The sequence below is a fragment of the Suncus etruscus genome, chromosome 18, assembly GCF_024139225.1.
Source record: "Suncus etruscus isolate mSunEtr1 chromosome 18, mSunEtr1.pri.cur, whole genome shotgun sequence".
Classification (NCBI taxonomy): domain Eukaryota; kingdom Metazoa; phylum Chordata; class Mammalia; order Eulipotyphla; family Soricidae; genus Suncus; species Suncus etruscus.
Genome location: NC_064865.1, coordinates 21,825,487 through 21,969,665, shown reverse-complemented (window position 1 = coordinate 21,969,665; position 144,179 = coordinate 21,825,487). Strand labels below are relative to the sequence as shown.

General features: G+C 42.5%; 1 protein-coding gene across 1 annotated transcript; it reads right to left on the bottom strand.

Moving 5' to 3' along the window:
- Positions 1 to 41,226: 41,226 nt before the first annotated feature.
- Positions 41,227 to 140,078, bottom strand: CNKSR3 (CNKSR family member 3). The gene is made up of 13 exons (XM_049765357.1): positions 139,845 to 140,078; positions 87,328 to 87,491; positions 78,920 to 79,122; positions 78,043 to 78,130; positions 67,582 to 67,623; positions 63,704 to 63,823; positions 61,060 to 61,119; positions 55,182 to 55,250; positions 54,687 to 54,833; positions 50,092 to 50,216; positions 45,212 to 45,420; positions 44,482 to 44,571; positions 41,227 to 41,958 (listed from the first exon to the last, which is right to left on the bottom strand). Exons 1-13 carry the CDS (start codon positions 139,894 to 139,896, stop codon positions 41,660 to 41,662), a joined length of 1,668 nt encoding a protein of 555 aa, XP_049621314.1. The 5' UTR covers positions 139,897 to 140,078; the 3' UTR covers positions 41,227 to 41,659.
- Between the last annotated feature and the right edge of the window lie 4,101 nt (positions 140,079 to 144,179).

Below are 144,179 nucleotides of genomic sequence, written 5' to 3'. Positions count from 1 at the left end.
GTGAACTACAAAGGGACACAGAAGAAAAACTTTAATACCTGGAAGTTAAACAGTCTAATACTGAATAACCAGTGGGTCCGAGATGAAATCAAAGAGGAAATCAAAACCTTCCTAGAAACAAATGACAATGGAGACACAAACTATCAGAACCTATGGGACATAGCAAAAGCAGTACTGAGAGGAAAATTTATAGCTTTGCAAGCACACATCAGGAAAGAAGAAGGGGCATACCTGAACAGCTTAATGACGCAGCTCATAGAATTAGAAAGTACTCAACAAACCCAAAAAATAGGGAGAAAGAAATAACAAAGCTGAGAAAAGAAATCAATGATGTTTCCTCTTCAAATCCAAAAAACAATTCAAAAGATCAACGAAAGCAGAAGTTGATTCTTTGAAAAAATAAACAAGATTGATAAACCAATGGCAAAACTAACAAAGAAAGAGAGAGAGAGAAACTTGATAACTCGTATTAGGAATGAAAAAGGAGAGATCACTACTGATATGGCAGAGATCCAAAGGGTAATCAGAAACTACTTTGAGAAACTCTATGCCACTAAAAATGAAAACCTGGAAGAAATGGATAAAATTTTGGACTCTTATAATCTTCCACGGTTGAATGAAGAGGATGTAGCATATCTAAACACACCCATCACTATTGAGGAAATTAAGACAATATTCAAATGTCTGCCCAAAAACAAAAGCCCAGGCCCAGATGGATTTGCTAATGAATTCTTTTAATTTTATACTTTTAATATATTTTTATTTAAGTAACATGATAATATTTGGGTTACAGTCATAACCAGAACACCCCCCTTCACCAGTGCAACATTAACCCCTCCCCCCTTCCCATCCCCTTCCTGTATTCCATATAGGCATTCTACTACAGTAATTTGTTATAATAAAGGCGTGATAGTGGCAATCGCCAATGTTTGCATAGGTCCAGAAAAATGGAGAAAATGAGGAAAAAATCCTTGACCTGATTACAAAAAGGCCTCACCCCAGAAGTTTATTGGCATAAGACAGACTCTGGGTTCCAGGCATACCAGTCTCTCCCACTCCAGTCATTCTCAAGGTCCCGGTGAAACTTTTTCACACTTTAGCTATAGTTGGTATCAAACTTCTATATTTAAAGACTCTGAATTCTGTGCATTTCTTTCGTCGATGTCAGGCTGATGTGGAGCATCCTCTAGTTTCAGCATACCATTAAATGCGGAGTGATCTGCCCTGCATGCAGACTGTTGCTGAGTCACCTGGGTGTTGGGAGCACTTTTTGGAGTAAATCAATGCCAAAGCAGTGGTAGGTCTTCTCTGGTAGAAGCTTGGAACCTGGTAATGTTATAGACAATTGTGGTTGTTTCCATAGATGGTATCCATTGTTCAGGTGTGTGTGGGCGATGCCCATTCTTCTGAGGCCTAAGCCAAATCATTATGCCAATGTTCAGGGTAAAAGGCCTAATTATATTACCAAATTTGTGTTCCCATCTCTGTTAGATAAGAACTTGTTTGCATATGTATTATTTTCCCATTTTAATGTGCCTATGCAAAAGAGAAGCAATGCCACAAGATATTGTTGGTGCATCTGGGGGCCGAAGAATAAAGTCCAACATTTCCCGTAACTTGGTATAAACGTGAAATCTATACAGAGTTACTCTTATACCAGTATTGCTTATAAAACAGATCTCACAGGGGAAAAATCAAACAATCAAATAACTAATCTAGTGGGCAAAATTGTCACTATATGAGGATATTCGAAAAGAGTTATAGATGTTAAGGGAATACATCTGAAATATAGAGATACATGTGACCCTTTTATGTTTTAAAAAGAAAAAAAAGAAAAAAACAAGGGTATTTGAAGAAAACAGGTGATAGTTGAGTTTGAGACATGTTTTGCGGCATTACAGAACCCTATATTGTCCTTGAACTAGGGATTTTGCTGAAGCTGATTCTGGTATCATGCAACAATCCATAGTTTGATGGGGGCATGAGGGGCCACCAAGCATGGGTCAACAGGCATGTTGGTTGTAGTTATTTGTAGAGGCATGAGCTGGGGACCGAGAGGGTGTCTTTCAATGAGGAGCTGGATGGTGGTGTTGGGGCAGGTCAATCTTGGTGTGTCTACCCAATTAGGAACTGAGGATAAGAGGGTTGAATAAGGAGAAGATAATGGTTCAGGGTTTGGGTATGAAGAGGTAGGAGAGGCACAGGGGTGAGGGGAGAGGCAATACATAAAAGACTATACAATAAAGGTCCATTTGAGTGTTTTATCAAAATCTTGGGCATCCTGATTCTATTCCTAGGAATAGTCTAGTATCAGGAACAGTTTTGGATAATGCCTTAAAAAGTAAATTTGTCATGCGGGAGCATTTGCACCTGTGCGGTTTTGAAAAATAGTATTACTAGCAAACAAAACAGGGGTCCAATATACATAGGGGAGGGATTTCCCTCCTCTGCCCGCCCCCCCAGGGCCCAAGTTGCCAGGACTGGCCATGAAGACCCGCCTGGCGTGGGGGGTCCCACTCTCCTGGACCCAGTGTTCAGTTCAGGATATCTTTGGCCCACTGTCTGACCAGTGACCCTGACATACCAGAAAAAAGAGGGACAGCTTTCCTGGCATGTGCGCTCTGCTGGATCCAACTGCGAGCTCCCTCTCCAGTTTGAAAATTGAAATGGGAGGGGTTTCCCTCCTCCACCCGCCCCCCAGGGCCCAAGTTGCCAGGGCCGGCCATGAAGACCCGCCTGGTGTGGGGGGTGTCAGTCTCCTGGACCCAGTGTTCAGTCCAGGAGATCTGTGACCTGCTGTCTGACATGAGGAACTTCTACCATTACTGGCAAGACTATTTCATGAAATCAAAAAAAAAAAAAATAGGAACACTTCCAAATAGCTTTTTATGAAGCCAACATCACCTTGATACCTAAACCAGACAGAGATGCTACCAAAAAAAAATTACAGACCAATATCACTAATGAATACATATGCAAAGATCCTCAACAAAATCCTGGCAAATAGGATTCAATGCCTCATTAAGAAGATCATCCACTACGATCAAGTAGGTTTCATCCCAGGAATGCAAGGCTGGTTTAACATCCATAAATCTATCAACATAATACACAACATCAACAAAAAGAAAAATAGAAATCACAGGATCATATCAATAGATGCAGAGAAAGCATTTGATAAGGTCCAACACCCATTCTTGATCAAAACTCTCAGCAAGATGAAAATGGAAGGAACCTTTCTCAATATAGTTAAGGCCATCTACCACAAGCCAGAGGCAAATATTGTCCTCAATGGAGAAAAATTGAAAGCCTTTCCTCTAAATTCTGGCACAAGACAAGGCTGTCCTATCTCACCACTCCTATTCAACATAGCACTGGAAGTACTTGCTATAGCGATTAGGCAAGAAAAAGATATCAACGGAATCCAGATAGGAAAGGAAGAAGTCAAGCTCTCGCTGTTGGCAGATGACATGATACTCTACCTAGAAAAGCCTAGTCTCTAAAAAAAAAGGCTTCTAGAAACGATAGACTCATATAGCAAGGTGGCAGGCTACAAAATTAACACACAAGAATCAATGGTCTTTCTATACACCAATAGTAATAAGGAAAAATTGGACATTAAGAAAACAACCCATTCACAACAGTGCCACACAAACTCAAATATCTTGGAATCAACTTGACTAAAAATGTGAAGGACCTATACAAAGAAAACTATAAAACTCTGCTCCAAGAAATAAGAGAGGACATGTGGAAATGGAAGCACGTACCCTGCTCATGAATTGGCAGGATTAAAATCATTAAAATGGCAATACTCCCCAAAGCATTGTACAGATTTAATGCAATCCCTCTAAAGATACCCATGACATTCTTCAAAGAAGTGGATCAGGCACTTTTGAAATTCATTTGGAATAAACACCCAGAATAGCTAAAGCAATCATTGGGAAAAGAATATGGGAGGAATTACTTTCCCCAACTTTAAACTGTACTTTAAACTGCAAACTTTAAACTTTAAACTGCAATAGTTATCAAAACAGCATGGTATTGGAATAAAGACAGGCCCTCAGATCAGTGGAATAGGCTTGAATACTCAGAGACTGTGTTCCCCAGGCATACAATCACCTAATTTTTGATAAAGGAGCAAGAAATCCTAAATGGAGCAAAGAAAGCCTCTTCAACAAGTGGTGTTGGCACAACTGGCTAGCCACTTGCAAAAAATTTGAACTTAGACCCCCAGCTAACATCATGTACGAAGGTTAAATCCAAATGGATGAAAGACCTTGATATCAGACCCAAAACTATAAGATATATAAAACAACACGTAAGTAAAACACTCCAGGACATTGAGACTAAAGCATCTTCAAAGAGGAAACTGCACTCTCCAAGCAAGTGAAAGCAGATATTAAGAGAAGGAAATAAATTAAGCTGAGAAGCTTCTGCACCTCAAAAGAAATAGCGCCCAGAATACAAGAGCCACCCACTGAGTGGGAGAAACTATTCACCCAATACCCATCAGACAAGGGGCTAATCTCCAAATATACAAGGCACTGACAGAACTTTATAAGAAAAAAACATCTAATCCCATCAAAAAATGGGGAGAAGAAATGGACAGACACTTTGACAAAGAAAAATATAAATGGCCAAAAGACACATGAAAAAATGCTCCACATCACTAATCATCAGGGAGATGCAAATCAAAACAACTATGAGGTACCACCCCACACCCCAGAGATTGGCACACATCACAAAGAATGAGAACAAGCAGTGTTGGTGGGGATGTAGAGAGAAAGGAACTCATATCCACTGCTGGTGGGAATGCCGTCTAGTTCAACCTTTATGGAAAGCAATATGGAGATTCCTCCAAAAACTGGAAATCGAGCTCCCATGTGACCCAGCTACACCACTCCTAGGAATATACCCTAGGAACACAAAAATACAATACAAAAATCCCTTCCTTACACCTATATTCATTGCAGCACTATTTACCATAGCAAGACTCTGGAAACAACCAAGATACCCTTCAACAGATGAATGGCTAAAGATACAGTGGTACATATACACAATGGAATATTATGCAGCTGTCAGGAGAGATGAAGTCATGAAATTTTCCTATACATGGATGTACATGGAACCTATTATGCTGAGTGAAATAAGTCAGAGAGAGAGAGAGAGAGAAAGACGCAGAATGGTCTCACTCATCTATGGGATTTAAGAAAAATGAAAGACATTCTTGCAATAATAACTTTCAGACACAAAAAAGAAAAGAGCTGGAAGTTACAGCTTACCTCATGAAGCTCACCACAAACAAGGATGAGTTTATTTAGAGAAATAACTACGTTTTGAACCATCCTAATGAGAATGTACGAGGGAAATGGAAAGCCTGTCTAGAGTACAGGTGAGGGTTGGGTGGGGAGGAGGGAGATTTGGACATTGGTGATGGGAATGTTGCACTGGTGATGGGTGGTGTTCTTTACATAACTGAAACCCAAACACAATCATGTATGTAGTAAAGTTGTTTAAAAAATAAAGAAGTGACTGAGCAGAACTTCTGGAATCATAAAAGAAGGACTCTGGCTGCCAGGCCGAGCCCCTTCCCTTGCGAACCCGGGAGGCGCGGGATCGGCCAGGTAAGGCCCGGTCCCCCGCGGCTGCCAGGCCGAGCCCCTTCCCTGCAAAACCGGGAGGCGCGGAAACGCCCTTGTAAGGCCCGTTCCCCCGTGGCTGCCAGGCCGAGCCCCTTCCCCTGCGAACCCGGGCGGCGCGGAATCAGCCAGGTAAGGCCCGGTCCCCCGCGGCTGCCAGGCCGAGCCCCTTCCCCTGCGAACCCGGGAGGCACGGAATCGGCCAGGTAAGGCCCGGTCCCCTGCGGCTGCCAGGCCGAGCCCCTTCCCCTGCGAACCCGGGAGGCGCGGAATCGGCCACGTAAGGCCCGGTCCCCCGCGGCTGCCAGGCCGAGCCCCTTCCCTGCGAAACCGGGAGGCGCAGAAACGGCCTTGTAAGGCCCGTTCCCCCGCGGCTGCCAGGCCGAGCCCCTTCCCCTGCGAACCCGGGCGGCGCGGGATCGGCCAGGTAAGGCCCGGTCCCCCGCGGCTGCCAGGCCGAGCCCCTTCCCCTGCGAACCCGGGAGGCGCGGGATCGGCCAGGTAAGGCCCGGTCCCCCGCGGCTGCCAGGCCGAGCCCCTTCCCCTGCGAACCCGGGAGGCGCGGGATCGGCCAGGTAAGGCCCGGTCCCCCGCGGCTGCCAGGCCGAGCCCCTTCCCTGCAAAACCGGGAGGCGCGGAAACGGCCTTGTAAGGCCCGTTCCCCCGCGGCTGCCAGGCCAAGCCCCTTCCCCTGCGAACCCGGGCGGCGCGGAATCAGCCAGGTAAGGCCCGGTCCCCCGCGGCTGCCAGGCCGAGCCCCTTCCCCTGCGAACCCGGGAGGCGCGGGATCGGCCAGGTAAGGCCCGGTCCCCCGCGGCTGCCAGGCCGAGCCCCTTCCCTGCGAGCCCGGGAGGCGCGGAAACGGCCTTGTAAGGCCCGTTCCCCCAGGGCTGCCAGGCCGAATCCCTTCCCTGCGACCCCGGGAGGCACGGAAATGGCCTTGTAAGGCCTGTTCCCCCGCTGCTGCCAGGCCGAGCCCCTTCCCCAGGAAACACAAGCGCTGAGGAGAGTGGCTTGAGGGAAGCCCTTCCTCTGGGTGGGCACCTGGAAGGGCAACTTGAACAACCCGAATAGACAAGGGAGATAGGGCCAGTCGTCTGGCCCCTCAGGTGACCTAGAACAGTCCATCCCCTAGGGCCCTGGAGTGGACCAGGGACTCCCCAAGGACGAGAGCTCTGGGTTGGGCGGAAGGAACTCCTTCAACAGAGGCTTGGAGGGGACGGAGCTCCATTGACTCTCGGAGAGAGGAGGGGGGACAGAGAACTAGGCTCAACAGCGCCAGCAAACATTGTGGCCAGGAGCGGAACTGCACCGCTGACAGAACTAAGGAGCAGAAAAGGGACAGGACCCACAGGGAAGGCTGACCCCTAGGCAGCAAAGGGGAGGAGAAAGAGCTAGGTTCAACAAGCTCACCCAACAGGCCCCTCTAGAACCACCTTCAGGAAGGGGAACAAGCAGGCCAAAAAAAGAAGCCACAACACTCCAAAATACACCATTAAATACAAAGAACCATGCGCAAATCAAGGAAATCCCTAATAACTGGAGACACCATGACAAATCCTAGCAAGTTCCCAAGTCCACCAAATCGCACAGATCCAGGGGAAGAAGACTTAAAAACGGTAATGAGGAAGGAAATGCAGGAATTACTAACAGTAATGAAAGAAACCCTAGCTACCGAATATAAGAAAACCATGGAAGAACGAATCAGCCAAATTAAAGAAGAAATATCAAAGAACATGAGAGAGACCATACAAAAAGAAGTGAAGGACTTAAGAGACAAAGTAACAAGCCTTACGAGCAGAAACACAGAGTTGGAGAAGCACATTGAAGAACTCGAAGGAAAACTACAATCAAAAAAAGATCAAGAAACCAACAAAGAAATAAAAGGCAAAGCACTGGAAGGAAAAATCCAATATCTAATGAATAAAGACAAAAGGAACAATCTAAGAATTGTGGGTATACCAGAAGGGGAGGAAATAGGGAAGGGGGAAGAACAGGTAGTCAGGGAGATAATAACAGAGAACTTCCCCACACTCTGGAAAGACACTTCAGGACAAATCCAGGAAATCAAGAGGGTTCCTAATAAAATAGACCCTAATAAGCCAACACCAAGACACATAATAATCCAAATGGCAAAAAACAAAGAGAAAGAGGAACTCCTGAAAGCAATAAGGGAGAAAAAAAAACCTCAAGTACAAAGGAAAGGACATAAGAATCAAACCGGATCTCCCATTTGAAATAATTCAAGCAAGAAGACAGTGGAATGACATATTTACACGACTGAATGAAAGAAATTTCCAACCCAGGGTACAATACCCAGCAAAACTATCATTCATATGGGAGGGCAGAATAAAAACATTCTCAAACATGAACGAACTTGAACTATTTGTGCAAACCAAGCCGATCCTAAACGACTTACTCAGAGATGAATTACATAATCCAAACCCCCGATTGTAACAACAACCACTCCACACAATACAACGGCACAACAGTCCTCTCTATCAATAATTTCCCTAAATGTGAATGGACTGAACTCTCCAATTAAAAGACACATAGTAGAGAACTGGGTTAGGAAAAATAAACCGGACTTCTGCTGTCTGCAAGAAACACACCTACAGTTACAGGATAAGCACAGGCTTAGAATAAAAAGGATGGAAAGTAATTATTCAGGCCAATGGAAAACAAAAAAGAGCAGGGACAGCCATTCTTATATCAGACCAAATTGTATTCAACCTCAAGAAAGTGATCAGAGACAAAGAGGGTCACTACTTACTGATCAGGGGAACATTAGATCAAGAAACACTAACCCTGGTCAATATCTATGCACCTAATGTAGAGTCAGCAAAATATGTGAGGCAACTACTGGCAAACCTGGAGAAACACATGAAGGGAAATGTGATAATAGTAGGGGACCTCAATACTCCACTATCACCATTGGACAGAACCACCAAACAGAAAAATAGCAAAGAAATAAGAGCTCTAAATGAAAAATTAGAAGATTTAGGGCTAATAGATTTATATAGAGCCCTCCATCCCCAGGAAAGCAGAATACACATTCTTCTCAAACCCACATGGAACCTTCTCCAGAATAGATCATGTCTTAGGATACAAAGCCAACCTATATAAGGACCACAAAGGTAAGGATCATAAGAAGTACCCTTTCAGATCACTATGCAACAGAGGTTAAAATTGATGTCAAGAAGAAGCAATGGAGAAAAACTAATACCTGGAGATTAAACAACATGCTGCTCACAACAGCTGGATCAAAGAACAACTCAAGGAAGAAATAAAAAGATTCCTTGAGACAAATGACAATGAAGAGACAACATGTCAAAACTTATGGGACACAGCAAAAGCAGTAATTAGGGGGGAAACTCATAGCAATACAGGCCTATGTCAAGAAACAGGAAAACAACAAAACCAACAGTTTAAAAGATCACCTCAAAGAACTGGAACAACAGCAACAGAGGAATCCAACCACAACCAGAAGGCAAGAAATAATAAAAACCAGAGCAGAAATAAACAACATCGAAACCAAGAAAACAATACAAAAAATCAACGAGACCAGGAGTTGGTTTTTCGAAAAAATAAACAAGATAGACAAACCATTGGCAAAACTCACCAAAAAAAAAGAGGGAAAACACCCAAATCAGTAGGATCACAAATGAAAGGGGAGAGATTACAACAGAACCCCAAGAAATACAACACATCATGAGATCATATTATGAACAACTATACTCAACTAGGTTAGAGAACCCAGTAGAAATAGACAGATTCTTGGACAAACACCCTATTCCAAGACTGGAAAAGGAGGATCTAGAAAGACTAAACAGACCAATCACCTCAGAGGAAATTGAAGATGTAATTAAAAAACTCCCTAAGAACAAAAGCCCAGGCCCAGATGGATTTACAGGTGAATTCTATCAAACATTTCAAGAAGACTTACTACCACTTTTCCATAGGCTTTTCCAAACCATAGAAAAAACAGGAATCCTCCCCAACTCCTTTTATGAGGCTAATATCACACTCATTCCCAAAGAAGGCAAAGACACCACCAAAAAAGAAAACTACAGACCAATCTCACTAATGAACATAGATGCAAAGATACTTAACAAAATCTTAGCAAACCGAATCCAACACTTCATCAAAAAGATCATACATCATGACCAAGTGGGATTCATACCAGGAATGCAAGGTTGGTTCAACATACGCAAATCAATCAACATTATACACCACATCAACAACATGAAAGACAAAAACCACATGGTCATATCAATCGATGCAGAGAAGGCGTTTGACAAAATCCAGCATCCTTTCATGTTAAAGACACTCAGCAAAATAGGGTTAGAAGGAACTTTCCTCAAGATAGTTACAGCTATATATGAAAAGCCTACAGCCAACATTATACTTAATGGCGAGAAACTAGAAGCATTCCCACTAAGTTCAGGAACTAGACAAGGCTGTCCACTCTCTCCACTCTTATTCAATATAACCTTAGAAGTCCTAGCAATAGCAATCCGACAAGAGAAGGGAATCAAAGGAATTCAAATAGGGAAAGAGGAACACAAGCTATCTCTATTTGCCGACGATATGATGATATACATCGAAAACCCTAAAGAGTCCACAGTAAAACTCCTAGAAACAATCAACCAATACAGCAAAGTGGCTGGATACAAAGTCAATACACAAAAGACAGTTGCGTTTCTATATACAAACAATGAAGCTGAGGAGAGAGAGATTAAAAATACAATCCCATTTAAGATAGTATCAAAAAATATCAAGTATCTAGGAATCAACCTTACAAGAGAAGTGAAAGACCTATACCAGGGAAACTTCAAAACGCTTCAGAAAGAAATTGAAGACGATCTAAAGAAATGGAAGAACATCCCATGCTCATGGATAGGTAGAATTAACATAGTCAAAATGACTATCCTACCCAAACTTCTATATAGATTTAATGCAATCCCTATCCAAATCCAGACACAATTCTTTAAAGAAATAGAACAATCAATCACAAAATTCATCTGGAACCACAAAAGAGCCAGGATAGCCAAACACATACTCAAAAACAAGAAGCTGGGTGGAATCTCCTTACCTAACTTGAAACTATACTATAAAGCCATAGTAATCAAAACAGCATGGTACTGGAACAGAGACAGGACCTCAGACCAGTGGGTTCGAACAGATTTCCCAGACATAAACCCCCAGATATACAGCCAACTAATATTTGATAAAAGAGGCAAGAATCTGAAATGGAACAAAGAAAGCCTATTCAACAAATGGTGTTGGCACAACTGGAAAACCACATGTACGAAAGTGAAAATCAACCCATACCTCACTCCTTATACAAAAGTCAACTCAAAATGGATCAAAGACCTTGAAATCAGACCCGAATCTATAAAATTTATTGAGAATAAAATAGGGAGAACACTTGAAGACCTATATATCAAAAAGGTCTTCGAGAATGGAACACCAATGGCAAGAACCTTAGCAGCAAACATAAACAAATGGGACTACATCAAACTAAAAAGCTTCTGCATGGCGAAAGAAACCTTACTTTATGCAAGAAGACAGTTAACAGAATGGGAAAAAATCTTTTCACTAGACATATCAGATAAAGGGCTGATATCTAGAACTTACAAAGCACTCAGAAAACTGAGCCCCTCAAAACCAAACAAAGCCATTAAAAAGTGGGGAGAAGAAATGAATAGACACTTCTCTGAGGAAGACAGAAGGATGGCTAACAAACACATGAAAGCATGCTCACCTTCACTCATCATCAGAGAGATCCAAATCAAGACAACAATGAGATACCACCTTACACCAGTAAGGATGGCTCACATCAAAAATACTGAGAACAATCTTTGTTGGCGGGGATGTGGTATGAAGGGAACCCTCATCCACTGCTGGTGGGAATGCCCCCTAGTCCAACATCTATGGAGAACAGTCTGGAGAGTGCTCAAAGAACTCAGAATTGAGCTCCCTTTTGACCCAGCAATTGCACTTCTAGGTATATACCCCCAAGGTGGAAGAACATTCATCCCAAAATACGTGTGCACCCCACTATTTATCGCAGCACTCAGTATAATAGCCAAATCTTGGAACCAACCACGATGTCCAACAACAGATGAATGGATCATTAAGATGTGGTATCTATACACAATGGAATATTACATGGCAGTCAGAAACGATACAATCACAGATTTTGCAGCAACGTGGATGGACCTAGATCATGTTATGTTAAACGAAGTAAGTCAGAAGACAAAAGATAAACACAGAATGGTAGCACTATTCTGAAGCACACAGAACATACATCTTAATCACAACTAATACTTAACAATCAAATAACAGGGTCTAACAGGATAGAAACTCCAAACACTGTAATAGTCAACATATACCTGGGAACAGTGCCCAAAACACATGAAAAACTAACAACACAAACTTTCGACTACACATTATACCACGAAGAAAACAGCAACACCAGAACAGCAGCATAGAGAGAACAGGTACGTAATCAACCTTCTACAACAAGGACTCATAATAGTCCTGTAGAGATCATATACAGGAACACAGGTAAAGAATACCAAGGCAAACCACTGACTCCAATGGAAACATCCCATAACACTACGTATTAATGCCTCTATCTTACTATATGTAAAATAACCTCTCAGCTTCTCTGTCCACAGGCGTTCTTGGATACAAAGGGCGGACAAGCTAAGATGGCAGCTCGGGATACCACACGAGATACCATACCTAGTTTGCACTACGAGATGACCCCGAGAAAACTCTTTATTTTTTTTATTTATTTATTTTTTTTTTTGAGAAATCTCTTTAACATACACTTTATCTCTAGGTTTACCTTCTTTTAGGGTTTCAAGCACGTGACCAGTCAAACCACCAAAGCAGTAACAGCAACGAACAGACTCAAACTACATACTCTATTCACTGAACACATTCAAGCAAACTAGCATTCCCTTGTTATTCTCTCCTCTCTTCTCACCACTTGCTTTTTGATTTTTTTCTCTTCTATTCTTTTCTTTACTTTCTATCTTTTCTTTTCTCCCTTTCTTTCTAATGTATTTTTCTCTTTTCTCCCTCCCTACCCCTTCCATACACCTTACCCTTTCCCCCCTCTGGAAACCCAACTATCCCTCCACCCCTCAATCCCATCCAGACCTCCCTCTATATTAAAACACTTCACCCTCAGTTCCTAATCTATTAGGCAACAAGATCGACCTCCTACCCCAACGAACCAGTACCCAGCACCCAAGAGAAGGGACACCCAGTCAAACCCACACCTCGTCCCGGACAAGAAAAGACAGCCAACTCCCTTGCGGACTCATGCTGCGAGGCCCTCCCTACCTATTCCCCCTAATGTGGACTGTTACTTGAAACCGGACCTAGGTCCAAAAGTATCCCCAATGCAAGAACTCTTCCAAGACCTCCCTGCCGCAAATTTTTACCAACCTGAAGAAGGTCAGGGGGTGGGATAGGAAGATGCCTGAGAACCCACACATTACAACAAAAACCCAAAAGACAATGGGAAAAACTGTACTTCCAACATAGGCATAGGACCTGTAATACACCACCTCGTTACCTGCTCTCCCCCAAATGTAAGGTAGTCTTTTGCACCACTTTGGCCCTTTAAAACCTTCGCGAACTCATTTTTCTTCTTTTCTTAAATTTATTTATTTTTTTTTTAAATGTTGGTCCTACATATACATTTAAGAGCACATACATTTTTATTTATTTCTTCTTTCTTTTTTTTTTTAATTTTAATTTTTATTTTTATTTTTATCATTTTTGGGTATGTGACCTGTGTCTGTTATACCCTCTCTCCACCCCCAGCTACACCGACAATATAATGTATGTAGCACCACTTCCCCCTGCAAAGACACACTAAATAAAGGGGAAATCTTACATATATATATATATATAAAACAAAAAGAGCTCTTATCTACTAGAGATAGGAACTCATAGTTGTTTACAATACAGGGATATCTCCTACCTTGAAAATATGTCATGTGGAATCAGCTTAGACCTCAGGTGATTAGATACCATTCATCCAGCCTTGAAATCTTGATCCCAGACAAAGGATTGGCACAGCTCTTCACAACAGCTACAGGAAACAAACTCCATCTGAGCCAGCCTTAATACTGCGGGGTCAACAACAAGGGCCAGCTCTAACATGATATCCTGACAATGAGGAAAATGCGAACAACTTGTCCTGAGAGCAGATTAGCATACCTTACCAGATAACGACAAGACAAAACCAGAAGACGCGGCACCATTTGGTAGGCCCAAAAGCCAAGATCGTGACTTACAGATGACTGGCTACTAGAACCACGACCAGACAGTATACACCTTGGGCCCAATATAAAAGCCCTAGTTCAGGGTTTGCACTATGACTTGCACAATAATCATGATCCCTAGTCCCAAAGGTCTGACAGAGACAACTGCAACAGAATGGGGCTTCTGGAAGCACAAAGAAAGATGCTATCCTAGGAGCCATCCTAGGTTCAGTGCAAAGACCAAGATCACCAACCACAGAAGATGGATTAAAACGACACTGAGGCAACAGAACCTCTAGAACCACAAAGACTGACTTCATCATAAGTCCCACCTCAGGATCTGTGCAGATACGGAGACCTCTACACACAGAGCTCTGATTGTATCACCCTGGACAGAGCAGAAGTCTTCCACACACACACAAAAAAAAAAAACACCACCGGGAGAATAAATGATCCTGAGCAAAGTCTAGAGCTGATCCCATGACAGTATACTCCAAGGACGGAGAAACCCCATATTTCTTAGGCCAAGTGAATTCCTTTTAGAATACCCCAATATTTACTGTGCCAGGGCAGGAGGGAAAAAAAAAAACAAAAATACAAAAACCACAAAACCTTGGTTATTTCATATATACATATATTTTTCCCTTCATTTATTATTGTTATTATTATTTTTATATACCTATCTATTTTGGTCGATTTCTCTGTTTGGGTGTGACTACTGAAATCGTGGTCCCCAATTATACTTATTTTTTTTTCTCTCTTCTTTTCTCTTCTTTCGTTATGTGCTATGCCATGTTTCTTATTTCAAGACCATGGCGTGTTTTTGGTTTGTTTGTTTGGTTTTTGGTTGTTTGTTTTGCTTTGTTTTTCATCAGTTTTTCTTTTTTTTTTTTTTTTTTTGGTGCTTACCGATATAGATGGAGTCCCCACTGGATAATTGACTCTTTTTTTTTTGGTACTGGTGGAGTGTTTCAACTTCTTTTTCTCCTTCATCTCCCAAATCGATGATGAGAGCCTCTAGAAGGATTCCATCCATTTTTGGAGTATTAGACTCTTACCCCAGTTTATTTATCTTCTCTTTTTCAGGCAAAATCATGCAACTTGAATTAGCTAGTCCTGCCTACAATTAGAGGGGGAGATAAGGGAGGCATTAAGACCAAACATGGGCAAGACTACTAAGTAGTGGGTTGGATACAGAGGGGACCACATATTCTAGCCGCCCTGGGGGTGAGGGAAGAGGAAATGGGAGGTAGGACAAAAACGGAGGTGTAGGGAGGACAAATTGGTGATGGGAATCCCCCCTGATTTTATGTAAATATGTACCTAAAATGTTATTGTCAACAATATGTAAGACACTATGATCAAAATAAAAATTATATATATTAAAAAAAAAAAAAAATAAAGAAGTAAGGTGAGAGCTCGATTTTCAGGAAATTAGTCATATTGGCTAATTAACATAGAGAAGTTACTCAACATGGATCAATCTAGCGAATTAGGAGGCAAAGATGTGCATACTGTATATTATTAAAAGCTGAGGGCAAGGGCAGTGCCCTGTTTTGAAACTAAATGAAAAGGAAAGGTCTTATCTGAGAATGAAATTATTTGTACTGTCTTAGTGTAAATAAGAATCCACCCACCCAAGAAAAATGGAGGGAAAGGAGAGTATGGACTCTGTAATCATGTATATATTCTATAAGAACATTTGCTTTATACAGATATGAATTCCTCTCATGTACAAAGATACTGAAGGTATCGTTCAGTTCCACACCACTACAGAATGTGGATACCCCATAGTTTGTTTAATCCATCCCCCTACTGATGAAAATACATGTCACATCTTTCATTATCTACTCTCATAAATAATGGTGCATTTAGGCCAAAGTGATAGTATAGTAGGTAGAGTGCTTTTTGCATGCTGCCAGCTTGGGTCTTATCTCAGGGACTCCTTTTGGAGTAAACCCTGAACACAACTATATATATATCCCAGAAACAAAACTGCTGTAATGAATACTATTGCCCATATTTGTTGAATTTTTAATTTTTAATCAATTACTTAAGAATCAATTCTTAGAAGAGCTAAATTCGTGTATTATTTAGCAAGGTGTAGGACCAGAAGGCCATATAGAGAGATCTTTTTGGTTGGTTTGTTTTGGGGCCACACACAGCAGTGGTCAGGGGTTACTCCTGGTTCTGCGCTCAGAAATCACTGCTCAGGATCCCTCAAATTTTACTATCAGTAAGAGCCCTATCAGACACATTACTCCTATTTCAGACTCTGTCCTAGAGGCCAAATTTTCCTTCAAAGACAGTGCAGCTAGAAGATATTGAAGCTCAATGATTTGAACTAATTGACTCAACTAAACCTGACTTGACCTTTACCTATTCTTAAATCTATCTCTGGGCTCTTTGTTTGAAAATACAGGTAACAAAAAGCATATTATTGTTTTCTTACTTGTTTTTTTACCTTTCCTTTAAATAGAGATTCTATAATATATGCAAGTAATACATATAAGTGAGGATACAACTACAACCATAACCAACACTGCAATATTCTTGGGTGACCTTGTTTGAACCCATTGCCTTCCTCTCCCCACACAAACACACACAAAGATGTGTTTGCATTTGCAGAGAGTTAAGCAGTCACTTGGGTCCGACTGGGGGAGACTTTCTGTTGTACGAATAAAACTTGGGCTCCACATTTCAAAGCTGATGTAGAAATCGACCTGCATACCAGCTTTCCTGCCCATTCACAGAATCATTGTTCTGATTTCAAATATTCTTACCAATCCTAAAATACCTGAGAAACTATCTTCACTGTGTTGAACACAAGATTAGTTGCAGTAAAGAAAGAGGATTCTTGAGCACCTAACAACCCAGACTGCTATGAATGAAAGTCTAGGTTTTCTTGAGTCATGCCTCTGGTCTGGAAATAATACCACTTTCTTTGCTACAATCTAAGATAGAATTATAACAAGTCCCATGTTTCAATCCACTTTAGAGTGTTATTACCTATGAAACAATTTGAAATTGTTTTTAGGTTATTTTAAATTATTTTAAGTCATTGGAAATTATTTTTAAATATTCTGAAATAAAATTTCAAACAGATAGTAGAAGTTACATGAAATTCTGTCCTAAAGGAGTTTGTAATTTTTCCCCTAAACTTCTTTTATGTGTTTTCTTTTGTTTTGTTTTGGGACCATGCCCAGCAATGCCCAAAGGTTACTCCTGGCTCTGAGTTCAGAAATTACTCCTGGCAATTTTCAGGGCACTGCATGAGATGCTAGGGATTAAATCCAGGTAGGTGACATGCAAGGCAAATGCCCTACCTGCTATAGTATTGCCCTAGGCCCTGTTCCTTCTAAACTTATTAAGAATTCATTTACAATCCTTCTTTTCAAAGAGGTGTGTACTGTGTGGCAGTCTAATGAGAAGAATTTGGCTTTAATAACCTTAGGTCTTCTACATTTTCCTTTTATATATTTGTTTGTTTGTTATATATGTGAGGAGGCCATGCCCAGCAGTGCTCAAAGCTTACTCCTGGCTCTATTCTCAAGGATCACTCCTGCAGGGGCTCATAAATGGTGCCAGGTAATGAATCAGGTCAGCTGCATGGAAGGCAGCGCTTTACCTGAAGCTATACTACCACTCTAGTTCTCTCTGCATTTTTTTCATATGAAGGTAAACAACTTGGCATTTGACTCTTTAAGACTTAGACCTTAATTACTTCAATCTAGCTTCTGGTCTCTTATTAATAAGACTGAGGGTCAAAGAGATAGTGCAATAAGTAAGCATTTGCCTTGAATGTGGCTGACCCAGGTTTGATTCTGAGTACCCCGTTTTTTGCTTCAACCCTAGAGTTGCAGTTTTGCTTTTTTATATTCAACATTTTTCTTATAATATCTTTAGTTAAGCACCATGTTACAAGCATCTTTGTAATTGGATTTTAGTCATAAAAAGTATACCCCCTTCACCAGCACAACCTTCTCACCACCTGTACCCCCCATCTCCTCCTCCCCAATCCCCTGCTTGTATTCGAGACAAACATTCTACTTCTCTCACTCACTACCAGTGTCATGATAGTTGTTATGTAGTTATTTCTCTAACTGAGCTCACCCACACTTCTGGACTAGTTTTTCCAGCCCTCATCTCCATGGTCTCTGAGAATTATTAGAATACTGCCTTTTATTTTTCTTAAATCCCACAGAGTGAAACTATTCTGTTTATAACTCTCTCCTTCTGACTTATTTCACTCAGCATAATAGTTTCTTTTTTTTGGGGGGGGCACACCCATTTGATGCTCAGGGGTTACTCCTGGCTAAGCGCTCAGAAATTGCCCCTGTCTTGGGGGAGCATATGGGACACCAAGAACCGCAGTCCTTCCTTGGCTAGCGCTTGCAAGGCAGACACCTTACCTCTAGCGCCACCTCTCCGGCCCCAGCATAATAGTTTCCATGTCCATCCATATATAGGCAAATTTCATGACTTCATTTTACCTAACAACTATTTAGTATTTCATTGTGTAGATGTACCACAGTTTCTTTAGCCACTCATCTGTTGTTGGGCATCTGGGTTGTTTCTAGATTCTGACTCTTATAAATAGCTCTACAATAAACATAGGCATGCAAATTCCATCAGAGGTGATCCCTGAGCACAGATCTAGGAGTAAACCTTGTACACTGCAGAATGTGGTCCAAAAACCTAAAATGAAAATAAAACACAAAACTGTAAGAAAATTTAAAACAAATATCTTATCTTCTTTCCCCACCCCACTTCTTTAATTTTGTAATTACTTTATTAAACACTATATTTGTGAGGATGTTTATAATAGTTTTTTTAACCACAGTCACAAAGTTGTTCATGATTGAGTTTCACTCATACAATGTACAACATCCTTTAAGAATGCACATTTCCTACCACCAATGTCCCTCCCCCTTCTCATTCTTCCATTCCCTCTCCCTTGTCTGCAGACATTTGTGTTTTCTCTTTCCTCTCTCTCTGTTTTTTTCTTTTAGACACTGTGGTTTTTAATATTGTTTCTAAAGGGCTATCAAACATCACTTTCCTCCTTTTAGTATCCATTCCTTTTTAGACTGATCATTCCCCACTGTCATTGTCATAGTGGTCCCTTCTCTGACCTAACTCTTTGTGGCAAGCTTCATGCCATGGACTGGTCCTCCTGGGTCTTCGTTTTTATTGTCTTTGGATACTTTACCATACTATCTTATTTTTCTTTCTATCCCACAAACTAATGCAATCAGTCTATCCTTCTCTCTCTGACTAATTTCTTATTTTTTATTCACTCTGCCCTGCTGCCTTCATAAGAACACACAGACCAGCATCTCCAATCCCAACCTCTATATATTGCCTTTACCGGGTCCTACATTGTTCAACTATGTACTAAATATTAGTGAAAGTGATATCATCAAGGAGGCAGAGAAATCATACAGCAAGGAAGGTACACACAGCTGACCTGAGTTCCATTGCCTGTGCTCCAAATGGTCCCTAAACCAGGAATGTTCCCTGAGCACAGAGCCAGGAGTAAGTCATGAGAACTTCCAGGTATGACCCAGAAACCAAAAAATAAAAACCCTTAAATAATCATACAATCATCAAACACTTGTGCTTCACCTTAAGTTAGTCCTGGTTAGTTCTAATAATTCTGATTCTAATTAATAATCATGTCTAGGTAGAGTAGTAAGCATTGCTATGCAACAGACTAAAACCATACCATTTGGGAAAGCAATTAACTTTCATTTTCTTACCTAGTTTCTATTGGAGATGATCAACTGGGTGGCTAAGGACCTCCTGTGTTCCCAGTCAAGGATGTGAATGGGAGCCACAGGCTTCTGGTTGAAATCTGTTGAGAGAGATCATTGAGGGTACAGTGAACAGTGTAGATGTCTCCTAGAGGCTGACAAAACATACCTGGTAAGTATGTTTCCTTTAACATATTGATGTCAATGCCTATCAGTGGTGGTTCACACTTAAACTACTTTTAAATTTAAAAACAATAGAATAGTAGGGAGGGCACTTTCCTTGTACATAGTTGACCCAGGTTCAATCCCTGTCATGCCACATGGTCCCCCAAGCATCACCAGGAGTGACCCGTAAGTGCAGAGCCAGGAATAAACCTCTGAGAATTTCCAAGTGTGGCCCAAAACACACACACATACACAAAACTATCATCAACTGCAGCACCAACATGTCAGCATGTTTAAAATACACAAAGGCAAAACACAATTGAATTGGTGGGGTAAAAATTGAAATGGTGAATATTCAGATTTTTCAGGGGAAAACTGAGTACCCTGGTGAAGGGTGTGGAATCATGTATATGAGAAACTCTCATTATTTGTATTGTAAATCACAGAACTTCAATCAATTAAATAAGTTTTTTAATTCTTAAAGGATTAAAAAAAAAAGGTTACAAAAAGGTGGGGGAGTAAAAAAGCCAAAAGGTGACCAAATTTCATCATTATTCTAAACAATTCCAATGTTCTCAGTGAAGTGCAGAAATTAAGGTCAAGGAGATAGTTCAAAGGACTGGAGCTCATGACTGGCATGCTCAAAGCTTTGAATTAAATCTCCAGTACCACATGAGCCTCTGAGCCCTGCCAGGTGGAGCCATGGGGGGCTTCTGAGAACTGCTTGGCATGGCCATGCTAGGCCTCAGCCCCTCTGAGTTGGAAACGAAACACTGTCACATTCAATCACTTAAAAGTCTGACCTAAAGCTGAGTCAAGTATCATTGGAAGTTTTTCCCAGGCCATGAGCATACTTAGGGGTTCTACCCATAAAATGGACTAAAGGTAAGCCTTAGCATTTTCTGTGTAGAAAAGATGATTTCACATCTTACAAGACATTTAATAAATTTGTGATTTTTTTCTTGGGTAAGGTCTGCACCCAGTGGTGCTCAGCATTTAATTCTAGTTCTGAGCTCAGATATCACTCGTGGTAGGCATAGAGGACCACATGGAATGCAAGGATTTAACCCTGATTGGCTGTATCCCTATCTCTCTGATCCCAGCTTTTGGAAATTTTCACCTTTAATCCTTTTTGTGATATCAAAAATGAAATTATATCTAGGACTCAAAAAGGAAGAGCAGTTAAAAAGATAGGAATAATTGAGGTCATGGTAAAAAGTTATCATTCAAAATTTTCTAAGCACTCCCATCGAGAAGCATTTGGTTTAGTGATTTTCTATAGACTAGTAAGGTCCATTCGTAAAACTTTGTTCTTTCCCTTCTTCTGACAGTAACTGCCATCACAAAACAAGAGGCTGCATTTTATTTTGTTTTGTTTTGTTTTGTTTTGTTTTGCTTGGCTTTCAGGAATGCCTGATAGGAGAGCACCTACCAAGTGTCTGGAATTTCCCTGTAACCTTCTAAGGATGTTGAAAGCCATATGTTTAATTATAAAACAATGTTAGCCTTGTCGCTGCTAAGTTAACCAGCCAGAAATCTGGCAGAGTTCAACAAAGCAACAGTTGAAAAATATTTATATAAAACTTTGTTTAGTTGCCAACTCCCTAAAGCACCGATGGATTTTTCCCCCAAGGTACTTCAACCTTGTTAGGTAATATTTTCAAAGTTCTTTCGCCACCTCCAGAATCATCAAATTCATGAGTGTGTAGGAAAGAATCTATCAGCAGAATGTGCCAAACGTTTTTCTAGATTACTAAGGGGCAAGAGGACTGAGATGCTGGCTCCTAAAATTAACAGAACATCAGAGTTTTGACAGAAAAGTTCTCTGGGAAAGTGTAACTCTGAGAACCTTAGTCAGAGACACACAGTCTTAAGAAGCTGGGTCCAACTAGATTTTCTCTTTCTATTCCATTCTCCAGAACACAGAGTGTTAGGAACTCCAGCTTGGGTAGGTGAGAGCCTAACTCCAAGAATATATTTCCCTCCAAGACTCAAATGTTTAGTTTTATTGTGACTTCATCTTTCTTAGAGATACACGTCAGTGTGTTCAATTCTCCACTACATCAGGAAAGCCAGGGATGGCTGCCCAGGCCACAAGAGAACCTTCCAGCAAAATGTAAATGATAGAAATAATGATTTTGTCAAATGGACTCTTAAAACTGGGTTGCATCTTAGGATTCTGAATCAGGAATGTAAAGGAATTGTAGCCCAACCAAAGACTCAGACCATTTTCCTATTGGTTGACAACAGCTTCCTACCTAGCCCACAAATCTCTCATAATTCTCAGATAAGAACCAAGACAACACAGTAGTCTATCCATGTATGAAGCTGAACATTTTTAGTCCTTCTTTGTTTAGTCCTTCTTTGTTTAGTCCTTTTGTTTGCTGGAGACATCTTCCTTAAAACAAATAATTCTAAAATTTTCCTTGGGAAGGTCTCCAAGTAGCACTCAGAAAACCCTGAAATCCTGCAGCTCCTCAAACAAACAGGCTGGCTATTAAAGTGAGGGCCTGAGGATGCACTGCTACATGGAGCCCACAGTTCTGTATGTTTCCTGGGTGACTCCAATGGTGTGTAGGACATTTGGCAGTGCTGGATTTGGGGGGAACAAAGTAGTGCTGGGTATGGTCACATACAAGACACATGACTTACCCTGTACATTCTTTTCAATCCTAACATCTTTCATTTAACTCAATTCCAAAACATAGATTCCACAATTTCAAAGCCTCATCTAAAAGTACTGCTATTAATTTCCTTTGTCCCACGTTCCAAGCAACATCAGCCTGGAATCAAAAGTGACAAAAGTTGAAAGACAAATTTCTGCTATAGAATTCTTCACTTCTGAAACAAGACTACAAATGAACCTAAGAGTTTACAACAACAACAAAGTCTCAGAACAAAGATGGTCAAAATATAAAAGTAAGTTTTGAAAAAAAAAAAACACTTTTTTTTTAAAGTTTAAAAAAATCTTAAAGGGTCCAGGGATTGCTCATTTGTGAATCACTTTCTCTCAGGTATGAGGTTCTATTCCTGGGATCACCCCACATGTACCAAGTACAATCGAATGGGCATTGCTGTTGGGGACCCCTAACACTTTTGGAGGTGACACTGGCACCAACTTCAAGGCCCATGGCAAGTGAGTGAATCAACTCACTTGTATGTGAGTTATTTGTACAAACTCTGTTCAATGCAACAAGGGAAGGGATAGAAAATAAATCTAAATTCATATTTTTAATATGTTGATCATGGCAGCCTTTGTCCTGGGAGTGGCCCAGATGTTTTCTATTAATCGCTTCAGATCTACTCTCCACCCCTCAACTTTGGCTCTTCCTTTGTTTTGAATTCACATTCTATGGACCACTTCATATCTGACTTCCAGTTGGGTTATGAAAATGGGACATATGGACAGAAGTGAAAAACAGATACATCCTCATTTCCTTTCTCTTCCTTTTTGTTCCCTCCATTTCCCATTTCTCCAGCCATAATCATCCAAAAAATATATACCCCAATAGGCCTCCCTTCCTTTCTCCTGTGGTGGCATTTTCACTGGATTTTCTCCATTAACCCAAGCTTCCTTGCTGGTCCTTGCTTTATCACTTCTCACAGATTCTCTGAATCTGCTTCCATATTTGTAAACAGCCAGGTCATGACCAATAACTTGGTGATCTCTTAGAGTGGCTCTGTTTCCTGTAGGGACCGTGACCAGTACTGTACATGACTAACTTTTCAACCTACATGTCAATAAATCAAGAATTTTACTGTTTTCTAAATGAAAAATAATTACAAAAAAAGAATCAGCCAACTGCAAAGCATACAACTTTACATGACTATGAAATAACTTAGGTATTAACCACAAAAAAATTAAAGATGTTTTATGGAGTACATTAATTCACTGAGATCATTGGAAGGGAGTGTTAAGAAGAGCAACAATGATGTCAAGCCCATGGTCTAAGATCGCCACTTGCAATTGCCACCACATAACTAATCTACAGTGGATAAAAATAAACATATGGAGAAATTTTACTTTGAAGATACATAAGAAATGGGCAAGGCGTTGAATTAGAAACATATGTTCAATTTTTAATTATACCTTATTTAAAAAGAAACATTTCTATATTCAAATATACTTGTTGACATCTGAAACAATGGCCTGTGAATAAAATTGGCAAAGATTTAATATTTCCATTTTTTACATTAAATCTTGGTTCTTTTTCTATCTCATATAGGTTTTAATTAGGCTGTAAAATAATCAGCTAATTTCCTAAGTATACGAGAGAGTAAGGAGCTCTTAAAACTGAAATGCAATGGGCTGGAGCAATAGCACAGCGGTTAGGGCATTTGCCTTGCATGCAGCTGACCCAGGTTTTATCCCCAGCATCCCAGATGGACTCCTGAGCCTGTCAGGAGTAATTTCTAAGCACAGAGCCAGGAACATTACCCCTGAGCACCATCAGGTGTGGCCCTCAAACAAAACAAAACTGAAAAGCAACTTTCTTTTTTTTTCAATATAAAATAAACCAACATAGGAACACAGAATTAAGTCATAATTTAATCTTTGAGTCTTTATATAACATCATCATCATTGGTCCATTCTTAGCCTTTAATTTGTTGCTCTTTTAAAATAATAAAATGAGGAAGAGAGAGCCCCTCCTAACACTACTATGAAGCTAACAATACACTAATACTCAAAGCAAACATAGACACTTCCAGAAAAGAAAATTTGAGACTGATAACTCATTGTACTGATGGTAAAGGTCTCTCCCTTCATTTTCATCTTCATATGCCCCTTCTGGGCACAGGTTTGTGCCAGAATTCCATCTAATAGGAAGACCAGTCATGATGAATTAGGGCTTGAGCTAAAGATGCCATTCTTTCTCTGAAGATTTTATCTCCATATAAAGTCCCATACTTTATTATCTCCAAATAAAGTATTGCTGGAGATCAGGACTTCATAAATGAATTAAAGTTCCTCATATGAATTGATTAGGGAGTGAGAAGAGGTGGACAGCACAAAGTTACTTTACAAAGTTGTTATACAACTTTGTTGTACAGGCTTCCAGTGTTCCAGCACCAATCCCACCACGGGTGTCAATGTTCTTCCACCAATATCTTCAGGTTCCCACTCAACATAGCCTTTCTCTCTAGCCTTTTTAAATGTAATTGTAGTTTATATCTCCTGCTTATAGTGTTGTTGACTCTTATATAGATATGTACATACACCTCACCTCTACGCCCCCAGTATGCCCAAGGTCCCTGAACCCTGGTCCTATTACTTCCTATCTGCCTCATCTTGCTTCTTTCTCAATTTCTTTTTTTTTAATTTTTTTTATTTTTAATTATGAGAACAAGGATGCAAAGAAAGAGGACAAGGTAAAGTTACAGTGGAAGGACAATCACCCATAACATAAGTCTCAGAAGTCCCCTTGCTGATACCTTAACTTTGAAATTTTAGCCAAAGAACATTAAGATAAATAAGACAGAATCCATGTAATTACTTTGTCCCTCAAGTCCCCAGATTGTAACACATTATAATATTTCTTAACAGCACACAAGGCAATCTAAAGCCATAAAACTTATGTAACTCCTTAAACATTACAGGCATAATACTTTTTTACATTCCATATACAGGCATATTAGCTTAAGTTAACCTCAAATTTTAAGTGGGTTCTTTTTAAGGATTAGAGTCAAAGGAGCACAGTAAAAATGGTGTTGGAGTGGCAATTGTTGTTTGCATAGGCCCACCAAAATATGAGGGACATGGAAAGAAATAACCTTGGCCTAAATACAAAGAGACCAGACCCCTGAAGTTTCCTGGCACAAGACCAACTCTAGGTTCCTGGCAAGCTAGATCGTCCAATCCAAGACATTGTCTGTAGTGCCAACACACTTTTATTTTTCACACAGTCTCTGTTGTTGGTATCACGTTTCTGTATTAAAGATCCTGGAATCTGCATATCCTACATTGAGGTCAGGATGTGGAGCATCCTCTCGTTTCACCTCACAATCAAAGGGCAATGCAGGGAGCCCTGTCCTGTAAGCAGGTCGTCGTTGTTGTTAAGTCTTCTCAGTGTTAAGGGAAGTCTCTTTTGAGCAGGTCGATGGGTCTTCCGTGGTAGAGGATTGCTTCCAGGTGATGTTATAGACCAGCCTGGATGTTTTGTGGATGGCTTCCCTGGTTCAGGGGAGAATGGAAAATGCCCTTTCTTCTGAGGTCTGTGCCAGGTCGTTATGTCAATGTTCAGGGTGTAAGGTCCCTTTGCACTACAAGATTTGTGTGTTCCAATCTCTATTAGATAGGATCTTAATTGTATGTATAGTATTTTCCCATTTTAATGTGCCTATGCAAAAAAGGAGCAATGCCACATGGTGTTTATTGGCACATATGGGGGCCGTAAGAACAATTCCAATGATTCCCATGATATGGTTCAATCATAAGCATTAAACTGGGGGACTCTTTCACCAAAATTCCTTGTTAAACAGCTCAAAAAGAGAAGATAAAAAGTGGTTAGAATCGTCACTGTATAAGACAACATTTAGTAAGAATTATAGCTGTCAGAGAAAAAACACAAAATATTCTAAAGAAATACGTGTCCATTTTATGTATCTTCAAACAGTTTGGGGTTGTTACACACAATACACGGCTTTGGTTTGTGATTAGGATTGTACACTACTGAAGTTAAAAAGAGTAATGTAGGCTAGTGACGTTTGGGGGGGTTAGAGAGTTAAGGAGTAAAAAAGAGCTTTGTAGGGGTGTGGGAAAGGGCAGAATACAAAATGAACATTCTGGATATGCAAAACATAACATAAGAATAAGGAATACTCTTAATACGTGAACTACGTGCGGGGGCGTGGCTGTCCTGCCCAGAGCCCCCAACATACCAGTCAAACACACCCAGAAATCCTGGCATGCGGAGTGTTCTGAGTCCAGCCGTGCCTCTGTAGTTTTTGGATGCATAGGGAGGAATTTCTCACCCCCTCCCCCCAGGGCCCGATTAACCAGGCGTGGCCCTGAAGACCCGCCTGGTGTGGGGGGGATCTTGGTCTTCTGGACTAAGTGTTCAGCCCAGGGGGCCTATGGCTGGCTGTCCTGCCCAGAGCCCCCAACATACCAGTCATACACACCCAGAAATCCTGGCATGCCAATTTCTTTTTTCTTTTTGGTTTTTGAGTCACACTCAGTGATGCTCAAGGGTTATTCCTGGCTATGCACTCAGAAATCGCTCCTGACTTGGGGGGACCATATGAGACCTGGGGATCAAACCACAGTTAGTCCTAGGCTAGCACTTGCAAGGCAGATTTCTTACCTCTAGAGCCACCGCTCTGGCCCCTTCCTCAACTTCTTTCCTTCCCAATATCTTCAACTCTACATTCTAGGCCAAGGATAATCTAGGCATCCCCTTTTTATTCAGTTTCTTTGGCTTCATTCCCCCTTCCCCCTTCTCATTCTAGTTGCCCCCAATCATCAGTACTTTTGTCCTGCCTACAGCTATGATTTTTGAGAAGAGTTGATAGAATCATTCCATCTCTAACTGCATATTCGATCTTTCCCTATATTCTTGCCACCCAACTATGGATGACCAATATACTAAACTTGGTATTTATTTTTCTCTATTATTTCCATTTTTAGGTGCAATAATGGAACCTATAAGAAAATGTTACATTTTCTTCTGATTTGCTTTAGCATGTTAGAGTGCTTGATGATATATTCAACTCTGACATTTAGTTGTTCCAGTGAGCATGATGTAATGGATTCCATATCTTTGATGTAATTTATTCATTTTCACTTGCTGCAGAATATTCCATTGCAATATGAAACCATTTTGTAAACATGTTTTATGGATGGTCATTGTGTTGTGTTTTGCAAACATTGGCCTCCTGGAGACTTTTGCTGAGAACACTGGCTAGAAAATAAGAAACTCGCAGATCTCTGCTATCAATTTAGTGAAAGACATAAATAAAACTTTCAGACTGACCTCAGATTCAAGAAGAGAGTCTCCAAATCTTGGGATTTATCTTGAAGTGAAACCAGATTCTGCCCTCTATGATCTTTAGCTAAGTGACATTATGAACTAATTCTAGCATTTGGTAAATGGTGAGGGAATAGCCAGCACTTTCTCAACTCTTAATACCAGGAAGATTAGCTTTCCATCTAAGCTTTCCATTCAATCAGATTTTACTACCTTAAATAATGATTCTGAGTCAGTTTTCATGGTGCTCTGTAGAAACCCAACCACTTTTCTCGACCAGTATGTCAAGATTTATATTACAAGTGGTTACTTTTTATTCTCCTAAATTTACATGCTCAGGAATGAATTTTTGTGTATAAATTTACATGGATTTGCCATGTCAATTTATCCTTAGCCCTGCAGTGCATCAAAGGCTTCACTTATCCTCTTTCTATTTCCCAGATACGCATTTTGGCCCATCAGATAGAGAAGAATGCATCAGTGATTTTGATTTAGATCTCTCTGATGACTATTCAGTGTATTTTCATGTGTATATGGGTTATTTGTATTCCATGTTATGTAATGCTTGTTCTTCTTTTCGGTCATTTTCTTTAATTTGTAAGTAAAAAAGCATTGACATTCTTAGTGAATATCCTTAAGATTTGTTATCTTGGAAATATAGTAGAGCAGGTAGGGCATATGAATTGCATGCAACTGACCCAGGTTTAATCTCAAACTCCACTAGGTGTAATCCCTGAGCACAGAGCCAGAAGCAAGTTTTGAGCACCACTATGTCTAGCCCAAAAATTATTTGTTATCTCTCAATTTTCTATTTATGTTATAGTATCTTTTGATGAAAAAAATTTAAAACCTTAAATATTAGGAAGAGGCTAAAAATATAGCTCATTGGGGTACCATCTCATGCCACAGAGACTGGAACACATCACAAAGAACAAGAACAACCAGTGTTGTCATGGATGCAGGGAGAAAGGTACTTTCATTCACTGCTGGTGGAAATGCAGTCTAGTCCAGCTTTTATGGAAAACAATATGGACATTACTCAAAAAGCTAGAAATTGAGCTCCCATATGCTCTAACAATACCACTTCTATGGATATAACCTAAGAACACAAAAATACAATACAAAAATTCTCTCTGTACTTCTATTTTCATTGCACTTCTATTTACAATAGCCATAATCTGGAAAGAACCCAGATGTTCAACAACAGATGAGTGGCTAAAGAAAGTTTTGTACATATACAAAATGAAATACTATGCAGCTGTCAGGAAAACAAAAAGGCAGCTGTTTTTCCATTAGAAAAATCCATCAAATAACCACTCAACTTTTCATCTCCTGGCCAAAAAGTTTATTTTGATCTCCCCATACTGTTCAAAAGAACACACCGAGAGCCTGTATATAAAAAGCCTAAGTATGGGCCAGGCTATTTCATGTTTATCCCTTAGACTGCCAAATAAAGTTGTAATGACCTTCCACCTCAGGAGTCAAAGGAAAGGATGGGAAATGGACCGAACAAGGAGAGGAAATCCAGGGTTTAAGGTGATTGTGGCTTGAACTGCATCCAAAAACACAAATGTGAGAGATAGAACAAAAAGGTCAAAGTCAAAGAGTAAAGGCAACAGGGGGAGTACAATGTGGCAGAGTTGGGGAGCAGGGTTTCCTGGTGTTCTGGACCAGTGTTCCTTCAGAAGACAAAAGCAGAATATTCTTATTTGATAAACACCAAAGTCCAATAAGAGACTCGTTGCCAAGGAAATTATTCAGTCCCATTCTCCATGTAATATGCAGTTTGTATTTTCAGTTCAGTACATGAATGCTTTTGATAAATGTGTCCAGGTGTATTCATTGCTGAAAAACAAACAAAAGGAGACCAGTAACCATCATCACTGTTATTTTCAAGAGTCTCTTTTTCAAGTCATCCTTTTTTATTTTTTGAACTGCATCATGATTTGTCTCCTGTTACTTATCATCTTTTTGGTGTAGGCTGCATAGAAAAAAGAATTTCTGCTTGTTTTCATGTATCAATAAAGTGGAATACCATAGAATTAATGGAGCCCAGTGTAACAATGAGAAAAAGACAACATCTGATTAAACTAGACTTCCATGTTTCCTGACACTATCTGCAGCATTGTTTGTTGTCTCTAAAACACAGCACAATATTTTCATTGGCTTCATAATTCAACCCCTCCAGATGAAGATTTTTAGTAGTTAATAGCTTTCATATTTATACACTTGGTTTACTCTGGTACAAATGACTCATTTTTCATTGACAAAATAACTGGAATAGTCCTCCATCTTACCTGAATTTATAGGGAGAGGTTTATCCCTATAATTTCTCCACAATTTTTCTATAGCTAATTTGAAATTGCCTAGATGAGCTATAAATTAATCCTTTGTAGTCTTCTGAATATGCTTATATTCTCAGCAGTTTCTATGATCCTGAAACCAAAGAGGCTGTATTGGTGGCAAAGTTTTTATTCTTCCTATAAATATGATTGAATGCTGACACCTGGTATTTTCCTTTAGAATGAGAGCCAATGTAATGAAATTCTATATGTAGCAGTCTAAAAATAAAAAAATAAAACAGTCATTTTTCATTGAAAACTTCAGTCATTTTTCTATTTTTTCTGACTGCAGAGACCTTAATTTTACCATCTAGTTCCTTCAATAATATTTGCTCTACCTACCATGAGTCATAAGCCACAGCCTTAAAAGGTTCAAAAATCAAACATCAAACTCACAGGATGAGTCAATGTTTTAGAAATACAGCAGAGGTCCAGTTCACTTTGGGCTAAGTAGGTTGAAAATAACTTCAATGAGACAGCCATACTGGGAAGTCATACTGGGAATAGGATTTAGAAAGATGAGTCCATGAATCAAGTGTTAAGGATGTTTTGGAATAACATTAGTTAAAATTAAAGTTATTCATTCAAACCAACACACAAATCAAATTGCATTTACTAGCATTTTTATTTGTTGTTGGGGAAACATGAATCAGTTGCTTTCATCGAATTCCCTATTACAAGGCTTAACATATCACAAAAAAGCATTTTTAAGTAAAGTAAGGTAAAATAAGATGAGATGTTCTTCCATTTCTTTAATTGCCTTGAGAGTGAAAGAAGAGATTTTTTTTTATTTTGGGCCACAATCGGTGACACTCAGGGGTTGGTCCTGGCTATGCACTCAGAAATGGCTCCTGACTTGGGGACCCTATGGGATGCTTGGGATCGAACCTAGGTCTGTCCTGGGTCAGTCGCATGCAAGGCAAACGCCCTACTGCTGTGCTATCACTCAGGCCCCTAAAGAGGTAATTCTTGAAAGTTCCTGCTTTAACCTCTTTCTTCACTAAAAAAAAAAAAATGGGTTCAACTTTGTATATTTGATTATTCTTTAATTAGTTATCTAATTAAAATGTCTATGACCAAACCTTGTCCATAATTTGCATTGGATTATCATCTCCTTTCCCTAGGAATTGAATCATACTTTCCTCAGACTGTTAAAGAGATGAATAAGAAAGACTAAATTTGGACTTGTTATTCATTAGGGGTTTGGAGAGAGGAAGTAAGGGATATATGAGAGCAGATGATTAGGACAAAATGAAATGAAACACACAGGCACAGAATTGACTTTTACTAGAAAAGTAACTTTTAAATAAAATTGATCCATGTTTGGGGCATCTGGAATTCATGGTTACACCACCAGAACTGCTTCTTTGTAGATTTTTAAGGTGGCAAAGTAGCAACAAATTCATGTGGTTCTTTCCAACAGAGAGACAAAAATGCAAACTCAAGGAGGAAAGAGATGAGGAAGTCACCATACAAATTTTCGCAATCATGTCTCTCAATCCTGTGATACAGATATACAAATCTCAACTCATGGATATTCACAAATGGAATCAACTCACAAAAATTCCCTCTAGAAATAACAGACACAAATATAGTGCCTGGATTAGCAAAGCATCTGTTGGTCTGCATGCTCAGAGCCTGTTAACACTGCATACACCCAGATGTTTGAATTAGACACAACCCAATTACCCAAATGGAAGTCAAGCTGAATGACTACTTTCCAGCTTATTTTGCCTTTCAAGTGTTAAGTCTCCTCAAGCCCCACATTTGCTGAGACCTACCAAAGCATTCATTGGAATAGATCTCCAAAGACTGCCCTTTGCAGCTTCTGCAAAGATAACACAATCTATACTTTATCTAATTATTTAAGTAATATCTTTATTTAAGCAACTTTATATTTTTATTAAGTTTGTTTTCTGAAGTACTATTCTATAATTTACTTTCTATTTTTGTCATATGTGAAACACAGGAAAGAAGACTGAAGATATAACCCCCAAGCAAGACTGAGAGGCAAATGAGGAGGTAGGAAGGCAATAAATTTGTTAAAGCTGGAGATTAGAATAGATAGGCTAATGGTAAGTCAAGGCAATATTAAACTAAACCTCTACTCAGTATGTCTCATCATTGACAGATTTTTGTTGTTTCCTGAGTCCTGTTTCTTCTGAAAAACAAAAATGAGCCGTGAAATCCACATGCCCAGAAGCTAGACCACAGAGCAGCCTCTGAGAGTGCGACTGTGGCATTCTTTTGCTGCCTAAGGACAAAAGAATGAGCAACTCCCAGTTAACTAACTCTGCCTTGTGAAGTAGGTTAATATGGCATCGAGACTATCACTAAAATTTTCCAACAAGAGTCAACATTCATTAAGTGCCATGTGTTAAGTCTATATGAAGGGGTTTATAAGAATTATCTCCTCTAATCCCCATAAGCCTAGGAAGTAGTCTATTATTATCCCCATTTCTTAGATAACTGTAGGGAACCAGAGATAAGTAACTTGCTTAAAGTCAAAGAGCCTGTAAGTGGTAACATGGGGCAACAGGATTATCTGACTTCCAAAGCAGAGCTCCAACTGCTTCTAATGTTTCAATGCCAAGTTCCAAAAGTCAGAGACATCCAAGTCAAGTATTAAGTCTTGAAGCTCATCACGGTCAGTCTCAGAATGTCAGTAAGAATGACAGAATGACATGAATGAGTGAACCAGATGCCACTAAATGGAAAGGACAGTGTTTTACTACAGACATATTATTACTTTATATGAAATGTTCCTAAACCTTTCATGTATCTTTTTTCCCCTCGTTTTTTTGGACCACACCTGGTGGCACTCAGAGGTTACTCCTGGCTCTACTCTAAGAAATCGCCTCCGGCAGGCTCGGGGGACCATATAAGATGCCAGAAATCAAACCCAGGTCTGTCCCAGAATGGGTGTGCACAAGGCAAACAAATGCCCTACTGCTGTGCTATCGCTCTGGCCCAGCTTTCATGTATCAACAATAATCAAAAATGTTCAAACTAAGATGTCCAAAGAGTGAAAGGACATTAAACATACATAGCCTTATGAAGTTAAATGGAAAACCCTGTGAAATCACCCCCATGTGTCACATTTCCAGACTCACATAAATGGGTCTGAAGCATGGTAGCTGCAAAGAATTAATACACTAAGCCAGTCAGGAGAGAATGATGGAGTTGGTGGCTTCTCACCTCATGGTCTCTATCTGCATGTCAAGCCAAACTGAAAACCTCTTTATTCAAACTAGTACAAATTCAACTGAGAGGGAGGTCGAGTGAAATCCAGGTGGACTTTTACAAGTCAAAGGGCTTGGTGGGGAAAAAAAAAAAAGAGGAAGAGGGTAAACTAACAAAACCCCTTTTAGTGAATCTCCCAGTATAAGAAAAATGTTACTTTAGTTTTCTTTCCTTTGAGTTTTTCCTCATAAACACATAGATCTTTAAAACCCTCTGGGACAGGAGAAAGAGTAACCCTATTCTTGGTCTCCTCAGAATGACACATCTTCCCTTTTCAAACGATTCTGAGATTGATTGATTCAATTTGGTTTTATGGTCACACCCAACTGTAGTAAGAGGTCACTCCTGGCAGGGCTGGAGGAACTATGTTGTACCAGGGGAAAAAAAAAAACCAGGTCAGTTATGTATAAAACAAGAGCCTTCTCTTGGGCCCTGATATTTCTTAATGTTGTCCTACAGTTTCAGTGTCATAAATTTTCAGGCAATGATGTGACTTGGTAAAGGTGAGTGCAATATTCAGCTCTAAGTGTGACATTCAAGCTCTGCATGGTCTTCATTGGAGCCATAGCCTGAAGTTCACTGGGATCTGGAAAAGATCAAAAGCCCCTGGTCTTCTGGTATAGCCAGTGGCTTTAATACCCATGTCTCTGTTAAACTGACAGAATAGAACAGTTGATGCTCTCACAAGGTGCACTTCATCAACACTGTCACAAAACTTGGACAGAGGCCTGAAATTACCAAGTCTAGTCCTGAATATCTAGATACCATGTACACTTCTATGAAGGGGGGCTAGAAGAGATAGCCTGAAGGTCCCCTGAGTGATAGCCTCTTGGATAAATGACATTATTTTGTTAATCATAAGCAAAACATCTCTAAGTCAGTCAGCCTTACTTCATTGGTATAATTGCAGCAGCAAACAATTTGGCATAGACCTCAAAACCCTAAAAACAAAAATAAACGTATGGTCTTCTAACCACTCTAAATTTGATTACTTCTTCCTTACACTAACCTTCGCATTTGTCAAACAAGCATTCTTGCAGCAATAATTCTGGTCAGTAATAACTTCAGCCCTATAAAGTAATGTTTAACAATTGAGAAATTGCTAATCATAGGGTACCTGAGATATGGTCAATAGAATTATTCTTTGAGTGCTGGCAGTGGAGGAAAGGGACTTGAAGTGAGGATGGAGGATCATCCTCTGGAGTAAGCCTAGTGTAGCAGTGCATAGAAAACACTAACATGAGGACTACTGTTAACAAAATAAAAAAAGAGGGAGGGCACATGAGATGGTGCAGCAGGTAAAAATCTTGTCTTGCATAAAGCCAACCCAGGTTTGATTTCCATATAATCCCTGGAGTACTACCAGATTTGATCCCTGAGCCAGAAGCAAGCCCTGAGCACTGCCATCTGTGACCAAAAAATAACAGCAGCAACAACAAAAAACAGTCAATCCCAAAGCTGACCAGTCCCTTGCAAGATGCCCACCCTTTGAATGATTGCCGTGGACAAAGCTGGCAGTACTGATCTTTTTTTAAAGGAAATGGTGCTGTGACTATCGCTAATGATAGGAGCTATGTGGGAACCATTTGCCTGCTAAGATTAATCACAAATACAAAAGGTGAAATGTCCAAATTAGGCTTCTAGCACCATCATATTTTTGTGGTCACAGTTGCAAGAGGAACAAAAATAAATTAAAATAAAATAGACAAAATGTTTATTCTTTGCTGGTGCAATTCAAATGTCAAGCTCTGTAGGGAATAAAAATAAATAAAACTCTTTTGGGGTTTTCTGAAAGCTGACAAAGTTAAACAGGAATAGGCATAGGCACTGGGCCAGACCAACCAATTGGTTTTCAGGAAGCAAAAAATGTCTCCCAGAAAAGATGTTTTCAAACTTCAACTTTAGAGGAGAAAGAACAGAGAGAAAAACAAAGGCAGAAAATGGACAACTATATAGTATGGTGACACTTTCTGGGGATAATCCAGATCTTGCTTTTAAATCACCTGTTCTTAAAGGAAGGGTACAAAGGTACACCCACTAGAGCAGGGGTCTTCAAACTTTTTAAAGTGGGGGCTGGATTACAGTCCCTTAGAGAGCTGGAGGGCCGGACTATATGAGTAACTAATTCCTACTCACACTGCACATATCTTATATAAATAAAATGAAGACCATTTATAAATAAACAGATCACGCACCAGTATTTCAATGGGAACTGTGGGCCTGCTTTTGGCTAATGAGATGTTCAATGTCCGGTTCCATATTTGTCACTGCCAGCAGTAACAAGTGATGCAAGTGGGCATCAATTAATCTTGATCTGATTGGAGATTTCAGATGTTTCATTCTTGAAAAAGTCTGTTCACAGGCATAAGTGCTACCAAAGATGATTACCATTTTGAGTGCATGGTTCCTGATATTTGGATATGTCTCAGAGGGGAGAGATGCATTGAAATTCAAAAGGTTACTTGACTTAAATGCGTCTTTCAGAGAGTCACAATTCTGCAGTTCAGCCAGTTCCATTTGGTAAATTGTAAGGACATTTTCAATCTCAACAGAAAATGGGTTATGAAAAAGCTGTATGTCCTGTTCATGGAGATGAAGCTCTTTGAATCTAAATTGAAACTCCTTTTGCATCAATTCTAGTGAAGCCAGACATGTTTCCTTTGGGAATGCAACCAATGGTTTGTCCGCTGACAGATTTTGAGTTGTTGGGAGATGACTGAAGTTTTCCTCCTGTACTTGTTTGATGAGAAGGCCTAATTTTACTTCAAATGCTTTCACATGCGATGCCATATCACAGATGAGCTTCCCCTTGCCTTGAAGTTGCAGATTGAAACTGTTGAGTAGCTCTGTTATATCTGTCAGAAAGGCAAGGTGCCATTTCCATTCTGCATCATTGAGCTCTAGTACTTCTTGGTTTTTTGAAAGTAGAAAAGTTGTAATATGCGGAAGTACATCATAGAAATGTTTCAAAACTCTCCCTCTACTCAGCCAACGAATTTTTGTGTGGTACAGAACATCTTCATGGGCAACATTTACCTCAGATAGAAATTCCTGAAATTGACTGTGGTTTAGTGCATGAGTTCTAATGTAATTAACACAAGATACCACAATTTTCATAACAGAGTCCCGCTTCAGTGATTTACAACACAGCACTTGTTGGTGGATGAGGCAGTGTATGGCAATTGGATGAGGATGGTTATGTTTGTCCATCTCTTGTGTAATGTGAGCAATTACTCCTCTCTTAGACCCCACCATGCTAGGAGCACCATCAGTTGTTACACTGACTAGTTTAACCTAGTCCAGCTCCAAACCATTCAGTTTGGCAAACCTTTTCAAATATATCCACTCCTTTGGTTGTACCTTTGATACTATGCAGTGCAGCAAGCTCTTCTGTGACTTCAAAATACTCATTTGTCCCACGCATATAAATGAGAAGTTGGGCAGAATCACGAACATCATTGCTTTCATCGAGTGCCAAGGAAAAATAGCAAAGTTTCTTTGTAGAGTTTTGAAAATGGTGCAGCAAATTTTCTCCCATTTCTTCAATCCTTCATGTCATTGTAACTCCTGAAAGGCTCACTGTACTAAATAAATCGGCCTTCTCTGGACACATCTCTTTGGCAACAGAAATAAGGCATTCTTTAACAAATTCTCCCTCCACAAATGGTTTGCCATTGCGCGCTATTAGCTTGGCAACTTGAAAACTTGCCCGCAGTGAGGAAGTATTTAACTGCTTCTGCTTTACAAAAGTATTTTGCTGAGTCGTCAGTGTATGTTTCAGTTGTAATATTTTATCTTTTCTCACTTCTCCAACCAAACAATCATATTTATCTTTATGTTGAGTTTGATAATGGCGTCGCAAATTTTATTCTTTGAACACAGCAACTATATTCTGGCATATCAGACACACAGCTTTTTCTTTGTACCGCATAAAAAAGTAATCGTAAGTCCACTGTTCTTTGAATATCCTACACTCGCCGTCAATTTTTCTTTTTCTTGACATCATTGTTTCCTAGGGATTCCAAACTGATATTAGTGAAATACAAATATGTGTGTATATATACACAGTGTATGAACCCCCATTAGTCCCTGATGTGAACACTTACCCCTTGCAGGCTTTTCTAAGAAGACCAGCTCAGTTCTATCTCCCTATATAATGCCCAAATTGATATGTTCAGAATCAGCATGTGAACACTGAAAAGGAATTGCAAAATGCATATAAAATTTTCAATGTAACCTCTTTAAAATGCTTCAGCATCGAACCCCTAATTTTCCACATGGGCAATTCAGCACCGAACCCCTAACCTCCCAACCACTGCCCACCCCCTAACTTTGATTTCAGCACTAAACGCCTCACCACCCCCAAAGGGGAATTTTCATATGAGTCACCCCCAGCCCAATTGGGCAGAACCCCCCATCTGGCAAAAATTTATTTCTATGGCACTTTTGACTGACCTTTGGCAGTGGAGAGAGTGGAGGAAAACCTCACTGACAGGCAGCCACAGCACACAGACACCACATTGCCTGGGGGTGGAGCAGGCGCCTTTTTACATCATATAGTCACCCACATGTGGTACTCCTCGCCACATGGTGCCCTCCAGTGATGTCATCAGCAACGCGTGCACCAAGCACCAGGCGCATCAGTGTCCCTCTCAACACCACCCTCATGCCCACCCTCCCAGCACACAGCATGCCGTGGGCAGAGGCGGTTGATGTCATCCCTAAGAAACCATGACACTGAGTGTATATGCTGGCAGGTATCTTGGCAACCAAACAGCACTCACTGCTGACGGGCCGGATCAGACTCCTCTGCAGGTCGCATGTGGCCCGCAGGCCAGTTTGAAGACCCCTGCCCTAGAGGCATTTTAGGAAATGTTTGGTGGGGCAAATGAGGGTAGATGGTCATTTTGTGGTACCAGAAGTGGCACTGGACCATGACACAAGCCTTTTAGGCTAGACTCCCCTCATAACATGGAGCTGTTATCCATCAGCACAACTTTGAAATGTCCACAAATATTCATACAGATAGAAACCTAGTTTAGAAAAATCTTATGCTATAATGTCCTTTTATATATAGACAGAATCTTTAATCCAATTTTAATATGACCAAAGGACAGTTAAAAATTCAGGGCACAGGTAGGACAGGTGTCACCCGCATCTCTACTCTTGAGATGGAATTTTCATACTTTAATTCTGGGATGGGTACTGGATACTTTGGATAACCTGTATTCTCTCATTCTCTCCCCCCACTCCGATCCTCTTCCTCAACACTCCCAAATTAAACCTGTTTTTACTTTACAAAAAATTAAACAGGGGCCAGAGCAGTGGCACAAGCGGTAGGCATCTGCCTTGCACAAGCTAACCTAGGATGACCTGTGGTTCGATCTTCAGCGTCCCATATGATCCTCCAAGCCAGGAGCGATTTCTGAGTACATAGCCAGTAGAAACTACTGAGTGTCACTAGGTGTGACCCAAAAATAAACAAAAAAGTTCTGGGCCAGATCATTTATAGTACAGTGGGTCAGACACTGGCATTGTACATCGTCAACATGGGCCCAATGTACAACATTCCTTATATTCCACCATCCCCACAGGAATGATCCCTGAGCATCGAGCCAGGAGAAAGTCCTGAGCACGGCTCTGTGTGACCCCCCCCCCTCCCAAGCCCAACAACAAAACACAATTATTTAAATTGATTTAAATTGAAAGAAGACTTTCAGCAGAGGGATTAGGAATAAAGTTGTAGGGTAAAATGGCTTGAAATTTAATCCCAATTCAATGTTTATCAGTCATGTAACCTTCGGTAGCTCCATCAAATAGAACACAGGCCCCACCTTATAAAGCTCTTAGGAATTTAGGGCAAGATCAGGCATTGAGTCAGCATATTATGTGCATAGCATAGCTCTTATAGACTCTGTTTGGTCTAGAATTTTATCCAAAGTTGGTCCTATTTTTTAAAAAAATCATATTGTTAACATTAGTCCCATTCCTAGTTGAGTTGCTGAGATAAGGTTGCAATGATTGGCAATACTTGCTGCCAGCATGTATGCTAACTTTGACAACTTTCATTGCATCTTATAACTTCTAGAGAATTTACATAGCAAAATAATTATTCCATCAAGAAATATTATGTATTGTTTATATTTCACCTATAAATTAAACTGATTGTGTTGAGGCTGGTTGCATTCATTACTTTGCCATTTAGAAGTAGTAAATGGGTGAAATGCTTTGAAGTATAAAAAGTTTTATCATCTATGATTAACAATTGATGACAGAGCAATGTTCCCAAGTACTCATGAGAAAAAGGGATGGGTGTTGAATTGGGCTTATAGGGCTCAAAAAAAAAAAAAACACTGTAAATCATGCTTGTTTGTTAATACAAATTCATGGTTAAATCTGGGTTGTCACCAAGAGTGGCAGTTTTGTTGAATTTCTCAGAAATTAATGTCGAATGATTATATCAGCAGAGATAGACACAAGTATTTTTAGCAGCCATCTATTTCTCCAATATTGTGCCAGAGAAAACCCCAAATCTGTCAATAAAATGAAACTGTGGAGATTAAATGAAGGTGAGAGACCCAAAGCTCCTCTAGAAGTTACTCTGGCCTCCATGGGAGCTTCAGAGTCTAGAAAACATATGTCCACTTCCATCATTGAAACAGAGCAAGCAGACCATTAAGCCTGACATCTGAACAATAATGCTGAGAAGGCTCATCAGATTCAGCTAAGTCCTCTGAGACTACTATCAAACTTCTCCTCACTCAAATTCTAGTACTGAGTATTGCCCCAAATCCAGGGCAGGAGGCCCATTTGCCACCACAAACCAGCTGGAATGAAAGGGCTTAAACAAGCTCCTCTTCTTTTCCAGAAGTTTCTCCTAGTCACTAGGGCCCTGCCACCAGGTCTTGCCTCTGTCCACTTCCAACACTTGTCCTTATACTATGCAGTGGAGCCCTAATAAATCACTCTTGGGGAATCACTATATTGCTAAAGAGATCAGCTCTCAGAGAAAGACACCAAAGCACTCCCAGATTTCATTTTTCTTTGCACATATTGCCTCGTTTCTTCCACTATCATACCATAAAAACCCCAAAGGTATGGGTGGATGTATTTGACCTTTAAACTCTACCACTCATGGTGGGCCATCATAAACCTGAAAACACGGAGCATTTTCATTCGTTTCGCGTAGGGTGCAAAACAGAGACAGTTCAACTACATGTGACTAAGAGTAAGAAAAATATACAACTATATTTAAAACACTTAAATTAACAAGATAGCACTTTTTCCATTCTAACAAAATATCATACATTCTGTTTAAACAAGAGTTAATTCCAGAGAAACATTTTTTTTTTCAAAATACCAGATGCTAAGTTGAAAATGAGTGACTGTGAGAGATTCCGAGATAGTTCTACTTAGCAAGTTGTGTACAATTTTGAAAAGAACTCTTCCTCAAAGATGGACATTAAATACATCAAAATGCAACCTGAAAGGATCCCTTATAAACAAAGTCTTGTTGCTTCATTATCCTCAATGATACTTTGGCAGCCAATAAATCTTAGAACGTTTTCCTTTGAGAGAATAATGTCTAACAATGACAATGCTACCCTCACAAATTGCCACTCACTCGTCCAAGTGTAGGAAAGTCATAGCTAAACACATTCACATGTAATATTGACCTATTTAGATTCTAGAAGAAAAGAGGAATTCACCAAGTGTAGTGGGTTACATTTCAACTTCAGCTTGGAACAAGCATCGACAATCCAGTGCCTATTATCTGTTACAGAGATGCAACAAATATGGTGTGTGTAGCTTGGGGGGAAAAAAGGCTGTTTTCTCTGGTGGCTTTTGCAGGTGAATAAATTGGAACAGAAACCAACACTTCTGAGTTCTCAGGGTCTCCCATCTTTGTCCAACATCTTTGTTGGACACTTCCGAAACAATTCCTGTTTCTCCAATTGACCTGCCAGATGTGGTGAAGGTTCACTGTGCAGAATAGTGTGTCTGGGTTCTGCTGAAGGAAAGGCAGGATCACTTCATTCCATCCATCCATCTTCTTCTGCCTCCATAAGCCAACACTGAAGATCCATGTGGTCTATCCAAGGACATGAAACTTCCCAGAAGGGCAACAGATTGTTTTCCAACCAAAGGAGGGCAGGGGAAACAATGGCATAAGAAGGTCACTAGGTAATACTGCAGCTGCACATGGGAACAGTGGCCAGCTGACAACAGAAGGCACTGGTGGCAGGAGAAGGGCAGGGCTCAGTGAGTCAATAGTTTCAGGCGCGTCAACCAGCTGACCAGCAGGGAAGGTTCCGTGGTTGTGGACTTGGCCCCTGCCCCACCAGGCTTCTTTTTGATCCCTTCCTCCTGGAAAGGCATGGTAGCACTGCTATGCAGATCCGAGTTGATATAGCAGCGGCTTCCCCGAATGTAGTCAGCACCACGCACCAGCTGCCGCTCACTGGGTGGCCGGGGGAGGCGGTAGTAGGAAGACATGCTCTCCTCGATGATGGGAGGAATCCGCTCGTTACTGAAGTACCGGCAAATGGCGTCGTCCCCTGCACAGACAAAGCCACAGGCCATTAAAAATCACCACCACTACAGTGGGACAGAGAAAGAGAGAGAGAGTAGAGATGGTGCTTGTCTCGCACAGGGCTGACCTATAGTCCATTGCAGGAATCCCATACGGGAATCCCCATATCCTGCTAGGAATAGCCCCAAAACAAACCAACAAGAAATCAGCTCTACTGCAGACTGGATCTGGTTGTAATTGAAGTGTGCTAAAAGGACAAGCATAGACCATAGAACAAGAACATAGGTGGGAAAGATTTGACTCTGAGTTGCAGAAACAAAATGCCAGGGATGGAGATGATGGAAGGGGAAAGCAAGAAGTAGAGGCCAGGGACCAGAAAGATAGTACAGTGGGTAGGGTGCTCTGCCTTGCACACAACAAATCTGGATTTGATTCCTGGCACCCTATATGGGGTCCTGAGCACTGACTCCTGAATGCAAAGCCAGGAGCACCACTGAGTGTGGCACAAAACAAAACAAACAAACAACAACAAAAAAAAAAACAAACAGAGGAGGCCTGTAAATAATATGAGGGCAAGAGTCAGGGGTCTTGGGCCCAGAGAGATGAGGGTCTAAATCACTACACTCAACATGACTAAAAACATTGGATCTGAACTACAAAAATTCGATGTAAAAATTTGTCAAGTCAGGCAGACGGCAAGGAGTGGGTCATGGGGTAAATAGAACTGGATATGGGAATACTCTCTACTTAAAACCCTATTGTAAACAACCTTGTAAATCATAGTCCAATACATAAAATGCATTTTAATGAAAACATTTTAAATTTTAAATATTAACAATGATGAGTGTTCCCAGGAGCCCACAGCTGTATGTAATTCTCATTGCCCCTTCACAAAGGGGAAGCAAAGGCAAGCCTTCCCTCCACACTGAGTGTTAGGAAAGCAGAAATGCAGGAGTCCAAGGTCCCCCAACCTGCTCCCACACCTAGGAGCAAACATAAGCTAATTTATCCCCCTCAGCAGAGAGCTCATTGTTTCACCAGAACCAGAAACAAAGAAAGGAAGCCAAAGAATTCTATCACTCACTCCACATCTGGCCTTGCTCAATGTCTGTCCCTAGGGCTATTGGTTTCAACATCAGTAGATACCAAACTAGAACACCCCTGAGGAGAGTGGAGGAAATAGGGTGCTTCTGGGGATCACCCTGAATAAAAGGCAGGCAACTTTCATCTTTCATGGATGGGGCTCAATGAGGTCATTGTTCTGCAATGCATAGAGGTTTTGAACCTGGAAGAAAGGTCCAGCTAAAATACCAATAAACCCCATGAGGTCAGAGAGTGCTGGGGCCGGAGAGGTGGCGCTAGAGGTAAGGTATCTGCCTTGTAAGCGCTAACCAAGGAAGGACCGCAGTTTGATCCCCCCACGTCCCATATGGTCCCCCCAAGCTAGGGGCAATTTCTGAGCGCTTAGCCAGGAGTAACCCCTGAGCATCAAACGGGTGTAGCCAAAAAACAAAAAAAAAAAAGAGATCAGAGAAGGCAATTTAAGAAACTGGACAGAAAATAAAAAGTAGGACATTTTGGCCCAAAATGCAGTGTTCTTTAGATCCAGAGTAAAAATTGCTCTATGACATACTTTCAAAGAATTGAATTCTTTGTCATGTATACTATTCCTTGATAAAGCTATTCTTTTCCTTCCAAGGGTCCACCTTGTATTCCTAACACAATTCTATGTAGCTCAACAAGCTAGGGTGCAGGCTTTGCATGCAGGAGGTCCAGGTTAAATCCCTAGCATCACATATTCCTGGGAATGATCTCAGGGAATGATCCCTAAGCATAAAGCCAGAGCAAGCCTGAGCACCACAGGATATGACCTCAAAGTTTTAATAATAAAAAAGAACATTTAGACCACTGGTTACAGCCTAGTCAAAACACAAAATAATGGGGTGAGAGCAATAGTACCAAAGGAAGGGTGTTTGCCTTGTAGATGGCTGAACCAGAGTTCAGCTGAACCCTAGCACTCCCAAGGATCTCCCAAGTACCCCATGAGTGCAGAGCCAGTTGGAAATCACCAGGTACGTCCTTCCAAAAAAAAAAAAAAAAACCCAACAACAACAACAACAACAAAACAGAACAAAGTAAGCACAAGAAATTAGAGATGTTCAAGTATTCTGTTGTTTTAGACTAAATAGGGTCTTGGAAATCTTCAGCCTAGTTTCAGAGGTAAGAAAACAGGAAAAAGAAAAATGAAGTGCTTCATACAGATTGTTGTTGCTTTGATTTTGTTTTCTGAGGGGATTGCAGTTAGGCCTTGAAGATGCCACCCAAGTAGTATTTGAGGGGACTTGCGTCCACTCCCAGAAATTCCTGCCAGCCAGACCAGGCATTCAGTTCCAGGATGTGAGGGTGGGGTGCTGGGGGTTCGTCACTGTCCACCCATTCTTACACACCGATGTAGTTTTTATAACATGTGGAGGAATACCACTGGCAGGATGCCTGAATCTTTAGCTTCTCATGGGTGCTTCTGACACTTTGCTTCACAGCCACTTACCTTTCCTTCCATGACTTCGAGGCTTGGCAAAAGGGTCAACAATCCCCATCCACTTTCCATCAGCTGGCATGGACAGGGGCCGGGGTTTTCCTTCAGAAGAAAGAAAGTGACAAGCTGGTGAAATGTGGACACAGAAATCCTTTCCCTTCTTCAGGACTTGGCACACTCCCCTCTTTTATCACTCACTCAAGCAGAAGCAAGAACAAACTTTTTCAAGTATGTCAAGTATTTTGGTTGGTGTTTTCGTTTGGGGATCACATCCAATGATGTTCAGGGTTGATTCCTGGCTCTGCACTCAGGATTTACTCCTGGCAGTGCTCAGAGGGACCATATGGGATTAAAGCCAGGTCATATGCATGCAAGGCAACTGTCCTCATCACTGTATTGTCGCTCAGGCCCCTGTAAAGTTTATTCCAGTGTATCACCAGCAGTTAGGACAGAGCCAAGCTAAAGTGAAGGCCATGGGTCCTGGGAGGCAAATATTCTCCAGTTCAACCCGGGGAACCAAAGTTAAAACTGTAACATGATCTCACTGCGCCGGGCTCCCATGCCAAGCAGAGTAATGACTCAACAAGGCTCTGCTTGAGCAAGAAATAAATAAAGAGTTCATACTTAGAATTTCATTGAGGTTTCTTTTCCCTTGGATCACCCTCCCAGTCTGCCAAACTCAGCCCAAGGCTCCAAATAAGTAAGGAGGTAGAGACAGACCCACACAGCAGGGCTCACTCACCATATGATGGCTTTTTCTCCCTCATTTTTGTGGGCGGAATATTGGTTTCCACGGAATACCCGGGCAACTGGTCAGAATCCGCAATGGTAAATCTCCGTCTTCGGCTTTCTTGGTCCAGGAAGGAATTTGGGGACTCGGATCCCTTCCGGCCAGGCAAGGGCTGTTTTGACTTGCTGACTCCTCTGTAAACAACATTCCCGTTCTCAGTCCTGGAAGATGACGGATTAAGGATAAAGAATAGATGACTGCCAAGATGCTTCTTAGAGGTGACTCACCAAGCCAAGACAACTCTGAGGTTCAGTACACACTTTTCTTCTACTGGAGAATCCAGTATGTCTTTCTCAGTTCTATTGGTCCCTAAAATGCACACAGATCTCCTTTTTTTGCAGGGGAGAGGTGACTGTGGGGAGAGGAGGTAGCAAGTGGTACTAAGGAGGCCTAGGGAATATCCCAGGAGACACTTGGCCCATTGGGCAGAGGGGTTCATAGCTATGACCTGCTAACATGGTATGACTCTGTTCCTGCTTTTTTGGGTCCCTGCTTTCAGGACCACCTCCACTAGTGAAAGGGGTGCTATGAGGAGGTACCAGGAGTCAAACTTGGGGCCTTATACCTCCAATATAGCTACAATATCTTTATAAGACTTAATACCATTGGACCAGAGATGAGAGGAGGGAGAGAGAGAAGAGGAGAAGGGGGTATAGGACGGGAGAGAAAAGGAAAGAGTAGGGGTTAATGTGCTTGCCTTTCATGTGGCTGACCCCAGTTCCATTCCTAGCACAGCACAGCTCCTAAGCATAGAGATGGGTATAGCCCCAGAATAAAGCCCCATATGCAGACTAAACCTCCACCCAAACCCCCCAAAATAAGACTAAATATCCTCCTAAAGAAAGTACATGAAAAATTTTATTAGTATAAAAATACCCTTGAAAAAAGTAACCAGCTTCCTGTACTTCTGTGCTATAAATGAAGTTCTTACTGACTGCAGAACTCACAAGTGAAGGTAAGTTCTAGCAAAGCCTCTTTCTCCTACAGTATTTCTGCCAAAGCACAGCAAATATGACACTTGGAGTAGAATGGATTTGCTGGATTTAAAAAAAATCACCTACAAAAGGGCCTGTTATCCTAACCAACAGAGAGTGCTTGTTTTGGAACCCATTGCAGAAGCCAGCAAAAGTTGGATCATGACACGCTTCTTGCTTTCTTGCTTGTCGTCTTGTTTCTTTGCTTGCTGATTTTCACTATGGGGAAACCTGTGTTCTGTCTCCAACTTGTACTTTCCTGTTCTCTCCCCTTGCATTTTATTAAATACGTTTCAGAAAAAAACAATTTTGCTTTACAAAGAAACAAGTTGAATCACAGTTTCCAACTTAATTCTATATAAAACATAAGCTTATAATAAGACAAAATTCATTTTAATTGAGTGAAAGTTACCTGCTGATTCAAATTTTGCATTCAATACATTCCTTTAGGTCAGGAGTCTCAAACTCAATTTACGTGGGGGCCGCAAGAGGCAAAGTCGGGGTGATCCTTGAGTGCAAAGTCAGTAGTAAGCCTTGAACATTGGGGGGTGTGACCCAAACAACTAAAACAAAACAACAAAAGATTCCTCTAGGGCAGGGCCACAAAATGTTGTATGGAGGGCCGCAAATGGCCTGCAGGCTGCAAGTTTCAGACCCCTGCTTTAGGTGGTCATTAAAAATACTAGTGGGAGAGTGTGGAGGGATAGGATAGCAAGTTAGGGTGCTTGCTTTTATGTAGCCAACCCAGTGGGCTCAATCCCTGGCACCTTTATGGAGCTCCAAGACCTGCCAGGTGTGATCCTTGAATACAGAGCCAGGAGTTAAATTCTGAGCACCACCACGTGTGCATCCACCCCAGAAAAAAACCCTACTAGGTAAAAAGAATCAGCTGAGTTCAAAAACAACATTCAGCCCCGCCTTGCCCCTTGTGGTATTCCTGGGGTGCCTTCAAGGACCCTTCCCACACAGACCTGCTTCCCACGCCAGAGTCTCTGGGCCTTACTGCTCTGGACGTCCTACATTTATATTCTCCCAGAAGATTCTTGAGTTATGGTGAATGAATGTGATGCACAAGTAGGTCTGTGCTGTGTACATGTGTGATGCCTATGCATGTGTGCTTATGTGTATAATGTGTGTTATATACTGTGGTATGTGTATACCTAAGTAGAGTTCATATCTATGTGTGTGTACATGCATGTTGTTTGTGGATGTCATATGAATGTGAGTGGTATATGTATACATGTGTGTGGTACAAGCACATGATATATATGTATGTGATGACCACTGCTCATGGAACCCCAATTTAGGACCCATATAGAAACAAGGGGAAGGGGGATTCCTCCATAGCAGCCTTGAGATTAGCCCTCTCCCTGCCATCCTGTTTCATGTAGAGAAACACCAACTACTTGTGGCTTTAAATAGATGCTGGTGGTCATATGATGGTCTGTGAGCCTGAGGAACAAGCCACTTCCCACACACCTACTCTGCCTGCTGTGATATGCTCTACGCAAATCAAGACTCAAGGAAGAAGATGAGCATGTGATTTCTTTGTTCCCAGGGAGGAAACCGAATGGAAGGGCATAAGTCAACTGAAATTAAAAACACAGAGCTCCAATGAAAACAAAAAGGTGAATCTAGACTCAGCCCAAATTTGGCCTTATGAAGCCAGAGTACAAACCAGTAGGCATTCCTCACTTATTCCAGGGTAGCTGACTAAGACACACTAGTTACCCAAGAATAAGAACTGCCTCTAGTTAAGACCACTAATTACAGAAGACTAATAATAACAACAGTGATGGAACAGAACTTCTAGAACGGCAAAGAAAGACTCTATCCTAGCCTTCATACTATGACCAGCGCAAATACCAAGATCTCTAGCTACAGAGGCATGATGTTATCATCCACAACTGAGCACAAAGTTTCCTGGCACCATATAAAGACCTTGGGGTGTGAAAATGAGCATTTATGGAACCTATAGTTGTTCCCATGGCAGTATGCTTCAAGGGCGGAGAAACCCTGTATCTCTTATGCCAAGGGAATTCCCTTTCTAATTTTTCCAATACTTACTGTGCCTATGCAAAAAAAATAAAAAATAAAATAAAAACACAAAACCTTCCACACCAGCCCTCCTTCCTTCATTTTTTCCTCCTTCTTCTCTTTTCTATTTTTTCTTGCCTTTTTTCTTCTTTTTATATTTTTTCTTTTTATTTTCTTTCACTCTTGTGGTTATTATATGATGTGGTTGTTTTTAGTAGCTGGGTGTTTTTTGTTTTTTTTTGGTCTTTTTTTGTAGATGCTGGGTTTTTTTATTTGTTTTGTTTTGTTTTTCTTCTTTCTTCCTTTTCTTCTTTTAAATTGGAGGGTACCAGGACCAAACAGTCATATGATCATTGAGTGGAAATAAAAAATAATCAGACTCAAACACCAAACCCAAAGTAAACAACAACAGAATCGATACCCAATTTACAGCAAGCTATACACAGAGGGGACAAATTACACTAGCAGTTCAGTGGGCAAATGGGGGAGATATGGGATGCATGCTGGGAACAGGGTGGAGGGAGAACAACACTGGTGTGGGAATGGCCTGATTCATTGTCACTATGTACCTTAAATATCACTGTAAAAGATTCATAATTCACTTTGATCATAAAAAATTATTAAAAAAATAAGAACTGCCTCTGGTTTATGCATGAGAGTGACCCAGCCCAGGAAACCTATGCTAAATCAATTCTCTAGTTTTGCCAAAGTACATACCATATTTTTTTCTCTAGAACAGGGGTCTCAAACTCGCAGCCCGCAGGCCATTTGTGGCCCTCCATACAACATTTTGTGGCCCTGCCTTAGAGGAATCTTTTTTTGTTTTGTTTTGTTTTAATTATCTGGGTCACATCCCCCAATGTTCAAGGCTTACTACTGACTTTGCACTCAAGGATCACCTCGACTTTGCTTCCTGCCGCCCCCACGTAAATTGAGTTTGAGACCCCTGCTAGAAGATACACCTGACCATAAGACACACACAGTTTTTAAGTCGAGGAAAACAAGACATCAGGAGACGGCAGCTGGGAACAATCAGCCTGCTAGGCCGAAGTATATTTACAATATGCTGATCCACAGCTGGTTAAACACATTTACCTCGTTTTTACATCAGAAAAATAAAGAAGTTGGGCCTGGGATGGTACAGAAGTTGGAGTGCAGACCTAGCTTTATCCCTGACTCTTGTTCCATTCCTAGTACCACATAGTCCCCTGAACATTGCAGCTTGCATCCCTGGAAGCTTCCAGCACCCTGGGTATTCCTGATACTGCAGAACCTGAGCAGTATCCTATCCTCAGACTATAGACCCATTGGACAAGAATTGTTGGGTGCAGGGCCGGAGAGATAGCACAGCAGTAGGGCATTTGCCTTGCATGCAGAAGAACGATGGTTCAAATCTCGGCATCCCATAGGGTCCCCCGATCCTGCCTGGGTTGATTTCTGAGCATAGAGTCAGAAGTAGCCCCTGAGCACGGCCGGGTGTGACCCAAAAACCAAAAAATAAAAAATGAATTGTTGGGTGCCCAGACCTGAGGATAGGATGTTTTTGTTTTGGGGGGCATGCCCTATGCTGCACTACTACCGGACTGGGTGCTTAGGGGGCCATGCAGTGTGAATGAAGGTCTCCTCCAAGGATGGTGTCTCTCTCTCAAGCTCTTTGAGTCATCTCCCCAGTGATAGGCATTTTTCAAGTCAGGTCAATCTTGCTGGAAATTCAGTAACTTCCCCCTTTAAATTTCCCTCATGCACCCTATTCTCCATCCCCCACTCCTAGAGCCTCTGCCCCAGGGGTCATGCACCCTAAGAACTGACAGACAGACCTACCGTGGTGAGTAAGGGACAGCAGGTGGTGGTGGGATATAGAGGTCCAGGATGGCCGGTTTCTCCTTCTTCAATGAGGCGTCCATGGTGCTCTCAGGGGACTGCGGGGTCTTGGGCAGAGGTGAAGTCTGGAGCAAGAATGAGCACCAGGCAAGAGTCAATGCCACAGTCAAAAATGTTTTTGATCAATCAACAATGACTCCCCCTGGAATGCTCGGAATACCCTGGGAAGAACTAGATGCAGAGATATGGTAGGAGTGTAGCTCCAAGCAAACCACTCAGCTTTCCTGCCTCTTCTTCCTTCTTTGAAAACACAGTTGCCAGGGGCTTCTCACAGAGCAGAGGGTTAAGAGATGGCTCATGCATATCATAAAGACCTTTCATCAACTGTGTGTCACTTGGTTACACCCATGAATATGCTGTGCATCTCCAGGCAAACTCAGTACCTCTGTGCCTCCTCTAAGAAACAGGGAAGCATGAGGATGGCAATGGATGTGAAGAGCTGGCAAGAATGCACAAGTGCAGGGCTGAGTACATGGCATGACCCCAAGAACAAAATAGCACTGAACATGTATAACACACAGATTAGGTACTAATCACTGATAAACATGGCCACATCATCCATGATTATTAAGTTATTGTTTTTTGTGGTTTCTTCAGTGTGGAAAAGAAAGTATATTTATTAATAATAAACTATAGTGAAGGTGATAAAAATGCCAGCAGAGGGATGGAGTGACAGCAGGTAGGGCACTTGCCTTGCACTCAAGCCATCCAGGTTCACTCTCCAGCATCCCATGTAGTCTCCTGAGCCTACCAGGAATGATCCTTGAGCACAGAGCAAGGAGAAACGCATGAGGACAGAGCAAGGAGAAATGCATGAGCACTGATGGATGTGGCCCCAAATCAAGCAAGTCAGTCTATAGCAGTAGTACAGAGGGTAGGCACCCCCAAGCCAGGAGTGATTTCTGGGTGCAGAGCCAGGAGTAATTCCTGAGCACCAGTGGATGTGATACACATATCCCCCAACAAAAAAAGAAAACCACAACAAAAACCAAGCAAACAAACAAACAAACAAAAAACTCTAGCAGAGTCTCATCTTTGTCTCATTCCTGGGCCTCCTGCCTACTACCAGAGATGCTGAGATCTTGGAGGCCACGTCCAACTTCCTCTTCTTGACCAGGAGTGCAGCCACTGGGCCTAACTACCCTTGGAAGGAGTTTCAACGTGAGCTTCCAACCCCAACCCAGTCCCAGGCGCTGGGATGCAGAAGCAAACAGGAGTGTGTCCAGCACCCGAGGCCTCTAAAACACCTCCACACACTGTCTACTATCTCCCAGGCAGACACCCCACCCTTACAGGGACCACAGCCTCTCAAAGCACAATTATGAGTGAGCCCCTTTTTTGGTGATGATGCTGATATGAGTTAAAGATAAGGGTTCCCCACTCTTGTTCCCAGGAGAGGGCCACCCTGGGACAATGTATGGGACGTAGGGCAAAGTCTAGAATACAGGGCTGAAAGTCTCCAGAGCACTGTCACCTGAGCTTCTGGAAACAGCCTAGACACGTGGGGACATCACAGGAGAGAAGCTCCCAAACCAACTCTGAATTATGAAGGTGGGTCTTCTCTCCCAGAGTGCAAAGCCAGAGAGGGCTTCACAGTAGGTTCCCCTACTATCCCCTCTTCCCCTCAGTGGCAGAAGGGAATTGTTTTTGGGATTTCACAATACGACGGAATTCCAGGCAGAAAACGATCTTCACTCACCACCACCACCACCACCACCACCACCACCACCACTACCACCACCACCACCCTTGCCAAACCCCCTCTTGGATTTTCCTGTCATTTCAAGCTTATGTGCCCTGTTCTCTTGGCCTTCCAGATGGCTTTCAGTTGGAGCTCTCATTCCTGCCTTGTCATCATCACTCAGGTTCACAGCCAAATGTCACACCTGCTGGCTACTCTGAGCCACTCCTTACCTTTCCCACAAGACATTTCCCTGTCAGTGTTGATAGGAGAAGAAAGCTTGGCAAAATGCCCAACATGGTGGTCTGCAGCACCCACAGCTGGGAAGTGCTAGCATTAGGATTTGAATTTGAGGGGCAACCCCCTCATAACCACTAGACTGTCCTGCCATACACCACTTCTTCCAAACAGCCTGACAGATGTTTTGTGTCCAGCATCACCGTTCACCAGCCCTGTCTGGATCCAGACCTTGTCTGGATCAATACAGGAATTTCCCTGATGTTTCCCTGTGTATGGATGGTATCAGAAGCCCCATTAGGCTTCCAAAACTTCCAAACTGAAGTCCTGACCCAAAAGCTCAAGAAATGCATTATTGAGGGTTTGGAGGAGAATGGGACAGAGAGTGACACTCCTCACAGTGTTCAGGGATTACATTACTGGTGGCTCTGCACTGAGAAATTATGCTGGAAGGGCTCAGGAGACCCTCTGGGATGCCAGTGATCGAACCCAGGGTAGCCATCTACAAGGCAAGTGCCCTCCCCCCTGTACTATCAGCCCAGCCTAAAAAAAAGCATCATTCAAAAGGGGGTGAAGTGGGAAGTGAGCTCCTCAGAGAAGGCTTCACATCCAACACGAAGGGGCCTTGAGCAGAAGAGCAAAGTGGAATACAGAGAATCACATAGCAAAGGTCCTATGAGGACACACAGAGAGGAGCAAAGCCTGGAAGAAACCAAGCCTGGCAGCGCCTTCATCTCCGCTCACAGCATCCAGCACAGGGAGGAAAGGAAGAACCAACTGCCACTTCACTCCACGGGGCGTGTTCCAGCCAGCCCCAGCATCTTGCATGCCTGGGCCCAGGGCAGGGGAGAATGACGCCCCTACCACTCTGGCTTTCCCTCCTGTCCTCCACCTCCAGAGCCAGATCTCATTCCTGGCAGGCAGCTGAGGCTCGTAAGCCAGTGCCAGCCCAGAGACTGAGAATGTGGCCAAAAGAACTCACACCTGTGCCCTCCTCCAGAGAACTGTCCCCAGGGGGCAACTGGCTCTATTCAGTTGTCCTGGGCTTAAAGCACTGCAGGATCAGGCACCTTCACCTGAGCCACTACTGTGCCAGGCTTGCCCTCAATGCTTCCTGCAAATTCACCTGGACTGCAGGTCTTTGGCCCCTTAAGCACCTGTGGCAGAAACTCTGCACCATCTCTGCCACAATAGGGAAAAGGCAGTTCCAACACTCGCTTCTCTGACATGATGGTGCAGGGAATGTGGGAGCTCAGAATGCTTCTCCACCCTGACATGCTCATCCAGCTGGCCAGTACCCCTTGTCCCACCCCTGCTCTTGAGCCTTCACAATTCCTCAGCCTCCCCACCCCCCAACCTCAGTGGGAAGAGGTACCTTAGGGCTCACCTCTATCTTTATCCTATACTCACATTTCTGGTTAATCTGGCATGCAACCAAAAGCTCGACAAGTCAGAAGGACCCATTGACAGTCTGGGACTCCCCGCAAGTGGGCAAAGATGATGCCCACAGGGTCAATAGGGGTGGGGTGGGGGTGTGTGACAGTACTGTTATTACTATTATTTAGACCCAATTCTCATCACCCTCCTCATTCCTTGTTCCAGCCTCCATGTGGTTCCTTCATATCACATCCTATAAGGAACACGCAAAGACATGATTCCAATCTGCATTACCAGATTCAGATTCAGGTCACTGGGTTTGTCTGGAGACAAGCAATAGAATCCAACACAGCCTCAGGCCACCATGGGCTCAATTTTACAAAGGGCATTTTGAAGGACTGGAGAGACAATAGAGCAAAAAGGGCATTTGACTTGCATGCAGCCAACCCTGGTTGAACCCCAAAGATCCCCCAGATATGGTCCTCCAAGCCCCATCCTAGCACTACCTGGAGTGGTCCCCAAAACCATACAAAAGGCATTCAAATTTCACTGTTCCTCCTACACCATTTACATAAAGACCCCATAGGACACAAGCATACATAGTAAGGCCACTGGTGAGAGAGCACATGTCCCCAGGAGGAACCAAGATGGGGATGAACTACTTATAGAAAACTGAAATAATAAAACTCAAAAAGAAGGGTCCTTTCAGTAATCCCAAAGACCAGCATTTAGAAATTACAGCAAGTGTGAAGTTCTGCCAGTATCATCCATGCACCTATGTCCCTGGTCCCTCTAAAAACAAGGGGTCCAGTATGGAGTGGCAGCCCTCTCTGCAGGGTAGATTCCCTCAGACCCGCCCTTGCCACCTCCCAGAGCTGCAGCTAAGGTCTCAATGCTATGTGCTCCAAGGCCTTCGCCTCCCTTAGCAGGAAGAATGTACTTGACATGAGCAGGGAATTAGCAAATGGTTCTTTATATGGAGCTGATGGCTCCACAGCACTGGCAGCTACTCCATTCCAAAGACATGGGCAGGAGAGATTAAGGCCATGGTTCAGGCCACCATCCTGCTCAAAGTGAGCCTAAAACCTGCTTTTACCCAAGTCAGAAAACAGGATCACAACATGTGTAGAAGCTAGACCTGAGACCCAGGCACTTCTCTCATTCTGGCCAGTGCTGAGTCTTTGGGTTTTAGGAGGCCAAGTAGACGGTTGTCCCTGATTGACAAGGGGGGGCATGTTACCTGCACAAGAGGTGGCTTCCAACGAAGGTTTTTCAGGGGAGCAGGTGTGAAATTAAAGGATCCCGTGGGGCGCTTCTTAAGCAGTAGCACAACTCCAGTGGGGTTCTCCCTCAGTTTCCTTACCAAGTTCTTCAGCTGCCATCCCACCTGGGAAAAGAGTAGGGCAGGAGAGGGGACTTACTTAGTGAGGCTGAAACATAGGTCCAACCAAGGATCTGTGAATTAATCTCCCATTCACTGTGACCAAAAGGTAGGAACAAAATATGTCGATCTTAGCAGGCCTTTAAGATGCTGGATACAAATCGCATATTTTAAACTTTTTAAGGGAATCACAAACATGACCCAAAGACACACCTCACAGGGATGAAGCCTAGAATCCCCAGCACCACCACTCATCAAAAATTAAAACCCTAAAAGTTCCAGCAAAAGGGCTATGGATTTATTTCCAAGTTCTCAAGGGAAATTTCAATCTTAAGTATTAGCAACCAAACTCACCACAGTTTGTCGATTGACCTGGATAACTTCATCCCCTGCATGGATCTTCTGAGATCGATCTGCAGGAGACTGAGAAAAGGAGAAAGATTTTTATAGCTTAAGCCTTTCTACTGCTGTCCAGGAGCGGAGGAAATGCAATTTTCTCAAGAAATAGTCACCAGTATGTGTGACTTCCTGAGACCTGCTGCATATGGAGAAACGGGACATAGAACGCTGAGCTGTCAGTGGTCTGTTATCACAGAGAATCGGGGCAGCTGGACTCATGTAACCCAACAGAGCCAAGAATGAAGCCCTTTACTGAGGAGTAGATGAAAATCAGATATTCGCATAAGGAAAACCTTCACTTGGCACCAGAGAAACAGTTCAATAATAGGATCCTTGCCTTGCATGTGACCCACCTGAGTTAGTCTCAGCACGTAGTCCACTGAACACCAGCAGGGGTAATTCCTGAGCAAGAGCCAAGTCTTAGCCCTAAGCACCTCTGGGTGTGGCCAAAACAATGACAACAGAAGCATCACCATGAATTAATGTTGTAAACATTGGCTAATGTTTTAATATGGAAGGTCCTCACCAACCACTTCCTTACAATGATTAAATTAAATGCCCATTCACTCAGTGATAGCATATAAAACAAGGATTAGTGAATAAAACACTTGTTTTAATTGTTTATGACATCAATTCTCATGAAAGCTTCCTTGATTGTTTTTTTGGCCATACCCAAGGTGCTCAGGGCTTACTCTAGGGGCTCTCTACTCAGAAATCATCCTCTGTAGGATGATATATAGTAGGAATAAAAAACCTTATAATAAATTTTAAATTAAAGTATAATTTTAATAATTAAAATATAAGTTATTTTTAGAAAAATTAAAGTGGAAGTTTTCTAATATCAGTTTGAATTCAGAAACTGTTCAGAATCAACACAAAGCCTGAGTTTTTGTTACCCCTCAAATACTACTTTGCCACAACTTGTAAATATTATATACTAGTACTATACCTCTTGATCAAAGAGTCTGCTCATGGGGCCAGATAGATAGCATAGAGGATAGGATACTTGACTTGCATGCAACTGGCCCAGGTTCAATTCCCAGCATCCTATAAGGTCCCTCGAACTCACCTCGAATCCCTGACTAGAGCCAAAAGTAACCTGAGCAATGTGATCCAAAAATAAATATATCAAAAGGTAAGTCTGCACATGGAATTCTTGATCATTAAATTAGAACTCTTGATGTTTAAGAAATAAATATATCAAAAGGTAAGTCTGCACATGGAATTCTTGATCATTAAATTAGAACTCTTGATGTTTAAGATTCTCAGATGACCCAAAGAGGCAGAAATAAAAACGAAAATCTTTGATTTCAACTTAAATCAAATATAATCTAGGTCAAGGTATTTTAGTTGGTAGCTCACATAACTGCTTTTCAAAAATTCTGTTTACCCTTTAAAAATAGCACGAACGAACATGGGGAGGGAGTAAAGGAACAGGGGAGAGGGGAGGAGGGAGCAGCAACAAAACTCAAAACACCTGCGGGGTATTCTCACTTGAGTTGTGTCAGACTTAACAAGACAGCACTGCGAGCTCAGGGATTACTTACAGCTCTATTCTCAGTGGTCACCCTGGAAGTTCTCTAGGGACCATATTTGGTTTCGGCCTGTACAAGGCAAATGGCTTAGCCCTGTACCATCCATCAGCAAGTGTGTTCTTGGTAGTAAATAAAACCTTATTGATTTTATTTTTTGGTGGACCAGGGATCAAATCCCAATCTCATTCATGCAAGCGTCTGATTAACCCAAGTCATATCCCCAGCCTTTAAATAGAAATTGGGGGGCCGGAGAGATAGCATGGAGGTAAGGTGTTTGCCTTTCATGCAGGAGGTCATGGGTTCAAATCCCGGCGTCCCATATGGTCCCCCGTGCCTGCCAGGAGCAATTTCTGAGCCTGGAGCCAGGAATAACCCCTGAGCACTGCTGGGTGTGACCCAAAAACCACAATAAATAAATAAATAAATAAATAAATAAATAAATAAATAAATAAATAAATAGAAATTGGAATCCTACGACTTAGAATGATTTGGGACCAAGTCTTTGGCTTCTCAAACAGGTTTAGGGTTACACACTGATTCTGTCCCCACAAAAATTCATACACTGATGTCCTCACTGTGGTACTATTTGGAAATACCACCTCTCGAATAATTTAAGATTGAGTGAAGTAAAAAATAAAACAGAGAGCGAGGAAAAGCAGGGCCCATATTGAACCTAACTACCTTGCAACTACCTTGGTTATAATCCCCAGTGCCACCCAGCACAATCCCAGCACTCTACTCTCAGGAGCCCTGGTGCCACATGAGGGAGTGATTTCTGGTACAAGATCACCAGGTATGTGCAAACACTGCAATGAAAGGGACATGAATTCCCAGCAAGCACCACAGCCAAGTGTACAGTAGGGGCAAGAGCAAACAACCACAAAGGGAAGAGCAGGGAGAAAACAGTTTTAAAAAGGAAAGAGAAAGGCAGAGCAAATACAGAGCTGGAGACACTTTCTCTCTGACACAGGCAAGTAAACAAAAGGGAGAGGCAATTGTGACTACTCATTTGCAAAACATTTAACCAGCTGCCCTAACCACAGGACCCCATCTCCAGATAGACCAGACTCAGTAGAAATGGTTGTCTGCAGTATTTTTCTCTTGAGATTCTTGAAATGCATATGAAGATACATGCATATGGTGTAAGTATCTGATAGCACAAATACATACAAACACACACACACACACACACACACACACACACACTTGTCACCAGCCCAGATCAGGAAATCATCCTGGCCTAGTATTTCATTTAAAATAAACACCACTAATCAATGATGAATCCCCAGGTCCAGAAGTCCCTGCACAAGCCATCTTCATCCCAAGCCCATGCCCTGAGCTGACTTCCCTTTTAAATGCTCCACATGCATTCGCTTCTCAAATGTGCTAACAAGTGATTAAAAGTTAAGTTTGGCAGAACACAAGAAAAGAGAGAGCCTGATACCAAAAGTCCCTCTAGGCCAGAACCTCTTGCCTATCTTCACTCTAACCTGGATGGCTGAAAACTGATGTTTGTTCTCATCTGCAGGAGGTTGAGGACTAGGGAAGAATGAATCCAGTCTTCAAAGGTAAATCTAACCTCTTTATATCTTGGGCTAGGGAAGAGAAGAAGGATTGGATCCTGTCCAGAGGCCTTGTCAAGGTCTCCAACAACATCCAACAGAGAAACACAAGCAACTCTTAGTCTGACCTTGGAATAATCCAGGCTTCCTAAATTACCTCCCCACAAAAATGATTACCTAGGAGGTGTATGGGGATGATTTGCATGAGGATGCCCAGGGTGAATTCACCACTACCACTAATATTCGAACTCTGGAGACAAAAGTGACTTGAAACGGTGGCTTAAACTTTTCCTGGAGCCTTTAATTTTAAACATTAAGTACAAAAGATTCAGATCCAGCTGCACAGACTTAGGCTCATAACTTCACTTCTCAAAGTTTATCCGCAAGACTTAGCAAGCACTTACTGGCACATTCCACATAAATAATTTAGTGACATTTTTGAATGCATTATTAGAAGGTATGACATTTTCACATTTTCACATTTTCAGATGTGAAACAAGATATAGCCTCTCACTGTGACGAGGTATGTATGTATCCTGCTCAGGATGGGAGTACAAAGGTCAACCACAGACAACTAAATTTCTCTCCCCATCTAGGAACCTAATAGAAAGTGATCAAAACCTACCACAATAGCTGATGTGTCACTGAACTCAAAACAGCTGTGCTATGTTCTCTTTCAACTCATACCTTTTAAATAAAGAAGGCACTGATGGCAAGAAACTGGTCTACTTTCTGGTAGGAATGTTATAATGAGCCATCCATTTACTCACGAATTGAAATGGTTTTAAGACAATAGCCATCCAGAACTATAAAGACCTGGTGTCAAACAATGCACTCTCCAAACTGCTAGATACAAACCTCAACCTTTTATAAACTGAAGCCATCCTTCTCAATCTATCCAACTGCAAACAAAGCACTGGATAGAATGTGAGCAAGTTCTTTGCCTGGTCCTCCTAAAATTTGCAATGCTTCTGACATAGATAAAGGGTGAACTGTATAGTCCATGTGTTCTTTCTCTTGTATAATCCCCAGTCTCAAAAGAGAACTTCCTGGACTATCTTACCTATCAGGTGATATATGATATAAAAATTATTAGTGGTTCACAGTGAGTTCTCATTGTATCTCAAAAGAGAACACTTAAAGACATTGTTATCTTTGATTCATCTAGCTGCAGGACATTAACAATTGAGTCACTGATTAATGTAATGTTTTTTTTTATCTTACTATAAAAACCAAGTGTGGGGATGGAGAGATAGTCCAATGAGCTGAGTGCATGCTTTGCAATGTACAAGTCCTGGCTTTGATCCCAAGATTCCCTGAGTATGGCTAAGAGTGGCCCCAAAACAGAAGTACTCCTAGTTCTATGTAATCCCCCTACCCCAAACACAGGAGTACCCCCCCCAAGCAATATTGAGTATGTGTCACAAATACTCATCAAAGATCATGACATTCAAAAGACCTAGCAGTTGACACTCAGTATTCAACACACATTTTTACCCAACAGTTTCAAAAAAAACGTTAGCAAATTTCTATTTTTAGAAATTAGTTCTTCCTGTCTTGGTTGATTAAATAGCAGAAGAATACCACAGATGCCTGCTTCTTTATACAGATCCCAGGAAGTTAGTTAAATGTGTTTGGCTTCATATCAATACTGGTTAAGAACAAGCCATATTGTAGGTTACGAGAAGAAAGGAATCAACCAAAATGTTCTACTTTTTAACAAACTTAAAATTTCTAAGGGGCTAAGGAATAATGTTTTATTTATTCCAGGAGAAAAAAAATGCACACAATCTCTTACAGTACAAATAGTCTTGTTTTATCTATTTAAAAGATGGTTGGGAGGGGGGACAAGAGGGAAGAGTAGAGAAGGCATTAAGTTTCAATATCGTGACAAATATAGCTCTATATGTGTGTGTGTGTCCTTGACATATACAAAGCCATCACACAGTTACTTTGGTGACACATATAAATCCCATTGAATAAAAAACAACCACCAAAAAATCCTTGGAGCTAAGACATAGTACAATGCCTTGCAATAAAAGACCCAGATTCATTCCCCAGCTCCCATATGATCACCTGAACACTTGCTGGATTGATCCCTGAGAGAAAAGCCAGAGTAACCTCTAAGCATCCGAGCATCACCATGTCTGACTCATCCCATCCTTTCCCTTTACACACATACATACACACACAAAGAGAAATATATTGGAGCTGGAGAGACTGTGTACAGAGGTTAAGACACTTGCCTTCCAAGTAAGCAAAATGGATTCAATCAGTAACACCACAACAGGTCCTCTGAGTACTGCCAGGAGTAATCCAGGTGTGGTCCAAAATCCCAACCAAAACAAAACTCTCATTTTATTTTATCCAGATGGCCTCCTATTCCAAAATTTGGAACCCAGTGATTCTCAGTAACAAAGAGATAATTATCCTTGTATTTATGAACTAACATGTAGAAGGTAAGAAAGGAATAATTAACACAAGGGTGAGGGCAAAAGCTGTGAACAAGCTGGGGGTAAAAACTGAGCAAGGTTCGGTGAACAAGAGCAATAAAGACAACTGAAATAATAAATTGACAGCAGCTGGTTGGTGATAAGCAGTAAGCTAGCAACAGCAGTAAACATTGGCACCTAGCACTCCCACAGATAACAAAATCGGCTCCCTGCCTTTAAATAACTAGGGCGGGGCCCATGTCAACTTGCTTTCAAACCATACATTTCTCCCATGAACACTTACATTTTCTGTGGTTCCAGTAATCACGTGCAGCCCATCATAGGTGGATTTGATGTACATGCCCTAGAGTAAGTCACAAAAATGTTATTTCTGTACTCCACAATTTAATGAGGGGGAAAGTAGCAAGACTCAAATTTATAAATCATTAAAGGCAGGTCCTTCAAAGCAATACTCATTTTTCAAGGCTCCTGAGATTCCATGGGACCAAATTCAGAAAGCAACGAAGGGAAACGAAGCAAACCCAGATAGAAAAGAAAGAACTCAGAAATGAGATCTCTTTAATATTCTTCTGGGTGTCCAGAGCACACTGTTTGTCCTAAATCGAGGACCAATTCCAAATCAATCTTTGGGGTGCACAAAATGTCTGAAGAGTTTCCAACAAGTCCTGGATTCTTCTACCCAACTCTGTCAAGTCACACCAGCAGGTAAATCTGAGCTCAGTGTCTTGGCAGGTGACTTGTTGGAACCACCCAGGATTAAGGAGACCAAGCGATTTAAGAACACATTATAAGTGGGGCCTGAGCGATAGTGCAGTGGTAGGGCATTTGCCTTGCATGCAGTAGATCCTGGATGGACCTGGTTCGATCCCCTGCATCCCATATGGTCCCCTGAGCCAGGAGTGATTTCTAAGCGCAGAGTCAGGAGTAACCCCTGAGCATCAATGGGTGTGGCCCAAAAGCAAAAAAAAACAAAAAAAAAAGAAAAGAAAAATACCATAAAACAATAAAAGCATCATAAGTGCCCTCTCCAGAAGGGAAAAAGCATCAGATAAAACCACTCAGCTGAGGACCAGAGCAATAGTACAGCCTTGCACATGGGTGACCTGGGTTCATTTTTCAGTATCCCATATGGTCTCTTGAGCCTGCTAGGAATGATTCCTGAGCACAAAGCCAAGAGAAACTTTTGAGCATTACCAGGTATGACCCCAAAACAAACAAACAAAAAACCCACTAGGCTGACTCCAGGGGTGGGCCAGCTGAGACATTTCTGTGATTGAATACACCACAAATAAAAGCATTTAGTAATTCATAGACAAAGAGCATCAAAAAAAAAAAAAAAAACAGCTCTCCCCACAAAGAAAATAGTGGCTTTCTTTGGACTCATCTGGTGCTGACTTGACTTAGATCCTTCTCAACAAACAACCCTCCTGACTTCTTGCACTGCTGATCTCAAACACAAATTCAACAATGCCACAGACCTCTAAGAGAGAATCCTCACCAAAAGCCCCTTCATATTCTCCTGCTGCCCCTTCTCTTGGCAGGCATTTTGCTAGTACCAGGCCTACATTGAAAAGGCCAGCTCCATATCTGCCCACTAGAAGATTTCTTTTTTTCCGGTCTGGAGAGTAAGCTCGCTTGCAGGGAAATCTGTCATTGGCTTTGAAGAACTACTTAAAAAGCAGCATGCAGACTGGCCCACCTTTGCTAACTTCTGTCTTCCAACCTGCATGCAGATATGGCCTTGGTCACACCCTTCTACAGCTACTTACATATCAGATACACCTGCCTCTTCTTCCCCCACCCCACCACCCCACCCCCCACATACATACACATAGCAGGCCACCAACCACCAAATCCACTTCTGGTGACCCATGTTCTTCACTTAATCTAGCCCATTCCCAGCCTGATCAGGCAGAGCTTCTTAATACACTCCAGACAGATAAAGAAACTGACAGGGGTAAAGGTGAAGTTCTTGGAGAGTTCAGCTACTGAGCTGACTCAAAAAAAAAAAAAATCCTTTCAGCTGAATAGCAAGTGGTAAGGCCACTTATACAAGGCCAACCAAGACAGGCCTGGATTCAATCTCCACCATCCCATACAGTTCCCTCAAGTTTGCCAGGAACAATTTCTGAGCACAAAGAGCTAGGAGTAACCCTTGAGTGTTGCCAACTGTAGCTCCAAAGCAAAAAAAAAAAATCCTTACACTCATCAATGGGCCTCCCAGTCTCTGGACTTCTGGACTTCTGTCTGTGTGTACCACAATGGCTCACACTTGAATGGGGTGAGGTAATTAACAGAAATTATAGTTCAGCGTCAGTGTGTTAAACATTCGCCATAGAATTCCGACAGACACCTGCCAGGCTCTAAGTGCTGACCTGGACAACTTGTGTAATTCTGAGAATTCTGAGGATCCATTAGGACAGAGATCAGATATGACCAATGAAACATGTCCAGATTTGTTGAAGCAATTGTTTCCTTCCCCCAAAACCTGTCCCATGCTCCTCCTGAATGAAAAGGAGACTGCTAGAGCAAAAGTTCTTTTGGACCCAAAGACCATCTTTCCTGTGAGTAAATCTACATAAATGGTAGATTTTAGGCTAAGACCTAAAAAAAAAAAAAAAAAGAAAAGAAAAGAAGAAGAAAAACACCACAGTGTTAAGACAATTCTGTCAAGCTACAGAAACATTTTTAAAAGTGCATTTATTTTTATTCTTTGAAACTACAGAAGTAGACAGTTTTAAATTTGGGTTTGGGGTTTTTTTCTTTTTTGGGAAGTCAGAAAGCACAGCAACAGATGGCAAATGCCTAACTTTCTAGGGGAAAACTGAGTGAGACTTCCTATGTAGAAGTCACAGGAAATATTTTTATGAACAAATGCTTGAAGAAAAGATGAGAATGTCTAACTCTCAAATGGAGAAAGTTCTTACCAGGCCTTCCCCGGGTTTAATGTTCTGTAGGTGCACTTCCTGAAGACATGCACACTGGCTCATAACAGGATCGGTGGCTGAACGGATTGTTTTGTCACAAATGCTATTTAAAACCTTGACCTAGAGGGGCAAAGTGGCAGGAAAGGTTCAATCATTAACCACATTTACCTCAAGCTGACTTATAAAGAAATGTACTTTACTTCCCTTCTTTAGTTCTGTGCCACTTTTATTCTGCTAATATTGCTCAATGAATGTGTGGCATTCATTGGATGCCATGTTTACCCTCTATGAAACTGGGGCTACTCTATCAGCTTCGCTGAAAAGGACGGCTTTTATTTTAACTCTTATCAGGGTTACTCCAGAGTATGGAACAGACTTGGACAACAACCCTTTCAACAGTTATAATCATCCATTCCTTGGCCCCCCATATTGCTTCAAAGTGATCACTCCCATTATCTACACCAAAATACACATATTTTAAAATAATTTTTTGGGTCTGGACTAGACAAATAATACAAGGGTGAATAAAACTAACTCTGGGGCCTCTTGAGTCCCACCAGGAGGGGCCCCTGAGCAAAGAGGCAGGGATACGCCCTGAGCACTGCTAGGTGTGGCCCCAAACGAAAATTGCACACGTTTCAAAATTTAAATGAAACATGGGAATTCCTATACACTGCCTCTGTCACCTAGTTTCAGCAGTTATAGCATTCATAAAAACAAGAGCTTTTATCTTGAATAGTGTGATACACTTCTGACAACTTACTGAGATATTAGAGTCTGTAGCTAACAATTTGATTCACTTTTGTGTTCTGTGTCAAAGCACACCTAAGAACACCAAAGAACAAAGCCACCTATCCAATATTACAGTATTTTATGCACAGACTATTCTTTCAGGGATCACCTGTAGTATAATTCATTACAATATCCTAAATAACTGTTTCACAACCCTAAAATCTCCTGTGTTATTCCTATTATTCTGTCTTCCCTTCACAACCATGAACCTCTGGAAAGTACTCTTGCTGTATACTTTCTCTCTAGTTTTAGCTTATCTAGAATGTCAAGTGGAGTTATATAATAAGTAGTGTTTTCACATTGGCTTCTTCACTAAGGCACACACATTTAAAGTTCCTCTATTATCTTGAAATAATATGCTTGAGAGCACATTTCTTTCCTGTGCTGAATAATATTCCATTGTCTGTTTATCCAGTCATCCCCTGAAGGATCTGACCTCTTCCTGATTTTTAACAAGTATGAATATAACTGCTGTAATATCTTGCACAGCTTTTCATGGAGACAAGTTTTGCACTTTTTTTTTGTTTGTTTAAAGATAACGGTATCCAACTGCCAGCTAATTCCACTCTTACTATATAGGAAAGAGTATGTTGAGTTTAGTAAGTTATGGCCATGGCATCTTCCCAGTGGGCAGAACTATTTTGCTTTCCCAGCAGCAAAGACTGAGTATAATTATCTATATCTTGCCACCATTTGGCAGTTTTGCACTACAGATTTAGTATTCTGCATTTTTTATTTTTTATTTTTTATTGAGACCAATGTGAATTACAAGTCTTCCACAGTTGTATTTCAGGCACATAGTGAGAGTGAATTAGGGCCATTCCCATGACCAGGACTGACCTTCCACCATAGTTTCCCAAACGCATCCCGTACCTCTACCCTTAGTTCCCTGGACTGCTAGTGTAACAGGTCAATTTTGTGTATAGCTTGTATAGTTTGGGTCTCTTGATTCTACTGTCATTGACCACTTTTGATTTTGACCATTTTTTTATTTTCACTCAATGTTCCTGAGGCCGCTTGGCCCATAGGTCTCATCCACTATTTTTTTTTCTCAATTTTTAGAAAGACATAGAAATATGAGGCAGAATAAAATGATTCATGTTCATAGTTCTGTAAAAAAAAATAGGAGCCCCTACTTAGATGACATAAATAAATAAAACTAAAAGAAAAAGAGAAACAAAAAGGGGGAAGATGTGGCAAGTTTTTAATGGTTTTTTGTTTTGTTTTGTTTGTTTGCATAGGCACAGTAAACATGGAAGAAATTAGAAAGAAAATTCTTTTGGCCTAAGAGATACAGGGTGTCTCTAGCCTTGAAGCATACTGTCATGAGACCGACTGTACAGGCTCCAGGCATGTTAGTTGTCAAACCCCAAGGTTTTCTTTATGGTCCCAGGGAAAGTTCTGCTCAGTCACGGTTGTCAAAGTCTGTGATTAGGGATCAAATTTCTGTGATTAGGGATCTTGGTTTTTCACACAAATCCTAGGACTGAGCATCTTCTGTTTCATCTCACCGCTAGGCGATGAGGTAGGGCAACCTGCCCTCAGATCAAGTTGTTGCTGTTTCCTCATTGTCTAACTGGTATATTGTAGTAGCTCGTCATTGGGTAAATTTGCAATTCTAAGATATTGAACATCCTTTTAAAAAATTCTCTGCCAGTTGTGACTCTTTTTTGGTGCAATGTATGTTTAGATCTTTGGCTCATTTTGAATTGAGCTTTTACATTATTGAGTTTTAAGAGTTTGAAGGCATATTTTGGATATGTGAGAGGTATTTAGAAAATATTCGTTCCCAGTCTGTGATTTGTCTTTTATTCTCAGAATGTGTTTCAAAAAAGCATATTTTTTTTATTTTTATGAAGTCTATCTTATTTATCTTTGACTCTTTCTACATATCTAAAACTTAGTTCCCAAATTCAAGGTTACCAAGATTTTCTGTTATCCTTTAGTTTTAGATAACTGTCCTTAAAATGCCAGTCTACCATCTTTTTAATAATACTTCACATTCTCTACACATCAAGCTCTGAAAAGGTAAAATACGGGGCCGGAGAGATAGCATGGAGGTAAGGTGTTTGCCTTTCATGCAGGAGGTCATTGGTTCGAATCCCAGCACCCCATATGGTCCCTCATGCCTGCCAGGAGCAATTTCTGAGCCTGGAGCCAGGAATAATCCCTGAGCACTGCCGAATGTGACCCAAAAACCAAAAAAAAAAAAAAAAAAAAAAAAAAGGTAAAATACCAGAGACAGAGCCTGGAAATATAATACAGCAAGTATGGTGTTTGCCTGTAAGCAACTGACCTAGGTTCAATCCCAAGCACCACATACGGCCCTTTAAATACCAACAAAATGATCCCTGAGCACCACTGGGTGGGCCGAGGGTGGGGAACCAGGAACAATTATATTAAGTGATATCTATGTAGAAATTACCACTAGATGTACAATGGTTATTTGTCTCATTCAGATCTATTCAACCTTCCCAAATTAAATCACCGATGAAATCAGGAAATTCCAAAGAATGATATTGTTTTCCAATGGGGGAGAATCCAAAAATTTTATATTCTTTAATTTGTTTAGCACCCCTATTTATGGCACATATATTTATAGTTATTTCAGAGCTGAATTCCTCAACGTGAGGAGGAAGGCCTTATCAAAAGAGCTCAGACTGACTTATGTCAGAAGGAGGAAGTGCTAACAAACAGTTACAAAATGCTCTTTAAACAGCCACAAGTCTCCCTCCCCCTCATTGGGGTTCTGCCAAAAAAAAATTTTTTTTAAATCAAAATGGTTCAAATGTAAATCAGTTTAACCCCAGTTAACAAGTATCATTGTACCCCATGAAATGTTCTAACACTAAGAATCAAACCAAAACACAGTGCCTCTACCTCTTCTTATAAATATAATAAAGCTCAGGGGGGGTTCTATATAGTTGTCTTATTACTAATAACCGATTCTTTTCTTTCCGCCTCAATTAAAAGGCTTCTGTATCAGAAGATACCAATATTTCAAAGAATCTCCTGAAGATACAGACTCTGATAAGATGCCCACTACCTCGGGAAAAGAACTTAATAGCTTTTCAATGGATACTTACTACATTTAAAACTTTATCCTCCATTTCTGCTACAAGGCAATCCTAGAGAAGGAAAGAAAACAAAAATTAAATGTAAGAGCAAATTACTTGGTAAAATCTGGCTTAGATCTTTATAGATAAGTTTCTAGAGCCTAAGATGGTCCCTACAATGCCCAAGGCCACTCCAATCTACTCTTTGGGGAGAAACATGGGTGAGAGAGAAAAATCAAAATAGGAACCAAGTAGTCGCTAACTGACTCTATATGGTTCTTTCTCAAAGTAAAGTGCTTTCCACCCCTTCCCAGATCGTAGAGCTCTTGGAGTGTGTTGTCACTTATGCAGCCATGAAATACCTCCAAATTCCATAACAATGACAGTTTGGGAACACAGCAAATTAAATAGGAAAGTGGCTTAAAGGTTCACAAAGCTCAATAATTGAAAGCAATAACAACAAAGGATCAATTAGCAACAGGCATCCCAGTAAACAAACACTCAGGCAATGACTTTAATATCACCATTGTGAAATAGCTATTTCACTAATTTTTTTATACTGAACTGTTTTTTGATACTTCCTTGGCCATTTAGTTGTAACAAAGCAACACAAAAGAAGTTATTTTGTGCCTGCCAAAGGGGCAGGCTTGGTGGGAGGGGAACAGGTAACAGTGGAGGGAAGGGAACACTGGTGGTGGGACTGGTGCTGGAACATCAAGTACTCAAAACAACTGTCTTATGAAAAACTCTGCAAAACATGTGTTTAATGTTTTACATACATTTTATATAAAGATTATATATATTTATATATACATATATTCTTTTTTTTAAAAAAAAAAAGGAAGGCCCTTCTTTATTCTGACTAAGCTTGTTATCCTCATATTCTATCAATCTTTAGACTTGCAAAATAAAAATACAGTGAACTGCTATCTACCCACCATTCAAACTGTGCAGAGAACAGTTGACCAGAAGTTCAAGTTACCTGCCTATTACTGCACAAAGGTGACCTGGGCTCAGCTAACTGCTCCACTACTAGCCCCAATAAGCCAGGATACTTTAGCTGAGGGCCTCCTAGAAGAGTAATTTTCAAATAAGGGCTTGAATAAACTTCATCACAAACATTTATTTTAAGCACCACTGAGATTAAATCAGACATTTCAGTCCTCAAGAGATGAAAAAGGTTTTACAAAGCATTCATTAAGACGCTGCCAAAAAAGTGGTCTTGAGGTATGCTATTGATGGCATTTGAACAAAGGGCTGGAATTCAGCGCATTGTTTCCCCAACTTCAGAACAAAATATTCAGAACAAGAGTCCAGCTGACTGACTCTAAGACTCACCATTGTTCCTCCAACAGTTGCCAGAGTGAAAGCACCAATGTGAAGGATTCACTAGCACTTTCCAGCTCTTGCCTGGAGCCAACTTCAATCAAATTGCAGAGAAGTTGCAGAAGACAAGGGGTATCAGAATCTGCTAATGCCCTTTAAGGTAATCCTGACTATACCATTTTAAGAAAAAGTTGTGAACTAGTCCATGTATATGAAAGACATTCCTCAACTCTGTCATAGAGAGTTTCACTTCAATCAAAATATCATTTCAGGGGTCAGAAACAAAACTGAAGGTGCTGGAGAATATGCTTTGCATGCAGCAGGCTTATGTTAGGTCCCCAGCACCCTAGATCATCTGCCCACTTCCCCACACACACACATACACCCTGAATCTCTACCAAGCCAGGAATAGCCTCTGAGTACAACCAGAAGTATCCCCAAGACAAAAAAAGTAATAATTTTAAGTCACTCTTGACTACTGCTAGAATTTGGGAGTGAAAATAACGACCAATTTCTACCTTATATGGTCTGATAATCATATGAGGGGGATCTGCTTCTGAAAAAATTATTTTTTAAAAGGTAAAAATGTGAGAAATGTTAAGAATTATTCCAGTAATTTCCAAATTCATACTGGTTTTCAGTAAAGAAAAAACACTTGCCAAGAAAAATACATTCAGAAATGCATTTTCCCTATGTTTGAGCCATAGAAGTTCAAATTACAAGAACAACTTCTATTAACATACAAGTAATGGTAGCTCAGAACTGTGTTTGTCCTCCACCTTACGCCCAAAATAGAACTGTCATCTCCCAAGATGATGATGCCATTAACATGCCAACTGGAAGTCAGGAGGAGACAATAAACGTTGGGATCAGAGAGAGTGTGTTCAGCAGGTAAGGCACTTGCCTTGTACACAGTCAACACTGTGTGGTTGAATCCCTGGCACCACAAATAGAACTCCTAGCACCACCAGGAGTAATCCTTGAGCACAGAGCCAGAATAAGCTCTGCACACTACAGGGTGCCCTTTCCGAATATTTTTAATAAACTTAAACTTTAGAAAAACAGAATCCTGCTTGTGGTCTGGGACTAAAAATAAAGCAAATCATTCATACTGACACTCTTTCGTGAAAAGTCCCCAAATGGTAAACTGTTGTCATTCCCAGAGAAGCCACATAGGCTGGGTCCCTTTGTGGGATAGTCCAGAGTTCCAGGTAGATGTGAGGTCTCATGTCTGACACCCTGTAGGCTCAAGTAACCACCAGAAACTGAGCTCCTGGTGGGGAGAGAGCTTATAGGCCAGAAGTGCTCACTTGTACCCCCTAACTGTCCAGGGTAGTATGTGAACAGGCTCGTTTTCTACCTTCCATGCCAGAATGGAAGTTCCCACACCCATTTCAACTGGAGGAAGCAGCTGCAGTGACTTCATCTTGTTTGGCATGAAGGCAATGGAAGGAGGGAAAATGTTGGAACTAAGTCAGGACCTCATGAGCTATCCTGTCATATCCCTGTCACCTGGACTCGCTGATATGGGCCAGCATCCCTGGGCAGGGACTCAGTCAACTGGGCTGCTCCCAGAAACCCCTGTTCTACTTGCTACTGCCTCTTATTCTTTCTTCTCACTAAAGTGAATAGCCTTGGATGCTCTTGAGGCTGGCCACAGTTCTGCGAGAAGGCAGAATTTCTTTTCTTCAAATAGGAATGACAGAGGGGGGAAAAGTATCCCAGAGAACAGCTGAGAATTCAATGAAACAACACATGTCAAGGGTGACGAAAGCATCTGGAGACAACCAGCACTTGCAAGGAGCTTCATGGCGCCTGCCCTATGTGTGCTGTTTATTCCCTCTTACAATCTGGGTCTCAGCACTTGCTGTTGTCATTTCAGCTCTCATCATTGTCATGTGCTTTCTTTAAAAAAAGATGTCAGGATAGTGGGTGAGGGGAGAGACAGAAATCAAAATCCCTTCTTGCCTTCCATTTTCTGTATATTCAATAACAACCCAGAATAGAGACAAAAGACTATTTCCTGATTTGATGTGGAACTTAAGCCTAGGAATGCTTAAAAGCAGACTGTGGGGGACTGGAGAAATAACACAGCGGTAGGGCGTTTGCCTTGCATGCAGCCAACCTGGGATGGACCCAGGTTTAATTCCTGGCATCCCATATGGTCCCTCAAGTCTGCCAGGAGCAATTTCTGAGTGCAGAGCCAGGAAACCCCTGAGTGCCACTGGGTGTGAGCCCCCCTCCAAAAGAAAAGCAGACTGTAGTACCCTTATAGAAAAAAAAGCTACAAATATGGGAGCCAGAGTGATAGTAACGGGGGCTCAAAAGCAGGCTTAAAAAGCTACAACTATGGGAGGCTGAAGAGATAGTATAAGGGTTAAGTCTTTTGCTTTGCATACAGCTCATCTGGTTCAATCTCCAACATGGCATATGGTTCTCTAAATACTGCCAGAGTAACCCCTGAACACAGAGCCAGGAATAATACCTGAGCACCCTTGTTATAGGCCCCAAACTCAAAAACATAAAAAAAGAAATATGGATCAGAGAAACAGTGCAGGAGTAAGGCATGAGCTTTGCACACACTGCCTCAGCTGATCCTGGTTGGATTCCTGGCATCACCTATGGTCACCCGGGCACCACCACTCACTGCTAAGCAGAGCCCTCGAAGCAGTGGAGATGGAATGGAATTAACTTGAACCACTCTCTTCCCCCAAAAAAGTACTGAGATGGGGCCGGCGCAGTGGCGCTAGAGGTAAGGTGCCTGCCTTGCCTGAGCTAGCCTAGGATGGACCTCGGTTCAATCCCCCGGCATCCCATATGGTCCCCCAAGCCAGGAGCGACTTCTGAGCACATAGCCAGGAGTAACCCTTGAGCGTCACCGGGTGTGGCCCAAAAACCAAAAAAAAAAAAAAAAAAAAGTACTGAGATGATGCGACTTACAAATAGGAAAACTTGTACATTATCCTTATAAGGAAAAATGCAGACCAAGTGCCAAGGAAGAGAAAAATGGACACTTGTGGAAAAGAAAAGAAAAGAAAAGAAAAGAAAAGAAAAGAAAAGAAAAGAAAAGAAAAGAAAAATAAGCAAAGGTTTTCCCAGAGTTGTAAAGACCAGTCTCTCAGAGAAAACATATGCCTTGTCACTGGAAATGAGTTTTATTGCTTCAATTCCCAGTCAAATGGAGAGGAATAGAAAAACCAGATGTCTTTTTGAAGAGTCAATGGACCTGCCAAATATGGCAAGAAAACCATACTTGATCAGGCTGTCAGGAAGGGAGACGCTTCCTGGAGCCCGGTGCTCTCATCACACGCATCCACAACTCACCCAGATTAACTTTCAGTCTCTGTGAGCCCTAACCAGCACTTGCAATGGCTACCAAAATGTTTGCACACTGGGTAGCAGTTAGCCATGGGCCCTGTCCTCCAGCTAAGCTCACAGAAGGCTAGTCCTACCCATCTCAGCCATGAAAAAAATCACAGAAAGTTTACTTTTTCGGCTGTGTTCATTTCCAGGTGAGCACTATGTTTTATATTATGTTGTGACCAACTTTCACAGCTATCTTGAGGCATCACTATTAGTTTTGGTTTATGTTTTTCCTACTATTTAAATGTTACACAAATGCATAAATGTGATCTGTAAAAGACTTTGTGTAAAAACAAAGGTTTTTTATTTTATTCTGGTTTGTTTTTTTTAAGTCCCTGTACACTTTTCTCCCTAAAATAAGCTCAATTTATCTTTCAAGTTTCCCACTGTATTCATACAGCCCTTTGTACCCAGAGTTGTATATTATGAGCATTTACTATCTTCCTATTATATGTTGCCCCTTTTCTGTAACAAGTAGAAATCCCATCAAATCTTTTAGTATAAAAGTGAACATCTTCATTTACATTTATTTATCTTGTTTTGGGGGTTACACCCAACAGTGCTCAGGACTTACTATCGCTTCAAGATCAGGGTCAAGTCCTGGTGGGACTTGAAAGACTAAATGTAATGCCAGGGATCGAACCTGGGTCACAGTTACATGCAGAACAAGTGTCCTAACCCTTGTACTATTGCTTTAGCTCCAGTATTTTCATTTTACAGAAAAGAAAATTATTTCTAGTGACTTGCCCCAGTCCTAGAGTGGTGGAATGTGAAGACTGACAGGGGCTGACGGGTAACAGCAAATGAATCAAGAACACCAAAAAAAAAAAAAAATAGCAAAATAGGGTCAGAAAGACAGCTCAGGGGGCAGAGATAATGCATGGCCTGATAAAGATTCCAGTTCAGTCTCCAGTCTGATAGGGTTCCCACAGCACTGCAAGGTGCAACTTGGAGACCCGTTAGTACTATGGAACAGGTCAGTCTGAATGGTTGTGTGTGAACCAGAACAGCCCCTGGATCCTCTGCAGAGTGAAGAATCTCACCCGCCCCCCCCCCCTAAATAGTACAAAAATAGAAATAGTACCCCTTTAACTGTTGCTGGTTTGGGGCTACATCTCCCAGTGCTCTCAGGGCTTACTCCTGGTAGTGCTTGGGGGACATGTGGCTGGCTGGTGACCAAATGAAGTCAGTTGCCTGCAAATCAACTGTGCTATCTCACAGGCCAGAATTAATACCTCTTATGTGAATTAAACATCAGTAAGTTTCTCTGGGGAGGAGAGGATGTTCAGTCTCTGACCTGTTCAAAGATCCATGCCACTCACTGAGCTCAAGCTCAAGCTGCAAAGCCCTCCAGGCATGAGCAAGGTGAGGCTCCACAGGGATGAGCATGCTCAGTGGCCTTTGAGTGTTGCCTCCCCAGAGAGATGTTCTTGGCTTCAGTTCACAATAGTCCACCTTTTCTAGGACCACAAGGGGAAGCAGCACCTAAGAAAAGCCCAAGTCTACTGTATCCTGAAGCAGTACCTAAGAAGAGGCCAAGCCTACTGTATTCTCACAAGCTGGACATCAGATCTACATGTTACCTTCTCCATGGAAGATCTTCCCATGTCACAGACCAGCCCAGTCTCCAGCCTCAACAAGCTGGTCCTCTCCCTCGTAAGCATCAGAGAACACAATGTACATTTCACTTATATTTCAGTTTCTCCTTCCCAAGAATGAAAGTTCTATGAGGTCAAGGATTATTTTTTTTTCTTGTTTATCCACTCTGGTAACCCCGTTTCCTCCAGGAGTGACAGACATACAGTAAGTACTAAACATTACTGAAAGTACCCACTTAGACCAGGCAGATTCACCTGGTAAGGATAAATTCTGCTTTCTTGGACTTTGTTCTGATCCTGTTCCTCCATTAAAGCAGCGAAAGCCTGAAACAACTCCACCATCTACCAGTGGTCCTCAAACTTTATAAACAGGAGCCAGTTTACTGTCCCTCAGATGGTTGGTGGGCCGACTATAGTAAAAACAAAAACTATGAACAAATTCCTCTCCACACTGCATCTACCTTATTTTGAAGTGAAGAAACAAAACAGGAACAAATACAATATGTGGCCCGCGGGCCATACTTTGAAGACCCCGATAGACCTTTAAACAAAACCTAGATGTCTATTCGCTAATTATCTCTTACACTTTTATTTACCAGTTACAGTAAATTCTAAAAATAGGGGGCTGGAGAAATAGCATGGTAAATAGAGTCTTTGCTTTGCACAGAGTTGACCAGGGTTGATCCCCAGCATCCCATATGGTTCCCAAGACCCACCAGGAATAATTTCTAAGTGCAGAGCCAGGAGTAACTCCTTAGCATCAGCAAGTGTTTCCTTAGCCCCAAAACCAATACAATCATAATCATAATAAAATAGGTCAGGAAATTTCTTTAAGAACTAGAATGTATATCTTGCATGCATGAGACCCTGAATCTGATCCCCAGAACCACATGACACCCTGGTGGCCAACCAGTACTGCTGAACCTTTACTGCCAGGCCCTACTGAATCATCATGCCTTGCCAACCTAGCCAAACAGTACCACCCAAAAAATATGTGTTTAACCCCAACCCGATCCCCAGCACCACACCTGAGCTGTGCCAAAAGTAGCACTTGAGCACTAGGCATGCCCCTAGACACAAAGTATCTTAAATCAAAATCAAAATAAGGATAATGTAATAGGAAAAAAGGGAAAGAAAGGAGGAAAAAAAGTCCAAAGTTCCAGAGACATCAATATCTCCCAGCACAAATGCCTGGATTTGGTGGCTTTGTGATTGACATCACCAATGGGATCCAGTCAGGTCAATGTTACCTTACACAATACTATAGAAGACAGGAGCTCAGATAATTCTAAGGACAATACATACCCATAACACCCAATTATGTCCAAATGTCTATGAAGAGAACCCAAGAGCAGAGACCCAGGAGTGCTTTGCTCCCATCTCTGAATCTGAGGCATATACTGGTGGCTTCACCACCTTCCCCAGACAGACCAACAGAAAGTCTGCTGTTCCTCAGAGCCCTGTGTGTTCCTGAATCTGAGCAGCATGAAAGAAAGGAGATACAGCATCAGAATTTTAGAACCAGAGGCACATAAATGAGTGCAATGATTTCCTTCCCTTGTATGGCTTCAACTCAGTACAGATCTATGTTACAGGACAGAGTTGTCAAGAAAGTTCTAATGGCTTTTTCCTGCAGGAGGCAGCCCAGAAGACACCAACGAGCATAATCTCCCCAGAAACCAAACCCGGTAAAATGTCCCCAACCAATAAGCATGCGGACTGATTCCTGCTTGTGTTTGGGCACCAGAGAACCATTCTAAAGGATTGCTGCCCTGCTCCCTGCCTTCTTTCTGCGGGAGGCAGCCAGAAGACACTAACGAGAATAATTACTCCAGGACCCAAACCCGATAAGATGGTCCCCACCCTACAAGCGTGGGGGCTTATTCCTACCATGTGTTTAGGCATCAGAGAATTATTATAAAGGACTGCTGCCCTGCTCCCTGCCTGCTTTTTGGGTGAAGTCAGAGGAGCGTGGCCACTCCGCTTTGCTCTGCAGCCGCACACATCTTTTAATCCCTGAACCATACCTCAGCACATGGTAAAAGTCACACTACAGGCATCACAGTGGGAAAACAATGCAGGACAATCCCATGTATAGAGAATGAAGATGGCTGCTTGGATGACCCAAAAAGTACCAAACAGCTGGGTATCCTCTCAGATAAGGTATTTAGAGAAAAATTATGAAGAATGTTCATGAAGCTCAAAAAAACCATAGATAGATTTGAATGGAACACAAATAACAATCAAGAGGATATGAAGATTGAAATTAGAAAACTTCATACTGAAATAACTGAAAAACTCAGTTTATGAATTGAAAATTCAATGGAAAGCTTCTCTACTGGAATAATGATGACTGCAAGCAGGGTAAGTGAGCTGGAGGATGAGATACAGAACAACTCCATATAGCAGAAGAGATTGGAAGAGAAGCTTAAATAAAATGATCAGACAATGGATAAACTACTCAAAGAGTGTGAAAAGATGAAAATATAAGTCTTTGATAAACTGAACAGAAACCACACAGGAATCATTGAAGTCCAGAGACCTAAACCAAGGGAAAGAATAATAATAAGAGTTGAGTAAGAATAAGAAGAGTAAGAAGAAAAAGGTGAAGAAGAAGAAGAAGAAGAAGAAGAAGAAGAAGAAGAAGAAGAAGAAGAAGAAGAAGAAGAAGAAGGAGAAGAAGAAGAAGAAGAAGAAGAAGAAGAAGAAGAAGAAGAAGAAGAAGAAGAAGAAGAAGAAGAAGAAGAAGAGGAAGAAGAAGAGGAGGAGGAGGAAAAAGAAGAGTAAGAAGAAGGGGAAGGTAAAGAGGAAGAAGAAAAAGAATAGGAGGAGGAAGAAGAGGAGGAGAAAGAAGAAAAAGAGGAGGAGGCTAGGGATGTGGTTTAATTTGTAGAGTAGATGACCTATATATGTCAATGTCTAGATTTGATCCCAAAATAGATCATGTTAAGGCTCCATTATTCCCACAACTTGTATGAATTCATATATACCTATATGTATAAAACTATGTGATATAGTTATGCAACTGTAAAAAAAATACAGGCAGGAAAAAAATGACTTTTGAAGTTCTGATCATAGATGTGAAGTTCCAGAGTGTAGTTTTCTATTATCATCATGTTTTTCAGCTACACCCAATGATGTTCAGTGATTATTCCTGTATCTACACTTAGAATTACCCCTAGTGGTGTTTTGGGAACCTTATAGGGTGCTGGGCATCAAAACCAGGTTGTCCACATTAAAACAAGCGTCCTACCCACTATTATTTCCCAGGGAGCGCAATTTTCATTAGGGAAATCCTTAGCTCTGGCTAATAAACTGGGCATAAAACTGACAAGTCATGTCTCAGCCAGAGCATCTTTCAACAGGAGGGGTACCTGAGGTCTTTGGTGTCACTGCCAGGGACACAGGCAAGTGGAGAAACCAACTAGTCAGTAGCTGACATGATGAAAAGTAGAGAACATTTTTAAACCAAAAGCAGGTAGATAACCCAGGAAGAAACTTCAGGTATTTGATTTTTGGGTCACACCCAGCAGCGTTCAGGGGTTACTCCTGGCTCTACACTCAGAAAATGCTCCTGGCAGGCTCGGGGGACCATATGGGATGCTGGGATTCAAACCACCATCCTTCTGCATGTAAGGCAAATGCTCTACCTCCATACTATCTCTCCGGCCCCTCAGATATTTGAAAACTCTGCTTCTTTCCCATAGTCCAACTCAGGCTCTCTGTAAACCAGAGGTCAATACAGAAAAAAAAAAAAAAATTAAGCAGGAGATAGAGAGAAGCATCCAGAATAGAACTAGACTATAATAGAACTAGATATTTCCTAACTCCTGAATTTCTACCTGACAATTTTGGAGGGTCAGAAAGAGGATGCAGGGGTTAAGGTGCTGACATGGCCTGAAGCCAACCCCAATTCTGTTCCTCCAACTGCAGAGGTTCCTCCATGCTTTGAGTGCTACTAGGCGTAATTTCTCCCCAAAAAATTAGTAAATATGCTACCATTTTAAAGAAATGACAGTACTATTAAACTCAATTATTTTACAACAAAAGAAGTTCAAGTGTGGTGTCAAGCTTATGTTTCACTGTTCACAGACATCTAAAGGGAGAGCCAGAAGGGTGCTTTATACCTACAGGCAAATCCTTTGGGGGGGGGGAGCAAAAACTGGGGTCATGAGGGCTCTAGATACAATCCGGCTAGACTTACCTTCTGGACTGTGGTGGTCAGATCCAAGCAGAGCTGGATGATCTTGTTCTTTGTCACTGAAAAATCAGTAACACCAGTAAAGGGAGTCCTAGAGAAAGACAAAAATTATTTAAAAAAAAAAAATGGGGAAGTGAAGGATCTCATGCTATTCCCATGCCCTCCTTTAACCCCCCACCGCTGGCTGTCATAAGTCAGCGGTCCCAAAGGCTCCACTAAATAACCTTTGAAGTTACTGTTTCCTCTTATCTAACACTCAGAAGGGGAAGCAGACTAGAGACAGCAAAGTGCGACACCATGGAAGGATCTGGAGAGCATCACAGTCAGCCCAAGAGAGAGGAAAAGACACAGAATGATCCCTCTCATACATGGGACAAAAAGGATTATAGTAAGACTGGGAACTGGTTCACAGAAGTGAGTCTCTCACAGAGGGGAAACAAGGACAGGGGGACCCTCAGACAATGTTGGGGGAAATAGTCACACTGATGGGAGGTGTAGGGTTGGAACCTTGTCTACACAAAACCTTATTGTAAACAATATTGTAAACAATATTGTAAGTCTAAAATAAATCAAGTAGCTTTATTCAAATACACACACAGCAAACTCAGCAGAGAAAACTAAAGCATTAACTAATGTGCTTTGTCTTGACCAAACTTTGTTCATGGTCAACCTCAGAAAAGTATCGAGTATCTCCCTTGATCTGGTTTTGGGGCTCACCGGTTCTGGGTGCACATTCTAGCACAATCCAGAGAGATAAACCAAATGGATCACAATTTGGGGGTTCCAGGAGGAAGCCAAGCAAGAGCTCATGCATGGTCTCCATCCCTGACTTTGTTCTCAACCCTCCTTCCCTGAGGAGCCCAACAAGTTCCACACTTACCGATCCAGCCAGGCTAGCAAGGCCTTAGCAGCACCAATGAGCTCCACCACAGAGGTGAGGAACTCATTGGGGGGTTTGTGGGAGGTGTTGCCATCATATGCAGGGCTTTTGCGCCGGCTACTTATGTAATTCTGCAAGTTGTGGGAAGAGGCTCGAAGCTTCAGAACCAAGTTCTTCATATTGTCAGTTTCAAGGCCATAGTTCTATTGGGGAACAATATCAAAAGGTAAAATTCAAAACTCTCCATAATGCCCAAACTGTCCAAAAACTCAAAAGCTCACTGAGTGACTTGAATGACTTCTCTTACAGCTACAAAACCCTACTTAATTCTTGCACCATGCTGATATTACCCTCCTCAGGCTAGAGTTTCTCACTGTCTCTCTCAGAGTAAAAGAACATAGAACCTCTGTTCCTACAAGTACTTCTTTCTTAAATGTTTCTCCCACCGGTCTTGGCAAGAACAGTTCTTTCTGAGCCCTTATATTGTGGTCCCTTTCTCTTAGAAATTATCTGAACTGTTTACTGCAGTTTCTCATCTGGCTCCTGCTGACACTTAACCCACTGTTTGTCATTGCAGAGGAGGAACTAATGTCCAAAGACAATAGAAACGAAGACAGGAGAACTGTTGGTCCTTAGTAAGAAGCTTGCCCTTGGATGAGGTATGAGACAGGTCAAGGAAAAGAGTGCAATGATATCACAATGATAGAGGGAAGTGGTCTTTCTGGAGGAGGACTGGGTACCGAAAGGAAGTAAAGTGATATGCATGAAACCCTATCAGTAACAATACTGTAAACCATTGTACGTAATAGGAAAAAGATAAAAGAGGCAGGTTGGAGGGTAAGAGGAAATTGATAGAGGACATTGATAGAGGAAAGTGGGCAATGGTGAAGGAATTAATGTTCAAACTATATGCCTGAAATCCAATCATGAATAACTTTGTAATTTCACTGTGCTCATCTTGAAAATAAAAAATGGAGTCCTTCCTATAGTGGCAATAAAAATCTGATAAGTAGTATCTACCCTAAGGCAAATCCTGAACATTGTATACCTGAAGCTGAGTCATGTATAATTCATGGCTATTCAATTAAAAATTAATAAAATTAAAAATAAATAAAGCCTAGTTGGTTTTGGTAAAAGAAAGAATTCCTGTTCACGCAAAGGGCTTTTACTCACTAAGATGTCATATTAAACTCCTACTTCTGAGTTGCCATGGCTGAAAATGTTCCTGGACATTGCCAAATGCCTCCCTGCAACTGCCTGCACTTTTTGGTACACCCCAATCACCAGAGGGAGTGATCCCCAAACACCAGGCCCAGATAAGCCCAAGCACTGCCAGATAAGAAATTTAAGAAAATATAAGAAAACAACAGGCCAATCCTTTTTGAAGGTTTGGGTGAGGTTAAGAGTTATTTCTATATTCTGTCACATGTACACATCCCAAATCAATGTATTAGCATTTAAACATAAGTCAATATATTGGGGGAGGAAGAGTATTTTCCTGTGTCTGCACATCCCCAAGTAAGAATATGGTACCCCTGAAAACCCAGGAATGGCTTAACTGAGCAGTAACTATGCCAAAGGAGTTAAGTGAATTAAGGAGTTAAGTTTTAGCTCTTGAACACAGCTAATAAAGGTCAAAAACGGCTGCCTCTATTTTACAACAAGTCAGACACAGAAACATTACATTCCCCAAGTGGGAGTAGGCCCCTAATCCACACCCCTGAGGGCACAAGTTTCAAATCAGTGTACCCCACACCCCTTCACCAACACTTGGCCAAGAAAGTGCTAAGACAGAAAGAGATTGACTAAGGACAAAGAGCATGGACCATGACTGGAGCCAGCACCAACTAACAAGTGTGTCCACTCCCAGAATTCCAACCTGACCTGTTCCACACACAACCACAAAGATTAGACCTTTCTTTCAGGTGGTTTTCCCAACCTGTCGTCTGCTCTGAGCAGAATTCTATTCTCGCCTATGCCCTCATCTCCAGCGAGGGGTGAGCAACAGATAGAAAAGATAGCTACACAGACACAAATTTATATGTGATTAACTGTATTTAAAGCACAAAATAGTTTATGAGAGCTTTATTCTTTCAGCAAGATGAAAAATGGTAGAAGTAAAAAAATAAAAAAGACAATCCTAATGAAAACAATGCTAGCTTCAACTAGATTTTTAGTTAAGCCTAAATTTATGTTGCTCTTTTATAAGATTAGCTTTTAACAGCAAGCAAGTTCCAAGAATTCGGTACCAAAAAGACAAAGCCCCATCACCATTGCCTAAAAATGCTTCGAGCAATCTTTAAAAAAAAAAAAATAAAGCTGTAAATTTTATAATAAAAACGACCCATTTGGATTAACAGGAATGTGCTTTATAAATCTTGTGTTCTTTCATTTTGTTCTACTGTTTTCTGGAGAATAAAATACAGTATTTCCTTCAGGATGAGAAAACAAAAATCAAAAGACAGATTTTCATCATGGCTTTTTAAACCTAAACCCAAAGAATAAAAGACTCATCAATAAATGGATCAAGAGTCATGTGATACCACTTGTTTGGAAGGGTTGGTGACTGATTAAAGAGAAATGTCCCCTCATTCAGTCAATTATTCTATCTGCCAACTCCCATTAACAGTTGTGAACTCAAAGAGGGTAAGACAGCTCTCTGGAGTCAATACCACCATAAATCACTTGAAACTTTATTATGGCATAAAGCATTTACTTCTTGAACTCAAAGAAGATTAAACGCATTTTAGTGTTGCAAGAGTTTAAAACCCCCATTGTTTACAACCCTAGTACTTTTAGTCTTGAAATAAAGAGGGAGCAAAGCTACAGCTTAGCTTGTTTTCATCTCAACTCAATTTGCTCAGCTTCTTTTCTTTTTCTCTCAAAAACAAATCACAGCACTGGGAGGACACAGAGTGCAAGCTACAATTGGGTCTAATTCTTAAGAGGAGACCAAGTTAGCAAGAAAAAAAAATGCCTTTCTCTTCCCTTTCCATTCCCCAAGAAGGAAAGAACAAGAAGCTGATTATATTACTTCCAAAGGACTTCTATTGGAGAAACATAATCAGAAAAGGATTATTGACTTAAGTGAGTACCAGGAAAGACAGAAAATGAGTAATTTCTCAGCAAGATTTGATTATTTTCACTAGCCTTTGCCCTAGAATACATCTCAGAAATTCCTATAAGATAAAGTATTAACAAGACACAAACTGAGAAATGAAGTGTGTCTCTGAAAATCAACAGAGGTATAAAAAAATACATATCTTATTTTATTAGAATCTAATCCTGGAGTTCATTTCCTGTTTAACTAGACACAGGATACATGAGATGGAGAGAGAGGAGGATTCTTTGTGGCTCTGGTTCTTCAACTATTTTTGGCAGCTGAGGTACCTGTTATGCCAATGGGCCCATGGACAGATTGTTATTACTGAGAGGTAGACAAGAAGTATCCAAGCTTTCTATACCTGTGGATCAGCAGATATCTTTGGGCCAGTAGTTTAAGACTACATTGTCTTCAACCACACACATTTTAGTTACAAATAAATTACACCTAACTTGTCCTCTACTCTCATTCCTGCAAGTTTTGTTTTTCATCCAACATGAAATACCAAGGAGTGTCCAAGAAAACCAACCAAAACCATCCTATATACTGGGATTAATTAAACTACAACATGAAAATAATCCACCACAATTTTTGAATAAAACAAATTAATACATTCAAAAAAAGAAGAAATACAAATCACTGGCAAAAATTCCTTCTCCTACATAATTTTTCACACTTCAGTGAAAGGATCCCACTTTATAACAGATTCGCCATGGATGGCATATAATGAACTACAAATTATCTCTGTGCTGGAAACTCTCACAAACACTTCATTTAGTGAGAGGGCCTCACTAAGCATGTAGACATATTCAACTTTACCCATTTCTCAGTCTACTGCCCTGGTTATGTAGTAAACAAGGCACTGTTTGCCAGGTTGAATTAAATGGTTTATAATTATACCTAGCTGCTCTCAGTCATTCCCTCTAGACAACTGCTTCTCAATAAAAATTCTCCTGTCTTCTGTCTATACTGTTCAGATAAGGTAGCCACATACAAGAAATTGAACCCTCAAGAAGTTGCATACTTCATTTTATTCCATTTTTAATGTGTTTGTATTGAAGCTACACCTGGTGATGCTCAGGCATCGCACCTGGCATTGCTTGGGACTGACTAGATGGGATGCTGGAGACAAAACCCAGGTCAGATGCATGCAAGGTATACTGTTAGATTATGTTCTCTGCTTTTACCCAAAACAAAGGCATTCTCCTACTTCCTCTTTCTTTTCACTAATCCCTTTGACTTGTAAAAGTCCAATTGAATAGGTCTCTCACTGGACCCTCTCTTCCTAATTGAATTTGAACTGCAGTATTTTCCGGCGTATAACACGACTTTTGATACAAAAAAAAATGTCAACGGAAAATCGGGGGTCATCTTACATGCCCAGTATATCCCGAAAAATGTTTCAATATGCCGCTAAATGAAAATTGTCTGAATGTTGCCACAAAACAAATTTTCCAACTCGATCCTGCACCAATCACTGCAAGGCTGCTTGGACCGCCTCTTGAACTCAGCCAATCCAAGCATGCAAATTAGACAATGTTCTGTACTGAATCTACACTGTCAAAAGCCTGCTCAGATTGGCCAGAGTCAGAGAGGAAGTCTATTACCTTTGAACCTTTGCTTGTTGTGATTGGCTCACTGTGGTACATGAGCACAGGAACACATGCAGCACATGCAGCACAGGAACGTTCTGTCTGATACAGCGAATATAGGCCTAAACCTATGTTTTAACTGCAAAATTAGGGGGTCGTCTTATACGCCCAGTTGTCTTATACTCCAGCAAATATGGTAGTCAGTAAAGAGAGATTTCATTTTAGTGGGCCAGAGAGACCACGAAGTGAGAAGCCACCTGATTCCACAATTCTCTCCCCTATGCCTGGCTTGGTTTATTAATTCACATGGTGACCCTACTCCGACCAACTCACCTGGTGTTGGAAATATGGCATGTGGGCTTATTTTACACTACCCTACCCACTGTACTCTCTCTCCAGCCCCTTCATTTTTATTGTAAATGACCATGTGTCTAGCACCTCTTCCATTGGATAAACCAGCTCTAAAGACCCTTCTTACCAGAGGGAGACAAATTGGGTTCATGGAGCTGGAGACAAGTTTTAAACAAGGTTCAAACCTTAACACGCCATGTGCCCCTCATATACCACCATGAGTGATCTCTAAGTACAGAGCCAGGAGTAAGCCCTGAGTACTACCAAGTGTGCTCTTCCCCCGAAAAATAGCTAGGCTCATGCTCTTTTTGGAGGGGGGGCAGTGGTGCTCAGGGCTTACTCCTGGCAGGCTTGAGAGGCTCCTGGCAAGCATATGGGATGCTGGGAATAGAACCGGGTCAGCCACATGCAAGGCAAACACCCTACCAGCTGTGCTTAGTCTTGGATGCAACATTGGTTCTGCCTTATAACAAAAATCCCTAAGACATCCTACTTGACAAGTCCAATGTGACAGAGGCAATTTCTCCCTCCTTCCCTTCCCCCCTCTTTTATTCCATATCTATAATTTGTGGTTCATATGTTCATGATCAAGGGATCTTAACCAGTCACTGTTTCTTAATTAAGTTTCACTATCCAGGGCCAGAGCAATAACACAGCGGTAGGGCATTTGCTGTGCACATAGCTGGCCCGGATTTGGTCCCTAGCTTCCGATGTGGTCCCCCAAGTCTGCCAGGAGTAACTTCTGAAAGCAGAGCCAGGAGTAACCTTTGGATACCTCTGGATTTGGACCCACCCTCCAAGAAAAGATTTCTATCCATTTTCTTTTGGGGGATTGGGTCACACCTGGAAGCACACAGAGATAACTGGCTCTGCTCTCAGAAGTTACTCCTGGCAAACTCAGGGGACCATATGGGATACTGGGGATTGAACCTGGGTCCACCACAATCAAGGCAAATGCCTAGCCATTGTGCTATCACTCTGGTCCATCTGGCCCATTTTCTTTGGGAAACCTGCTAATGGTTTTCTTGGTTTTGTTTTCAAGGCCAAACCCAGCAACACTCAGGGGGTTACTCTTGGCTCTATACTCAGAAATTACTCTTTGCATTTTAGGGATGCTGAGGATCAAACCGGGGTTGGGCTTTGCAAGGCAAATACTATTCTAGCCCACTCATGGTTTTCTTTTGTTCCTTTCTCTCCTTCCTTCTTTTCTTTTTCTCCTTCCTTTCCCACTCATGGTTTTTTCTCTTCCTTTCCTTCCTTCTTTCCTTCCTTCCTTCTTTCCTTCCTTCCTTCCTTCCTTTCTTCCTTCCTTCCTTCCTTCCTTCCTTCCTTCCTTCCTTCCTTCCTTCCTTCCTTCCTTCCTTCCTTCCTTCCTTCCAATTCTATACATTTCCTGCCTATCGTAAATCAACATTCGCCTAAACCTGAAGTTTACATTAAAACCTTATTAAAACAACAAGGCCAAATGAAATAGCTTTTAACTGCCTAGGAAATGGGCTAGTCAAGGCAAAAAAAAATGGTTAACTATTAATAAATTTAAAGGTATCTTTGGTATCAAAAATAGGTGATTCATTAATACAGATGTAGCAGGACTATATAAAAGGGAGATTCCACCAAGACTAAAGATAGTTTATACTTTGTACCCTGTAGTGCCCTTCCCAGCCCAGGAAAGGAATCTTGATCAGCTAAAGAGTCCCCAAAGACTCTTGACCCTGTGAAATGCATTCACATGACCCTGTGAAATGCATTCACCAGCACAGAGCCCATGAGAAATGAGTCTGAGGTCAGGATTTGGTCTCCCTAGGAAATTAGAAGGAAATTGTAGGAGATAAAACACAGCCTTTGTTTGGAGCACCAATCCAGCTCTGTTCATTTTAATCAAATATTACAGGAGATGGGGGATGTGGAGGTGCAGAGAGAAGCAGCTGTTGGGTACCTCTCCTCCCCACCACTCACACTGTGTATTTCAAAATAGTTCACAGAAAAGTGTGACAGGCCAAACAGGGAACAGAAAAATCAAAAAGCCGGGTTCCAGCAAGCAGAATCAAAGCAAAGTCAAAAGTGAAGGAAAACATAGAGCTTTTGGAACAAATGGGGACTCTCCGGGGCAGAGCAAATGCTGTTGCATGTTGGGACATGGCCCCCAGATGGGGGGCACGGGCATGATGGTATCTCTGGAGGTCACAGAGAGACGCATGTACAGCCATGCCCGCATCCTAACACACAGAGCCTGCCTCTCAGCCCCAGCTTCTCCCCGATGGCAGATCATTTATCAATCCCAACCCCGTTACTTGCCTAAACAAGAGCAGTGCCTCTCCCGAGCAGAAGACAAGGCTCTGTCCATTTTAAGAAGAATACACACAATGCAGAGAGTGTTATATAATCAACCTGCTGCAGCCAGGAATGGCAAAATAAGTGGGAGCACATTCTTTCCCACCCTTCTGCTCCCTGATGTAATTGTATATACCCTCTGGCTCAGGTTCTCAGCATTACTAACCCAGCCTGCATGCTGGGGAGTTTATCTAAATCCTGAGTTACAGAAAAAGGCATCCTCAGCATGGCACCAGGATGAATAACCTGGCTTCTACCCTCTGCCCACCACCAGAGGTTTGTAGGGTGTCCCTTGCAACTAATGGCATCCTGCCCCTAACAGCACGTGCTACTTCTGCTATTGCATGTGCTGGGCAAGAGGCAGGATTTAGCTCACGCCCATGCCAAGGCTCAATCACCTACAGGGAGGAACTCACTCCACATTCTTTTCAGCTCACTGCCATTTCACAGGTGGAATATGTCAATGACTTTAATATCATCAGTGACTTTGATGTTACCAGAATCTGTGATGCCCAAACACTTTGCTAATAGTTACAAAAGCAGATGCACAAGTCAGTGTCCACCTTTGACATTTTGAAGATGACATCTTTTTCTTTATGGCTGTCTTTTTATTCTTCATAAGGAAAAATTAATAAAGGTGGGTTTTATTTTTTTCTGGGAAAGGAAAGCTGTGTAAAAGGCAAGAAAATAAATATTGGGCACTTTGGAGGATATCCCACTGCCCCTGATACTAATGTTTAGCTCCATCACTGTAGCCCAAGTGCAGCCCCAGAAGAGTCATGAAAAAGCATGCAGGGCTTGTTCCAATAAAACTTTATTTACAAAACTAGACAGTGAGCCAGATTTAATAGTCTGCAGACTCTAATTAGTCAGTGATATTTTTTTTATTCCCTCTTAGGTGATCTTCAGTTCAGCCTTCCCTCCAGGGGCTCATGACAGGTAAGCTACAACCCCCCTCATGAAAACTGTAGAGAAAGGGCACCCCCATCAACATTATCCCCAGAAGAAAGATAGCTTGTTTCGGAACCAACCAGTGCACAGAGAAGGTCAACAGCCTCCAGCACAAGTTCCTGGTGTCCGATTCGGCTGACACCCAACTCCTCCAGATCCTGGTGGGAAATCTGCAACAGCTGTGCTCCATTTATCTTCTCCCGTTCAAACTTGTGGACGTACTGCTGCAGGCAATCATCTAGACCTAGCAAGAAAGCAAAGTCACCAGTTATTGTCACTCACTACATTACCGGAACTCCAAAGAAGAGCTCTCGCTTCTATCCAGTAACTCATGTCAGGCGTCTCCATCCCACAGGAGGGGCATCTCACAAAAATGCCCTTATGATTTTACACTTGCCACAAATATTTTTCTCACAGACCAGCTCTGTTTTGTGATTATGACCTTGCTGTTCTCTTTCTATTCAGAGAACAAATAAATTTCATTATTGTGAACCTCAGCTTCAGATGGCTTCAATTGTGATATTGTTTTTAGTGAACAAACCCATGCCCAACAAGTTTGTTCCCTGAGTACCACTTAGATTGTAAGACACCATCCCTCTCCAGGTCCCAATAATTTTAGTATGTTTGCCAAGGGAAATGATTGCCAATAGGGTTAAACCACTATATTCTATTCACTGGCCAGTTGTGGTTCTAAGAGAGCCAAGTAACTCCAACAGGACCAATGGAAATCTTCTTTGATCCTTGATATGTGGACAAAGATAGCAAAGACTTCGTCTTCTTGACCAATGGGAAGGCAAAAAGACACATTTTAGGGGTACTGGTGGTCATGTATTATCCATTAGCAGACAACAAATTCATTTTGGAAAAATATAATGTTCTTATAATATCCTCTGTCCCCTGGATCTACTACTAGGATTTTCACGAAATTAATCTAATTCCCACTTCTTAGTTTAAGAAGGCTTATGGTAAATTTCTGAATCTTGCTAATGAAAAGTTCTGATGAAGATTGAAAATAAAAGAGAAGATACCAGAAGTGGTACCAGAGAAAAGAAATATTAAATAGGGTGTTCTGAACTGAGGGAACTATATCCAGTGTCTAATATCACTGCCAATGATACAGCATTCTTACATTCTAGTATCATGATTAAATTAGGAAAGCTGAATGAAACCTTGGCATCGTTACTCCTGGCAGAGAACTTTTCTCTGGACAACTTGATTTAATGGCTTAAGCATAACTACTGATTCAGTGTAAACATAAGTCCAATAATAAAAACTGGATTAATCCCACCAGAAGAACAAAAACTCAACTAAAGTAAAATATGTTCAAAGCAAGTCTACTCTCCCTCCTCTTTCACTCTCTCCTCTTTCTTTTTCTCCTCTTTCTCTCTCTCCTTCCCTTCCACTTTTCCTCTCTCCTGCTCCATATCTCCCACACAAAACATCTATGTTTGTGACCACTCAGGACCAGAAAAAGTGAACCAAAGATAGTCCATTCTTTCATCTATATGTTCATTATGACCTGGATTATGTAACATCTTTGTAGACAAACTTTCCCCTTAATTGTCACCTGAAAAGCCCTCTGAAGAGGAGTGACATCCTTGAGACCATTTAAGGATCTCAAACATTACACAAAGTAATTAAAAAGAAATAACTCTATGATCACTAAATGGAACCAACATCTTCCAAAAGTGACATGCCTCACAGAGAAGCTCTGTCACGCACCAAGCAACACTCTTGAGACATGTAAGCCAACACTCTTGAGACATACAAGTCATGTGGGTCACTGTGCAGACGTGGGGGGCAAAGTGGAGAGGCCATGCAAGTCCAGGGTTACTGACAACACCTGGACTGTAGTCAGTAGAAGTTTGGAAGGATTTAGAAATCACCCCAAATTTCACCAAGTTTAAAAACCCAGGAAAGTATGAGCAAAAGCAATCATGGGGATTTTTACTATACATCATTTACCATTTCTAAGCCCACTCCCAAGCCATTTCCACCTTTTCTTTCCTTCAGGAACACTCTATTTTAGTTTTCAAGAGGGTATCTTTGTTTTAATTTGTAATGAAGGTTTAGGATAACTGTGCTATGTATTTCAACCTTGTGATGGCTGAACTGTATGTGGCCAAGATTCCTTTGCTGAGGTCATTAGCATGTGACTTACATATCTGGAGATAATGGCTCTCTAAAGGTGATTAGATTAAAAGCTGAGGTCAACCTCATGAACTGCATAAACCCTAAGGACCATGTCCTTATAAGAAGAAACACACAGAAGAAAGGAGTGTGTGAAGAGAGGGAGAAGAAAAGAAACCAGCCAGGAGAGATGTCTAGAAAGAAGCCCATCCAGTCAACCTAAACCTCAAACAAGCAAGAACCAGCAGAAGTGAAGTCTAGGTTGACTCGACCCAAGGAAATTCACGGGTAAAATGCCAGCATAAACAGAAACTTCATTTTCATGGTCAAACAAAGAAGTCCATTAAAATTAAAGATCATGGTGCTTATGACTGTTCTCTACCGATTAAGAAAGTCCTCTTTGGTCATAGTTTGCTAAAGGATTCAATACTTTTCCAACCATGAATGAATGTTTCATTTATATCTCATGCGCTATGTTTATTCAGTTGATTTTGTTATGAATGCAGGCATTTAAGTACTACATGATTATTTTCTTTATGGAAAAAATGCACTTTTATACATCACGCCTATTGATATTGTTCCTTAAATTTTTCTTAACTCTATTTTCCTCACTCTTACTAAATTGTACACCTACTGAATCAATTTATTTCATGCTAATTTTAAATTGTATGGCATTATTCATACTATTAATTTTTAATTTATATAGATTATAAAATATATAAAGGTTTTCTTAAAATTTTTCCTTTTAATTATTTACAATACATATTTACAAATGTAATTTACTAATTATTTACAATCAGAAGTTTAGTTTTATTCATCTAAATAGAATGTAGGTATCACCATCACCACAATAAAATTTTTTTAGAAAGTTCTCAAAAAATAGTCCTAAGACTGGGGCCAAAGTGAAAGCACAGTGGTAGGGTGTTTGTTTGCCTTGTATGCAGCCAACCTGGGAAGAACCTGGATTCGATCTACACCATCCCATATGGTTCCCCCAAGCTTGCCAGGAGCGATTTCTGAGTGCAGAGTCAGGAATAAGCTGAGCGCCTCCGGATGTGGCCCAAAAAGAAATAAAAAACAAACAAACAAACAAAAACGGTTCTAAGAATCCATGCACAATGGATGCTCCTTAATTTTCATCCCTGAAGATAAAGCAAACACAGAGGTGAGAGCAGATTTCTCTCTTGATGACAGAAGAAAAGTCTCACAGAAAAAGCAGAGTTTTTTTGAGCCCTAGTGCCCAAACTACTGCACAAAACTGCACAAAAGTTCCTCAAAGTGCCAGCACGTCCATTAAACCTTAATAATAAGATTTTAGTATCACACTCGCCTCCTGCTGCTCCACATATCTTAATTGCAGACCTTCCCACATGCCAGCTGCAAGGCCTTCGTGTGCCACCACTGGCACGCGTGCCATAGATTCGCCATCACTGGTCTAGAGTATTAGGCATTGTGGCTACTGAGAGAAGTATGAGAAGGGATCCATGGTGAAAGCTACACAGGATGGCAGTGGCAAATAATCACAGATTGAAACCCTAAAAAACACAGAACTTTTTCCTGAAGTGAAACCAGCCTCTCCTGAATGAAACCAGAAGAAAATGACAGCTCTAACCCCAAATCCTCAAAAGCTCCATAAGATACAGAAAAATTATCAGGTTGAAAATTTCTGTGGTTCCACACCAAAAAGCACAATCCAGAGTGACCTCTCATCCTCTACACTCAGCGGCAAATAGATACTGAAAATGCTCTGTTTTAATGTTTGCTCATGTTTGATTATTCCAATACATCCTGGCCTGATGGGCCAATGACCTGTTGTTCAGGATACAAGTAAACATTTCTAAACAGCCATGTAAAATTCTCACACCAGTCTGGAAAGAAAGATAAAATCCCCCAATGTCAAGCAAACTGGTCTGGGAACTTGTCATAAAAGCTACACAAAACCTATTTCTCCAATGTTGCCATTTGCCAGTTCCTTGCTTCAAGGCACTTATAGAAAGCCTAGCAAGACTACAGGAAACGTGTAATTAAATAAAATTAGATTAGGCATAGTTCACTAACACAATCTAACTTAAACACATAATTCAATGGGAAAGAATCATGAAGGCAAAGGGAGAGTATACAGATAATGAAAGGTTCAGGAAAGAGCATCATTCAGCCTTGTTCCACTGGGTCCCAGTCTGGTCACAAACCTCCAAGACCTTCAAAGTAATCCCAGAAGTAAGAAGAAAGATCATCCCTTATTCCTGATGGAGAACAGTGATAAATAGGAGCCTAAAACCTGTATAATCGGAGTTCCACATAAGTGGGAATCTGGAGAACAAAAGCAGAACACTCAATGCCTCACGGTAAAACAGGAATTCTACAGCGACAGCTGCTGCTACTACCAATTCTAACTAACCTTATTACAACTATCACCAGTATCACTAACACCATCAATACCACTACTACCACATTCACCACACTACAACTATTACTGTTACCACTATCTACTCATATAATACCACTACAACTGTAACACTATCACCACCACCACCATATTTGCCACACCACCACCACTACTAACCATCACTATCACAACTACCACTATCACATTCACCACCACCATCACTACCACTACCTCCTGGTATACTACTACTACCAACACCACCACTGCTACTGCTACTAATACCATCACCACCACTACCACCACCACAGTCACCACACTATTACAACTACCATCATCACCACTACCACCACCATGACCACCAATAGTTCTACTTCTCATAGATCTACGATGAAAGCTAAATGTCTATCTATATAAACTACTCAGAATATCATGGACCCATCAATTGCATACTCTATCAATTTTGTCAATAATTTTAATGGGATAGATTCATATCATATTTTCAATGTTTAGAATAAAAGTTGCCAAGATCGCCATCAACTTAGGTAGACCCTGGAAAGAAGCAAACTTGGGAGAAAAACAAAAGTGAACACATGCCCCTGTATTATGGTTCCCCAGTAAGAATTCTGGCTGTTGGCAGCCTCTCATCCTCACTCCTACACCCCAATACACTTCAGGATGTAGATCATATGTGTGTCATGGAAGCTGACATTTCTTTTTGTTCATTACTAATTTTCTAGCACTGAGAACATCACTAGAGAAGTCATCATTTGAGAGAGAAGCACATCATTTGAGAAAACAATGCATGAAAACAAAGAACTTCACAGAGGTGTAATGTAACACTAAGGTGACTGTCATACCAATACCCAAGTCGCCTGATTTTATTTTTTCCCAAGCAAGCCAAGAACTAAAGAACTAAACTAAGTCCTGATTATGATGATCAGTTCTAGGTATTTGCTATCACTTTTCATGTTTTATGGTTAAGAGGGCCAATATCACATGATAAAAAACATAAAATAAAACCCCTAAGAAAACATCAATGCTTAATAAAAATTAATTTTTGTTTCTGTTTCTAGTTTTTAGATCATGCCCAGTGGTACTTATGGTTTATTCCTTCCTGGATCTAGGCTTAAGAATCAGTACTGAAGGATTTCAGAGATTGAATCCAGGCTGTCTGCACACAAATCAAGTACCTTACCTACTATATTACAGTCCCTCACAAAAATTTGTTCTCTATTAAAAAGTTATGCTTATAATTTCATTTCTCAAAAATGGGGGAAAGATGGTGCATATAAATAGTAACAAATTAGAGCAAATACAAAAATCTAGTTATTCCTTCACTAGTTGCTTTCGTAAGAGTAAAGCTAGATCATGGACTGGAACAGGTTCATGAACCAGAAGTTAAAAACCACTGGACTCTCTCCCCCTCTGTCCTGGACAGTAAGAAGGGTCCTCAGAAAAGAACTTCCTGAAGCTCTGCCTAGCAACCCAAACTGGCAAAGGTTTTAATCCAGAGTGAGCTCTACAGCATTACACAGGATGTACTTGAATCACAAAAGCATGTTTGAGCCTAAGGGTTTGTTTTCTTTTATTGTTACTTTTTTAAGGAACTTTTGATTCAGAAATGGGTTTAGGATTTCTACTGATTTGCAATTACAAAAAGTGTAAACACCATTTGGGTTTGTAGTGTTCTTGGACTAGTGAAACAAACAATGATCATACAAATGTCATTTCATTCAAATTAACCCAAATGAGTGGATTAATGGGCCACAAGCAAAGCACCCTACTCTTGACAGGCTGGCAGAAAGTGAAGGGGTGAGTTTCTGATTATTTGCACCAGAGGAATAGAAAGACAGTCCTTCAGTAATGCATTTAGAGCTAATTATAATATTCCCAGAATTCCCAACACTTTTTGGAGCATCAGCAGGTAAGACCTGCCATCCAAGCTCTTCAGCTTCAACTTGCTGACACATCAGATCCACCAGATTATAACTTCTCCCAAATATGACACCCTGCTGAAAATCAAGTTTAAATGGAAACGTGCTTCTATATGGAACAAAAATAAAATTACTAAGTGAAAAAAGTGGGTTTTAGAGCCCACCAAAACTCAGGCAGATGGTCACTTGTTACTGAAATGAGCCACCCAACCAGATCTCTTCAACCACTTTCCTTGTCAGCTGGCTTGGATGAGTCTGCAGGCATATTGCTGCTCTAGCACCCACTGATAAAACTGGTTTGCTTAGTTCTCATCCTCTTGAGTGCACAGGCTCACTACATCTGGTTGTTGAGCTCCTCCTATGTTGAGTAATAGGCACCCACATCAGACTTGGAGCTCAGTTTTGGAGTCACAGTTAGACTTGTTAGACCTCTGGTCCCATCTAGTTAAAGGAAAGGGGTCAACATGCTAAATACGGTGTGTAAAACTCAAGTGGCTCTCTCCAGATCTCAAAGGCTGTTTCTCTGCAATGTCTGAGACATGACTTACAGTCGCAGATGCTCAAAGAGGAAATTAAGCCCAGCCCAGAAACTGACCTCCCAAAGCTAAAAATTGATTTGCCACGGAATGATCTGGGTATGGAAGACAATATTGAGTGATTTTCTGTCCTAGGAGAGCTGGGACCCAAAGATGCCCAGAGCTGAGGTAGTTGCTGCCTGCAAATTAACTATGAAGTAATTGTGTGGTTGAATGAAATCCAAACACATCAAAGATCCAGCTGCAAGAAACCCTGGAGGCCAATTAAGAGCCAAGCAGCATCTTGTGCAATACACAGAGAAAGGGAGCCACTGATTTGGAGGAAGAAGGACACACTTTCTCCTTCAGCTGAGACAGTTGAAACAGAGACGACAAAAGACCAAATGCTTTTTAGTCATTTTGGGGAAAGTCAATTCAAACATCACTTCCCAAGATTCTCCAAACATGTCACAACACAACACAGGGTCCATGTTGTCTAGAAATCAACCAGAGAGAAACCAGAGGTACTTGGCAATCTGTTTCTAAAGCAAGGGGTCATTTTCTGGCTAGGGGTCTGCTGCTCTTGAAGATCCATGTCACCGGGAATACAGCACAAGACTAAAACTTAAACCTCTATATCTTACTTTTTCAACAAAAGTAAAAGAGAATAAACATGCCCATGCCAGGGAAATCAAAGTAGGAATATCTAAGATCCAGGATTCAAGTTAACCCAACAAAAGTCAGATGGGGCTGACCCGACAGCTCAGACAGGAATCCTGCTTCCATGTTTTAGGCGTCACCATCAAACCCCACATCTCCCAACAAAAGATTCAGCCAACCTTCCACTCCTGAGAAGGTCCCACTGTAGCCTGGACAGGGTATGAAAGCAAGGAGAGAAGTGAATATGGGTTGAAAGTTTCTTTCCCCAGACACATTCATGCCAAACACTAAATCACTTGAGGGGGAGGTAGGAGATTTGATCCCAGAGATGATCAAATTTCAGAGTGATGGGCCAGAGAGACAGTATGGTGGGTAGAGCACTAGCCTTTCAATGCAGTCATCCTAGGTTTGCTTCCTGGCACCTGCTATGATTCCTTAAGCACCTCCAAGAGTGATCCCAAGCACAGTCAGAAATAAGCCTTGAGAACTTCTGGATATGATTCAAAAACAGCCACACAAAAGCATACAATGACAGTCCTGCCATTTTGTTTCATTTTGTTCCTCCTCTAGCACCCTCCGTGGGACATGAAAGCTAACTCTGAGAGCAGGAAAGAAATGCATCAATGCCTGTATACAACCCTATGCCTACACCTGGTCACAGCAGGCATTAAACCAAAAAAAGAATAAGCAGGTCCTCAGATTCCAAAACAAAAGCAAAATTGTGGCGATGAGCACAAAGTCACAAAGTAGGCAATCACACACTGGGACGAAAAGAGACATACACTCTTTCCAAGGCTTGATTGTTGAAAGTCAGTAGTCAAATCACTGCATCAATTCTGTAAAATGTGAGCCCAGCAATAAGGGAAGAAGGATTGGCTCTATAAGAAAGAGATCATGCTTCCTCCCACCCCCAACTCCAGCACGATTTCTTTTGCCAAAATTATAAATTGTTTTGGTCTCCTGGTCCAACATTGGCCATGACTTTCACTGGCATACTTTTCTAAGGAGATAGGAGAATTAACCAGTTCTCAAAACTACAGCTCAGGGAAAGATGTCATGAGAACCACACAGGAGGCCCAGCATCTAATGGGGTTTCTCTGGTGCAAAGTTCCATCGTGAGGACATGAATATATGAATATCAAGTGTTCCACCTGGCCCAACAGCATTTCCAGGGGAAAAGTGCCAGAGATAGTATAGCAGGGTATTTGTCTTGCACAGTTGACCTAGGTTCAATCCACACTATCCCATATAGTTCCCAAGCTCTGCAAGGAATGATCCCTGAGCACAAAGCCAGAAGTAATCCTAAGCACTATCAAGTATGGTCCCAAAACAAAACAACAAAGACCTGTCACACAGCTGATCTTTCAGTTCTGCCAAGGTCGTTTTAAAAGGGCAGAAACTAGAGAACAGGATAGCATCTCCAAATAGGCCCCCACACTCTTGGGGTGCTACAGAATATGAGTGTCTCATTGATCCCAGCAGTAGCAGCAGGGGAGATACTAGGTTATTATTAATTCCACTTTATTGATGAAGAAAGCAAAAGTCAGTGAGTTGCTTCCCCAGATCATGCCAGGGAAAAAGCAAAATCACAGAAACACTCAGCCGGGCCCCAGATCCCTGAAGGGTCTAAGGTGAAGAAAGGAATTCATGGGAAAGGGCCCAGAATTAAGAGAAAAATCAGAAAGTGCTATGAGCCTACCTATTTTTGTATCAAAAGCCTCCATCATAGGTAAAAAGAGATGATAAGATACTCAAGAGCCTTCTGAGCTACTCAAAGAGACAAAATTATTCCTATACAAGGAAACCCCACTGTGACATACAATGCATGACAGGAACTTTAAAAATCCACAGTGAGAAACAGCCTACAGTGGTGAGGATGTGTTCCCTGCACACTGGCAAGCTTGGTTCAAATCCTTGCCATCTTATATTGTCCACCAGCCCATCAAGAGCAACTCCTGAATGCAGAACCCACAGTAAGCCCTGAGCACTGCCAGTGTGGCCCAATGATCAAAAGAATCAGGAATAATAATAAAACTATAAAATTAAAACCTAAACAAGTAAAATTAAATAAAATCAATAAGTAAAACCCATACTGAGGTGCATCAGAGAAAGGTTCGATTCCATGCAGTGCATGAAATACAGGAGGCCTGGTTCCCCCAGCATTGTATGGTGCACCAAACAATACCAGGAGCATCAGTAAATGACCCCAAAACTAGGAGAAAAACAACAACAAAAAGTAAAAGCCTAATCAGCCATACATAGGTCAGGCCACCTGGAGGCCCACATCGTGCCTGAATAGAACAGGTTAAAAAAATCCAAAAGATCTACTAAAAAATGCTTCCAAGCTAACCCTGCCAACATTCACCACTTCAAACAAAAAATCCTAAGGTCTTCAACACAAAACATGTCTATGCAAGGCACGATCTTCCTATCTTACTAGATGCAAAGGACAAAAAGAAATTAATGTTTCTGTGCCAGAAAATAAATAGCAGCAATAAGATCATGAAAAAATAAAGATAAAAAGTTGTACATAGAATCATAACACATATTTCTGTACCATTTATTCCATGGCAGGCACCTTTCCAAAAAAAAGACAAAGCCCAGCAATCCTCCTGCTGTCCCTACATTGGATACTAAGAGTGTCTCACTTGGGAGAGGGAGTGAGGCACTGAGAGGGCAAGTGCCTTACACAATGTCACAGGGAGCTGGGCTTGCCTCCAGATGGCCATTCTTCACCATCCTCCCACCTGTCTCCAACTTCCAATGAAGAATATTACAAATGTGTCCCTGACCTTAGTCCTGCTCTGTTCCAGACCACAGGAACTGATAGCCATCCGTTGTGCTGACATCATTTACAGTTGTGATTGCCATTGGAAATTTTAATGACAACATTGATGCGAAAAGGTGTCCCAGCCCATGGGTCAGAGGAAAACATTAGGAAATTCAGGACACTTGCTCCTGCACACCAATGCTAGGTCAAATAAAGATACCAGCTGCAACCAGTCTGTGGGAACAGGTAGCTCCAGCTCCTTAATAACAATCGAGAATACTGGTAAGATGGACTCATAATGTTTCTTTAAAAATGAGATACATGAGGACCAGAGCAATAGTTAAGCAGAGTGGGTGCTTGCCTTGCATTATGGTCAACCCAGGTTCAATTCCTTGCATTCCAAATGGCCCCCCAAGTCCACCAGAAGTAACCCCTGAACACAAAGCCAGGAGTAAACCCTGAGCATCACCAGGGGTGGTCCAAAACTAAAACCAGAAAAGGAAAATTCAAGGGGCACAGAATTAGAACAGGGGTTAAGAAGCTTGGCCTTGAGGCCGGAGAGATAGCATAGAGGTAAGGCATTTACCTTGCATGCAGAAGGACGGTGGTTTGAATACCGGCATCCCACATGGTCCCCCAAGCCAGCCAGGAGCGATTTCTGAATATAGAGCCAGGAGTAATCCCTGAGCACTTCGGGTGTGACCCAAAAACCAAAAAAAAAAAAAAAAAAAAAGAAGCTTGGCCTTGCAAGCAGTTGACCCCATTTTGATTCCCAAAACCCCATAGGGTCCCCAGAGCACCACCAGAAATGATCTCAGAGCACAGAGTCAGGATAAGCTCTGAGCACCAACAGATTCCTGAACAAGAAACATAAAATTATCCAAGCTTGTCTACTCAAGCAGCTTAGAGCACTTAATGAGGCCCTATGGTACAGGAAATCAAACCTGGGACCTAGCATGTGCAAGAAAGGCCTGTGTCCTACCACAAAAGCTGTGTCCCTGGCACAGCACTCTTGCTTTTGTACACAGTTCTCTAGAAATTGCTCCAGCATCTTCAGGAGGATGGTTGGAAGGTGATGAAACCAAAGTGCCTTCCTTTGAAAAACCAAACACATCAATCAGCCCTAAGCTCTTTATCAACCACTTAAATATAGAATAGGGCATATTCTCTTTTTCTGGGACCAAATGAAAAGACGGGACATGGGCTTCAAGTTCCTAAAGACTCTAAGCATAGCAGGAGAAAAAAGACAAAGGCAGAGAGAGACTATAGGACCCTAAGAGAAAAGGCAAAGTAACTGTCTGCCAATGCCAGAGAAAGACAAAGGAGAAAGGGAAGCAAGGCTATCTGGTGGTGCCTCCAAGGCCAGGCCCACTGCATGAACCTCAACAAATATACACCTGCTCTCAAGCTGTCCAGGGAGAAGCATTGAGGATGCAGAAAAGTAGTAAGTAGGTCAAATGAGGATTCTAGAAGGCAGGCTGTACCCCATTAAAAAAGGGGAAGAAATTTATGGACCCATAGCACATCAGGCAGGGCATTTGCCTTGCACGCGGCCCACCCAGGTTTGGTCCCCTGAGCCTGCCAAGAGTGATTTCTGAGCACAGAGTCAGGAGTAAGCCCTGAAAGGAGCCAGGTGTGGCTCAAAAACCAAAAGAAAAAAAGAAGTGAGATATTTGGAAAGGATCACTCTGGACAAGAATTGGGTGCTGAAAGGAGGTAAAGTGATGCGTATAATACCTCAGTAACAATATTGCAAAGCACAGTATCTAAAAGGGAAAAAAGAATGTGGATATATAGGGAGGGGAAATGAAGGGGGGGTACGAGAAGGGAGAGGAGGGGGGAGGAGGATGAAGAGAAGGAAGAAGAGGAAGAGGAGGAGAAAATGTCTGCCAGAGAGTCAAGCAGAGAAGAGTGAGGGCAGGAGGGAAACTAGGACATTAGTTGTGGGCAATGTGCTCTATAGAAGGGAAAGGTGTTGGGACACTGTATGATTGAAATTCAATTATAAGCAATTTTGTAACTGTCTCCCCATGGTTCACTTAAATAATTTATTTTATTTTTTAAGCCAAGGGAATTCCCTTTCTAATTTCCCCAATACTTACTGTGCCTATGCAACACACAAACACACACACACACACACACACACACACAAAACCTTGCCACACCAGCCCTCCTTCCTTTTCTTTTTTTCTTTCTTTTTTTTGTTCTTGTTTTTTGTTACTGTTGTGTTTTTTTGTCATTGCTTGTTTTGGTTTGGTTTTTTTCTTTTCTTTTTACTTTTCTTTTTTTAAATTGATATTTATAGCTTCTAGACAGACTCCTCCCAGTATTTTTTTATTCCTTACAGAACCACAGAACTTGAATCATATTGTTCAGCTTCATAAATTGAGGCGGGGGAAGTGGATGGCACCAGGGGCAAATAGTCACATGAACATTGAGTGGGAATAAAAAAATTATCAGACTTAAATACCAAACCCAAATTCAATGACAACAAAATTGAGATACCAAATCTACAACAAAATCTATATACAAAGGGGACCTGTTATACTAGCAGCCCAAGGGGCAAAGGGAGGAGGTACAGGATGCATACTGGGAACAGAAGTGAAAGGAGGTCAACACTGGTGATGGGAATGGCCCTAATTCACTGTCACTATATACCTTAAATATAACTGTGAAAGACTTGTAATTCACATCGGTCACAATAAAAATTATTAGAAAAGAAAGTGAGGACTCAGAGAAAAAAGTATTGTGGAGAGGCGGGAAGAGAACAGAGATGCCCTGTGCTCTTCCACACTCTGATGCTTCTATAGAAAAGAAAATTGGAGTCCTGCTCTGTAAGCAGGCGGGCAGGGTAGAAAAGAGCAGGGGAAGTGTGAAGATGCAGGTAAGCAAAAACTAGGGAGAGGAAGCCACAGTAGGTCCTTTCTGCTTCCAATGACACCCTATGGCCCTTGACAGTCATGAGCAGTCCAGTCCTGCTCAGCCCCCTCTAAGAACATTCCACTCCTCTTATCCCCAAACCACAAATGAGCCCATTCAGAAGCCCAAACTCAGGCTTGAGAAAGAATACAGAGGGGATGGCGCTAGCCTTGCACACAGTCAGTCCTCTGCACCAATCCCAGAGCCATTCCTGAGCATTGCCACATGTGGCCCAAACCCCTTTAAAGCAAGGCAAAGCAGGCTAACTGCTTCCTATTTCATTCCCTAAAATCCTCAGATACCACTGAGAAAACAAATGCCTTCCTCTTGGGAAATCTGAAAGCATGACGTTGTACCCAGAATACAGTCCTCAGGAACTAGATGCTTAACAGGTGATCCTGAAGGGGACAAACAGCTGGCAAAAAGTAAAAATAAAAAATCACACACACAAGTCACATTGCTGGGCTGCAACCCCACCAAGTAATTCTGCATGAACCTTATGTTTGGGTGAGGGGAAAAAAGAGTCACACATCTAGAATGAGAGATGTCTACTTCAAATGCAGGGAGAAACTGAAATTTTCTTTTGATATTGATGCATATGTACCATAAAGTGCCTGCAGATAGAGATCGTATAAGTGTTTGTAGGGATAGAGATGAATAGATGGAGAGAAAGAGCTATACAGAAAAATAAATATCATGAGAATGGGCAGTGGTATACACAGAAGAGAACCAGAACGATGGCTTTAAATTCAATTTCAGAATTTGATTGTACTCTACCCTAGGTGTTCATTTTTTTTTTTTGAGAATAGTCTTAAGTCTAGGCCAGGGTTTCTGGGGACCCTCTGGTCTCCACTAACAAACCCTCTCTCTAGGAGGAAGGTCATCCAGCCTAAGACACACTGTCCAGCCCACATGGTTGCAGGGTTACAATGGTCAGTTGCCTTTTTAGTAATCACTATTTGCAAAACCCTTGATTTTAAGGCCAACAATGATTTCCAATCTTCTCCCTTGAAAAACTTCCTGCACCCCAACAATTAGGGTCTTAACCTGCCATAAACTTCAGTAATTTGGGGGTCAGAACAATAGCACAGCCAGTAAGGAATTTGCCTTGCACGTAGCTGACCCAGGTTTGATCTCTGGCATCCCATATGGTCTTCAAAGCACCACCAAGAGTTAATTCCTGAGAGCAAAGCCAAGAATAACCCTTGAACACAGCCAGGTATAGTCAATAAACAAACAAATAATTCAACAGTTTGGGCCAAAGACAGAGAGCTCAATGGCCTGAGTGCAGGAACCTTCAAGCTCATTGTCCCGAGACTGCTAGGAGGAACCTCAGAGCACTGAGCCAGGAGCAATCCCTGTTTGACACAATGTATGAACCCCTCCCAAAACTTTCACGCACTCAAGCGATTTTTGGTATAGCCACAAGATTGTGGACTACTAATTTGAGAACATCCATCATATCCCCTACCCCTATGAAAAGAAACCATCTTCTCCCCTTAGTAATCATTCTCCTGGCCCCTCTCAACCTACCCCTTACACTCACTAAGTCACTTTCTGTCTCTCTGGATATGTATTTCCTTTCAAATAATCCTAGAACTGTGGAGCTTTCGTGACTGGCCTCATTCACCTACTATCATGTTCTCAAGGTCAGTTCATATACAGTACATATCAATTTCTTTGTGTTACAGAGCATTAACATCCAACTATTTTTTAATTTTTTTATTTAATCACCATGAGATAGAGTTAAAAACATTGCTGATAGTTGAGTTTCAGTCATATAATGTTCCAACACCCCTCTTTTTAATTCCCACCACTAGTTTCCCAGTTACTTCCCATCCAATATCCAAGTTTCAAATAGGTTTCTGAGAATCTGCCAGAGTAAGAGAAAAATCCCCACTAGACCACACTACACCAAGTATTTCAAGAACTACATTTATGGTTTTGCCAAACCTGAAAATCCTTCCTAACTGATGAAAACTAAAATTTTATCACTTCTAAATGATAAAAAAAAATCTTAATTGTTTTTGTCTACTCACTTGCAGGAGATGAGGAGGGGTACCAGGGCCATCCCTGGTTGTGTTCAAGCACCTGGTGGTGCCTGAAGGACCATATTTGGTATCAGGATCCAATTGGGGTTGGCCATAGGCAGGCAAGTACCCTAGCCCTCTGTACTCTCTCCAACCCCTCATCCATACATTCTTTTTTTTTATATTTTATTTAAACACCTTGATTACATGATTGTGTTTGGGTTTCAGTCATGTAAAGAACACCACCCATCACCAATGCAACATTCCCATCACCAATGTCCCAAATCTCCCTCCTCTCCACCCAACCCCCGCCTGTACTCTAGACAGGCTTTCTATTTCCCTCGTACATTCTCATTATTAGGATAGTTCAAAATGTAGTTATTTCTCTAACTAAATTCACCCTTGTTTGTGGTGAGCTTCATGAGGTGAGCTGTAACTTCCAGCCCTTCTCTCTTTTGTGTCTGAAAATTATTATTGCAAGAATGTCTTTCATTTTTCTTAAAACCCATAGATGAGTGAGACCATTCTGCATCTTTCTCTCTCTCTCTGACTTATTTCACTCAGCATAATAGATTTCATGTACATCCATGTAAAAGACTTTAAACCACTGCTGTATAGCAGTATCTATCATTGACTAATAAGAGAAGGTCTCATAAGTCTAAATATAATGAAAGCAAAGCTAAGAGAGTATAAACAGTATTTTCTTCCAGTTCAACATGACCAAAAGGAAATCCTACATGTTACATTTTCAAAAAGGACTAGCCATTGTTTCCTAAACTGGTCCACTGTCTCAGTGCACCCTTGGCAGCTCATCTTGGAATACTATACTTCAATCTTGCAGGAAACACCTTCCTGCAAGAGGAAATCAGAAACATGAGTTGTGGGATCGGGTTAACAGTAAAATGGGTAGAACACTTGCCTTTCATGTGGTGAACCTGGGTTCAGTCTCCAGCACCAGTATGGTCCCTCAAGGCAGCCAGGTATAATTGCTGAGCACACCCCAGGAGTTGCAGGGTACTAAGCATACTGGAGTTAAAAAGCAAGTCCTGGAGTTGTAACAATAGCAGAGTGAATAGGTCATTTGCCTGGCATACAGCCGACCCAGTTTCAATCCCCTGTATCTCATATGGTTCCCTGAGCACCACAAAAAGAAGTTCTGTGGGAAGAGTCAGTATCACCAGGTATGATCCAAAACCAAAATAATAATAATAATTATTATAATAATAATAAGTCCCTAACTTCTTCTAAGAATTCTGTTTATGGGTGATTGTCCTTCCACTGTAACTTTACCTTGTCCTCTTTCTTTGCATCTTTGTTCTCATAATTAAAAATAAAAAATTAAAAAAATATAAGTCCCTAATACAGCTTGCATCTTTGGTCACCCCTTGGCCCTGGCTGAGAGAGGAAGAAGTCTCTTTCACATGAACAAACCCTGCTCAGCACATTTCCAATACATGGGTCCATACCTGAAGCAGTGAGCAGCTGGTTCTTCAAGTTTCAATAAAAACCACTATGAGAGCAAATACACAAGGCACAAATTAAAACAAAGAGCACCTGCTGCAGGTCAGACAAGCCCCAACAATTCTCCCTGAATGTGACACAGAGCCTAGCTGGGCCTCAATGACAGCACAGGGCCAAGAGGATTGAAACCACAAGCACGCTTCTGCCTGGCTCACCAGCCCCCACACATACCCAGAGACCCGCATTAGAATAGAAAAAAAGGGGACTGGAGAGAAAGTTGTTGGTGGGTAGGGCTGGCCTTGCACACAGTGAGCTGGGTTCCAATCTGTAGCACCCCATATAGTCCCCTGAGCACCATCAGGAGTGCAGAGACCGAAAAATAAGTGGGAGGGAGGAAGGAAGGAAGGAAGGAAGGAAGGAAGGAAGGAAGGAAGGAAGGAAGGAAGGAAGGAAGGAAGGAAGGAAGGAAGGAAGGAAGGAAGGAAGGAAGGAAGGAAGGAAGGAAGGAAGGAAGGAAGGAAGGAAGGAAGGAAGGAAGGAAGGAAGGAAGGAAGGAAGGAAAGGAAAGGAAAGGAAAGGAAGGAAGGAAGACAACATACTTTGAAGTCTCCAGATTCAAATGTTAATTACCATCTGCCATCATACAAGCTTCATAAAGTACAAAGTAGAATATTTCATGCAAAGCAGAACTAGGTTTTCAAGCACAGCCATCCTTGTCATCAGCTCAAACACCCCTTCCCTGGGAAGAATTTCCCCAGGTCTATACCACTGAACACCTCCAGCCTGAGCACCACAGGTCCCTTCCGTGCCCCTCAGGACATGTTTCATTGATAATCACACACCAACCTGGGCAATATCTGGCTTATATACTGTGAACACCAGACCTAGATTTTGTTTCTGTCCATTTTCATTCCTTCCACAGTGAGGACGGACAGTTCTTGGCATAGAACCGACAAAGCATTATCTGCAGGATGATGCAGTCTGATGCTTAAGGTCGGTGGCAGAAGGAAGAGACCTTGGGAAATGCTGGTCAAATGTTGTATGTTGCAAGCATGTAGTACCTACTGAATACATGAAGTGTCTATTCTGCTGTGTATATAAGTGTCTGCTCTGTGCAATGTCTACAATATTCACAGTGTCTAGCCTACTATATATGGGTACTATATATATGTATATATATATATATAAGGAGGGACTACTGTATGCATGAATTGCCTAATCTACTCTATACACAAAGTATCTGCTATATGCACACAGGGTCTACTATATGTAATACCTACTGTATGCACAAAATGTGTGTCTGCTGTGTGCAAAGATTGTTGTATGCATGTAGGGTCTACAATATGTCAAATTAGATCCCAGAAAATGGAGAACAGAGAGGAATAGTACAATTCTGCTGTCTGGAAATTGGGGGAATGAGTTACTCTGGATACAGGGCAGGACTTCACATTGCCTGGAGCTGGTGGCCAGGTGCCCCTGTGCCTACATGAGCTGTGCCACCTGAAACAATCCTTTTACCTCCCTGGATCTCCACTGAGCCACAGCAAAATGACAATGGCCATAATGCCTACTTCAGAGGTGATTAGAAAGAAAAGTAAGCCGACAAGCATCAAGTCTTTCTACTGTAAAAAAGATAACTGCAAGTATAAAGCTTTCCCACAAAAATGCAATTCCTGGCACACAGAACCATCAAGAAACATTTGCGGGCCAGAGTAATAGTACAGCAGTTAAAATGGGCTTGCTTTGCACGAAGCCAGCCCAGGTTCGATTCCCAGCATCCCATATGGTCCCCTGAGCCTTCCAGGAGTAACACCTGAGCACAGATGGGTGTGGCCTCAAAACAAAAAACAAGAAGAAGAAAAAAAAGTCGGGGGGCGGGGAGACCATTTGCCTGGACTTAAGCTCAGAACTCTGAAAGTTAGACTAGGTTGAAAGAAACAGGACGCACCATCTATGACTCTGGAAGAAAGAAGTTCTGCAGGATCAGGACTAAGGGAGACAGGTGAGAGCTGATTCAGATTCTCCCCTCACACAGCTGTGAGGGGGTGTGGGTGCAGCACAGAGAGGGCAAGGACAGCACAGGGTCTGAGGTGGGCAGTAAATGCCCCAAGCAAGGCAACTGTGTCTGGACAACCTCATCAATTGTCAACCCATATTGGCCATAAAAACTTAAAACTTGAACCAGATGGGACATGGCACCAAGCCAGCCCATTGCCGACCCCTGATAAGCAGGAAAGGAGAGGCGTGGGCAAATGAGGTGTGGCATTTCCTGCTGCCCCTGCTGAGGGGACTGTGCCCAGGGCTGAGTCAGCCAGTGGGCACAACCTGTGGGTGTTGGGAGGTACCAGGAGGCCATAAGGAGGGGCAGCCCCAGAAAACAACAGCCCCTGAGTATCTCAATGGCAGTGAACAGTCCTCATCTCACCTTGCTTCCCCCTTCCATGAGAAAGCATGAGAAAGCAGATGAAAGGGTCACCTCTGAAGAGACCACACCATAGGCTGAATAGGCTCAAGATCCAAGTGTTTGCAGGCCTAGAAGCCTCTCCGCATTGTCTCCCCACGAGGAGTCTAGAGGCCTGTTACCGCTCTCCTTCTCCACTGTGCAACTCTATCCACTTGTCCAGATCCAACAAGAGTGTCAGTAGCCTCCTGTTCTGAGCTGTTTCCACAAGCTACTTCCCCCCAACCTGACAGGGATCCCCTCAATGAAACCCACACTCCATCACCTTCTTGCTTGGGTCAAGACAGATAAGCATTCTCTCAAGAATGCTCTGAGGCCACCAGCTGCCATGCGACAGCCAACAGGGCTGACTGCACTGCTGGACTTTCCCTGCTTCCTTCTCTTCCTCTGGGCACTGCTTCAGTTATGGCCAAGTCCTTACTACTCAGATATTCTGAGACTGTCCTCCCTTGGGCCCCTCTGACAAAGCCCCAGTACTGCTAACCTTTCTCTACTATTTCCTCTTCCTGGTAAGCATCTGGATTTAAACACAGAAGTTAGCCCTGAGTTTGCTCTCAGCACCTGCCTGATGGAAAATGCCCAATAAATCAACACTGTTGTCGCAGATGATGAAAGCCCACCTTGGGTATAGAACACCTGAGAGGCTACCGTCCAAACACCTGGGAGCTGTGGATGATACTTCCAGGCACAGGCTAAGGGATTTGGGGATTGTTTTTTTCCACACTATAAAATTAGCATCATTGCCAGGAGAATAACATTATAAGTGGGGGGAGGCTTGGTCAAAGATTAATAATTTACGGTTAAGAAGACTTGAAAGAGCTTTTCCTTCTTTCCTTCTCTTCCTTCAATACTCCTTTACATCCATCCTTTCTTCCTTCCTCTTTCCATTTCTTCCTTCTTTTTTCCATCCCCTCCTTCCCTCTTCATTCCTTCCTTACTTCCCTCTTTCTCTTGCCTCTATAGTAGATACAAATTTTGCCTTCTTTTTCACCTTTAATCTATAACAGTTTGGTTCCCCCTTTTCATTGGTCTTCCAGAATCGTTGTTTCCCTTGTCCAGCTGGAGGATGTCCCAAAATGGGCCACTATGCTGACCAGTTTCAGAGGAAAATTAATGGTGTGGGGCAAACTTTCTTCCTGAACACAGAGAGAGAAAAAAAAATAGAAAAAAAAGGAAGACTTGAAAGAGACAAGTTTCTTCTGAAAACTCACACACTCATATGAGCAATAAAGGAAGAAACCTCTCTCTCCACTTTACCCACCAACAGCTCCCCCAACACTCAAGTCTAAACTTCAAACCTCACTAGGCACCAGAAATGTCTTTGTTTTCCTGGGGCTTTTATTCTAACTAAGGACAGAACCAAGCATCAACATGCGAAGCTTCTCTAGGGAAAGAGCAAAACTTGTGGGACAGAATAATGGCTGGGTTGGAAAAGCCAATGAGCCTCAGGCTTTCTGGCCAAGCTCATCTAGTCTCTTTCCTCTTCTCAGCTCCAACCTCAAGGAGGATCAGTTGTCCCTGGATTCCTTCTCCCACCATGCTTTGCTGCTTCCCATTTGCCCCCCTCAGTGCCTTCTAGTCTGGTAGCCCCCATATACTCCAGATTGCACCTGGATTTTCTCCTCCCTCCCATGGTCTCATGGGACCTCAGATACCATCACCCCCCAACTGGGCAAGGGCTATTATCACCTCCCCAAATGGGCAAGGGTTATTACCCTTTCTGCCACCTGCACTGCACATGTTCATTCCTATCCTGTCCCCCAGGGTCCTTGTGTGACTCATCCCTGTGTCCCCAGCACCTGGGGAGTCTGTGAAAGAGTGAAGGAAATGGGCCCCTCTTTTATAACACCTTCTCAGAAAAAAACGTTCTACCCACAAAGGAAACAGCAACCTAGGAGTTCTCTTTGATAGCTAAACATTCTGCTTTGTGAAGCTGGCTCTTCTTTTTCTGGAATGAGGTCTGTGTTTTTGTGAAAATCTCAGGGGGACTGGTTCCTGAAAAATTATCTGAACACCTCCTTGCTGCATGCAAGACACATGGGTCAGAGTGAAGTAGGCAGCAAGAGAAACATTATATAAACATAAAGAAAGAAGAAACCCAAGCTGGCAGGAGACTAGAGATAGAGCAGACACAGTGTGAGCAGGAAGAATGTCCCATACTCCTCTATCCTTGTGCTCTGCCATCCCTACCCTAAAGCTTGTTTATGTTTTCGTTTTTGGTTTGTTTTTATTTTTTCTGTCTTTGAGGAGGCTCAACTCTATCAAAGGAGGGCGGAACACAACACTCATTTGTAGCTTTTCTCCTTTAACTAAATTCTGTACCTTTAACAACTCAGCCCACACCTTCTCCCTCCTCAGGGGAGCACACCCTCAGAGCAGTGGGAAAGGAAGGAGAAAAAGCTGAGCCCCAGGAGCATACATGCACATGTGTTTGAACACACAATCATAGTATGCACAGGTGCACGTGCTCATACATGCACACACACATACAACTTTCCATGGAAAAGTCAGGCTTGGCACTTCATCCTCCCATGCCTGTTCTTCCACCATGATGGGATTTTCCAACTGGCTTCCAGTGACAGGAAAATGCAAGAGGTCAATGGCCATTTTAGAGTGAGGGGAGCAAGACTCCAAGTTGGGTTCTCACTACAGCAACTCAGACGGCCTTCCCGCAGACCTGTGGGGACTAGGCAGTCAGCTGTCACTCTCAGCCGTCCCTTCCAACACCCCCAATTTCAGCGCCAAAACTGAAGATCTTTAAAAAAAATAAAATAAAACCACACAATTCAGCTGCTCCATCTCAATTCCTGCACACACACACACACACACACACACACACACACACACACGCACAAAAGAGAAAGGGATAAAGGCTGGGGGGTGCTGGAGTAATCACTTCCATGTTTCATATAAACAGAGATCTCCCCACGGTGGTGAAGAATGCCTGAGGGAAAGCAGTCTGACAATGAGCAGCCCCACAGACTCAAACTCTGCTGAAAATTAACACAGGACTGTGCAAGCCCAGCTCTGGAAAAAGGATTCTATGATGCAATGTTCATATAATGGTGGCTGTCAAACTCTCAAGCATCCCCTGTCTTGGGATTCGAATGTTTTTTGTTGGGAGAGGAAGCACCTGGGAGAGTTATTCACCTATCAAACAGGTGCCAAAGTCATTGGCGATTTTTGTGCATGCAATGTACTACAACTATAGATGGCTGCCCTAACCCAAATGCCTTCCCACCACCAGGAGGATTAATTGTACTCCTGAACAGACCCACAGTTTCCTGTGCTGGCCTCAGCTTGGCTGAAGGACAAACAAATCAATTGCAAAGCTGCCACAGCTCAGAGGAGTGTTCTTTCTCTATGATAGAAAGTGAGCTCTGGTCAATAGCTGTTAAGGTCCAAAGGCCTGAGTTTCTAGGGGTGCTGGTCATCTTGTGCCATGACAAAGAAATTGTACAGAAAAAAACAATACATCCCAAAGACCATTTGCTGTGACTCCTTCCCACCGTCCCAAAGATGGTCCATTCCCAGTGTCTCTGACCCTCATGGTAACCAGCTGATTGACAAAGGTGTCTCAACAGCTGGATTCCAGGCAGGATTTTCTACTTTTGTATTTGACCCTGGTGCTGGGGATCAAACCCACAGCCTCAGACATATGCAAGACCTATGCTCTAGATCTGAACCTTGTCCCTGGCCTCATTGTAGGGATTCTGACCTATCCCCCACAGCTCTACTTTTCCAGGCTGCAGCTTTCCTTGCAGTTGTGCCTGGTGAGTTTACTATAGAAAATGAGGCCTGGAGTTTGGAGATAGGCTGGACAAAGATGTCTCAGGTCTCAGCCTAATCCAATCAGATCACAGGTGAAAGCACATGGACAGCCGAACAGAGCAAAATGTGTGACACACCCAAGCAAGCCACCTTGGGAGCACTATTGCAGCTGAGGTGACTCAGCTCGACTGACTCTACCCAAGGCTGAACTGGCCAATCCCTGTTGGCCAGACCATTCACATGTTCTTATTGCTATCCTGTTTCCTAGAAACCAGAAGAAAACATTTCATTGTTCTCACCTCTAGAGAAGACAATCTATAAAGCCAGGAGATGCCCCATCTTCAAGAACTTTGTTCTTCCATTGCTCTTTGGTACATTTTTTTCTACCACCAAAGTCCACAGCTCTCCTGGAATTTAGCTGAATGGTTGTTGTGGGGGAACCAACTGTTACTCAGGTTCAGTGCAAGGGCCTGAGGATGCATGATATGTTCTGCAGTGCCAGGGATTACCCAAACAACTCTGGTGCTATCTGGGGGGACTCCAGGGACCATAGGATTTCCCACCTTTAAGTAGTCATGGGCAAGGTGAGAACTCAGTAATCCAGCTGCCTTTGGGACTGCAGAGATCCAGGACAGGAGGCACCTATTATTGTCATTTGTTCTTCATCCTGGCTTCATCTCTGCAGAGCTCATGATTTTATGGCTGCCTGCATGTGTTAGGTTATTTTAAAAATGATCTGATGGTCAGGTTCCAGTCCCTTTCCAAGCCCTGCAGATAATTAGCAAATGGCTGGCAGACTGTCAAGCCAAGAACGCACTGTCCCCCTTTGACTACAGCGTAAGAACTGAGGTCACCACACCAGTGTTCCAACAGCACCTGCTGATCCTGCCATGATCACCACCAGCCTATAAGGAATCACAAATGTCCACAATCTGTTGAGATTTGGCAAGCTGCAATGTGCATTATCATCTTAACAAGTTCAGGTAAATGCTGCCTTTCCGGGACATCAGCATAAATGTATTCAGTGACTGACCCCATCTCCCCAATCAAAAGATTGATAAGAGGTGCCTTAGCAATTCTGGGTGTCCCATCATTAAAATTCAAGAGTCACCTTGTCCTTTGCATTCAAAGTGAACTAGTCTCTGGGGCTGGAGCAATAGCACAATGGGTAGGGCATTTGCCTTGCATGCAGCCAGTCAGGGTTCGATCCCCGGAATCCAATATGATCCCCCACACACACTTCCCGAGCCTGCCAGGAGCGATTTCTGAGTGCAGAGCCAGAGGTAACCCCTGAGCCACCAGGTGTGGCCAAAACAAACAAACAAAAAGTGAACTAGTTTCTCAGAGAAATTAGTTTCTCAGAAAGCTCTGAAAAATTAAGGTTCTGGGGAAAGACATGAGCTCCACAAGTTCTAGGTCTAAGCCAGAGAATTCCACAATGATAGATTAAGTGCCTTCCACCTGAAGATGGTCTTGGCATTAAAAGTAAAAATAAACGCAGCTTGAAGCAGACATGGCGCCATGGTAATAAACTCAAGCAAGAGATGGATTCTCCCTTGACTGCTGACTGAAGATTATTTTGCCAGGTGCCAGTCAGACTGCCATAAAACATCTCAAATCTACTGCTCAGCACCAAGGTGGGTGGGCCAGGAGTCCCGCTTACCCTTGAGAGGCACCCAGATTTTCACAGACCTATTCCTAAATTACCAATGAAGCTCATTAAGCTGAAGCATGTAGAAATGACTTCTAAGACATTTGCAGTTTCTCTTAAGACCAGTGATAATAGAAGGACAGTATTCAACTTACAACACAATGGAGCTGATTCAGAGTCCAGGTGAATCCTTTGAGAAGCAAGAAGGATCTAAAAAGACATAGAAGCTCTCCTTCAAACATCTCAGAAAGGAGGCAAAAGGCAGGAACTGGGAAATGAGTTTGCAGATAAATCTTTGTTTTGTTTTGTTTTGAGGACACATGTGGGGGTGCACAGGAGTTACTTTAGACTCTGCACTCAGAAATTACTCCTGGCAGTGCTCAGGGGACCCTAAGGGATGCCAGGGATCAAACCCAGGTTGGTCACATGCAAGGCAAATAAATGCCCTCCCTGCTGTGCTATTGCTGCAGTCGAGATACATAACTTTTCATCAAGAGCTATTCTGCTTGAATAAGACTAGAGACAAGAAAATATTTATAATCAACCAAAAAAGAATTTGCAGGCATCACAAAACTTATCGGGGAGGGTACATCTCTGAAAACAAATTATGTTCCAAGGCTGCCAAGGGCTGAATCAGAGAGGACTTTCCACGAAAATGCCTGTGATAGCCACGTTGCCCCAAGAGGCGGCATTACTGCCCGCCACATCACGCACAGCTGTTTCCTCTCCTCCCTTATCTGTTTCCTCCAAGGCCAGGAAAACCAAAAGGTAGTTTTGTGTTTCAGAAGCCCAGTGTGTAAACCTACATCCATACCTTCCACCCAACGGCAGGGGGGAGGAAGGGTGGAGAAATTGCGGCCTCTCCCTCTCTGAGTCAAATCTGGTCTCCTGAACTGTCTCCACTGATGACCCTGATGACCTTTCAGCCCATGAGCTCCATGACAGCCGGCAGCCATGCCCAATGTGACCTCTACATTGTCACCTCACACCTCACCCAAAGGCATTTGATATTTTCTGCCTAAAGGACAATAGTCATTAATGAGTTTTTCACACCTTTATGCAGGAGCTAGCTGAAAAAGATGCAGCATCTAAAAAGTGTTTATTTAGGCCAGTTGTCATGACCCCACCTAAACTCCATCTCCAAACTCCTCCTTTTCCTTTCAAATCCTGTGCTCTTCTGAGGCATCTAGATCAATAACCATGCATGTCCTCCATTGAGGAGTCCAAGCAGGTTTTGTTGCAGGGCCACGGCCTACACAGTTCAAGGCTTACTCCTGGCTCTATGCTCAGGCATCACTCCCAGCAAGGCTCAGGAGAACATATGAAGTGCCAGAATCCAATTTCGGATGACCACATCCAAGTGTCCTTCTGGCTGGGCTCTCTCCCCAGCCTCCTAGATCATACTCTAATGCTCATAATAGTCTATAATACAATACTTACAATACTTTAATAATATTGTCCTCTCCCTGATAAACTGAAATCTTTCTCATCTTTATCCCCAAAATTGAGTAAAGTGATCAAGACAAAAGTACAGAAGGAAAGATGGGGTAGACCCACAAGGCAGACAATTTTATAGAATCTGGGGACAGTTTCAAGAAACAAAGGCAGACTAACTGGCAATAGGGTCATCTTTGACTCGGAAAAGCCATTTTTCACTGCAGATCAGTGTGCCCCAAGGGAAAGAGAAGCACTAAGACAAGGGGAAGGTTCTTCCAGCCACAAAGTTCCATGAAATGGAGGTAGACAGACAACAGGGTCTTCTTTGACTCAAGTCAAAGAATTTTCACCCCAAGAAAAGATCCATAGATCCTGTTCTCAAACCTCCTAAGATTTCCCCCCACACTTTCCCGCAAGTAAGATTTGAAAATAGAAATTAATCACGAATTTCTTGTTTGAGGAAAAGAGTTCTAGTTGCAAAGTGAAATCACAAAGGACCTGTAAGCTGACCTGGTCTTTAAAGCTGTAAACAGAATGTAAATCAGCCGTATAAGTTAGGGGCTGATCCTGGCCCAAATCGGGACTTTAGAGCATGACCCTGGCTTTCGGATTCTACCAAAGACAGTAATGCTAATTAGCTTGGATTATTCACTCCAGTTACGAGATTCTGCAACACATTTTTTCCAATATTTAAATTCAGTATGAAGTATATTTAAGGGGGGGGCAGAGCAATAGTAAAGGGAGATTAGGGCATTTGTCTTGCACACAGCTGACCCTGTTTGATACCTAGCATCCCATATGGTCCCCCAACCATCAGTCAAGAGTAATTCCTGAGCACAGAGCCAGAAGTAACCCTTGAGCATCACCAAATGTGGCCCCAAAACAAAACAAAAACAATAAGCAACACAAGATAATACCCAAAGACAATAGAAACAAGGGCCAGGAGGTCCATGATAGAAAGCTTGGCACAAAGAAGGGAAGGGTGAGAGAAATTAGGACAGAAGGAACCATTATGATTATAATAGTTGTAAATAATCACTCTAGGCTAGAACTGGATACTGAAAGTAGATAAAATGATATGCATGATAGTTTTTAATAACAGTATTACAAGCTATAGTGCCAAAAGGCAAAAAGGAAGAAGAAAAAAGTGTCTGCCATGGTAGCGGGCTGGTGGAGAAAGGGTGGGAGGATGGGGCCTGGGGACATTGGTGATGGGACATGTACACTGGTGAAGAGATGGGTGTATGACTGAAACTCAATAAAAATACTTTCAAAGAAAAAGAAACGCTTCAACATAAAATAGGCAAATGTAATCTGCTGAAACTGATCTAGATGGGAAAAATATCTGTCAGTTTCTCAAGAAAAGGTTCTCTTCTCTAACTCATACAAATAAATGCTCCAAACATAAAACAATGTTTCCTATGAATCTCTCTTGAAACCCTGGTCCCTAATCAGGCTTACATGAATTCCAATACCATTTTTTTTTGTAGGGGGCCAAAGTCAGCAGTGTTCAGGAGGGTAGCAGGACCAGACTCAGAAACTCACATGTGCTTTACCTCTTAAGCCAAAGTTTTAACAACATCTTCCAGGACTCAAATATATGCCTTCCAGAAAGGCTGCCCATCTCTCGAGAAGCCAACCAGCCAGCTTTTTATCTAACCCTCGCTTTCTCCACTATGCCTCAAAAAAAAAAAAACCAAAAGCAAACATCAGGTATGAGACTTGTTTTGCAGCCCACTGGTATTGCTTCACTCCAGCCCTTCACATCTGGGAAGTTTGTCACTTTGCTGAGTAACCTCAATCTCTCTCTCTCTCTCTCTCTCTCTCTCTCTCTCCTCTCTCTCTCTCTCTCTCGTTTCTTTTTAAAAATTATTTTGTGTTCCTTACTTTTGATATACCCACAAATCCTAGAAATACATTTTTTGCGCTTCATAACCTATTCTCTTTTTAAAAATTACTTATTTAAACACCATGGTTACAAGGTTGTTCATAGTACAGTTTTCCCCCCACAATTATACAGTTGTTTATGATTGAGTTTCAGTCATACAATGTCCAACACCCTTCACCAGTGCACATTTCCCGCCATCAATGTTCTCTAGTCTCTCTCTCTCCTCTCTCTCTCTCTCTCTCTCTCTCTCTCTCTCTCTCTCTCTCTCTCTCTCTCTCTCTCTCTCTCTCTCTCTCTCTCCCTCCCTCCCTCCCTCTCTTTTTTTTTTTTTGAGTCACACCCAGTAATGCTCAGGGGTTACTCCTGGCTATGTGCTCAGAAGTCGCTCCTGGCTTGGGGGAAACCTCTATCTCTTAAGATGCTGGCAACTTTGCAGGATTTTGAAATTAAGGGACACAGCTTCTCCAACAGATAGCTCTTTCCATAAGGCTTAAAAGAGCACCACTTACGAAACACATCTTGACTCCAAAGAAAGAAACCAAGCTGGTTTCCTTAATTGGGCTTGGCGGGATGGCCAGGGCATTGGGCCCGATGATGACAGACAGCCATTACTCAGTGGACTCCACACCTTGCCATGGACACACCCGAGATGCTCATCTGACCTGATGGTGCTAGCAAGCCACCATGAGCAGGATGGTAATGAATCGTGAACTTTATCTGTGATCCTATAAAAAAACATGCAGGTGAAAAACCTGCTTGCCTCTGACGTGTATTAGCTTTTCCAGGGAACTAGAAGACTGATTACAGCAGTAGAGTGTTTGCCCTGCACATAGCTAGACCCAGGTTGTATTCCCAGCACCATATATGATCCCCCCAAGTCCACCAGATGTGATCTCTGAGCTGAGAACCAGAAGTAAGCACAGCCAGGCATGACCCATAAAAACAAAATATATGATTGAGCATGTTCTACAGATGGGTACCAACAACTGTCAAGTTTCAAAGCAAGAGGCTGGTAGAATGACCTGGAGAGAAGACCTGGATAAAAATTAAAGAACAAGTCATGCCAGCATATTTAAGATATGTAAATGGCTTCTCCATTCATTACTGTTCCCTCCCCAAACACTTTACAGTGGATCAAGATCTAAGTTTCTCCTTACCTGCCCTTCTTTCTTGGTGACTTGTATGACTAGATATTAATGAGTAGAGTTATCTTTATTTCATAGCAATCAATAGAATCAATGGAAATGGGAATGTTTTATACACAGGATATCCTAGTCAAGAACAAAATCAACAGCAGAAGTTATATTAAGGAGTTAACACTACACTTTATTATACTCCCTGTGGTGATAAATAACTTGACCTGAATTCTCACTGAACCTTGAGCAGAACTCCTCAAAGTGTGGCAAGAGAATGACTCCACATTTACAATTGGGCTGGTTGAAAAAGCAAAATCTAGAACTTAGCCAGCACCATCATTGAGTTGATGATGGTCAAGATCCTCAATGTGAAAGAAGTGACTCACTATAAATTACTATGTAAAGCTAAAGCAGTTTTAGAATAAAAAATAAACACACAAATACTCAAACAGACCCCCACCCGGGCTTCAAGAAGAAACCAGGGGGTTCAGAGATCTTCTCAGAGATGAGAAAAATGACAAATATGTGTATTATATTTGCTGTCCAAGCAAAAATCAAGCAGTGGCTCCTTTTCTGCATGAAATAAACTAGATGCACAAAGCTCCTACTTCACCCAAACCTAATACTGTACAAGGAGAGAAAAAAACTATTGCTTTGGGGATGACAGTGATGATGGGGCTTGCTTGGTTTGATCTGGACAGTTTTTAGCACCAGCGATTGAACCCAAGGCCTTCAACATGCAAAAGAACTGTTCTAAATCCCTAGCCCCAGAGAGCATGAATATTTGAAAACGTGACTCCACTCGCTACAAACACCTTTGGGTTTGCCCTTCCTTGCAAACTGTGGTGGTGGATCCTGACTTTACAAAGATTAACATTTCATTCCTGGCCATCTAGTGAAAATGTAAATCACATCCTTTGACTCTGGGGTAAAAAGAATAATCTTGAAAAGCGAGAAAGAATGTTCCTTGTCTGGAACAAAAACAGCTCTGCTCCTTACTTTTGCAACATCACTTTCACTGTGACTGCAAAAAAGCAAACAAGACTAACAACTATATTAGTTGAGACCTATGATAGGCCATCTGCTTTTGTAAAAACTGTCTCATGTTTTTGTAGCATTAGAGCTATCTAGTTATCACTGAGGAGGGTAATTATCTACCTTAACCCACAAAAACTCTGCTTGAGATCTCCTAATGCCTTTTAAGTCATTATAAAAGACTGACTTCAGACTAGCAATCACTGTAAGGAAGTCTTCCATAATTGATTTTAATTAGTAATTTTTCCTAGATGCTTCCATTTTCCCTTGAACTCTGTACACTCATTTCTGAGATAGAGACATTTCTTTTCTCTTGTTATAGAATTAAAAATTATTCCTTTTCTCTTTGATTAGATGATGACTGTAGAATTTCTACAAAAAAAAAAAAACCAAAATACATTTAAAGCTCAAGGTACATAAAAAATATTGCAGGGGGAGAGGTGCAATTGCTGGTGTTACCCTGGGCCTGCTTCTCAAGGATCACTCTTGATGGGGCTCAGGTATGTGGTGCCAGGTATCAAACCTCAAGTCAACTGCACGCAAACAAACACCTTAATCCCTGTACTACTTCTCCAGCCCCCAAAAGTCACTTTTAAATCAGAAAATAGGGGTCCGGGGTGGTGGTGCAGTGGTAGGGCATTTGTGTTGCATGTGACTGACCTAGGAAGGACCACGGTTCGATCCCCCAGCATCCCATATGGTCCCCCAAGTCAGGAATAATTTCTAAGCACATAGCCAGGAGAAACCCCTAAGCAACACCAGGTATTTACAAAAATAAAATTATAAACCTTAAAATAGAAAAAGGTACAAATATGCATGCTCCCATAACAAAATACTTTTATAAAATCTATTCAGAACACTGAGCTGGAATGAGAGTATACAGTAGGGAAGGTACTTGCCTTGCACAATAGAAGTTTGACCCCCAGTACTCCTTACAATCACCTACACCTGCCATAGTGATCCCTGAGCACAGAACTAGGAGTAAACTCTGAGCACCACTGAGTGTGGCTCAAAAACCAAAAACATAAAAATACTCTCTCAAAGCATTGGACTGGGTGTAGATCATTAATCCAACATAATCTAAAAAAAAAACTTTTAAAGTGAAAAAATATGCTGAAAAAATATTAATAAAATGGTTAAAACTAACAAGTACACATGTCCTCCAAGGATCACATGTGCAAACATCACGAAAGTTAAAAGATAAAAGAAAAAAAGTGGCTGGTCTTTTTTGACTGCTATTAAAAAAAAAACACTAAAGTATAACCTTATTAAATTACTTTTCAAGGGCTGGAACACAGATCAATGATAAGGCATTTGCCATGATTGTGTGAGACCCTTGTTCAATCCTTGGCACAGCATACAAAATCTAAAGTACTAGAACCTAGCATGTGGCTGGCATGTGGTTCAATAGTGGCACCCCATTTGGTCCCTAAGCCCACCAAGAGTGATCCTCGAGTTCAGACCTAAGTAAAACCTGAGCACACCATCTCCCTACCCCAAAAAAAACCCTAAGGCACATAAAAATATATTGCATAGAATTATCTTTGTGACAAGGAGAATTTTCTTCTTGGCAAGGAAAGTTAATGACTGAGGTCGGACTACACCCAGTGGTATACAGAATTACCACTGTGGGTTGCTGGAAAGAGAAGCTTTCCCAGCACTGCATCTGCATTTAAACCTGGGAACGTGGTGGCTACAGTTAACCACCCAGAACAATCCAGGGAACAGTGCCAAGCAGAGAGGAAGGCCACGCCCGCCGTGCATAGGTGGGTTTTCACTGAGTTGTTTGTCATCCAACCTGAATCTAGTCCCATTCATCTTCAGCAAAATCCGAGTGTCCTTTTCCAGTTGCAGACATTCTCAATGAGTACCTCAAGGTTGTGGCTGGAAGCTGGTCTGGCAAGTATGATTCACAGCAACATTGGGTCTGAAAGGTTCCTAGTGTATGTTTCCATTGCACCAAGTTCTGAACAGCATCAAGCACAACTAGAAAAAGGAAGTGGGGCAGGAGGTAGCTTCTAATCTAAAGATGCTACATCCACCACACGTAGAGAGAAATTCCTATAAGCCATACGCTCTGTTAGGCTCAGCCCAGGAGAATGAAGATTTGATCCTCTAAAGATGAAGTGTGAGGTGAGCCAGCATCATTAATCATTAATCGACCAAAGCAGCTGATTGCAGGTGATAATGCAAAGAACTCCCACAACTCAAGGAGGTATAGTTTCCAGGCCAGACAACCATAGGCTAGCATTTCCCCCTGGGTTTCTGGCCTCCCCTTCACCAGTCTCTGTCCCCTCTAACCTCCCTACTAACTGCCCTCTCCACCTGGCAACCTATACTTGTTTTAACTCCAGCCCAAGCCTTAACAGCGTGCCTTCCTTCACTGAGCATTTTTGACTGATGTTGAAATTTTAATCCATGACACAAGTCACAGGACAAAGGAAAGAGCCAGAAAGACAAACTCGTTTCAGCACAGAATTTTGCACTGACTTTTCTCCTGGGGATCTGGGGACTCACCCCACTGTAAAGGGATGTTGTTCATTCTGGGTCTAAAAGCCCATGGGATGTAATAATCTGTTAAGTCAAGGGCTTCCCAAAGAGATAGTGAATCAAATAGTAACATAGAAGACCCTTGAAAAAGAATCACTTTTTCCCCAAAACACAAAAGAATTCAAAAGTTATGTGCAAGCCAATGCTCATGGTAGCAAATCCTACAATAGCTAGGGCATGGCAACAGCAACAGGTGATTGAATATAGACATTGTAGTATATACATACACAAAGAAATACTATGCATGCCTTAAAAGGATGAAATCTTGCTGTTCACTACAACCTAGATGGGACTGAAGAGTACCATATTAAGTAAATAAAGTCAGAGGGAGGAAGACAAGTACTGTGTGCTATATAGAGAGAAAAGAAAGATGCAAACTTTATCAAACAACAAGCCCATGACCTTGAATTATGAAAATGGGATTAACAAGAAAGGGGCAGAGGGCTTGGGAGAGGAATTTATAAGTGACCTAAGGCCAGTGGGCAGGTTGTAGGCATTTTAATGGTGGGAAAGAGTGTTAACTGTATATCAAAACCATAAGCCTTAGGGCCTGAGAGATAGAACATTGGGTAAGGCACTTGCTTTGCACACAACTGACCCAGTTTCAATTTCTGGTGTCCCATAGGTAACCCCAAGCCCATTAGGAATGATTCCTAAGTGAAGAGCCAGGAGTAACCACTGAGCACCGTTGGGTATGGGTAGACCCCAAACAAAAACAAAACATAAGCCTTAACATTGATTACCAACATGTAATCTAAACTACAACGTATAATTTTTTAAAAATCCAGATTTACTCTTGGCCTTCTCCTTTCAGGGCTTTCTGTAGATGGTCTCTTTGTCCTTCTATCAAAAGGTGGTCTGGAAAGCATCTCACGTCCATTTGGGTGCTCTACGTCACCCCACTGGTTCTTCAGAACACAGCCACACACACCACAAGTGCCATTTTTCAAGTAATTATCATATCGTCTTAGCAGATGACCCCTGGATCCTTTCAGCCCTTCTCTATACAATTGCTTTTATTTCTATTTTGGGTGTCCAAGATCAAGCCTAGGACCTCCAGCATACACTGGACAAGCTTGACTAAGGAGCCTGACATCTGCTGTAGCTCATCACTGTCATCTCAGAATGGAAATCAGATGCCTCCTGGGGCTCCAAATCCTGCAGTCACCTCCCCAACAAACACACACACACACCAAATACTCAAGCCAAGAAAGATCCCCAAATCTTTGCACCCACTGCTCCTCTTTCACTGCTCCTCTACCCTGCTCACTAAACCTTCAACATGTCAGCTTCACACCTGTCTTCGGGCATTGATCCTTGCTCTTCCTGTCACCTAGAATATTCTTCCGCCTGTCAGCAGCACCTCTCAGAAATCGCCACCCTCCCTCCCTGTAGCCACCTACAATCCTTCCCCAGAGTGCCTGGCTTATCCTGTATCTTTTCCTGCCTGTCTAGACCGCTAAAGATATGGGCTCCGAGCAGATTAGATCTGCTGTCTGCATTATTGTCTGGATCACCTTGAGGCCCACAGAAGACACAGTCCATAAAGCTGTATAAGGAGGCCCTACTCAATCAGAAAGCATCTGTTAGCAGAATATGCCTGCACAGAGACTAAGAGCTAATTCCACACGACCTAGTGGCATGGTCCTTAATGTTATACCTCATTTTCCAGAGCTAGATTTAGTGTGAATGATATATGTCACCATTTCCAAACAACAGGTAAATGGGAGGGAAGGAGAAAGGGAGGGAAGAAGAGAGGGAGGGAGGGAGAGAAGGGGAAGAAGGGAGGGGGAGGAAGGAAAGGGGAGGGAGGAAGAGGAAGGAAGGAAGGAAGGAAGGAAGGGAGGGAGGGAGGGAGGGAGGGAGGGAGGGAGGAAGGAAGGAAGGAAGGAAGGAAGGAAGGAAGGAAGGAAGGAAGGAAGGAAGGAAGGAAGGAAGGAAGGAAGGAAGGAAGGAAGGAAGGAAGGAAGGGAGGGAGGGAGGGAGGGAGGGAGGGAGGGAGGGAGGGAGGGAGGAAGGGAGGGAGAGAGGGAGGGAGGGAGGGAAGAGAAATTAGCAACTTTCAATAGAAAAAATTAATCCTAGGGCTGAGAAACAGTACAGGAGTTAAAGCACTTGTCTTGCATGCAGTCAATCCTGATTCCATTGCCAGCACTGCATATGATGCCCTGAGAACTGGCACATGTGGCCCAAGTCAACCTACCCTCTGAAAAAAAAAAAAAAGAAGAAATGTGAACCAGGAAGAATAGTGGGAAAGAATTGGGGAAAAAATAACCTGTTACTTTACAGCTAATTCTAAAAATTAACCTGTCACTGTATAGCTAACTAGTAAGTAAAGAATTTTCAATGATCATTTTTAGAAATTGAAGCTATTTGGAAGGGCTGGTGAGAAGCTGATGAAGCCATGCATCAGGCATCTGGAAGGACCTCACCACCTCCTCCCTCAGGTGCCAGGCGCCTGGTAAGCCTTCCACACCCTTGATCCTCTTTGCTTGATCCTTCTATTTACCCACTGGCTTTGGCAACACCACAGCGGCACTGAACTCGGGTACTGTCTCCACCCACACAGCCAGAGCAGCCAACCATGTCAGCCACAATGGAGTCCTTCCCTCGTGTAGCACTGGAGGAGACTTGAGGGATTACTCCATGGCCAACACCTGCTGCATTTATAAGCCCTAGTTTTATATCTCCCTTGACACACAGCCCTGCAGGATTCTAAACATCTATTTGATTTTGTGGTCTGTGTCTCAGAGTGAGCTATACAGGAGTAATTCCGGGTGTCAAATTCATGTAGATGCATCAGTTCACACTTGCTTTTGTAGACCTGAATTTCAGCAAACATGATGCTATTTTAGCACGTTCCATGTGCCAAGCTGCAGGATATTGACACTACATTAAAACATGAGACAATTATAGCAATGACAGGGAACTCTTGTTTTCTTAAGTGTTGGAACCATGCAAGATGTGTCGTCCACAAACTAGAACAGCTTTGGGAGTAGATATCCAAGTGCGAGACTTGTTCTTGAACTACAAAAGAGCTTCCCTTAGAATCCAACATGCATTGGTGGTACTGCTATGTGAAGGCACAAATTATGGCCATGAAAACCCCCTCCCACCATCTCCACATGCAAATGTTGCTTTTTCTCTCTGTTTCTCTCTCTGTCTCTCTGTCTGTCTCTCTCTCTCTCTCTCTCTCTCTCTCATACACACACACACACACACACACACACACACACACACACGGTTTTTTGACCACCTGGGCAAGACTTACTGGCCATACATTAAACACCCAGTGCTTAGGGCACTGCCATGCACCTAGCTGACCAGCATTTCAGAGTCAACTACCATTTGGTATGTACTGGTGCCTCTTAGGATCATTAACTCTGCACATCAATACCCATGTCTTGCATTTCAACAACATAGCTGTGTACATCTGGCTGTTAACACTTATCAAACCAATCCAGGGCAGTTTGGAAAAAGAGTACATAAGATGGGTTGGTTGCTAAACATTAACAGATATGGAGAAGGACTGCAACTGAGGAGTCAAAATCTTGGTCAAGAAAGTGGGAACAGGGACTCTACCAGTGTCACCACACAGACCTCTGGAGCTTTTCTGACTCTAGGGAAACCTCAGAATTCAGACCCATCTCCAATACCAAAGAAGCCAGGACTCTAACACAAAGAAAAAAAGAAAATAACTTGATGATCTTAGTCTACACAAACCAGAGAAGAGATCTGTTCTCTTCTCTGAACAGAAATAACCATGGATCGATTTTCAGTGTACGTTTTTGGTCTTTAAAAATATGGGAGACAGTACTGTGGGTAAGTTGCTTGCCCTGCATGCAGTGGGCCCACGCTCAAATCCCAACATCCCATATGGCTCCAGAGTCCCATCAGGAGTGATTCCTAAGCAGAGCCAAAAGTAAGCTCTGAGCACTACCAGGTCTGGTCCAAAAACAAAACTATATATATATATATATGTGTGTGTGTGTGTGTGTGTGTGTGTGTGTGTGTGTGTGTGTGTGTGTGTGTGTGTGTGTGTGTGTGTGTATGTGTTTATACATTTTATATATATTGTATATATACATATATATATGGTTTTATATATTTTGTTATATAATATGTATTATATATTAATCCTATCTCTTAATTTTAACTTAACAAGAGAACTAGAACTTTGAAAATACAACTAACCTAAGCATATACAAAAAATATCAATACTTTTTAGCCCACCATTCCTATTTGTAATGATCCAACATTAGTATTTTCTGAGCAGTAAAATGACAGGTTATACTTAAATAGATCAATTCCAATTATATTGTTAATAATATAAATGCTTCCCCCCACCCCTCCTTGTCCTCAAAACTTATTATCAAGCTAAACTTAACACACTGACTCTGGCACTGCAATTTGTGTTAATTAAATCACATTCAAGTGTGAACAGCCATGGTATGCACAGGCATTGGCTTGTTAAGTTTGTACCTTGCCCAGCTTGGTGAGAGCTCAGATTCTGGAATCAGGTCTTCCTTGATTCAAGCCTCTCTTGCTAGTCATAGAGAAAGGAGCTTGGGTTCCTTCACTCTAAAGACAGCCAAGCACTGCTGTCCATCTAGCGTGGGGAGACAGAAATAAGAAGATTCATGACAGGGCCCAGCCCTTAGGGCCAGGCAGTCACTGTCTCTTGCTAAATACAACCTGCCAACAGCCAGGCCCATCTACCACTTACTTCCAAGCATGTCCCTCACATGAGGTACAGGAAATGGAACAGAGGAAAGATACCATCTCACTTCAAGCTCTAAAAATTATGGTTGAACTGGAATCATGAGATCTAAACTACAACAATCACACTTTAAAAACGTGCTTGTCAGGGCCAATAGTCCAGCATGTAGGGCACTTGCCTTGCATTCAGTCGAAGCAGGTTCAATCACTGGCACCCCATACAGTAAGTACCCCAAGCCCATCAGGAGCATTTCCTGAGTGCAGAGCCAGGAGTAATCCCTGGGTACCATGAGGTATGGCCATTTCTACCAGAAACTTTCCTATCAAGTTGCCAGGCTGGTGGGGTGGGAGGAGGCCTGGGGACACTAGTGAAGGAAAGTTGACATCAGTGGTGGGTTGGTGCTCAAACTGTGTCTAAAACTCAGCCATGAATAACTTTGTATATCCTATGTATTTTAACAAAGCAAAATGTTTTAATATGTTGAAATAAAAACATAATGACAATTTTAGCAAGAACTTTTATAAAGAATATGTGTACATGTATACGTATATATGTGCACACTGCAAGTATAGACATGCATGCACATGTAAGAAACATCAATACACATGTGACATAATCTGTGCATATACATGTCTATATGTATACACAGTCTGCATTAAGACACATGTATAGTGTGCATATTCTGGTTGCTTATGAATGTACATGTACAATCTGTATATGCACACATGTAAGCTTGCCTGTACATGCACATGTACGATCTGTATATATGCATGAATGTGTATATACGTAACATGCATATAAACAAACAGATGTGCAAATGTATGTGGGGAAAGGAAAATGGTAAAGGAGGAGAAAAAGAGAGAGGAGGGAGGGGAGGGAGAGAGGGAGGGAAGGGAAGAGAGAAGGAAGAGGGAGGGGGAGAGATAGAGAGACCACTCATTTACGGAGCAACTGAAAACTGGAAAGGCTGACTTTTCAAAAATTTTGCTGACTTTTGTAAACTGCATTTTACTCACTTTTTGTTTCCAACTCATAGCAAAGTCACCTGGTAGCTCACTAGCTAAGTAAGACTGCATGATGCATCACAGACATCTGGAGGATGGATATTCCCTATGTGAAGCTGTGCATAGACTCCAGTACCAGCAACAATACCTGTGATGGTCAACATCACTCAGCCAAGGGCAAAATAAACCGAATTAGGAGCAGCCAAAGCCTTTGTTTTCATATTGAAAAGTAACCACAGTGGTCTACCCAGTCCAACACACATTGGGATTTCTGGTTTGGACACATTACATGGAATTACAATACTACAACTGAAGAAAGAATGGCAACAGCCAAACAACAAAATGTTACCAGTACAGACTGGTAACAAAATGATGGGCAACACAGCTGAACTCCTACATCTAAGGAGTGCACAGGAATTGTCTACCTAGGGGAGTTTACATCTGACTCTGGCTATCCACAAAGGGAAGGCAAGCCAGCCCACCCTGAGGTTTGACTGGCCTGTGCCACTTCACTTGACTGGCTGCTTTCCAAAAATAGAGAAGCATCACATAAAAGTTCCTGGTTTCCAAAATTCCTTTTGAAAAAAATGTTGTTGGAGAACAAACATCAGATCTGGAAAATACAAGTCTCAGAGTCTGACAAAAATTGAGCAATAAATGGGTTGGGGAGTTGCCTCTTCCCAGCACTCCCTATTGATATCACTCCCCACTCTCCAACATTTTCATTTTGTTTCTGACATCCTGGGGCTTCTGAGTTTGCATCTTCTGGTGTCATTACTGGTCCTCAGAATTCCCATCTGTACATTTTCTTTCATGGGGGACTCTCTTGATCTTGGTCAACCTTCTCCAACTCTACACTATACAGCCCATGTACTGAAACAAAAGAGCTGTAGGCCTTCTCCTGCAGCATATTTGCCACTCTGAATACCCTTCTCTTGCCCCTCGAGTCTTTTTGCCTCTGTCTGCTTTATTGGAAGCCAAGTCTGTAGGCTAAGTGAAAGAGAATTATTCACCATTCTCAAAAATGGAGTAAGCAGAGAGGCATTTAATTATGCCCCAACCATGGGGCCAAGCCTGGAAACACAAACCAGACCAAAGTAGTCTGTTTTCTCAGATGACACATTCAGAATGGTACACAAAACAAGGACCATTGAATCTGTGGAGTATCAGATGGCTACAAGTCCATGAGGACACCCACTTTTACTCTTTCCTGCCCATAATGTAGGTAGGTCACCTGACCCTATCTGCTGAACTCTGCCCTATCAACAACCACCTATACAATTCCATTCCTGGCCTTCTCATCTGCTTTCAGGTTAGACTCACAATCAATTCTAGAGAACAAAGTGGGGATGGCCTTCAATTTTTGTGTGCATCACATGACTGGTGTAAACCAGTGCTTTCCAATGCTTAGCAGGGATTCCACCAAGCATGTATTAGAAACAAAAGAAACACAGCTTTTCAGGATCCTACCCCAAGTTTCTGATTCTCTGGATCTGGAGTAAGTCTGACAACGCATATGTGTAAGTTAAAAATGTAGGTTCACAAGATGATCTGGAATGCCTGAGAAGACCTATCACTATTCAGGAATTTGAAAGGGTAATCAAAAGGCCTCCCCAAAACAAAAGCCCAGGCCCAGATGGATTCACTAACCAATTCTTTCAAACCTTTCTAAAGGACCTACTAACAATCCTTTTCAGGCTGTTCCAGGATATTGAAGAAATAGAAATACTCCCAAATAGTTTTTATAAAGCCAACATCAGAGATGCCACCAAAAAAGGGAACTAAAATCAATCTCTTTGCTGAACACTGATGCAAATATCCTCAACAAAATTCTAGCAAACAGGATCCAACATCTCCTTTAAAAGGTCATACATCATAACCAGGGATGATTCAGTCATTCATTCCAGAGATGCAAGGATGGTTTAACATAACAAGTCAATGAACATAACCCACATCAATAAAAGATAAAAATCATATGATCATACTAATAGATACAGAGAAAGCATTTGATATGGTCCAAAACCCATTCATGACAAAAACATTGGTGATGGGAAAGTTGCACTGGTGAAGTTCAGTGTACATGCTATGACTGAACCTAACTATGAACAATTCTGTAATCATAGCACTTAAATAAAGAAATTATTATTATTTTTTTTTTTTTTGGTTTTTGGGTCACACCTGGCAGTGCTCAGGGGTTATTCCTGGCTCCAGGCTCAGAAATTGCTCCTGGCAGGCACAGGGGACCATATGGGGCGCCGGGATTCGAACCGATGACCTCCTGCATGAAAGGCAAACGCCTTACCTCCATGCTATCTCTCCGGCCCAGAAATTATTATTTTTAAAAAATGCAAGAAAATCAGTACAAAATGTGGGGATGCACCACATGTATGAGGCCAGTAAAGGTCTTAAAAATCTCACCTTCTAATATCAGAGGCAATTTTGGGACCAACTCTGATTGGATCCCCAATGTCCAGCCTGGACTTGCCCCAGGAATGGTCCTCATGTTGTCATACACATGTAAAATCACTTTACTCTTTCCTTTCACCTTTTCTGAGTTAAGTACCAAAATTATATCAATCCTGACCCTCAGATGATTTATGTTAAAGTCTAGCTAATAAAAGTGGCAGGGAAAACAGAAAAAAAAAAAAAAGAAGAAGAAACTTGGCTGGCACAATAAGATCTAAGAAGTTGCTCAACAACCCTTGACCAAAAATGCATTTTCTCCCATGACTGTCTGGTTTCTTGTGCAACACCATTGCTGCTGACCCACTCCAGGGTCGGCATGAACACAAATACAGCGAATGCTGGGCTGAAAAGAAAACTGCACGTAGTGGGCAGCAGCTTCCGTGGAAACCAACCAGCCAGTTAGCCCCAGAATTGTCCTCACACCTGAGCACCACCAAATGTGGGCCAATCCCTAAATGTAAGAGGTAGGCCCAAGGGCTTTCTTTGCATTAAGAGTGCTCTTGAAGTGTCCTCACAGACGTTGAATAAGAACCACAGGTTCTCGTGTTTCTCTCTCCTCTCTCCCCTCCCCTCCCCCTTCCCACCCCCAGGGGTCTCTCCTTTCAGAGAAGCTTTCTATAAAGTCCTTCAACATGGCTGACAGGTGTTTAGGCCCAAACCACTTAAAACTGTATGTCTCTACATGTCATAGAAGCCAAAAGGTTTCTGTTTCTTTAAATATTTCTTCCTAATCATTGTAGGCTTTCAGGGGAGTGGTGTCCCTGCACACTGCACGAAGTCATCTCCTCACAGTTAGTTTAAGACTCCAGTTGGAATCCACATTAAGGCCATGTTGACAACTTCAACAGGTGCTGCAAGAGTCAGAGCAGCCCAGTCCCCTCAGCTGCTGGCCTCTGTTCCAAGACCATCATCCAGGTCGCCTTTCGACTCGATTTTCCTGAAGACACTGACTGTTACATGACCTGAGAACATGGCTGTCTGCTCTTCAACAGGTGAGAGCGAAAATGAACACCCACAGTGAAATCCAAAAGCACTCAATTCTCCTTGTGCTGTAGTTCTCTGGAAATAGGAAGTACAATGTTTCCTTTCACTAAAAGGCTTTCCTCAGGAAAGCCTGATTCAGACTTCCCTAATCACCACCTTCCCTCAGAGATAACCAGAAGGGGGTTTCCTCTCAGGGAGTCAATCACCAATAATCTCGTTTAAGGCATGTGGGTGAGGTCAGGAAATGAGGAAAGGAATGAAATGAGCGAACAGTTCCAGATGATTCTAACATGAGTCTCATCCCCACCTTCCCACCCCCATACACTGTTCACTGTTTCAACTCCTACCTGTTGAACATGTCTCCAAGCACTATCTTTCAAGCTCAAGGACAGAGGTTGTTTGCAAAAGCAAAACTAGGGAGTCATATCTAAGAAGCATGATTATTTCCACCTACCAGTTCCTGTGATTCAAAGCTTTTCAAATTTTTCCTCCCAAACAACCTACAGGGTCTGCATGCTAAGCATGTCGTTTGCTCTCACAACTGTAATCGCATTTGACCTTCTGATCCCAGGTTAAAAAATGGTTCAATCATTGCCCCTGGATGTCAAAGAAAACAAACCAAGCTAAGTTCACTTTCACAAAAACCCTATTCATAGATGAATCAACAGCTTCAGAAACTGTAGCTCCCAGCAAAACCTGCCAGCAAGAGCAATCACGTGAACCAAGCCTGTGGATGCCAGGAGTCAGCCTGCTCTCTGCTCTCTAGTTTATATGACAAGAGTGGAACCAGATTGAGGGAAGGGCCAGGAGGTCCCGGGGATGGGATGGAAAAGGAAAATAAACATACAAACACATACACACACAACTACTGTCTCTTGAAACGTTTGAACTACTGAATGCCAATGCTAAGTGATAGAGAGATCCGCTGGATCTTTAACTGGGTTTCTCCAAGCACAGCACAGTTGACGACACCTTCATCCCTAAATGTGGCCTCCCAGCTGCAGCCCCCAATTCTTTTCTGACCCTCACTTCCAGATCAACTCACTCTTCTGTTTTCTACAGCAACTAGAAACAAAGGTGAATGCCTGGCCTTCTAGAAGGATAAATCCTTCTATGACCTGGTTTCTAGATGTCTCTCCCACCCACCCACCATCCTTGCATTTGGGGACCTACCACACTGACTTTTCTCAGTCACTCCAAGCCTAGTCATCCCTCAGTTGTCTACAGTAGCCACAATTCCCTTCTCTCTAAAGTTCCTATGGAGATGTCCTCTTGTCATTCATGCCCAATGGCATCTCCCTAAGTGACTCCATCCATCACCCTCCTTGTCTGGTCATCCCACTTTCTTCATTGCGTGAATGAGGTGAGGACATGTCTCACTGTCTGTTCTGTTGCTGCTGAGGTTGTTATCCCTCACTACCAAAATATAACAGGACCCTAGCCCAGACCCCAGCACATAGAACATGGCTGCATTTCAAATAGGTCATCAAGAACCCCAAAATTCTCCTCAAACAAAATCACCTGCACTCCTATGTTCCTTGCAACACTGTTCACAATAGCCCGAATCTGAAATGTCCCAAGTGTCCCAGACACTTTATCCCAGATGGATAAAGGAATTCTGGCACACAATGGCATACTACTCAGCTGTAAGAAAAGAGGAGAACATGAAATTTGGCCACAGGGTGGGTGGCTCTGGAAAGTATCGTGTTAAGTGAAGTTAGTCAGAAAAAGGCACACACAAAATAAGCTCACACATCAGGAGATAAAGAAGCATCATAAGGGAATAACAAATCACCAACAGCAACAGAAACCGAGATCTGGCCTTCAGTAGGATGCTTATCAGATAAGAAAAAGAGGGTATACAGTTGGAGTAGAGGTGAAGAAGATACACTGGGACAGTGGTCTCTGGAGGCGAGTATGGTGAGGGATATTTATGGGAAGAACCATATCTCTAACAGTACTAGAAACCAGGATGCCCAAAAGAAACACAAGAAAAAGAATGACAAGGGTCTGTCCAGATCCTCCCAAGAAAAGCCCTGCTAGGACAACTTTCTGCCAGGAACAATAAGATTTCGAGAAGTGAGGAGTGAGAGTTCCAAGAAGCCAAGGGTAAGCAGACATGAAGCTGCTGAACTCACAGCCTATTCAGTAATGGGAAGATAGAACTGTCATTAATTATTTGCAAGCATAGGGAAAGTGACTGCTGGCCACAAGTGTGTTAAATATTTAATCAGAAACAATGCAATTACACTCCATATAGACTGGGAGTTTGGGCCAAATGTTTTCCCTATGGGACTTGTTGGATCTAAAATGCTGCAAGTTCAGGTCCATTTTGCAGATGAGAAACCAAAGGCAGGCTTGGAGATGACAAGCTCCTTAGGCACACTTCCAAACCAACAGAGCCTCTGAGTCCAGACTGACATTACTTAGCTACTACAGCTGCCTGAATTTCCCTCCCAAAGGCATTGAAATGAAAATGCTATGAAGACTCAAAGGCAAGCCAAAACAAGGCCAAAGTTGCAGCTGCTATTTAAGAAAGCCAAGTATATGTAGGGATGACTTACCTACCAACCAGCAGTGTTGATAGCATCTGACAAAAGTCATAGCAATATGACACTCAAGATAAAAATAAAAGATTGAGAGATGATTCATTTCATTAATGAATTACATTATAAAACAATACAGACAACAAAGTGTAATAAAAGCAACAGCAAGCAAGTAGCTCAAATGTATGAAGGGAAAGATGATCATTAATATGATATAGGGCTGGAGAGGACAACAGGCAAATCACATGCCTTGCACAGAGCTGACCCAGGTTCAATTCCTAGATCTCCATGTGGTCCCCTGAGCACCAACAAGAGTGATTCCTTAGTGCAGAGAGAGGGAGGGAGGGAAGGAAATCAAGAGAGACCTGAGAGACAGACCAGTGGGTAGGGTACTTCCCTTGCCTGCAGGAGACCTGGGTTCAATCTTCCATCCCAGAGTACTCTCAGGAATAAGCCCTGAGTGCAGAGCCAGGAGTAACCTCTGAACACCACTGGATGTGGCCCAATAAAAGAAAAGAAGAAAGGAGGAGTGATGGAAGAAGGAAAAAGCCCCTTTACATAGTTTATGGAGAGTGAAAAGGTACTATCTTGGTGAGAGCAGAGAGCAGCAGTTGGCAGAACCAAGAGAAGTCAGGGCCAGAATGGGGAAATGTCTAAGCTCCTGGCCTTTTGCTCCTGAAAATCTCATTTACTATTCAAAAGTCTCAGTTCCCTCCTCAGACAAGCTCCCTCTGTGCCTCTCCTAGGCTCAAGAAAAGACCAAATATGAACAAGGATGGATGAGCTGTGTGGTATTCATGTGAATGAAGGTTGGCTTGTCCATGCAAACTCCAACATGAAAACTCTGACAATGGCTTGAAGGAGAGAAAAGAAGGAAGGACGGAAATAGAAGGACAGGAGGGGAAGAGAGAGGGAAAAGGGAAGGAGGAGAAGAGAGAAGGAGAGGACAAAAGGAGAGGAGGGAAGGAACGTAGGTCCATCCTTGGGCTGCAGGCCAACGCCTCCTTCCAAAGGGCAAGGACAGCCCAGGTTTCTTATTCCAGAAAGATATTAAGGGTCTTTTTCTGCCACCAATAAAATCTCCCTCAAATCTCAGTAAAGTGCTATGAACCTCATATAGTCACCAGTGTTTCCCAGTGTGAGCAGTAACGGGCATCTCAGAATGATCTAGGACAGTGATGGCTAACCTTTTTGAGCCCGAGTGCCCAAACTGCCGCACAAAACCAAAAGAATTTCCTTCAAGTGCCAGCACATCAATTAAACCTTGATAACAAGATTTTGATATCACACTCGCCTCCCTCCGCGACACATATCTTCCCGAGTGCCAGCTGCAAGGCCTTCGAGTGTCACAGCTTGAACGCATGCCATAGGTTCGCCTCCTAGATTCTAGGAGGAAGCAGTAGCATTGGAGACAAAGGGGTAGATCACTCTGTTCATGCAACATGTTGACACCAGCATGTACCACCTATAGTTCACACTTGGTCTTAACACTAATTGCAATGCTGGTATCAACAGATTAGAAAGTAGATTTCTTAGGGGACACTGAGTTAGTTTTTATTTTCTCTGAAATGGGAGCAGTGGGCCACATAAATCTGGGGACCTCTGGATTAAGGAGTGTGATGGCAAAAGTCTTACCGTAAAAAGTTCACCTGAGGGCCTGGAGACATAGCACAGCGGTGTTTGCCTTGCAAGCAGCCGATCCAGGACCAAAGGTGGTTGGTTCGAATCCCGGTGTACCATATGGTCCCCTGTGCATGCCAGGAGCTATTTCTGAGCAGACAGCCAGGAGTAATCCCTGAGCACCACTGGGTGTGACCCAAAAACCAAAAACCAAAAAAAAAAACAAAAAAAGTTCACCTGAGTGGACAACCTCCAATCTCATTGACCTGCAGGCCACCCCATTACTCCCTCAGTACACATCTCCTTTCAGTAAAAAAAAATGTGGTTGTTATGAGAATTCTTTTAGCCACTACACATATGTAAGAGATCACGGGATAGGGAGAGGAATATCTCAGTTTGTTTGCCTTGAATTCGCTGACGCTATTGCTAGGTGGTGCTTATAATAAATATTAGCACACCCCCTAAATTGCTTTAGCTTGCTCTAATTAGGCAAGCATCCTCAAATTAAGTGTTGTCATCCCCAGATCGCAAATAAAATGGACCGTGTGTCAGATCAGATAGCAAAGTGTGAAAACGTGTTTGCAGTTTTGCGCCTGAGTCATGTGCACATGCCCATCGCTTGGGAATTTCACACATATGCAGCTTCCAAGCCAGCAGGTGGGCTATGCAGCTGCCGCATCAACCTCCAATGGACTCCTGAGGTCTGGTCCTAGAGTGGGCACTAACCAGTGGTCAGCAAAAGACCATAAAAGCCAGTCCTAACACCACGCTCACTCACATCTAGACTGTAAGGAAACAGACTGGAGGCAAGTTCTAAATTCGTAACATTGGCCAAACTCTACCCAACAAACCAAGAAACTTCTTGACCAGCTGCAGGTCCTGCCCCGATGATTGGTGGACGAGGGGCAGAGAAATCTAGACCCTAGAATGATAAGAATCAACCTTAAGACACACCCCACTGCTCACAATAACTTATGTCCTGCAGCTATAGAATGAAAGAACAGAGGAAGCAATAAAGACAGGAAGTAGTAATTTACAACAGTGCTTATTAATAAGATCTCAGTCTAGGGCAAAACTGGGATAGAAACACTGAGACCAAGTCTCCAGCCCACCTTTTTCCCATGAACTTGCCCACAGCAGGCCTGTGATGGTGCAAATGCACCATGACTACATACAAGACCCTGGAATAACTCTGCCTCAGTTTCTTCACCTTTAATAGGAGCTGATAATGGTTCTGACAACTCATGAGGTTTCTTTGACGAGTGTATCTCTAAATGCTTAAAAATCTCTGACCCATAATGAATGCTTTTAAGGTATAAGGGCGAGAACTTTAGGGCCAGAGAAAGAGTGCAGTAGACTGTATGCATTGCTTTACAGGAGACCTAGGTACAATCCTCAGCATTTCCTGGCACCTGACTGGAGCAACCCCAAAGTCCAGAAGTTCCTTCCAGGAGAGAATTAATGGGAAATAGGAAAAAAAATGTTTAAAAATAGGAAGACCTTGAATAATAAAGGAAATTACCTACCTCTGTCCAGAGGACTTTTAAGTCCCAAAGAAAGGCCTTTTGCAAGCAGCAAAAGCAGAGCAGGCCTGGGGGAAGCATTCCCACTGAAAGGTGCAGATGCAAAGAAATGCAAGGCATATGGCCAATAACCCACAAGCACACACAGAAACAGACCCCAAATTGAAAGGTTCCCCAAAACTAGGTATACTGCTTCCCAGGAGCCATCCCAGGGAAAACAGGAGTCCAGACAAATGTACCCTCAAATTCCAAGGCTCTGACCTCAGATAAGAAGCCCCCTTGATTCTTGAGGGGGGCAGCATGCACACAACACCAAGCTGACCAGAGAGCTTTGCAGGACCCATAGCTGAGCTGGCACCCATTCAATCATTTAATGAGCTCCTGAGAAAGCAGCACCCTTGGGCATGCAGCAGAGCACAGTAGGAGTGGGGATAGGGCAATCTACCTCCTCCCAGTTCTAGGCACCCACTTTTATGCAGGGGCATCACGATGCTCAGATGAAGCTTGAAGGCCAAAACCTCCCACCTGTCAGTTGTGCCTAGGGAAACTGTTAGGGAAGTTAAAGTCCAACACTGCACCCAAGGCAGCAGCAGGGAAGTGGGGGAACGTACTGAAAACATATCTATGAAAAGCAATACCTGGGACCTGAGAGTACAGAGAGTTAAAACCTTGTACCTTGGCAAGCCCTCTGGCCAACCCCCATCCCATTCAAATCCCTAGTACTACATATGATTTCCCCAAACACTCCCAGGATCACTCCTGATCACAGAGCCAAGTGAAGACCCTGAGCAAAGCTGTGTGTGTGTGTGTGTGTGTGTGTGTGTGTGTGTGTGTGTGTGTGTGTGTGTGTGTGTGTGTGCGCGCGCATGCACATCCCCACACATCACCGCATACACTCACATACCCTGCCTTCCAACATGCACATACATAATTTGTCTCTAAAAATCAACAACAGTGTCAAGTACTTACCAGTACCTATTCTCTTCCTCCAAACTAAACAAAACCAACATCTCATTTGTTTTTAGGGCCAGAAAGTGCCTCACAAGAAGCAAATAATAAACCTACATTCTCCAGACCCTTTTGCAGCATGAGGTTACCACATCACAGTTCTGACAAGTCAGGAGGCTTGTCATCAGCGGACAGATCTGCAAGACTTGGGGAACCCTCATTTTTCCTCTGCTGTCCAGAGGAAAAGCAGCTATCTTGCACTAAGGCAGTGCTTCTCAAATAGTGGGGCGCACCCCCCAGGGGAGGCAAACACTGTCATAACAAGCTAAGCCCCATGTTTATGTCTCTGTATGTCTCTGGAGCTGAGAGTTGCTGTGTCCTGCTTCAAACCCGCTTCAAAAAGCTATGCATTGCAAAACGTGCTCATTGTAGTCATTAATCCAGACATCAACTCAGATTAAAAAATCAGCTCAAATTACTTTATATATTTTTGTTTTGCAGGTTAAAAAAATTTTTAATAAGATACTATTTACAGTCGTGCGGGGGGGGGGTGCAAAATGTTTTCTTCTTCCTAGGGGGGGCATGACAGAAAATAATTGAGAAGCATTGCATTAAAGCATGGAAAATGCATAGCAAGTCCCAAAGCCACAGCACAGAATAAGAGGAAGACTGACTTGGGACTGATGTGAGGTCAGCTCTGCTCCAGCCTGTCCTCCCCCAAAACAGCCTCTCCTTGGAGTCTGAAACCCCCTTCCCCAGAGAAAACTAAACTTCCATTTGTTTACTGCACAGTCAATTGAGGTTCCTATTACAAAGAGGTAGCATGCCCTATTCTTACCTTTGGAAGCGATCTGGAGAGATCATTTGCTTTGCAAAACTTGACAGAAAGACAAGGTGCCAAGAACTATGACTTGATTTGATTTACAAATAACTTTCTTGATAGATGCAGAATATGTAAAAATAAGGCATTGTATCAGGATGACTCTTCTCCCTGGAACCAATTATTAGTGACTTGAGCCATTGAAACCGCAAGATTGACTCTTCCTGGGAGCAGAGATCCCCAGGCAAAGTGGACTGAAGTAGAAACCCAAACATCTGGTTTCCAACAAAGCAGTCTTTTCTGAGCTCTGTAATACTGGCCTAGGAACTTCCTTATTCTGTGCCTCAGTTCCTTCAAACACAGAAAGAACAGCTCCTACTGCAAAGGGAGGTTATTCCTATTAAATGGGCTCCTCCTTGGCCATGCTCAGCCTTGTTGCTGACCCACTAAACTGTGAGAAGCCACTGAGAGATGATCAAATTGCTGGCCACAAGTCATGATTAATACAAATACCAAAAGCTTCAAATAAAAGTCAGGTAACAAACAAGTAGAATTTATTTTACAAATAATGATGAAAGCCATTCATCCTGTACACAGCCTCCTTTTCCTGGATACACACATGTTCGCCAAATAACACCAATAGGAGCACCAACTTTGACAGTGATCAGGGTTACCTTTAAATCTACAACCTACTACAGTGTGCAAAACCACACATAGTGGCACCATCAAGCCTGGCAGGGTTTATGTGAAGAGTTGCTTGGCAGTGGGATGTATTTATAAAATGAAGAGGTCAGTGAAGACAGCTAAAAATAATCTTATAAGCAAACAGGTCTTTCCCTTCATTAGCAGAATCATCCCAGCAATGTACCATGCAATTTGGGAGAAGGCAGTCTCTGGTCATATGCCCGTTAGCCACACACTCACTCTTTTGCACCTTTTTAAGCTTTGAAAGACAGAAATATCCAGGTCATTTTTATCAGGCTGCACATATGGTCCCCCAAAGGTACACACCTTCTGTATAAAGTTCCCAAGTGCTGCCACGGGTCTGTCATCTGATCAGTTTCCACTACTCCTGACACCAAGACACGGAGCCACCCAGAACTGCCCTCCCGGGTCAGTAGGAAATTTTGCCAAGATGAAAGTGATCTCAACCGAGTCATAACATCAAGGCCACTGGATACCAACCACATTTTAGACTGTTCTTCCTTTTCCGTGCTAAACAAACAGAACAGGATGTAAATTTACACTTCCCCTCTCCCAATCCCAAAGGGACCTGAAACAAACAACACAAACAGAAAGTTTTTAAAGACACAAAACATAAGGGTGTGAAGATCACACCCCATAATCTTCCTGTGTGCCTGTTACCATTTTCTGCTTGAGCTCTGGCAAGTCAGCATGATGCACGACTGTAATGCCTTCTTGGCAGAGGCCAAGGGCCAACAGAAATACCATGTGGCGGAGAGATAGCACAGTGGCGTTTGCCTTGCAAGCAGCCGATCCAGGACCAAAGGTAATTGGTTCGAATCCCGGTGTTGGTCCCCCGTGCCTGCCAGGAGCTATTTCTGAGCAGACAGCCAGGAGTAACCCCTGAGCAACGCCGGGTGTGCCCCCCCCCCCAAAAAAAAAGAACTACCATGTGGACCACAAATGGGAGCCAGGTAGGGAACTTCATGTGGAAGGAGACTCATTTGAGAAGGAAGAAAGAGGTAAAGATATTTCAGTCTAAGATCTCAAATGAACCCAGCGATCCCAAATGCTGATGTTTCTGCATGGAATGCGTGAAAGAAAAGGTGGTGAGAATGCAGTATTCCTAGTTCCCACACGTGTCTATGTCTAGGCACTGGCGCTCTGGCCAGCCACATCTCTAGAACTGCTGACCCCTCACAGTGGACAGTTTTCACAGCTAAAACTGCTTAAGTCACCACTTCCCAGTGCTCTGGGACCAGACATATCAACACCCTAGATCTGGGCAAGTATCCAGAGAGGCAACTCACCCTCATTTCAAAATAGGGTCTGGGCAGGGAGTTTCTAAAGCGTGAGTTCTGTGCCAAACACTCGACAATGCAATTTACCTGGCAAGTCTCAAGCCCAAGATATTCTGGTTTTCCACCCCCAAAAAAGCGGCATTCCAAACCCTTCCCTCCTTCCTGCCCCTCCTCCAGGACCCCCTCTCCCTCATGGTCCATGGGGTCTGCTCAGACATGAAAAATGAGATGGAGACATGCTGTGCAGATGACCTGACGTTACCCTCTGTACCTACCTCGCGGGCCTACAGCGATGACCCAGAGCCATAGCAAACTGTAAGGCGCTACCCAAGTCTACTTATGAATTTGGGGGAAGGCCACCCTAGAAGAACAGATAGAAGAGAAAAACAAAAGCCAGTAACTTGACAGGCAGTGAGCTGGCTGGGAGGAAGAGAGAGAGGGAGGGAGGGAGGACCCCATGCAAACAGGTCAATGCTCCGTGGGTCCCTCCTCTGCCGGGCGCACTAGAAAGGTGGGCGCCGGGGAAGCAGCTCCAACACCCCTTTCAACACCCCCAGCCCCAGTGCTTCGCAGTGTCCAAACACAGTTAAAGCTCATGACAGCGGTTCTAAACACTTCTGAGTTCTCTTTCCCAGGACTGAAATGTGGCCTGAAATTGTGGCGCCACCGGAGGAAGGAGAATGTCCGTCCAAACGCCTTCTGCACCCTAAGTTTTCTGGATCCAGGCCGCCGGCACGCGCCGGAGCCTCCGGATTGGTTCTGGAGGTGCCCTCTCACCTTCTCTCCATACAACAAAAAGGCTCGCGGCTCGGGGACCGCTGCGCACTCGGGAGGTCCAAAAGGGGGTGAACCCACACAAAGGCTCCTTGTGCCCCTGCGCCCCGGGACGCGCCAGAGTCGGGGGAGGGGGGCGTCTCGCCATTCTAGGGCCTCTCGGATCCCGAGGTCCGCTATCCCAGTCCGCGCCTTGGACAGAAAAGCGCTAAAAAGTGGGGGCTCTCTCCCCGCTTGGAGTTGTCACCGCCCGCACCCCGAGAGCGAGAGTAGAAATCGGGGCGAGGGCGCGCAGACCACTAGGAGAAAGTTTGCACGATCACCAAGCGGTACTCCACAGCACGGGTGGGTGGGTGGGTGAGCGCCGTACCCCGGAATCCCGCCAGCACCCCCCACCCCCGCGGATCCATCTCCAACCTGGTGGGCCTGGAGAGGAGATGCCGGAGTCCTGCGCCCCACTCCCGCTCGCTCACCTCTGGTCCAGTCCACCACTTGCTTGGGGCTCCACTTGGTCACGGGGTCCATGGCGCACGGCCTGGCTCCCGAGGAGCTGCCGTCCGCTGGAGGGAGGGAGGTCCCGGCTGCCCGCGCCCCGCGCCCCTTCTCGGCTGGGCGCACCCCGCCACTGCGCCCCGCGGCCCCGTCCAGGCTGCAGGGCCGCGCTCAGAGGACCATCCCAGCGCCTCTGCCCTCCGCGGCTCCGCCTCCAGCTGCCACCGGCCCGCGGCGGCTCCTCCTCCGGCCCAGACACCGCAGCGGCTCGGGGGGCGCGCAGGCAGGACCGAAGGACAGACAGACCACCCGGCCCGGCTGGCTCTCCAGGCTCCACGCGGCGCGCGCGGGACCCGCGGGGCTCCCCAAGACCCGGCGTCCGTGCGCCCCCGGACGACCCCTCTCCACGCGGCGCTGGCTGGGGTCCCTGCTCCGCTGCGCCCGCGTCCCGGAGCCTTCCCGCCGCGGCCCCACCTCCCGCGCCGCCCTCGCCGACCGCCCAGCCGGGGAGGAGGCGCGCGCTCGGGTTACAAAGTTTTCGGCGCGGGGCGAGGCCGCTGCAGCCGAGGGGGGCGGGTCGAGCCGGGGAGGACGCCGTGGGAGGAGGAGGTGGGTCCGCCCCGCAAGCCGAGTCCGGTTCCTTGCCCTCCCCAGACCCGCGGGGGCTCCGGCTGCGCTCTGCTCGGCACGGGTTGCGCGCGACCTAAGAGCGATCACCGAACGTGCGCCCCGAAAGCCGGCAGGCCCGGGAGGCTGGCGTGTTCGTGGAGTTCGTGGAGCCGAGCGATCTCCGCGGCAACCACGACGCACCCAAGAGGCAGAAGAACGCTCGGGACGGGCTGCTGGCTCCTGGGGAAGGAAGGGCGCGTCGCAATTGCTCTCCTGGGCATCCGAGATGCAAGGAAGGACTCCTGGGCACCTTCGGGTGGCCCTAACAAGCATCCGGATAGGACTTTGGACAGGGGGAACTGTTAGGTTTTTGGTTCTTTGGGTACCCCCCCCCCCAAGAAACACCTGATGGTGATCAGGACTTACATCTGGTGGAGCTCTGGACTTTGTTATTTGTTCGGCGGCCACACCTGGTGGGACTCAAGGGCTTTGCTGGGGGGGGACAGACTTAGTGGTGCTCTGGGCTTTTAGCTCGGGGCTTATCAGCCTTGGCAAGGTAGGGGGCGGAGAGGGGGTTGGAAAGCCGACCAAATAGGGTGCCAGGGTGAACCCGGGTCGGCCACGTGCAAGGCTTTTACCTGCTAATCTAGCTCTGGGACACCCCACCCCATTCCCCTATCGGTGGTTTTTCTCTCTCACCCATTCCAATAATTTGCTAAGTGACCGAATGCACTTTGGGGTTAGTCAGAAATCGTGAAGGGAAAGTTGGAAGGCCACCAGCGTCGTGTGCACGCTTTTGGACTGATACCAGGACGGCTTTTGCCAGCCAATCCCGCCTGGGCCCGAGTTAACCCTGCCAGGCCAGGACGTTCAGGTCCTGATTTTAACCCCTCCAGCCCCCCCCCCCCGTGTCCTCCCCATACCTCTCCCCCAGCACCGCAGTGCCTTCTCCCACTCGCCAGTCTCCGGGCACTTAATGAGCCCTACCTTCCTGAAGGTTATTTTATTGGCACTGTCCCTTAGACAGGGTTAACGCTTGGTGGCTCTTGCAGGGAACTTTCCCCTCTTCCTCCGCCCTCTCTGCTCTCACCGGGGAACTGTGGCTGCTGTTTCTTCTTTCAGTCCAAATCAGCGCGTGGTCCTCCGTACCAGCCACTTCGTTGGGCAAATAAATATTTGTTGATTTGGGGTGATAACGCACTATTTTTACAGTTTTAATGGGAGAGACAGGAGCAGCAGACCCAGCATCTGCTGTCTAGAGCTACTGAAACTAAAAAAGGAAACTTTTTTTTTATAATTTAGAGTATCAAATTCACTTTCCCCACAACTTAACTGGAGAACCACAAAAACAAGAAACAAAAAAAATGTTGGATTTTTTTCTTTCTCTTCCTTCCTTTTCATTTTTGTGGGTTTTGTTTATGTTTTTGTTTGTTGCTTTTTGGTGGCCGTTTTTGTTTTTAAGAGCAAGAATAGCAGACCAGGAAACTTCACAAAATTGGGACAAAGATAACCTTTTTTAGTTTATTTTGTTTTGTTTTATTTAGGTGCTACACATGATGGTGCTCAGAGTTCATGCTTGTTAGGTCTCAAGGAACCATATGTCTTGGGGGGATCAAGCCCAGGTCTGTGGCATGCAAGGCAAGTGCCAGAACCTCTGACCCCTGACTTCATTTCTGGTAGAGTAATTGTTACCCTATCTTTATGGCATTAATAGGACCTTGACATTTGGCATTGGAGTCATTGAAAAGTACAATCAGTCTTCTCCACACCTTTAGTTACAGCAATCACTAACTGTCATCTTTGATTATGATAAGGGCAGCCACACCCTCTATCTCCAGGCACAGTTCCTCCCAAGTATGATAAAAGAACAACCTAAAGTTACTCTAAAGAGGCCAAAGAGAAGCTACATCAAGAAGAATGCTTGTCTTGCCTTGCTTTGCATAGGACCAGCCTGGATTCAGTCTCCCACATCCCATATAATCCCCCCAAGTACCACCAGGACTAACTCCTGAGTTCAGAGCCAAGAGTAACCCTTGAGCATTGCTGAGAGCGACCGAACACTTCTAAAATATCCATAAATAAGTTACACTGAACTCACATAGATAAGTACTGTCAGGTGGCCCCTGTGATTATGGAGAAAGTTGGGTGTTAACATTTCACCATAGAAGTTTACTTGATATTTTCACAGCCACTAAATTCATTTGCACTGAGTTACAAAGCGAACATCCTGGAAGCCCAGCAAGAGTTGACAGAATTTCAGCCCCTAAATTAACACCTTTGATTTGGTACATAAACACACCCTATAGCCCAAGAGGAGGGCCAGGTTGAGATCTCTAACCTGGAAGGCCATTTATCTATGGAAATAAGTTAGCATTTCATTTACACTTTAAGTCCTAAAGGCTAATTACTATTTAAATAAGGCCTTCCACCTTAATTACAGCTGTAAGCATGTAGAAGTTTGAGGGAGCCCTACCTGCCTGTCTGAAATGCAAATTTAAAGACTGCCAAATGGCATCACTAATGGTCTATAATAAAGATAATCCAAGGCAAATAGCTTGGGAACATGAAGTATATACAAAATGATGCTAGACAAATGTGCTCATTTTCTTCTCTGCTGATTATTCATCCAAAATCTTTTATATTGTGTCATATATGTTGCATCTCACCAAAATGCTTCTCAGCCACCTTCTCCAGAAACAAATCCTCACTGGCTCCTGGATGTTTTGTCACAATTCCAGGCATTGACCTAAAAACCTAAAAAAACTGCCCGAGTCCTTTCTGATATTAAATGACATTTGCAGAAGAATTGAAACCAAAGTCCACATTATCTAGACTTCTCTTTTCTATTCTTTCATCTTTCTAACTTTGAGGTTTCTTGCACATTGAGGTCACATATTAAATTAAGGAAATATTTATGCAGTAGTTGGAGTGCATAAAACAGAACACAGGAAGGATCAGAAACACGTCCAGTAGCCTTTACAGATCAAGAAACTATGCCATGTTCTGGGCTGCAGGGAGACGGGTTTCTTTTATGAGTTAATCAGAGAAAAGTGCCCTAATACACCAATCCTGACAAGAGAGAACAGAGTTTTACAGATTTTGTGATATTTTAAGCTAGTCCATATTTAATTATTTTTTAAACAGTGGAGCATTTGCTTAATACTGGGAACTGATTTGATAAAAGAAAAAAAAAACACCCATGCAAGACTTTTTTATTAACCTCAAATACTCATTCTTCTCCCCCAGGTCAAAGGAGAGTTTTCCAATGCAAAAGATTTTATGCTGCTACAGATATTTAAATTTGTCTTACAATCTAAAATCTTTCTTATCTGTCATGCTATCACATTACTTTTTTCTCAGAACTCTACAGATTTCTTTTTTTTTTAATTTATTCATAATTAAGGAGTCTCAAGAGTTTGTAGTGATGCTTTCACTGGGAGTTATTTTGCCTGTGTGATCTTTTATCTTGAGGGATTTTTCAGAGTGTCGCGTGAGTAATTTCCTGTAGTTGAAGCTGTATCTTATCTAGGTATGAGCTCATTTCGAGTCACCAGTTAATCAAATTATTCACTCATTGCTGATGATCTTGGCTTTCAGTTCCCCTGGATCTGATTTCTTCACACCATATGAAGCATAGTTATCTTCCTGAAAGGTTCATGGTCCCTAGTAGACCATCATAGTCAAGTTCTCGTATACTTTTTAGTTAA

Bases quoted from the DNA above. Each gene is read 5' to 3' on its own strand.
- CNKSR3 (XM_049765357.1), bottom strand. From the start codon at position 139,896: ATGGACCCCGTGACCAAGTGGAGCCCCAAGCAAGTGGTGGACTGGACC. The intron at 50,217-54,686 runs GTAACATGCCCC...TTCTTGCTCCAG, and splicing joins GGAAGCCACCTCTTGTGCAG to ACTTCACCTCTGCCCAAGAC. The intron at 45,421-50,091 runs GTAGGTCTGTCT...GTCATCTTCCAG, and splicing joins GCTGTCCCTTACTCACCACG to GACTGAGAACGGGAATGTTG.